General features: G+C 33.6%; 6 protein-coding genes and 2 long non-coding RNA genes across 9 annotated transcripts in view; 4 read left to right on the top strand and 4 right to left on the bottom strand.

The window, feature by feature from the left end:
- LOC128168310 (elongation of very long chain fatty acids protein 4-like) overlaps window positions 1–6,028 on the bottom strand; it is a 7,667-nt gene extending 1,639 nt beyond the window's left edge. The window contains exons 1-7 of the mRNA XM_052834528.1: window positions 5,953–6,028; window positions 4,859–4,918; window positions 4,483–4,670; window positions 4,128–4,208; window positions 3,796–3,852; window positions 1,998–2,112; window positions 1,660–1,787 (exon numbers count right to left, since the gene is read on the bottom strand). Of these exons, the coding sequence (XP_052690488.1) occupies window positions 1,660–1,787; window positions 1,998–2,112; window positions 3,796–3,852; window positions 4,128–4,208; window positions 4,483–4,670; window positions 4,859–4,913 (624 nt within the window). The 5' untranslated portion in view covers window positions 4,914–4,918; window positions 5,953–6,028. The remainder of the gene's footprint in view (window positions 1–1,659; window positions 1,788–1,997; window positions 2,113–3,795; window positions 3,853–4,127; window positions 4,209–4,482; window positions 4,671–4,858; window positions 4,919–5,952) is intronic.
- Window positions 6,029–7,037: 1,009 nt separating this feature from the next.
- On the top strand, window positions 7,038–12,689 carry LOC128168312 (uncharacterized). Its single transcript, XM_052834529.1, has 6 exons — window positions 7,038–7,101; window positions 7,741–7,854; window positions 8,065–8,259; window positions 10,552–10,764; window positions 11,325–11,780; window positions 11,874–12,689. The coding sequence occupies exons 1-6, from the start codon at window positions 7,038–7,040 to the stop codon at window positions 12,113–12,115; spliced, it is 1,284 nt and encodes a 427-aa protein (XP_052690489.1). The 3' UTR covers window positions 12,116–12,689.
- Window positions 12,690–17,183: 4,494 nt separating this feature from the next.
- Window positions 17,184–20,481, top strand: LOC128167613 (uncharacterized). Its single transcript, XR_008241249.1, has 4 exons — window positions 17,184–17,351; window positions 18,797–18,980; window positions 19,629–19,747; window positions 20,157–20,481. It is a non-coding gene; the product is annotated as an uncharacterized LOC128167613 (long non-coding RNA).
- A 5,227-nt stretch (window positions 20,482–25,708) lies between these two features.
- LOC128167797 (uncharacterized) lies at window positions 25,709–30,625 on the top strand. Its single transcript, XM_052833709.1, has 5 exons — window positions 25,709–26,026; window positions 28,020–28,238; window positions 28,537–28,696; window positions 28,799–28,914; window positions 29,242–30,625. Exons 1-5 carry the CDS (start codon window positions 25,990–25,992, stop codon window positions 29,463–29,465), a joined length of 756 nt encoding a protein of 251 aa, XP_052689669.1. The 5' UTR covers window positions 25,709–25,989; the 3' UTR covers window positions 29,466–30,625.
- A 1,485-nt stretch (window positions 30,626–32,110) lies between these two features.
- LOC128166142 (uncharacterized) lies at window positions 32,111–34,532 on the top strand. Its single transcript, XM_052831104.1, has 5 exons — window positions 32,111–32,437; window positions 32,859–33,149; window positions 33,417–33,576; window positions 33,710–33,819; window positions 34,156–34,532. The coding sequence occupies exons 1-5, from the start codon at window positions 32,401–32,403 to the stop codon at window positions 34,359–34,361; spliced, it is 804 nt and encodes a 267-aa protein (XP_052687064.1). The 5' UTR covers window positions 32,111–32,400; the 3' UTR covers window positions 34,362–34,532.
- A 48-nt stretch (window positions 34,533–34,580) lies between these two features.
- On the bottom strand, window positions 34,581–50,877 carry LOC128166143 (uncharacterized). Its single transcript, XM_052831105.1, has 14 exons — window positions 50,726–50,877; window positions 45,844–45,931; window positions 45,092–45,134; window positions 44,444–44,716; window positions 43,507–43,728; window positions 42,842–43,367; window positions 42,430–42,520; window positions 41,937–42,096; window positions 37,290–37,477; window positions 36,985–37,065; window positions 36,573–36,629; window positions 35,489–35,603; window positions 35,086–35,213; window positions 34,581–34,836 (listed from the first exon to the last, which is right to left on the bottom strand). The coding sequence occupies exons 2-14, from the start codon at window positions 45,907–45,909 to the stop codon at window positions 34,669–34,671; spliced, it is 2,118 nt and encodes a 705-aa protein (XP_052687065.1). The 5' UTR covers window positions 45,910–45,931; window positions 50,726–50,877; the 3' UTR covers window positions 34,581–34,668.
- Window positions 50,878–55,084: 4,207 nt separating this feature from the next.
- On the bottom strand, window positions 55,085–113,964 carry LOC128166136 (receptor-type tyrosine-protein phosphatase alpha-like). The gene is made up of 21 exons (XM_052831091.1): window positions 113,790–113,964; window positions 113,334–113,540; window positions 110,261–111,895; window positions 63,766–63,871; window positions 63,534–63,634; window positions 63,185–63,438; window positions 62,994–63,081; window positions 62,560–62,636; window positions 62,287–62,323; window positions 62,107–62,207; window positions 61,863–61,979; window positions 60,562–60,710; window positions 59,091–59,226; window positions 58,640–58,789; window positions 58,263–58,362; window positions 57,771–57,835; window positions 57,435–57,566; window positions 56,595–56,723; window positions 56,066–56,220; window positions 55,548–55,683; window positions 55,085–55,329 (listed from the first exon to the last, which is right to left on the bottom strand). Exons 3-21 carry the CDS (start codon window positions 111,729–111,731, stop codon window positions 55,255–55,257), a joined length of 3,579 nt encoding a protein of 1,192 aa, XP_052687051.1. The 5' UTR covers window positions 111,732–111,895; window positions 113,334–113,540; window positions 113,790–113,964; the 3' UTR covers window positions 55,085–55,254.
- On the bottom strand, window positions 106,927–110,099 carry LOC128166145 (uncharacterized). Of its 2 annotated transcripts, XR_008241132.1 has the most exons (5): window positions 108,495–110,099; window positions 107,986–108,138; window positions 107,761–107,827; window positions 107,288–107,448; window positions 106,927–107,113 (listed from the first exon to the last, which is right to left on the bottom strand). It is a non-coding gene; the product is annotated as an uncharacterized LOC128166145 (long non-coding RNA). The 2 variants fall into 2 exon arrangements; XR_008241131.1 differs by lacking the exon at window positions 108,495–110,099 and having other exon boundaries at window positions 107,986–108,465.
- Window positions 113,965–144,179: the final 30,215 nt, after the last annotated feature.

Here is a 144,179-nt window from a genome sequence, read left to right on the forward strand (position 1 = left end):
TAGATACCGTTAAAGCTGCTTGGTCCGATTTTTTTGTTTTTACAGTATCATTTTTTTCCCCATACAATCCATTTATCTTAGAAAGTTATGGACTTTCTCCTATTTACACCAGCAGAATCAATGTCCTTTCAAAGTTAGAAATATTCAAAGTAAATAAAAATAATTTCTTTTTGGGCAAACGAAAAAACAAACCAAAATGCATCACGGGAATGTTTAGAAAAGGAAACCGCTTGGTTTCGTCCCCCGAATGATTGGGGTTATTCAACCCGCATGCTATGCATCGATTGTAAAGAAAGCAAACTTCAGAAATATTAGCGAACAAAACGTACACATGTTTATTTGTAATTTGTCTGATCATTTCGACCTTTATCTAAAGCGCTGTCAAAGTCGTAATACAACCATATCCGTCTCGTCGTCAGGGGTGAAATTTAACATGAGGCGAAATAACGCGGTACCTTTTTATGTCGTTTGTTTTGTTAGCAAATTTTGTACGTATTTTTCTTCATTGAAATTTGGCATAATTGATTGGAAAAACTACTGCAATGTCTATTATTATACATATACTAAGCATAGCCATCGTTTAAAAGCGTGAATAAAATTTGATATAAAATCGGACCAAGCAGCTTTAAGTGCTGCAAATTTTCTTCTTAAAAGAGTATTCACAAGCACTAGTTTTACATTATATTGCATGAAAATTATCTTAAGTTACCAGTTAGATTTTATTTCAGTATTTTTAAAAAACGATAAGGTCTCCTGTCTAAATAGTAGCACAGATATGTGTAATATCTTGAAAAATAACTCAATGGCATAGAAAATTATAACAGTGACTATTTCATTTTACACTCCACTTACACTCCACTGAAAGGAGATCCCAATGGTAGGTTCGGGACGATGGGGGCAAAAATTGTGAGGTCGGATTTTTTTCAAATATTACATATTAAAAGATTTCATTCCAAAGAAAAAATATAAAAATTTCAAAAAAATTGAATAATAGGAAAAATTTAGCTTATCTGTTTTGTACTACCTTAGATAAACACGAGGCACGATTTTTACTGCGCATGCGAAACAGAAAGAGTCAAATAAAACCACGTGGTCTAAAATTTAAATGACAATAACATTCGTAGGGGTGTATGAGGTCGATAGCAAGTTTATTCCCCTCCTCCCCCCTCCCCCACCCCCCTCCGGAGACAACGGCAATATCACGCGGCGACGCCGAGTGAAATAATTGCTTTCGAGGGGTCAATAAACTAGCTATCGTACGAATAGTGAGTAAGATAGGTATTATAATATACCGAAGAAAACTTTGCATATCGGCGATGTATAGATACTCTTGATGGTAAACAAATATTAAGAGTTAACGGATTTTGAATTTAACATAGTGACTCGGATTACATGTAAACCCGAGATGTTCCGAGTTTACATGTGAGCCGAATCGCTATGTTAAATTCACAACGAGGGTAATCGAATGCCGCCAGTGAATAGTTTTGATTATCCACCTTGGTAGTATAGCACGATTATAATTTACTATTTCACGGTTGAATAGGATAGCATGTTTATTCGATGTAATTTTACATAGGAAATACTAGCATTAAAAAGATATAATATACTTATAATTAAATGTTTTACTTATTATTAAGATGCTGCTTGGTCTTTACTCACAAGTTGAAGCCTCGTTAGATATCTCTTCCACCAAAGATACTTCTGAACATTTGGTCCAAGAAGTGAGAGGGCGTAGTAAGAATACATAAAGATGTGGACAAACGAATTCAGCATACCAGTGAAAAACGCTAAAAAATCAAAATATACTTGTACTAATGCTATCTTAAATATACAGTCACGTGGAATAAATACTCAATATCAATGAAAGAATGAAAGTTATGAAAGTTGTCTTTTAATTTATAAAACAATCTTAAAAATTTAAACTTTTTATCAAATTCATTCACTTTTTATGCTTCATACTGACAGTTTATAATATTAATATTGTGAACAACACTTACATTGACCCCCTGCAACGTATTTGACCCCGAACCACCAATTATATATCATAGTACTGTGGTGATACACGTGTAAGAAGGTCACCTGATCAAACTTCTTGCGCATGATGAAGAACACCTGTTAAAAAAACAAAACTTCATGAATGATGTTTTTTATCAGGGAATATTTAGAATAATTTTTTTTTCAAAAAGATACTGTAAACAAATTTTTTTCGAGACGACTTAATTTTGAGATTTACTTGAGATAAACTGGTTCCTGACAACTAATTTTTGCGATCAAGACGCAGATTATCCAAAAAGTTTGCGGCGAAAAATTTATGTGACGACAAGGCTCTTGCGAATATCACGAATATTTGTCGCACGCGAGTAAAACTGGGTTTAATTTACAGTAACTTACTCTTTTGCAAGAAATTTTCAGGGATTATGTTAAATTCTTGTCCCTTGAAGCTTTAAAAGTTTCAGTCATTAAATCACTTCCGTTTTCTAGTTACGTCATTTCAAAAATTTTCAAAACGTGATTTTGTCCAGGACTTTTCTCGTAAACGGTTGTTTATAAAGACTTGAAGGTTTCTGTGATTGTAAATCTGCGGATTAACTTATGGCATTTTTACAAAAAAATGTATTTTGTCACTTCCAGTCGAAACCGGAAGTGATTCTAATTTTTCGAGAAATTAAATTTTTTGATCAAATAAAAAAAATATACGTATTTTGTAGAACTTAATTATCTGAACCTATCACTGAAATCTGTTTGAAAATCGGAGGATGCATTACAGAGCTATTGGGGTTTAAAAATTGATTTTTCCGGAAATTTTCATTCCGCGTCCTTGGTTTAAAAAATAGCGTAATGTTCAAAATAAAGTTGACTCGTACCAAAAATATTGCTAAGTCGTACTTGAACACATTCGGATATTTTTTGTAAAGTCGTTCTTGAAATCGGAAAGGTTTTTGATAAGTCGTACATAAAATCATTTGTATTTGGTTAAGTCGTACCAGGAATAATTCGATTTTTTTAATCTTTTTATTTTAGTTACTCTTGTTATTGGTTTAAGAGCTCTGCTTCTTACAGGAACGTCCAGCTTTTCTTCCGACATTAACGGAATACACACTCGTTGCTTTGCAACGAGCTTTGCTCTAGTTATTATACTTTTTCTTCTTTTTTTCTGACCCCCTTCTCGGCTTTATAACTCAAAAAGTTTCTAACCGATTTTAATGAAACTTTCAGAGATAATGTGAAACTATTATCCCTCAAAGATATTAAAGTTTTTTTGACAACGTCACTTCCGTTTTGACGTAACGTCATTTTTAAAATTTTCAAAAAGTCATTTCGTCCGCGGCGTTTCTCAAAAACGTTTTAAGATAGAGGCTTGAAATTTTCAATGGTTATGATTTGGTCGATTTACCTCTGTAATAAGGCTGGAAATGAAAATCTGTAACTTCCGTACAGAGATATCGGGGTTTAAAAATTTATTTTTCTGGAAATTTTGATTCCGCGTCCTTGGTTTAAAAAATAGCGTAATGTTCAGTGTAAAATTAACTCGTACCAAAAATAATTGTTAAGTCGTACTTGAACACATTCGGATTTTTTTTGTTAAGTCGTTCTTGAAATCGAAAATGTTTTTGTTAATTCGTACTCAGAATCATTCGGATTTTGTTAAGTCTTACCAAGAATTTTTTGATTTTTGTTCTTTTTGTTTTAGATGATCTTGTTATTGGTTTAAGAACTTTGCTTCTTACAGGAACATATTGCTTTACATACCATGGTACTGACAGCAGCATCGATGGTATTAATGAAAATATTTACCGTGTCGAGCAGCTCAATTATTTTCGAGAAGAAAAACCACCAGCAGACATTTGCCATCTATAACCAAAAAAAAACCAGGAGCGATAAGTGACAATATTTTGCGTAAGCGATCGAGTCAACAAAGAGATTTAAGATATCAATATACTAGAATTTTAAAAAGTGTTATCAATTAACATGTAGTAATTTGATTAATATCTTGATTATAAATATAATCCATGCATATTTAAAAAAAAATTAAGTTCCATGAAATTCTTACTATTATTATGATTTGTATCTGACAGTGTCGATAAACTTATTATTAAAAAAACCCGTTAGTCTGAACTCTGACATACCCTCATTGCTAACGGACTTTCTGAATAGTCGACAGGCTGACATAAATAGCTGTAGTTGGACTTGATCGAGGTTATCAAAAACTGAAAATTGATTTTCATAGTTATATCAAACAGGTTATGATTGTCAATTTTTAATACGAAAATTAAATGAACTACCATTATTTAAAAAAAAAAACACCCCAAAACCACGTGCATCTCCCCCCCCCCCAAAAAAAAAAAAGAAAGAATGAAAAAAGTAAATACCAAATGGCAAAAACTTTAAAATATTGTATTGGTATTTTGCAATATAAACGTGGTCATTTACATCGAATAGTTGTCCTATAGAACTTTTAAAATGATATATATATTTTCTTACCTCTGTGAACATATACACAGACAAAATCACAAGAGCGACATTATACGGAAACAACAAGGTCTTGATGTTAAAAGGTTTCCTATTTGCCATAAAACGAGGCCCAATCAAAACTATAGCGATATATGCCAAGAAAAACATAGTCACTGGGATTGGTGTTGCCATTAGTAACCAGTTTTCGACTCTCTTGTCTGAAAAAAAAATACGGATTTCACTGTACGGGTTTCTTTTTTTTGGAGGGGGGGGGGGTGGTGCATCAACAATTACGATTTTAATGATGGAGAAACTTTCATTATGTAACATATAAGAAAAGAGGGACGAAAAATAGAATATAATGTAAATGTAAATACATGTATCTGGTCAACAAATATATAAATACCTCCTCTGTCTAACGTTTCATAATAGTAGGCTTTAGCAGAATCAAAGAAATCCATCTTATCTGTAAAAGAGTAAATAATCATTGATTTTATCATTGAGTAATCATTGATTTAAAGCTGCTTGGTCCGATTTTCTGGTGATTACAATATCAAATATTTTTTCATACAAACCATTTATCTTAGAAAGTTATGGAATTTCTCCTATTTACACCAGCAGAATCATTCTCCTTTAAATTTAAGTTAGACATATTCAAAGTAAATAAAAATAATTTCTTTTTGGGCAAACGAAAAAAAACAAACCATAATGCATCACGGGAATGTTTAGAAAAGGAAACCGTTTGGTTTCGTCCCCCGAATGATTGGTGTAATTCAACCCGCATGCTATGCACCGATTGTAAAGAAAGCAAACTTCAGAAATATTAGCGAACAAAACGTACACATGTTTATTTGTAATTTGTCTGGTCATTTCCACCTTTATTCAAAGCGATGTCAAAGTCGTAATACAACCATACCCATCTCTTCGTCAGGAGTGAAATTTAACTTGAGGCGAAATAACGCGGTATGCTTTTATGTAGTTTATTTTGTAAGCAAATTTTGTACGTATTTTTCCTCATTGAAATTTGGCTTAACTGACTGATACATATACTTAGCATAACCATCGTTTAAAAGCATTCATAAAATTTGATATAAAATCGAACCAAGCAGCTTTAAATTCTAGCCAATCTCACGAGAGAGAGAGAGAGAGAGAGAGAGAGAGAGAGAGAGAGAGAGAGTTATATGCAAAAACGGATCTCCATACTTTCTTTACCGTCATTAATGTTTTTACATGTTTTTAAATGAATGAAACCACATAACAAATAATTTAATACCCATAATTTACGTTTAAAAGACTACATATGTTTTCAGGATGATTCGTTCACTTACAAAACAATATCTTGGAGAACTGCATGCAAACATAAAATAGCCTACGAGAACTCGCTAGTCAATTTAGCGAACAGGATCAAACCATTTTAAGTTATTATATAGATTTAAATTTGATATAAATGTCAATATTTCTATTTTTCTCCTTATCAAACAAAGCGTGTGTGTTGCTTACCTATAATTTGAAACTAGCTCCGCATACAGGTTAATAAAATGAAACTTAGTTGATCATTGACCTTTAAACCTTTTTTATCACCTACGGAAGACCGTTCGGACAAATGATAATAGTTTAGTTTATAACAGGTATACACATGTAAGCAGGTGGGAGCTATTTATTTTACCGGAATATAGTTTGACAGTGGAGGGCTTGTAAGGTAAAGGGGAAATAATATAATTAAGGGGGTTCGGTGGTCCGTAAAGATTCCCTTATGAATTATAATTCGAAATGCATCAACTTAAGATGAAAAATAGATAACTTGAACTGGCCATGTACTCATCACCTTGTTCAAAATCATCCCTTAATTATATGTTACTGTTAAATGAAATAAAAACAATGCACGTTGGCCGGGAAGAAATAAATGTAATCGTCAATTAATCTTTATAACTAGTATTTGTTCGCATGATCGATATACGTGTACGTATGCCGATTTACACTAATAATTCATACAACGAAAACACAAAATGGGGTATTGTAATCCAGGATAATTTAGGAAAGAAAACGATTTCTATATAAATCTCGGTGACAGTGTTAAATTCAATTTAATTTGATCCTCAATTGCGTTCAGTCAGGCAATAACAAACTAAATAATTTGATACATGTACTTATCAATCATATTAAACATATTATTTTTACATACTAGTAGCTATGTTGATTCAGAGTACATGTACATGTACTTGAGAATTCTTAATCAACTGAATGTATAATTACAAATGTATGGATAAAATGTGCTCATATAAAACTTTTTTTTTAATAAATGCTCAATAAATGATAATTATATCACAATGAAAATTTATTACCAAATGCAAGACTCAATTATGATTTTGTTATCATTTGGATTTTTTGGTTCAACAGTTTTTGTATCTCTCTAGTCTGTTCATAGTGTAGGTTTTTTCCTGGAGATAACGATTTCTGATGGGACCAGATAAACCACTTTAATTCATTTTAAGTGTTAATAATGGAACATAATCTTAATAATTTAAACACCCGGAAGTATTAAAAGTGAGATAAATAAAAAAACGGGAAATAAAATATCTATCGTAATGGAGTCCATGTTTCATTTGCTGCAACTTTTAGCGATATTTTCGTCTTTAAAGATCATTAAATGTAAGTAATTAAATTTAGATTAAAATTCATTTTGAATATATATTATTATTAAAATTCATAAGGTATTAATGCAAGGAAGTGTTCAATGTTATCAATGCTTATAAATGCGAAACACGAACAATTTAATCTTATAATTACAAAAATGTTATTAATAACAAGCACACAATCATACATGTATGCCATGTCCAATTTTGAGATGAAAAATCCAATGTAATAATTCTATTTTTTCACTCATAATTTTACACGTGACAGTAATTACTAATAAATTATGAATTTACATGTATGCATAATTTGTATTTCCTGCAGCATTCAGCAAACTTATATCAATAAATACATGATTGTAATTTCGAGGTAAAAGTTCACGAAATTTCAAAACTTGTTACACCAATAAAATTTGACTACATACTAGAATATTTACAGTAACATAAGAAGATGTCTTTAAGTGAATTATTTTTTTTTCGTACATATTTTTCAAAAAGTAATATTTATCTTTCAAAGATTAACAAGTAGAAAAAAATGACTGTGAAGATAATTATAACTTCTAAAAACCCATTAATTTCAACAACATTTTTCACCAGTGTTGTTGTACATGTATGTACTGTGTATTTGTGAAATGATACAGAATAACATTTCAAATAGCTCAATGCACTGACGAGGACAGTTGTAATTGCCATTGTCAATTTCCTTGTTCGCGCACTTGTTCGAGTTGTGCAATGGGGTGGAGCGGCACAACATCTAATTATTGTCAGAGAAGTAAGTACCTATACATTTGAATGCTTACATTTACATTACATATGGACATCAACTTGTAAATAACAATAAAAATATTGGTCCATGGGTTATGGCAACATTATGTTTCCTTCTTAAAAAAACTTGAATTTTGTTTTACAATTGTAACAGAAAATTTGGATAGATGTTCCTCGTTTGATTTATAGACAGAACGTTTAATAATGTAAATTCTAGAAAACATCGCCTATGGAATATCAGCAATTTCAACGTCGACCGAAACATACCAGGAAATAGAGAGGCCTGCAAATAACGCCGTGGACGAAGATTCTGATACATATGCTTTGACAAAATCCGAAACAAACCCTCAGCTGACGGTGACATTGGCCGATACATACAAAATAGGACACATTTACATCAGCTTAACAATAGGTATATCGCATAAAATTCTCACAACCCTTTAGTACTCCAACACTTTCGGGAAATCAAGTGCGATTTTTTTTTTATTTTTTGCGCATGTCACAAATCTGCAATCATTGGTCAGCAATTTACAACGATCAAATTCAACAAATGAATGTGTTAAAACGTCTTGAGTGTTTAACTATCTTGGGCGCACTAAAGTGTATCTTTAATCCTTGACACATCATAGATCCTGTGTTAGTGCCGGAGTTAGGCTCATTTTATATGTTGAGCAAGTGCGATAAACGTTGCTTTTAGTGTCGTTATTAGTTTAATAAAATATTTTTGCTATAATAATTTAATTATTGATATATAATCAAAGTACTGAAGTACTGACGGGAGTTGATTTTATCGATTATTATTAATTTTAAAATCAACGATATGTTATTTTGCATGGCAAGTAGTTTCTAATCTGTATTTCAATTACACACATTTTAATAAAATGAATTCTCGAACTTTTCCGACAAGAATTTCGAGAAAACCCCATTTGAATCATGTTGTGTAATATTTAAAGATAGAATTAATTCCATCAAACTATCAGTAATCGAAATATTTCTAACAAGTGAAAAGCTGTCAATGTGACAGCAAACCGGGTTTTCTTTTATTTGAACTGTATCAATATTCCATGTCAACCCTGAATTGAAAAACACTACCGACCGTATCCAGTGAAATGGAGTACACTATATGCAATATTATGCCAAAAAATGAGTTCATAAATTATCAGAATTCAAAATCCTAGAAATGTGCGTATGCACACCTCTAATATATGTACAATTGATCTGCAAATGAACAACTTCTTATCTTGAAAACTGTAGGAGGAGTTATCCGTACAATGCGGGTACCCTATATGCAATATTTTCAAAAGCTGGTATTTTTTTTCATAAATTATCAAAATTCTAAATCCTAGCAATATGCACACCTTTGATATATGTACAATTGATCTGCAAATGAACAATTTCCTATCTTGAAAACTGTTGGAGATGTTATCCGTACAATGAGGGTACCCTATATGCAATATTTTGTCAAAAAATGACCAAGTTCAAAAGCTGGTATTTTTTCATAAATCATCAGAAATCTAAATCCTAGCAATATGCACACCTGTGATATATGTACAATTGATCTGCAAAAGAACATCTTGCGTGCAAAGAACTATCTTGAAAACTGTAGGAGGAGTTATCCGTACAATGAGGGTACCCTTTTGGCAGCCGCCCGCCCGCCATTTTCATCATTTTAATAACCGGATTTTTCCGCTGGAAAACCCAGTTAAAAATTGTACACATGTCTGGATCCAAGAAATATTGAACTCTAGTCTCGTTCAACCAGATGCTCGACTGTCTCCGTTAATCTCCGACTACCAAGAGAGACTCTGTTTGTCTGAGATTTACGGATACAGCCGAGCGTCTGTTTGAACGAGACTAAATTGAACTCTGGCGTAGGAATACATACGACTACAAAAAATATCTAAATTATTCGTATTATTTAAAATCTGACTATTTTCAAGGTTACCTTGAAAATTAATGGTTCAGCATACAGTAAACCGAATTCACACAGGATGAATCGCTGCCAATCAGTCAATTGAAAGGTGACTGAAAGGTAACTGAAATGTGACTGAATGGCATATGTGTGCCATTCAGTCACCTTTCCAGACCATTCAGTTATCATTCAGTTGACTGAATGGCAGAAATTCATCCTGTGTCATCTGTTATTTTCAAGATCTAAGTCTTGTCAGCGGTGATGATTTGTGCTTAGGTCCAAACACTGTTTCACTTTCGGTTTGCCAGAGTAACTGCATAGGAGAGTTGATTAAAATCAACTCCCAATAATGTAAAATAGTTCTTTTTAATGATTGCAAATAACCCCCACCCCCCCCCCCCCCAAAAAAAAAAAAGATTAAAAAGATTAAAATTACAGAGCAACACGAGATGCTTTCTGCCTTTGATGCCGGAGTTTGGGTACTCGGAGTAAAGAGAAAGTAATTTCATTTTGTTTCCCCGGCTTCTTTAAAAGGTTAATTTAAAAGCAGTGAAAGATATTTTGAAGTATCGAAATAATCAACATACACGTTAATATAATACATTTAATAAATGGCTTTAAAATAACATTTGATGTGTGATACACGTGTAAGTTAAGGACGGTCAAACATTAATAACCCTCCATCCCCTGCAACTTACATTGTACAAAATAAATGTTTAAATGGAAGTGGATTGTATTATATAATAAGTGTATAAGTGTGTATATTATCTATGAAGAATCAATTTCTTGTAGAGGCTACTTCCCCTTACTACGTGTACGTCACAAATTCGACGTCACTATCCTTGTCTGACGACATGTTGTGTACGGTGTTCTACAGGACTACCAGGAATAGATACAACGTAAAATTGAAATGTAACAACAACGGGATTTTGACTGGGAACCAAGTTGTAATTATGAGAGATACCTACAATGGAAGGCTTCAAGTGTTTGAGATTAAAGTGTATCGTAAGTTTGTATAAAAATACTTACCCGTTATGTGAAATTAAATCTGAAAATATATAATTCATTCAACAAATTTGAATTGGTTAAGACAGAACTTCGCTCAATTAGTTAACCTATACTAAGTGTATTCTGTTACGGTTTATACATGGATGTAGCTCCGAAAAGCGATCTAAATTAGGAATTAAAAATTCAATAGAAAACAATATTCTAAAAATGAAAATTATGAATAAAAATTCAAAATTACGCATGTTAGACAAATTTGTTTATCATTACAATTTAATGTCAATTGTTTGCACAAGAGCTATATTATAAGCGAAATTTGATTATACCAAGTCCACTTTAGCTCTTTTTGCAAAATAATTCCGTGTAAACTAATTTGATTTATTTGCATTTTGATTTTCCAATTTTCATTGAGTAATGATTTACAAAAAAAATCGGATTATGTACGTAGTTGATGATGTTAATGATAAATACACTGGCATACATAATTATGTAAATCGAACCCAAAATAAAAGATGAATTTTCATCAGTTAATATATATATATATAAATTATTTTATATAGAATGCAGCTTAGGAACATATGGCTCCTTATGTGAGAATGAGTGCCGAAATTGTCAAGGCAACAGGTGTGATGGAAACACGGGTATCTGTCAATCAAGTTGTTCCCATGGGTGGTATGGAGAAAAATGTGATAGGAAATGTTCTTCTAATTGTGAAACCTCGTTTTGTGATTCAGTTCTAGGATGTACTTACTGCTTGTCTGGCCACCGTGGACCTGACTGCGAACTGTGTGAAAGAAATACTTTTGGCAAAAACTGTAGTTTGACTTGTAAAAATTGTCAAGACTGTGATCCTGTCCTGGGTTGCAAGGAATGCATTTCTGGTTTCCACGGACTTGATTGCAACCTTTCTTGTCCACAGGGTTGCAGAAATCAAAAATGTGATCGGATATCTGAACATTGCAGAAACGGGTGTAACGATGGATTTTGGGGAGAAACTTGTGAAACATCCTGCAAAGGTAACTGTGTAACGTCAACCTATGACGAACCGCCTTCAAAATTTCGGAAAATTTGTTTTTCATTGACATAAAAAACTTAACTCTTTTCTCCAGACACATGCGGTGGAAATAAAACATGCTATAGGGACAATGGCCACTGTTTTGAGTGCAGTCCTGGTAAACTTGGTCCGTACTGTTTAGAATCCTGCGATTTCCGTGCCGGGAGTTGTAACGGACAAATATTCGAAGCATTACTTAAACGTAAGTTAGAACACTTTCAAATGATTCGATATTATTTCATTTACAACAAGTCATTTAATTTGCAATTGATTGTTTTTGATGCCAGTGATTTCTAATTAGGAAAAAAGCATCACACACATATTAAGATATACGTGAACATCGTTCAAGAATCCACTTTTTCTATATATATCATCGCTCATGTACGGACTGAAGTATTCGACCATAGTCGAATTTTTCAATTAAAAAAACGCGTGGTATTTGATGTTTGAATAAAAGAGGCAAGAAGAGGCTAAAGAGAAAAAAAAAGATAAATAAGGTAAGTACATGTATTTATTTCAACAAAAAATGTTACAGGCATTTAAACATTAAAACTTACAAGTAAGAACGGGATAAACTTTTACGTAGAGGACCACAACTCAATGTTTTAACTAGAAATACTATATCAATAGTCCTGAAACCTCGGGTAGGCTTTAACCGGCGTTTGACTGGAAATATACCAAACTCTGAACTCAATAAAATCTGGTAATGGTATTCAATTCCTTGAAATTAAGTGAAAATGTCGTCATGGATGCCTCTAAGAAAGTGGAAAACCTTTTTCTAGAGTAAATACAGGGTGTCTCCTTGGTTACCTTATTTCACCAAAAATGTTTCTGAATGGTCTGAAGTTTCAGCCGTTTTAAAACAGACTAATTCGACTACATGTGACAGTGCTCGCCAAACAGCAGAATTTCAAACAGTTTTGGATTCTCGCGCGAGTTTAAGTCTCTAACAAATGTCGAATGCATGCACATGTTGAATTGATGTCGTACAATCGATCCCGTGTGCATGTCGGCGATAATTCGCATTTATATGTCGTATAGCCTAGTATATCGTATGGTTTCTTGCCGTGTGAGAAAGAAGTTCGACATGCAATGAGTTGCATTAATGCAAGTTCTGATAACATTTTACGATCTCTGCTTGACATGCGCCCGACTTGCAACGAGTATCAAAGATTTGTAACTAAAGAATTTGTATGTGTTCTGTTCTACATTTTTTCGACATTGTAATTATGATTGAGTTATTCTTTAGATCAAAATTAAAAAAATCTCTTCACTTTACTACGTGGATGATTATCGGATCATCGTTAGCAGCATCTACCTCCATTGCACAGGTTTCTGAGCCCTTGACGAGCCATTAAGATAAGTATCAAACAAACGAAAAGCCAAGTCGTAATTTACGTCGTCTACTATCGTACATTTCTCGTAGAACAATTGTCACAATCCGGCAGGGATTCGTGCAAGTGGCGACTACAGTCGCATGAGATCGTACATTCTCAAAAGAAAATTATCGATTCTGAAGAAAGTGTCGTACACACATCCTACAGACGTTGCCTAAACTCGTGTTTAAAAAACCCACTGTCGTTATGTTATATCTTGTGTCAGTTTGAAATGGAACTGGAACAGAAATCAAAATCCCTGTCGTCAAAACGTGGAGTTTTTGTCGTTTTTGATGGAGTTTCGTTTGCACGACTGATGACTACCCGTACTGCTGTGGAGAGGATGGTCAGCATTACTGTTGTACAGAAAGGTTATCATTGGTCTTAATTAAAATTATTATAGAGGAAATTGAGGAATAATTCATTATATTTCGAATATAATTCAAATTATAAGTCTTTGTATGACCGTAAAAATGTAATTTTGTCCATTGGAAAGTCAATCCCGTAATTATACTGCTCTAATTTCTTGGCATGAACTATTTCAGACCTAGCAGGATCATAATTTATTCCGTTTTTGGCGTCATATCAGGCTTGTCGACACTCATTATGATTGGTTGCGGTATTAGGTGGTACATGTGCAAAAGAAAGGGGGCTTGAATGGAACCAGTAACTACATGCATTTACAATCGTCCCTCATCGTGACGGCAGATTGGTTTGAAATGTATAAAACATGAATTTTTTTCATCGATTATGTATTACTCTATAAAAGTTACCTCATTGATCGATTTGTAAAGACAGTCATTTTGAATTTGATATCACTCAGGAGGATGGTTGGTCGCCAAATTACCCAACATATCTACCTTAAATTTTCAAGTAAATGTAATTTGTAAAGCTAAACAACTGTTTTATATTCATTTATATACACATGGTTGTACATGTGTTAAATTTCTTTTAAGCATTTTTAGTTTTTTAGTAAGGTATATTCTACTCAACAACATGTAAAATACAAACATAGATAATAAAATATATATTTATAACCATTTTTTTAAATGCACATTAAAATCCAAATTATTGCATATAAAATTAGGTTTATCTGTCGATTTTTGTTTTTATTATGATACATATTCTTCTTGATATGAAACAGTTTAACTATTCCTTTAGATGTGGGTATATATAAGCATCAATTTTTCATCTTATTGCTCCAGTTTGCAGTGTAAGCACACGAATCAAAAAATATGTCATAAGGAATCTGCATTAAATATATTAATCATCTTGGATACCCGCAACTTGCAACGTCTGTTTTCTTCAAAAACTGCATCATCTACTCCTGCTCCAGCAACGGACGACTCATTTGGTCAAAGTACTGATTAAGGAAAGAGTATCAGATATATGAATTACCTGTATACAATGAAAAAATGACAATAAAAACTGTCAACCATCTCAAAAATCCATAAAACGAAATACAAATTAAGAAAGCAGAGAAACAATGTAAAAGACATGGTACGTTTACTATAGTGATTTGATATAACCGTTGAATACTAAAAAAAATAGGTTTATACTAGGAGAAAATAAATAAATGAGACAGAGGCTATGAAAAAACAACTTGGGACACATAAAAAGTAAACGTGGTTGGGATGGGCGTATTACTTTACTCGGAGTCCGCTTATGTAATGCACACAAGGTTGAAAAGCGTTTGAGAGAGCTTTGCTTTGACCTAAACATTTGCAGTTGGCATTGATCCAGTTGGCAAACCCTCCATTGACTGATTAAACGAAGTAAAATGTAAAGTATTGTTTTTCCAAATGGCAGCATGTACGGGCTCACCATTTCTTGGGATTGGATCATAAAGAAGATGGGTGGATAATGCGTGTAAAATGCCCATACGCGGTCGGACAGGCTACTGAAAAATTAAAGTATTAATAAATCTGATGGGTTTTTTTAAAAATAATTGAAAACAATATATATTTAACGAATCACTGATTTTTAACCTATAGGTATGTTCAATACTTGGAATATGTTGACTCAAACAGGCGTGTACGTATCAAACCCTGCAAATACTGTCATTTTTTAGAACTTCAAGGCATTTTCTTTTATAGAGTGGGTCTGTGCTCCATATTTTTCTCATTGTTAAATTAAGGTCTATTTGAAAACAAACCAATTTCAATCAATGAAAACGTGGAGAGATGGCCCACTATACCTTAAAAATATCATTTTGTATCCCAACAATTGAACGTTTTGAAAAAATAATACAAGTCCGGTAGTTCGTGGCCTTAATCACACATAATATTTTAAAAGCCCACTTTGTTGTGTCTGAAATGGCTCAGTGGTTAGAGCACCTGGCATAAGCTAACCTTATATATCTAGGGTTTTTAAGTTACGGGTTCGATACTAAAATTTCCGACAATATTTTTTTTTCTCATTTTTTGTGAAATATATTAAAAACTGACTGTAGTTAGAAATTTTGCTTTTGCAAAGTTTTATTATAATATATTTGAATAGATTTAATTAGGGGAAAATAATTCAAAATTGTATTTCACTACTAAACCGAATGGGCATTTGCGCCATCTTATTCCCCCATCTTCTTTATGATTATTTGAATTTCATAAGTATTCTAATTAAGAAATGAATTCAATATTCATTTGTTAATACGATATTAAATGGTTTGGGGAATTTTACGCTTTATAAAAACGGTCATTAAACCTTTAAAATGACGTCAAATTGTACAAAATTCAAACGTATCGTCAGGCGTTTCTCTGCCGATTCTGCTATTTGTTAAACAAAAACTATGTACAAAAGTAATAAATATCAATGTTTTTGGTTGTTATTCAGTTGCAATACTGTCTGGACACCAACATGTGCAGTTCGATCAATTTTCACACTAGTGTTTTAGTGTAGCTTCATCCACAATTGAAAAAGATGAATTTCTGTTTCTATAACGTAAGAGTCGGCCCCTATGTCATCAAAAATTGTGCCCTACTCTGTGGTGTTCTAATTTAAAAGCAATATGGTTGCGTCTCCCTTGTATAGACGAAATTTTGGACTTCAGTTCTTTCAAAATCGGATTTTGTTTTCTACCAAAGCAGCGTCTACAGTCACCCGCCATTATGTAGGTTCCACTTGGAGTGGAAATAAAGCAGTTAAAAAATTAAAAAACTTATAATACGTTAGTACTTTGTTATGTTCTCTTTGTTTCTCACGCTCTCAAAATTCATGTAGAGATGGATTTAAACAAGTTCTAAATGTAACCATTCGATGTATTAATATTTGTCCAAATGCCCGGATTAGCGAGTTCCTGTGCATGAACATTCCTAATGTCTGCGGCTCGTGTTTAACGTTATTTTTATAATTACCACCACCAACTTATGAAGGCATGAGTGTTTCACAAATATCTCTTGTTTACGAATACTTTTTGCGGATGGTTTCGCCCCGTTTTAAATTCGTCCAAACTCGCATGTGTACTAAAGAAATAGCTTGGAACATTGGAATTCGCCCAGTCTTAAATTGAAAACGAGGACGAAAGGGGCGAAAATAAAATGGGGCGAATATTTACTTGTATACAGTAATTCTTGAAATTTTTGCTGTTGTCAGGGAGAGTATCAGACAAATGAGAGAGTTAAGAAGCGGAGGACCAAACGTTATCAGCTCTGTCTGTCTCTGTCTGTCTGTCTGTCTGTCTGTCTGTCTCTCTCTCTCATAAGTCTTTACCACCAGTACTTAATTATCATGTATAGTTTGAACTTACACATAGGCCTAATAAGGCCTAATTCTGGCAGATTATCTACCTAGAAGTTATGATGAATTGTTGACAATTTGCATTTCCTACTTACATGCATGATTAGTATTTAAAGAATATATTTAAACTACTAATAGTATTAATTTTACAATAGATAGCTAGATGTAAAAAATAACAGTCGATAGCTACCTGAAATTTTCCCAACCTGTATTTTAACCCCACTACATCTATATATATTCTACATGATTGTATACGTTTGCCAAGTTGGGGTATTCATCTAAGGCGTTTTCGCCCTATATAGGCAGACCAGCTTGTCAGTAGATTTAAACAACAATAACAGACTACATTTTCGGACATTAACAGCTATATTGGACACGTTACAGAATGAAATGGTGGATATTGATTGTAACTTTTGTGATCATAGGTAAGTAATGCTACCTATGTAATAAACATAGGTTACGTAAAAAGTTCACTCTTGTTTTCATTGTTTACTCGACATTTTTTTTCTCTTACGTTCGTTATATAGTGTCTTTCGTTCTCCTATCTCTTATCAACCCTCTCAATCTGTTTACCTTTACATACATTAACATGCTCTATTTAGGACATATGGCAGATAAAAAACAATTACCTAGTCATAATTTTTCGACGAGTTTATTAATGTTGGTTCGATTGTTTATCTGTATGACATGTATTATATAAAACGACGGGTATCGTATATGTATTACCTTTCCCGATTGTTGTTTGGAACGTTTGTTTACAAAACAAATTGTTACGCGTTGGTTCGCCCATGTAAGATTCGCCCCCGATATCGACGCTAGTATGATATTCCTACTTTGTCATTCGCATGTAAAACACGTATGCCTTCGAAAATGTTTGGCCAAATTTAAAGTTACCAGTGTGCATTTTCCGCATATTTCCTGAAGTTTACCTGTGCAATCGATGCTAAAATAATGATAATAATAAAATAAAAATAATAGATCTAGAAAATAAAAATCAGGCTGCATAAAACCATGCAAACTATTTGTTGACTTGCTAATGGCGCATTATTACTTAAAACGTACATGAATATATAAATTTTGACAACGATATTAGCAGATTTAATCTTGAAATCTTGCTCGTATATCAGATGACCAGAAATAGAAAAAGGCGTGAATCAAAATACATGTAAAGCGTAAATCATGCTCTTTCTACTCTACCAAATTTTCAATTTTAAAAACTTCGATTAGAATTTATATGCGGAGATAATGGGATAGGATCCTCCTTGGGCTGAATGGTGTTCAAATGGGTTATGTGCGTGTATCGATATTTTCTCCTTTCCTTAAACGTTTTTGGTCACAGCTAAAACCATAATTTTTCAAAGCTAAAATTTTTTGCCAAGCATCGTTTTATGCACACACTTGTAAACACACTACACAATATGAACCAAATACCTTTAGTTTAAAAAAAAAGAGAGAAGTGCACTGATAAACTGCTCATCACTATATATCCAAAATATAGTTAAAGTTCTAGATCTATGCTAAAAGGACTAATATTTTTAGAAAAACGATGGAATCGGTATTTCCAGGTAATGTGCAAAATTTCACATTATGTTCCAAAAATCTGTTTTTGAAATTGAGTGTTAGAGGAGTTGGGCTGATATATTGTTCATTACAATATTCAATATGCGGCCAAATGTTTTAGTTAAAAAATGCAGAAATTCCTAGCAATATAAGGAATCAGAATTTTCTGGCAGTGTGCACATTAATTCACGGGTCAAAAATATTACAATGTACACCCTCGGAAGTTCTTGCGTTTTATGTATATATGTGTCATGAATTTAAGTTTATGAGCTATTTGTTGTTGATGTTGCACTTTATATTTTCTTTTTAGCAGTTTCCATACACAATACTGATGGTCAAGATTTGGATCCTGCTGAGTCAGTGCCAGAAAAATGCACTAGCTACAATATAAGTGGGAATGACACTATACTGTATACAAAGAGTTTCTTGTGCACGTCTTCAGACAATCCGTACTGCTGTGGAGAGGAGGGTCATCAATACTGCTGTTCATCAAGGTTAACGTTCTTCTAGAAAATTTATAAACATGAATCGAACAGTGTAGATTCCTTATTCTCGACTCAGTCGTTTTGCATCAAAATCATGAGAACATAAAATTGCAAACATTAATATTAATTATAGTTTGAAGTTCATTTAGTTTATATCTGCCCGGAAAATAAACGACATTCTTTACAATCCGCGGTATGTGCTACTCGCGATTTTATGTCCATATTAATACATTGCATTTGATAAGGAATATAAGTATATAAATCGCAATAGAAGGGATCTGTCTGTCTATCAGTCTATCTGTCCGTCGGTATCTCTTTCTGCACCTGTACACTTACTACAACTTGTTAAGATTTTGGGTTTTATACTAGTTTGTGGGAACATTTCTCCGTCTTGCTAAACTGGGATCATATATTAGCCGAATGCTTTGACTAACAAGAAATCCATGTATATGAAATAATTGATTTGGCGCTGTCATTTCTTGACACAACTCACTATATATTTAGTCCAAACAAGCCATGAAACAATTTTTAATTTTTATTTGACATGAAGTTTTAAATAGTTTTACCATTAAGTTGATTCCACCCTGATTCTTTAATTTTCGAGTTTGCATTACTCGTAAAATTTTGAACTTCCTTGTATCATCTTGTCTATTTCAGATCTCATGACATCATATTTTTCGTCATTTTTGGCGTCATAGCAGGCCTGTCGGTATTGGCTTTTATTGGTTTCTGTGTTAGAAGGCACATGAGGTCGACATGATTGAGCAATGGAACCAGTAAGTAATCACAACTGCTCCTTATTGTCATCTTTAATATTTTTTCAACTGTTTAAACAAATCTTAATCGGTTTAATTTATTGTATACAACTTGATTTTTAACATCGATTACTCACTAAAAAACATATGCATTAATTATATAATATGTATATAATATGTCGTTAATATTCATTTTGATATCAAGAAAAATAATATAATTTATATAACATGCTTAGTTTTGCATTAATGTATAATTACAATACATGAAAATAGATAAATACATAAATAAATAATATGAAAGGAAAACCATGTACAATGTTAATTTTGTACAAAAATGAAATATATCAAATGTTACATGATTGTACGTAAAAACTTATCTCTTTATTTTTTTCTCAATATAAAACATTTCACAAATTATGCTCTCTCTTAGGCTTGAGAAGAAATCCGCCATATTCAACCAAGGATACAGTTATCCTCTGGGTGCGGAAAAAAGCGTCATTTTTTTCATTTTCAGTGAGCCACCATGCAATTTAAGCGCAGCACCACAAGCTATTAAAATAAACCAATGGGATTTAAGAGGGGATCTGCAGAAATCCGTTTTCCTTCAAAGACTACAGTATCTGCTCCTGTCAAGCAACGGACGACTCGTATGTCAAAGTACCGACTAAATAAAGGATAACAAATACCAGATACATGTTTAGCAGCTACATGTATTGATGTATATTGTACATGTAATAAATGCCTTTATAACTCGATTTTGTCTTATTTATTTGCAAAGTTCTCGAAGTCTGATTAAGTACAAAATCAACTTTAATCTAAGTGGGAGGACTAGAGTAATCCAAAAATTCAACCAAAAATGACAAGCAATTAAAAAATAAAGTCCGCAAATCATAAACAAAAATCCTCATCGCCGGAGCAGGGGGAAATGCAGTGCGCATACCTACTATTCTGTGGAGTCCGCATTTTAATTCGTGACGGCTCAGTTTTAATGGTATTTGTTAGTAGCCCACTCCCTCGAATTTACATTTTGAAAGAGTAATATTTTTTTTACTGAAACTGAAAAGACGAATCAACGTTGTACAAAATTACACCCCTACAAAGAAGCAAACATAAACCTATTGTAATATATGGGTCTAGAGTTATTGCTCTAACATGTATTTATCATTTCCCTTGTGTTTACCGAAATAGCACAATCTTGAATGTTGTGTAAAACTCTGCAGATGATTGGTGTTTAATATCTATTAAACATTTATTATAATATGACAATGTGAGGGGATTGTTGTTGATTTGTGTTGATATGATGTTGGTGCTCGTGTTGGTGATTCTATAGTTGAAGATTTGGTGATGAAGAAAACGTCAATAAAATGGCGCTTATTTCGGTTTGGTAAACAATTCATACCTGTTAACGATTAGTTATTTATATATCTAAGTTGAAAAAATCACTGGCATCCGGTATTTTCCAGTCGTTTTTACATTTTATCAGATTTCACGTTTCGTCCAAATTGGAGAAAACCATACTTCCGGTTACATCGATTTTGGTAAAGTCACCAAAAATGTGACGTTAGTAGAGTACTATGTAATTATTTACATTGGTGACACAAAAGACTATATAAAGCAGGGGGATCCAGAGATCGAGAGTCAGTCCGTAGGGGATAGAGATTGAGATTGAGAGAAGTTTGAGAGAAGCAGAGTACGAGAGCAGAATGTAAGTCAGGAAACAAACACTACATTGGAAACTATACCAGTCTATACAACATAATTGTTGGGTGCCAGGAGTCTTCATAATTTAAAAGTTATTTTAAAATTTAACATAATCACCAATGAATTCAATACAATTATTATTCTTTGTTTTATTGTAATACAAGGGCTCTAGGGCACGTTACACCACCATAATCGAAAGTTCGGCCCCACGATTTTTAAATTATTCCATATTCTTTATATTTATGTGAAAAATTTATATTTTCACATGCTAGAAAAAATTGAAGGGGGTGTCAATCCCCCCCCCCTCTTCAAACGCTGAAAGCCAGCACATGTATATAAACTTCACGAAGCGGTTAAAACACTTCAAACAGTGATTGAATATGGCCGCTTGCTTTGGACTTCAGCCACATCGACAAAAAAAAAGCGCTGCTCCCGAGCAGCTGCTGATCCCCTACAATGCTGATCAGATGTAGAATTCAGAAGGCAGTATAGATTTAGTAGAAATGGACTAGATTTTTAAACAGATTTGCTCGAAAATTAACCAACAAAGACAAGTCAAGTAAATATAAGACATCATATTTCTATTTCCTGTTGAAATGTGACATATACTCCACGAAAATGAAGACATTCACATATCATTACAATGAATTTGATATCTTCATCTCCATGACAAGCAACTGTGATGAAAAAGGTTTCCAATTTGAAAATTCCCCTGTGTCAGTGCCAAAAAAGTCTCGTTCTCTTCCTGGCCGCATCTCTAATTCTCTGGAATCATCATTTTTGTTCTATTCTCTTTTAATTCTGTTGGTGCACGAATGCCTGCCTTGGTTGTCGTGAAAGGAAAGACAAAAATGAGTAAGGAGTGATTTTAAACAGCTGATGCTCTTCTCCATACTGTCTGAACATTCCAGAAAAAAGGCCTTGATGACTAATGCTCTTGGAGAGCAGTGGTCTGAAGAGACTTTTCTCAAATATTGCGGGCCTTATCACCCTTAACTGCTGAAACTGGATTCCCGCCGAAGGTTCTGGGTCTACTGCAGATGTCCCAAACAAATGGAATCCACATTCTGGCACTTCCTCCTCACACACTTGATGAATCTGTCAATGATATGGTTTCCTATTTTGATCCTACAACAAAGTCTGCGCAGATTAAAGTATCTTTGCAAGAAGCCATCCAACGTGAAAAATAAGACAGACAAAATGGCCAGCTATACTTTTTGTTTCAGAATCTTCTGCAACTCCTAACAACATCATACCTGGATTCAAGGCATGATGGACATTTCATAGTAACGAAGGCAATTACAATTTTCCATACAAGCATTCCATTTGTCAATCCTATATCAATCAGAGTCGGACTGCTGTCGTATATGCCAGAGGCTCATCAACTGGTTTCAACAACTTCAAGTTCAGATGCACCAGCCATTTGTACGACATCCTCTACCTCGTTTGAAGAGTTTCCTCATTCTTCCTCCTTTGCCACATCATATTCTGAGATTCAATCTAATTCTGTTTACCCTCAGCATACAAGTGTCTCAACTGCTTCTAAATCTATCAGCCCTTTCCACATTCTGTACTTGTTTGTTCCACCATCTGATTTGACAACCTCCATAGACAGCCCTCCTGGAACACTGATGGCAGAAGTATCTTTGCAGTCTGCTGATCCGAATTCGAGAGATGGGGAGTTAAGCATTGCTACCACTGATGATCTTTTCATCTTGCGTGAGTGTTTAACTTTGATATGCCAATAAGCACAGACATCAAAGATACTTGGAGACAAGGAGACAACTTAACTTACATGTTTACAACATTCTCCCAGACCTCCATTACGCAAGGAAAACTACAGTCGACTGGAAAGAAGCAAATGTAATTCCAATCCTCAAAGAGGAGAAAAATGTAAGCTCAAATCACATGCCTGTTTCACTTACAGTAGTTACGTGCAAAATCCTAGAACATGTTATATGCAGTAGCATTCCAAAACATCTGGAAGAGCATGGGATTTCTCACTAATACTTAATTAACACGAATTCCGGAAGAATAGTTCATGCGAGTCCCAGGAGATTCTGACAGTCAAGGACCTAGCCAAGAGTATAAAAACAGATAGACTTTCTCCTTTTGGACCTCAAAACCTTCGATAAGGTCCCCAGCGAGAGATTACTTCATATGGCGCAGTACTATGGAATTAAAGGGTCCACGCTACAATGGATTATATATTTCCTCTGTGGAAGCAACCAACGGGTATTGGTGGATGAGAAGAGCTCAAACAATGCTATTGTCCAGTCAGAAGGGCCTCAAGGGGGCGTTCTTGGACCACTGATGTTCCTCCTCTTCATTAACAACCCCCCGGAAAGTCCACTACTCAAATGTGCGAATTTCGATGAAGACTGTGTACTTTCTGGTAACATCTGCACTGATATAGACACCGTTAAACTACAAGAAGACCTCAGTTGTTAATTACAGTGGGAAACAGGCTGGCAGATGGAGTTCCGCCCCAGCAAATGCCAACTGCAGAGAGTTACCAACAAACGTAATCTCTTACATTCTTAAACTCATCCATGGACACAAGGAAGATGTTGTGGAAGCTGCCAAATACCTTGCAGTTAGTACCATCAACAAGAATCTCAGATGATATATTGACAACATTACGAAGAAAGCAAATTCCATCAAAGCTTTTATGCAACGTAACTTGCAGCAGTACCCGTGTAATTCGCAGGTCTCACGCTATTCACCACTGGTACTGTGACCCTAAATGGCGTATGCATTTATTATGTGAGACCCCCATACAGCTCGTAATATCTAGAAATTGAAGGCAGTGCAACGTCTATCGGCTCGATTTGTTTTGAACAACTACTCACAAACTAGCTGTGTAACATCAATGCTTGAAACTCTCCAGTTGATATATATATAAAGGAAAGCCGAGTCAGGAACAAAGCTGTTATGACGTTCATGATAGTGCATGGACTGATAGCTATTCCAACAACCGGTTACATCCAAGAATGACCTCAGCCAGAGGCCACACCAACCTATGCTAGGACCTTATAATATACCGGTAGGCATTCCTTCTTCCCAGATGGTGCCAGGATCTAGAACAACTTGCCACATATAGAGCAATAAACAGTACCTCTCTGAATGGATTCAGACAGGAGGTCCTGGCATGCAGTCTTGGTTAGAGTACCATTATCTTTTATCCAGTTTTCAACCTCACCTGCGCTGTTGTCACACCAAGTATAAGCCGAAGTGTGACAATACTCTTCATCACTTCACCGAAAGAGTTTTCTCTACTTTTACAGTGTAGTACTTTCACAGTAGTGGAGCACAAAGTGAATGTATGATCATAATATTCATGAAGCCCATAAACTGTTAAGGTGCAGACTTTTGCTGAGGCTATTATGGGCTCATAGTAATTAAAATGTAAATTTTATAATAATTTCTTCTGTACTTTAACATTATTAACATTGGTTCAGCATAGGCGAAGTTGCAAAGTGAGACCAAACCATCAGGCACATAGCATCATAAAGGGTTCAGCCCCCCCCCCCCCCACTTTTACTCGCAGAAAACATAATTGTTCCCAAATTTACCCTGAAATGATTGAAATATTGAGAAGTTGGAGTCATAAGCATATTAGCCCCCCCCCCCCCCCCTTCACACGGATTAGGATTTTAATGATTTTAGGGGGGTTTTTTTTCTTGTCAATATTTCTGAGGATTAGTCTACCCCCCCCCCCATTTCAATTTGCTTCCGACGCCAGTGTTCAATATACCGGTAAACGTTCTTTTTCAAGCTGATTTCTCTCTGTTCTATTCGTTTAAAGCATAAATAACTAATTCTTAGCGTTTAACACATTCATTTTACGTCTTAAACTGGAATTTTCACCTCGACTAAAATCGCGCCCCTCTCCCACCTTTCACATACAATTATGATTGATTCTTGATGTTTAGGATTTGTTTTTAAAATAAACGGGTAACAAAACATTATACAGAACCCCATCCATGTGTTATGTGCTCTAAACAGCTACATGTACGCTACAGGCATTGCAAATAGCTCGTGTCCTAAAGACAGTGAATCAATAATCAATTTACCTGCAACGAAACTATGCGAATGGAATTTTTGAAAATTTTATATCGCTGGGTCTTTACACAGACAACCCCGGGCTATTGTATATACATGTAGAGTAGGTAGTGTATATATAGGTAAAGCTTTGCATAATATGATAAAGGGATCAAAATAGATCGCAGTCACACCTGGCTTGCCATATTCAGTGAAATTGACCAGGCGTCACAATATTTTCTTCCGGTCTGAGACAAGGTAAAATCAAAATAGTACGGAAACTCCCGAATTGTTACGACGAAACAAAAAAAAAATCTCGACTGCTCCGACAGCAAATAGGATATACCACTGTCTGTGATTTGCGCAGTTTTACAGGTATATTTCAACATACGTACCCGGGTTGACTGTGATAAAGCGCAGTGTGTCGTGACCAGCGATTTCGAAATTTTTATCTGTTTGTGTACATTCTCAAACTCGCTATATTGATCAGCTGTTGACCACATAACACACATTTCAGGATGAAATGGTGGACATTTATTGTGGTCCTTGCGATAGGTAAGTTATGTTTTGATTTTTGATTAAGCAAGATTTAATACACTGTCAGGTAGATGGAGACTAAGCGATATTGTTTATCTTCGAGTTCATTGATTTCTTCTTGTTGACAACATGTACATGTATAAGCCATACCTATACATGTATATATGTTAAGTTTTCTCTGTGACCACTGTTCATTTTTAAGTGCATTCAGCCGCCTGATAACAGTTAAATAAACATTACCCCAATACCCACATTCAAACCATATGATCGACCTCATATTTTATAAGATTTTTTTAAAATTAGAATTATGCAGTTATACATTATAATTTACTTACACTTGGATGACATGAATTTTCAAGTTTAAGCATTTTAAGACTGTAGTAAACTAAATGATATATTGAAATATTTTTTTTTCAAAGTTTAAAGTCAATTTTATCTATAACGTTCGTTACAATGTAATATATGATATATTAAAGGTTGGATAATGTTATGACATTGTGTAAAATCCCCAGGAATTTCAAAGTATAATATTTAAAGCTTTAATATATATAAATATGTGTGTGTAAAGGGTATTCTGTTTTGCTTATTTAAATAAATAGCTGCAGGGACAGTGTATTTTATATATCCGTAGTTTACAGGCATTTCGTGTGCAAGCTTTTAAGTTAATAAAAAAGGCTTAACTACCATGGAATTTCCAAACCACAAAAGGTTTACACAAGGAAGTTTAGTTCAACTAAAACATGGGAATGGTTTTTTTTATAGGATAGTACATTATAGTGCAGGAGCATCATGATTTTTTTTATAGTATTCTCAGTAGTACATTATAGTGCAGAAGCACCATGATTTTTTATAGTATTCTCAGTAGGACATTTAATATAGTGCAGAAGCACCTACTCGACGTCCTTATTATTGCTCTTTGCATGTTTAACCATGCATGAAGACACAATACACAAAATATTTTATGAATAAAGTCTTAAATTATATATTCCAAGCCAAATTGTTAAGATAGATAACAGTTGTAATTTTGTGGGGTTTTTATTTGGAACACTTACTAACTATACTTGCTAAGTATTCATCTCTTATAATATTGGGGCACCTCCATGTTCTGAAGAAAATTCAGTTTCATAATACACGCTTTCAAAAAAAAATTACCATCACCGCCCCCAACCCCCCCCCCTTCCAAAAAAATAAAAAGATAACGCACAAATAATATTTACACTAAATAAATATTAATTTGTTTACCTCTCATACCGCTCTTGTTTTTAAGGGAGTGGTGTCATTTATAATGCGTAAGCTAAATGTATTTTTTCGAGACTAGTGGGGATTTTCAATTTTTTTTCTCGGATATGAATTATTACAACCAATGCATTGCAAATTGATGTTAATTAGGAATATTTTAAATCGGTTTTATTGAATTATTGTTCGTTTTAGTAGGTCGAATGGTCAACAAATTAACCACCAGGTCTGCTTTAAATTTTTAAATATGATATTTTGGGCCATTGACTACTATTACATAAAACAAAATTAAAGTATTTGACCGTTAGAACATTCAAGGTTATCTTCAGACAGAGCTTTTCCCTTAAAGAAGATAAATATTCATTATAATAGCTTAAAATGGGCCATGACCATACCATCCTCTTAAGTCGTAATGATATTGATATTGCAAAGTGTCAAATACAAGCTTTTGAAACCCAGTTTAGCCAGTGAACTTTGAATAAAATGTCATCAAATCATAATTGTGCTGTAATAAAACGAAGGAAAACATGCTCAGTAACCCGCCATACAGTTATGATATTGTTAGGCTGTCTATAAGATTCAGCTCGTCGAAGACAGACTTAATGAAATGAATAGACATATAGCAAACGTACTAAATTAATTTAATTAATTAATTAATTAATTAAACCCAGTGTTGTGTTTTAAAGCCTGTTACCACCCATACAAAAAAAAATTATTCATGAAACTGCTATACTTTATAATATGGTAAATGTATTGATCTAATTTTCCTTTTAAGCAATTTCATTGGTCAGTGCTCGTGGGGGCCGAGGTGGTGGAGGTCGTTTTTCCGGCAGGGGTCGCTACAGTAGCTCAAGTAGATCGACGTCATACCGTTCCTCCTTCAGCGGTAACCGTCTCTCTAGTTCCAGCAGTATCCGCTCCGCCCTGCTGCTAGGGACAGTCTATGGAGCCTCGCGGTATCGATCCAGAGCCAGATACATCGCCGATGGCACACGTAAGTATATAGTAAAAAGTCTGATAATTTCCAGCGGAGAAAAAAATCTTGAAGAAAAAAAAAATAAAAGAATTGTTTGTAGTTTTATTTGACTGTCAGCTACACTTACATTCCCAGAATACTCCTTATCTATTGGCCAAAGAATTATTTAAAAATACCGTAAAATACAAGGAACAAAATCAGCATGACATTGTAGTCTAAGATTCCTTGCTGGGCCCTTTTAAAATGAAAACGAAACTTTTGTTTTTTAATTGAAATTTACGAATTTGTAAAAGTAACCTTTCCTGTTTTGTTGCAGTGCCAGAGGTATGCTACAACGACAGTTACAACAGGAGTGCTAATGGCACCGTATCGTACCAAGGCCGGTTCTTTTGTCCACTTGATGAGAACATGTCCGAGGACTATCGGTATTGTTGTGGAGAAGAGGGACAACAGTACTGTTGTACATTCTGGGACAAGTAAGTTTAAAACATAAAACGAATCCTTTTCTCTTCAATTCTTCTTTCTATCACTTATTATAACAATTTGTTAACACTTAATGGTTAAACTGTTTATTCCAGACCTGGTCATATTGTGGGTGTGGTATTTGGAATAATAGCCGGCGTTGTAGCATTGTTCGTCGTTGTTTTCTGCGTAATTAAATACATGAAGACGACAAAATCAAGAAATCACAACCGTAAGTTTCACTGATTATCACTTATAAGTTACTGTAACAGCATATCTTAGAAGATTGTCTTTCCCTATAATATTGTCGATCGAGAAAAGTTACTTTTTTGGACATTTGACAGTGATGTTTCTTCTACTTCATAGTTACATGTATATTATCTGGACAAATCCCTGTTTTAAAAAAAGTAGACCACGCGTGTGTTACTAATTATAGAGAACAAAGTTTTCTACCAAGTAAAATGCAAAAGTTGTCGGATAATTTGCATAATTTAAAAAAAAATTTGGGGTGTTATTTTTTAATGTGCCATTATCACACACGTCTGACTGTTTTAACTAGGTCCCTATACATCCAACATATCCAACACATCGAATGGGCATGCCAGTTATCCACCAGCCTACGCACCGCCTACCTATGAAATGTCTTGTGTGGATTCCAATGGGAAAACTCCATACCCAACCAGTGATATGATGGGGTACTCTAATCCTTCCTACCCACCCACAGCGAATGCACCCTACCCAACAAAGGACGACACAGGGGGTCAACATCCTTGGAAAATATAGTACTTACAGATATTGTTTTAAAAAAAAGTCTCAATGGCTTACTTTTTTGAGAGAGAGAGAGAGAGAGAGAGAGAGAGAGAGAGAGAGAGAGAGAGAGAGAGAGAGAAATGAACCAAAACACTGTACATTAGATTTTCTCAGTTTTTCAAATGATTTTTTAATTTCTGTATCATCAGTATTTTCGTCTATAATTATGCCAATGCGAAGGTGGCATTTTGCAAGAGTCTTTGCTGTACATAATGTTTGTATCGATATGATAGCTCATTGCTTAAAGAGTTTATAACAACCTTTGTTGTAAAGGTACATGTATCCCACATGTCAGGTGAGATTAACCTTTAAAAAATTCCAACAAGAAAATAATTTTTCCCACAGTAGAAGCAATTTTCCGATAGGATATTTAAAATTTCCTACCGGAATAAAAGAACCTCTTGTAGGACCTTTAGTATCAATAAGATTTGAACAAAATCCCCATAGGATTTTAAAATCCAATCGAAAATCTCAATTTCCTACAGGAAAACTACCTGTCTAATTTCAATTTCTGTGCATGGGAAATACATAGGATTTAAGAAATTCTTAGGATTTATCAATATTTCATGTAGGAAAATTATTTCTCCAATGGGAAATATTAATTTCCAATGGGATATTAGTTTTTAAAGGTAAATATCTTGCCTGTCAGGTGAGACACACTATAAAAACAAAAGTGGTTATTTACTCTCTAAGACAATAGTCTAGTATCATTTAGTTGATATCAATTTATACGAAACTGCATTTTGAGCGAGTGCAAAAATGCCACCTTGGCGCTGACATAATTATCGGGCACAGTGGTCTATGTTATACCAACAAATATCTCCTCATCACAATGATATTATATCTATTTTTAGACAAAAATCTTCCATTAATTATTATAATACATGTACATGTTTATGTCCATCACAACAATGGTGCCATATGTTTGTACAAAATGTTGTGCTTTTTCTATGTTTCATATTTATCTGGAAGGGTATTTTTTCTGTGAAAAAAACCCTCACCACCTTTGTGATAGTACAAACCTTTTTTTATACGTTCATCATGTTTAATGAGAATACAATTCACCTTTTTAATTCAAGTTTTCATATAGCTTATATACATGTATAGGAGTTTACAATAAATAATGAAATATTTATGATTAACAGCATAATTTATTCTGCGCTGGTCTATTCTCACATTTTACGTGGGAGGGCACTTTGAAAAATCTTTTCAATATAAATAATACACAGAACACAAAATGTTTCGTTACTTTTCTAAATATTGCATCAAAGTGCGTTAAATTTGGGACCAAGTTAACGCGCATTGAATACAAATTTTCAAAGCGCGTTATGAAGATACATCTACATTTTTCATTATCGAGACACTTAATATACTTTGAAAAAATATGTATAAATATCAAATTACGGGATTCTATACTGAGTAAGTTGATAGTATAGTGATTTGTAAACGTAATGATAATGATTTTCCGTCTTTGAGAGTGGGAAAGGGGCACCCAAAGATAAAGTTCAATTACCATTCATCATTCAAATTGATTAAATCAAGAAGGCTCCATGCCCCGCATCTTTTCTTCCTAAGTATATACTTAGCAAACTGTAATAAACTTGAATGGAAAAGAGGAATTATTCAGCTCTAAGTAAAGTACAGTGAGATTGAAATGACGAGCTGGCCACACAATAGTTTCCCCCGTGGTATGTTTAATTATATGTAGGTATCTAAACATAAACTCTCTTTTGAGATTTCAACTAGAATAATTATGATCAACTAAAAAATAAGCACTACTGTAGGGGATGGTTTTTTCTTGCACTGATATTCTGTACGATCATTTTAAGTTTAATAAACTTTATGACGTATATTTTTTCTCATCATGTTTGTTCAAAACAATTTTAAATTAAATCCATTTGAAATAGGTTAAAAATTTATTTTCATAACACAACCATTTATTTTCTTGCATAAGAGATCCTTTTTTAAATGAGTAAATATAATTGTCGCATAAAAATTAACAAGATAAAAATATGAAAGAAACAAGTTAGCTTATATTCCCCTAGGATCTCTTTTTGATATATCTTTTTGAGCTAAATAATGTGTAATTAATTATTAATTGTATTAGAAAGTATCAAGTATTTCGACCAATATTTTTTTAAATGCGTCGACCTCGTCCCAAAATTTACTCGCTGATATATATATATATATATATATATATATATATATATATATATATATATATATATATATATATATATATATATATATATATGTCGGTTTGTCTTGAGAAATCAATACTGTCAGACGTTTTTATTCATGTACATCCTACGTGGTTGTAAAAAATGTTACCCGAATTTTTGCAGTCAGTAGAAAATTTATTAAACTACAAGAGAGAATTTAGATAGAACAATTATGCATGAATATCCTATGTATACATGATCTTAAAACTATAAATGGAGAGTAATTCAAAATGCTATACAGAGCTGAAAAATTATCTAAACATTAAAACCATATCAAAATAAACCTGAAATAAAAAACTTATTTTCATCTGAGGATCCTCGGGGCCTACGCATTTGAAAAAAATTAAAAGTCACCAAACATTGTTATCATGGGCTTTAAAAGGGCTCCGTCACGCCTGGGTACTCTTGATAAATACTAGTACATGTACGAAGTCAAGCAATCATTAACAAGGAGTGTCAAGTTTAAAACACCACAAAAGCTGAATATAAGTATTCCCAAAGTGGAACTGTGTACGAAATAACTAGAATACCAACAGCAAAATAAACGGCACATGCACTCATGGACGCACATTTACGGCTGTTTGTGAACGTGGACGTTTGAAGATGCACCCGGGCTAAGTGAGAAAAAGTATTTGTGGTTGCTTGCATACATTTTCTGATGTTGATCACAAAACACGCTTAAGAAGATGAGGTGGTGGACATTAATTGTGTTACTGGTGATAGGTGAGTGATGTGGAATTAGATATGATGTATTATATGTATTCTGTGCGTTGATTCTGGGTACTTTTGGGTAGTTAGAGGGATCTGCCACCTACAGTGTATGTCAAAATTTGCAGACAATACAAGCATCCTAAATTGTGGAAGAGAACTTTTTATTTTCTTTAGAGTCATTGTCACGTATATCATTACGGCGAATTGTATGATATTGTTTTATTTGAAGCTATTATGCAAGTAAAAATGCTGTATCTTTTTTTTTTTTTTTTTTTATAAGTTTTCCTCCCTCATGGCAAATCAGCTGAGTCTGTTTCTTTGACATGAACACTGATTTATTGTTAAAGTATTTCGATTGTCCATATAAAAAATCAGAAGGCGAATATTGTACACATCATCATATACATGTAATTTCTCCATTCCATTTTTTCAGCAATTTCATTGGTCAGTGCTGGCCGTGCCCGCGGTGGCAGATCCCGTTCCTCCAGGAGGAGTCGCTACACAGGCACCAGAAGATCTTCGTCATTCCGATCTGTCTTCCGGAGTAGTCGAACACGCAGCAGGAGTCGCTTCAGGAGCTCAAGTAGATCGACGTCATACCGGTCTTCCTTCAGCGGTAACCGTCTTTCTAGTTCCAGCAGTATCCGCTCCGCCCTGTTGCTAGGGACAGTCTATGGAGCCTCGCGGTATCGCTCCAGAGCCAGATATATCGCCGATGGCACACGTAAGTAGATTATTTTTTTTAATTTGATGGTAGATGCAGAAAATAATAGGCTCATGGTGTTATAGCAGGCAAAGTGAATAGTCAATAGCCCCCCCCCCCCAAAAAAAAACAACCTTCCTTGAAAAATAAAAGTGTAAAGTGTATGGTACTCACTGACGAAAAAAAATCATGATTCTATACTGGAACACTTACAATTTTGAATACAAGTATCGTATGAAGTCAAATAAGCAATTTTCGTAGAGTTATTATAGGTCCATATTGTTTCAGTCCCTGAGGTATGCTACAACGACATCTACGACATGAGTGATAATGGTACTGTTTCGTACCAAGGCCGCTTCTTCTGTCCAATAGACGAAATAATGTCCGAGGACTATCGCTACTGCTGTGGAGAAGAGGGACAACAAAATTGTTGTACATTCTGGGACAAGTAGGTTAAAACACATATAAAGACACTTTTTTTTTCATCCAATTTTTTTTTCTTTCTTCTTCCTTTTATTTCCTCGTTTTGGATATTTCTGAATTATCAGGGGTTACCCTGATCTTTTTTTTTTATATTTCAGACCTGGACACATTGTGGGAGTGGTATTTGGGATCATAGCCGGAATGGTGGCATTGTTCATTGTTGTTTTCTGTGTTGTTAAATGCATAAGGACAAAAAAGTCAACAAACTGTAAGTTACTCATCTTTTCAACACGTTAAAAATACCCTCTTTTATCACAATACAACTGAGAGCTCGTATTAAATTCAAAATTGCAGTTACTTTTTCAAAATATTGGACAGCGACCGCTTAAAATTTTCTTCTTTTTTTTTTATTATGTACTGAATAACAAGAATATATAGTACTCATCGTGGCTAATATAATTTTTAATTAACTATTCGTGTTATGATTTACTGTAACAGTACTACCATCATTTTGTTTAGTAAAAACATTTACAAAACACGATATTTCATGTAGCTTTAGTGTTGAAGATGAACCATTATTGACAACATAATTTACTGTTTCTAGGTGAGTACGCATCGACAGTATCCAACGCCTCCAAAGAACAGGTGATCTACCCACCACTGTACGCACCGCCTACCTATGAAATCGCCTGTGGAATTCCCAATGAGAAAACTCCATTTGCAAACATGGATGCTGGGAACTGTAATCCGCCATATCCTCCATCGAACGTTCCATACCCAATGGACGACTCATTGTGTAAAAAAGACTAATAAACGGCGTGTGTGAAATAACTTGATACATCTCATAGATCAGTTGTAAGCCAAATAATATCTGAATACCGGTATCCTTGGAGATTGAAGCATTTCACAGTTACTGTTTGAGGAAATATTCAAATGGTTCACTTGGAGAGAGAGAAAGAGAGAGAGAGAGAGAGAGAGAGAGGAGAGAGAGAGAGAAGTACGATATGGATAATAAATGACAAAAACAAATTTTACATTTACATGTATTTCTTATTTTGTTCTTTTTCATAATAAATATAAAATACTGATACGAGAAAAACTCCTAAAATCTTTATCATTAACTGTTTTTGGTTGACTTTTTGGAATATGCTTTGATGTAAAAATTAGAAAACAAGGCAATCAACGTAAAAGCATATATAAAAACGGCATAGTTAAATCCCTGGGGAAATTCACAGTCGGTCATCATATTATATCCTGTGTGGATCACAACCAACCCGAACTGCGTCTGAAAATAAGATGATGTAATGTTATAATTATTAAAATATACATTTCGTAATCTTCATATAAAAAACCAACCAGTTGTCTTATCTGTCCATATTAATATTCGTTTTAGACCATTCTTTCGGAGAAAATACGCGATTTTGTAATAAAATTGATAATAATGTAAAAAATTAAATATTAAAATTAAAGTACAACGCTGCATGCAGTGACTTAGTCCAATGGTTGGTGCTTTTAGTATTGTATAAAATATTACCAATTGCATCTTCGTGATGTATTTTTTCCACCATAGATACCGCTGAACTTCAGGTCCAAGAGCAGCGAGGCCATAATACATATACATCCATATATGGACAAAACAGTTGATCATCGCTAAGAAGAAGGCTGCAAAGGAATGGCTACGGTGAAGGATAGAAAGAAATGATCGACGTATAAAAATGGATGAAATGGAAAAATAAAGTTAATATAATGACAATCGAAATAAAAATTCTCATCTCATCTCTTACATAATGCGACCTTGATCATTTTTAAAGAAATGTACATTACTGCTGATGATGAGCTGCAAAATTTACGGTAGAAATGTACATTGAACACGCCCTTTCCGGTCTTAAATAGGAAATTGACATTGCTTCAGAATTCTGATACAGTAAGAAACCTACACTGTCCTCCGGCGATGAACTTGACACCCAGCCACCAGTTGATGAGCATCGTACTGTGGTGGTACACGTGGAGAAACGTGATCTGGTTATTCTTCTTGCGCAATATAAAGAAAACCTGCAAGGTCACATTTAATGCATTCTATAGAAGATTTCTTGAGCTACATGTATCTTTTTTGTCCAAAATACATCCAAACTATGATGAATTTTTAAGAAATCAATATAAATATTAATATTATTATTCATTTGATTACTGCTGTTTGAGAAATAAAACTTACGTTGATAAAAGAAAAGGCATTATTTTTTTTTCAGTTGAAAAACAAAAGGCGATATGTTGGGTTTTTTTAAGGTTTTGTTTTTTCAAATTGACCATCAACTAAAGCAATCTCTACGGTAGAAAAAAAGAAAGCATCTCAAAATTTGGTAAATATTTTTTAAGGGGTGGGGGAGGGTTGGGTTATTACCGTAACGTTTCTTTAATTCTGAGTTTAATACCAAAGATATATGAAACACTCAAACATGAAATGTACTTTATCAATTGAATTTTCTATTACCAAAAATAGTTAATCTTTCTTATATTGTTTTACATTCAAATTGGACGTGTAAAATAATTGTGACACGTTCACAAGTACATGTAAAATCAACACCAAACGCAGAGTATCCGACACGTGTGTGACCTACATGGTAGAAAACGCATACCTAACACATTTTTGCAGTGAAGTCCTTAAGGAAAAAAATCGATACCCATGCATTTATACCTGGAGCTACCATTAACACTCTCCAGAAAAACAGATCAGTTACATATTCAATGTAATGTTTTAATAAACAGAAGGACTATAATTCCATATTAATCTATAAAATTATATTTCATACGTGTAAACCTGTCTTTCGTATGTAATTCTTAAGCTTATAGTCATATATATTTAATCATTCTTATAAAAGTTTGAACAACAGAGCTTTGAACAAGCATTCACCGAATACACAAACGTACTGAGTTGAACATCGAAGATGTGCATTTCCGTTTGCCAGAAAATTCCGAAAAGGGATGATTAAGGCAACTCAGCCACGCTCAAATTATGTTACGTACCGTGTCTAGTAGCTCTATGATTTTGGAGAAGAAATACCACCAACATACACTAGCCATCTGTGAATAAAAAAATGTAATAATTTGTCTGAGGACTTCATCCGTAATGAATGAATGTATCACTATGAATAAATGAAGAAATGAATGGATGAATGAAATAAATGAAGAAATGAATGGATGAATGAATGAAAGAACCAATCAATCAACAAATCAATCAACCGATCAATTAATCTATGAAGTAAGACAACAAATGGCTTTTTAGAATAGTTTGTTTCCTTTGTATGAAGTTTGTCACTTAAAATTCTTCAACAGATCTTCACTTTTATCAAATGTTCTTCGGTTACCCATGAAGCTTGGGTGTTTTTGCTACAACATGGCTTTTTTTACCTCAATTTCAAGGTATTCATTACCTTACCCTTATAGCTAAAGGGTCATCTGAGTAGTCGACAGGCTGACATCGCAAACTGTAGGAGGACTTTATGGCCGTCACTAGAAACTAAGAAAGGAATAATTTTTCAACTTGTCATAAACATCTTGTTATGAAACGTAATTATGGATATCATGCGCTAACAACTTGATTTCAAGCTGAAACACGTTTGTTAACCTCAAATTGAAGCGCCTTTTAACTTGTACATGTATGATAACATAATAATTCTTGTACATCCTATATCCCCATTCCTGCTTAATATATTCCCCCATAATCATCCATACGTAACCGACCTCTTCAAACATGTAAACTGAGAGGCCAACAAGAGCTAGATTGTAGATGACCAGCCATCCTTGTAATTGTAAGGGTTTGTATTGTTCCATCCAGCGCGGCCCTTGCTTGACCAACAGCAGGTATAGGACAAATATTGTCAGGATCGGTACAGGGGACTCCATTAGTAGCCATTTTTCTACCCTAGAATCTACAAATATAATAATTATATGCAGAATAAATATCCAATATCATATTTCACATGGAAATATCAATACGGTCGCTCTCCCCCTCCCTCTTTCACTCTCTCTCTCCCCCCCCCCCAACATTATACCCAGGAATGTCATTTAAATTATAAAATAAGGTTTTGTCAATGAAATGTGCCATTTTTTCACAGAAAGAAAAACACAATCTTGATGTGTCTCAAAGCCTTTCGTTGTCTGTTTCATGAAAGAAAATACATAATTATTGATCCGAAACTATTGAAATCATTCAGTAAGATTGAACTGGTATCTAGGACCGGTATTACATCTGGTAATACTTTTGTACACAAATTGAAAGAATTTAAACATTTGTATTGTCTGTCTGATAACGTCTTTGTTCTGACCATTGTTTACATATCATATTGACTTTCAGATTAGTCTAACCTTGCGATTAACTTGACCTACAGGGGTGGGGCTTTAAGTTTTATTTATTCTTGTAAGCAGCTATTATATGACTGTCGTTTCTCAAAGGCACTTGTTTCTGTGATAAAATTTAGCCCATAGTGTAGAGTCCCAATGAATTATATACCTTGTGTTAATATTCTTATATATAATGGCACTATGGGTAAACTTTGTCACAGAAACAGTTGTTTATAGAAAGAAACTCCATTCGTGTAAGTTCTTCTCTCGCTCAAGAACCCCCGCTCTTTAAAAATAAAGACAAGAACATATATATTCCTAACATAGCCTAATCAATGCAGAAATTGCAGCAACCTTGGGGTGATTTAATTTTTGTTAGATGTTAATTGTATATCTGTCGCAAACGTGTCGCTACATGCACAATTGAAACAATTTTTGTATTAACTATAAATTCTGTACTATATTACTGAACTATTCTGAACTATTATCTCTACAACAACTAGATTCAATTTTACAACTCAAACAGAAATAATACACAATAATATCTAAGGTATTCACAAATCATTGAAAAAGTTATTTTCAATTAATTAATTAAAAAAAACCAATAGAATTTCATAATTTCCTTACCTCCTTTAGAGAGGTAAACTTCGTACGATCTTTTCAACTCTGCGACCGTCAGCATGGCTAGCCTCTATATTTCCTTAAATGCAGTGAACCGTGACACGTTCACCCGAGTATATCCTGGTCAAATGTAAGTATGTCAAGCTATATAACAACATTCACCTTTGTAGATTCTTAACGAATGCCAAAAAAATAATATGCACCAGTTTGCGTAATATGGAAAACACGTGTCTTCAAATTGCACATCACGCGTGTTTAAAGTTCCACTCGTGACCCATTGCTAGCTACCTGCACATACGACTTCGTTATAAAACGGGTAACACCACAAGCTAAAGGTTTAAAGCGCCCCATGTCGTTTAAACCTTTCACATGGACCATTGAACCGCTCTGTTTACGTGTGTGGACTATTTAGCTAGTGGACAATACTTATTATCTATGGAAGAGCAGAACATGTACCTTTTTTTTTAAATAACTTATGATTATATTAGGCTGCATCATTTAATGGTGACACGTGTTAATCATTTGGTACGAACACAAAGACTGCAATAATCCTTATTAAAAATCAAAGAAATTTTCTTAATACATGTATATACAGTGTATCGTTACACGTATCATACTTAATTGTCTTCTTAATTATCTAATTAAAGAACCTCGATCTAGCCACCTTTTTTGGGGGGAGGGGGGTATGTATACCCGCATCCTTTTCAATGCATCGAAGTATTCCACAAATAATTTTGGCAATGCGGCATCATTTCATTTTACATTTTATTTGTTGTGAAAACGATATTAAAACTTACATTTTTTATCGCGTTTTTCCCCTCGTCTCCCAAGTGTTCTGGTCAATAATAAATCATTCGTGAGAGTTTTCATTTGCTTTTTGCTTTGCTTTTTTTCTCTTTTCCAAACAATATTATATAGCATGAGAAGAATTGCCAATGCATATGCGATAAAGAGCAAACCAATAAAAGCCCAAAACCGAGTACCTACAAGGTATACTTCTACTATTCCACCTACCTTGCCACACCCATGTATCGACCTTAACCTTTTATAACGCATATGGTGAAAACAAAGTCTTACCTGAAAATTAGTTACAGTACAGATTCCACTGTGCAACAGAATCACTGATCAAAAACGTTACTTTGAATTAAACTACATATAATTGAACTATGACCGATGTACATGTACATGTATATTATATTGACGAGCATACACATAAAAGTGTACAAGATCCAATACACATCTTCATGTATATGACTGAAAAATTCCAATTATCTCAGCTCTACGCACGTCACCTGTGGAAATTACTTGGACACACGTGCGAAGATGCTATAGAGCGGTACGTGGTTTTAGCTGATCAATCATTGCTAGAAGTTACCATAGATATCGATATCAGTTGTGGGTATAAATCTTTGAAGATTTGAATTCAAGGAATTAATTACTTGACATGTCCTAATTTTTAAAATTATCGTTTTTTAACGACTTATTATTCATTCGCAAATATTTCACAGATTTTTAAAAAGAAATTTAGATTTTGTTTCATACATGTTGTAAATTTTTTTATGTTGAAAGGGCTATATATGATATGGACCTAAAATGGCCCCCTTAAATGAACATCATCATTTTTCTGTAATTCTTTGTTTTCTTTGTACACATATACATGTTAAGTTATTTCACTATGCCCACAATTTAGAAATATGACATCACAAAGTTAACCTTTTCCTACAATTTTTAGCATAAAACGGATCGCTTTTAAATAGTCTTTCTTTCAGAAAACATTGAGCGCAAGCTTGAACAAACAAAATATTTCATCAGAATTGTATATATCCAATACTAATAAACAATATAGTTTCTTTGTTCAAAGTGTCGCTCTATATTTCCCATTCGAAAAGAGATAAGAAAACTGTCAATTTTTTAATGATTTTGATTATATTATAACAATTGCGCAACTTCTAAAGTCATAAACTGCCAGTGAGTGCAAACAATTCAAATAAATGGGTAAAAAAAATTATGTTATATCAACTTTTCTAAAATAAAACGTAACAATTTTGATTTACTTGAAACACTTTTAAAAATGGCGAATTATGGGGGCCAAATATGACCGATTATCATATATAGTTCATTGAATGACATGGCTAAAAACTTTATTCATTTTATTTTAAAGTACATGCATTCAAAGGTTCCATACTGACCTATAAATATGCTGAATATTTTTTCATTGCCGTAAAAAAATATTTAAAAATAATTAATAAAATTTGCGTGCATCAATTTCTTTATTTTCAAAAGAGCACCATTCAGAAGCAGTCATAAGCATCAACTCCAACATTTATTAATGAATTTGTTAGAAATAGCAAAGAACATTTACTCAATGGGCATACGAAGGCAAAAGTAATGTTAACAGTACTGCATGAGGTAAGAACTACTGGACCCTAGAGAGTCATGGTCATGGGAGGGAGCATTTAGCCAATGCGTGTAGACTAATACTGTATACAGAGAGGGAAATATTCGCCCCCGTTTTATTTTCGCCCCTTTCGCCCTCGTTGTCAGCGGGCTAGTTTTAGACTGGGCGAATTCAAAACAATTTTTTCAAATAACTGTATTAATTATTAAAGAGTATCTTTATTTTTGTTTGTGTCAGGGCGAACTTAAGACCGTGTGAAACAACTTGCAAGTGTAGAAAGGCAAATATAACACGGCAGGGCGAAAACAACCCTGTATACAGTATGCTAATGAAAATCACATCAAAGTAAAGATGATACAACGTTAACATAACAATGTAATCAATAAAATGAAATATGGTACATGTATATGAAAAACTGTGTAAATGAGCGAGGAATGAAATATCCATTTCAACTAATATTATTCCCGTGGAGGCGCCTCTCTAGAAATGAGTATTATCGTCATCCGATTCTACGTCACTGCCCTCCATAGGAATATTATAATTGCTTTGAATCACTCGGATTAAGTCATGTCTTTCCATGTTCAGAAGAATGATTTTTAACATGTCGTGGTTACATGCAGGCACGGACCTCCTGCGTTGATCCTGGAAATACCAATGGGAGAACACCACATCCATGATGACAATTTTCCTTGTGTAACAGAAATGCTGGATTAATTCTATTTCCAAGGTCTTTTTGACTCCTGTTAGATATTACCAAAAAAAAAAAGGAAATATAACTCCTAGGTTTCCTTTGAAACGTAACAAAACAAAGATCAAACTTTAAAAAAAATTCATTTCATTTTTTCAAGTGAAAATTGCATTGTAAAATGGGATTGTTCTTCTTGTTTATCAATTCCTGTATGTTTTTGCTGTAAAGTTGGATAGTAATGAAATAGTAACGGAATGGAATCCAATATACTTTTTGGAATGCATGTTAATTCAAACATGCACGCTAACATTATGATAAAACATAAAACAGAATTAGGTACCTGTCCATTCTGCAAATTCTGTCCAGTCTCTTGCTCTAGGTCCATTATTTCTCAAATCTAATTTCATGGACAGCTCGAGGTATTGATTATGAGTGATGTTCAGAATACCCCACATCTTTGGTACTCGGCCCTCCATTACTCTTTGTATACTCAAACACAGCTGAAAGGGATATCTTGATTATAGAAATAGTTGTTAACATCACGATACTGATTCACCCTTTTGAAAAAAGATATTCGGTTATTGATCCTCTGAATAATTTTCACGAAACGTGCATATAAGATATTCGGTTATTGATCGAAACGTGACGTGCATGCAACTCTCTCTCTCCCTCTCTCTCTCTCTCTCTCTTTGCGTTCATGCATATATTTTTTATATCAAAATTGATTTTTAAAAAATCTTGAGGAACTAAACCGATAGCCATAAGGAATACAATCGTACAATGATGCTGTTTAATTAACTGCAGTTACTGTAAAATGAATATTATTTACTCACATCTGATTCCCAGTATTCTTGAGCCTCATATACCTCACAGTCACTTCCTGTTGGTCTTGGGTCATCATACATTGGAACCGCGTTACATATCCTTAAAATATATAGAGGGTATTATTCTTTGTTATTTGTTGTTTCTTTTTCCCATCAAATTATTGTTCTTTTTCGGTAACGAATTATTTAGATCATTTAGAATTTTCAATAAAAATGCATCTGAGACTAAAGGGCATAACTTTTACATGTACATGTAAATGTATAATACATGTGTGTACTTTACCATGAACTACTAGTATTTTAAAAGATGAATCTACAAGAGATTAAAATGTCTGTATAACAGGGAACTTGTAAATTGTAAAACTGATATCTTATATATAGAGTTTATATAAATATGTTATTACATATGTATAATGCATACTTTCTATATGAATGATCAAATAATCGATGCTGGAACTGATTATCAAAATATAACCAATGCTTGGAAGCGGTTTCTTCATCAACTTGTTCTAGCTCGTCACTCAGACGGTTCCAACGGTCAATCTTATGCTCCATTTTTATACGGAGCGGATTTGGGAACCGTTCGTTAATGTACAATCTGTCATCAGATTGGAAAATGTTTTCGTAGAACACATAACTGTGGGACCGTTTGCTGTTGTCGTCACATAGCGCCATGCATGCTATGCTCTCCGATCGAATCAAGTAGGTTTTACGACAAAGTTTCGGTGGCCGTGGTAACGGAGGACTGGGAGGACATTCTGGACGACAGGGTGGAGGAGGGGACTCGTGCGATGATGACGTCATTCTTGCTGAAGGAGCATCCGGGTGGAAATCAAGCATATCAGCTACCGGATTTCTTACCAGACAGCATCGAACCATCAGTTTTCTTAGGTCATCAGCAAAGCTGCTATTTGCTTTGAGATGAATAGCACTTTCATATACAAAATCTGAAGAAAAAAAGAAAAAATATATAAGAAGGTGAACAAGAAATATAAAAGACTTGTGTAATATATATTTTCCTCAAAAATGTTTGTTTTTTGGCTACTGATTTTGAAAAAAATAATAAAAATAATTTGTATGCTTTACTTGTTTGGTAAACGCCATCATCAGTGTAAACTTTAAGTTCCACCATGTCTGTTTCTATATCAAATGATACTTCACACTTCACCATCCTAAACTTATAGTCGTGATAAATATTATACGATGAGTCCAGCACACAGAAGTTTGCCCTAGTCATGACGAACCGTAATCTCGAATTTTCAGATTGACTGATTTCTGGAATATTTACGAACCAACTTCTTATTTCGCCTGTAAAAATACAAATGTTAGGAATCATGACCATTACATTGTTCTGCAAAAAAAAAATTAAAATGAATTGTCACACTTTGTTCACGTTCGAATTGTGACGTCTGACAGAGTAAGCATTGAGTCAGTAAAGACACTTTAAATATACATGTATCTGATTGGTCAGTGTTTGAATGGACAACAAAGTGTTCCATATGAAATATATTGACATAGAAATTAACTTAACAGTTGTATGCATCAAACGTGAACATATCCATGTGATAAAACAAAGTTTTATATTCTAACTTTCAACAGGAAACACACTGAAATTCTCAATGGTTCTTCATAATAATATAAAAGATCAATATTTTAGTATGATGTGTAATACATGTACTTTGGTATTTTTTTTCTTGGATATTAGGTAGCGACAACCTTAAGTGCATCTACATGTAGTACTTAACTTGCACAGAAATACTGCAAAACAATTTTTACACAAATTCAAGCCATGTGAAAATTCGAATTCATAACTTGAATACTAGTATCTCTTTGTTTACAGTATTTTTATACGGAATTGGTTGAAAAGACACCTTAGCATTAGCAATGCAATGGGGGAATTCACGGACATTTTTTTTTACCCTAAATAAATACATGTAAATAAAATGTTTAAGAAAAAGCTGAAAAAGCGCTTGGCGTGTTAATTCATTATTGTGACTGTGAGCTGACTAACGCGCAATCTTACCAAATTCTCTGCGGAGAGCATTCCACAATGTTCCTATAGACCTTTCACGTAAGTGCATTTGAGTTGGACCACACAAATTGATACGATGGGTCAAATCATCAGTCTTTATAAGAAGCGTCACGCTTAGGCACTGTTTGTGTTTTGAACATGGTATCCTTGTTGATAAGCATGACAGAAAAGCATGGCCTGTCTTGAGTTCAATTTCATCTTTTTCAAAGAAATATAGATCCTCCGCGGAAAATATCACCACCTCTTTTCCAATTTTCAGCTTATCTGTTCAAATACATGAAAACATTTATCAAAACGCGCAAATTTGTGGGTTTTTTTTTAATCTTAAGAATTAAAGTGCATTTACACAGATACAAGATCTGATACGCTTTGTTACAACGCACTTTGAAAAATTACGCACTTTGAACAAAATTTCAAAGTGCGTTAACTTGGTTCCAAATTTAACGCACTTTGAATTTTTTTTTTTCAAAGTGCGTTCCTACAACGCTTTCAACAGCTATCCATTATTATTATTATTATTCTATTTAAATATGTGATGGTCACTCCCCGTCTCGAACTGGTCATTCAATGAAATGAAAAAAAAAATGTTATGAATTTTTGAAAAGTCAACCCTAAAATCTTAGATCTATTTTAACTTACACTTAACACAAGGAATAGTGGTCTTGGTGAGGGTAACTTTAACCTGTGGGGAATAGAAAAGAATCAAAAACATTAACATAAACGCAAAGTTAGGACCGTCCTGTTCTCGGTCTGACATCAAATTTCATTTTTTTAAAATACATGTATAAATCTTACTATTGTATTTTTTTCATAATTGACCAAAATTTTAATGTTAAAGGTCAAGTTACTAGATAAGATAAACTGACCTAGATTAAACGTGTTCATAAAATAATATTATCAAAAGAAAAAAGCAACATTTGTTTCAAACTTATACAAGACAATCACAAGACTCGAGCTTTGTTTACTTAACAAATCTCTGTATCTTCATTTCAAGTATATTTCAATCTCTGTATCTTGCATATACATGTACATGTAACTCAATGCTTGACTTTCAAATTTTAGTGAAGCATTAAGCATATGGTTTATTATTGGGAGTATATTACATTGATTTTGCATTATCGAATCCACTTGTTAAAAAAAACATTGATGTCTCCTGACAAAATTTTCACGACTGTAATAACACCCACCGCTTCGCAATTTTGTATGTTGCTGTGTTATATATCATCAACATAAAGGCGAATTTATTATCATTTATCAAATGAATCTCGACCGGGCATATATACAACTAAAGTATAATATTTGATACATAAAAAAATATGTTTTTGGGACACCTGAATTTGACAAAGAATGATTTTTTGCAAACATTAATTAACAAATTATCAATTGTTTACCCTTCTTCGCTGTCGTAAATATAAATATCCCTGGAACAGTGTGATTTCAGCTATAGTGGGTTCCATGGCTGCCCCGTTCTCTCTTTCTCTACATATCAAAAAAAAAAAATGAAAAGATTGAAACACATACAAAATAACGTTCGTTAAGTTGGATCGGTTTTCAAATTATTTTACAGTATCTTATTATTATTATACATTATTATATTATATATTATAAAATATTATTTTACATAGTTTATAATGAATTTCTATGTGCATTTTTAAAATTTATTTTGCGTGTCATTTTTAAACAAATAACATATCTATATATATATATACTCAAAAAAATATTTTTAAACGCTCGTTTCTTAACAATTCCTTTACATTTCGATTGTATCAAGATGTTTTCATATTAGAACTGATTTTATAGTTAATTTCATTGGTATTAATGGAAATATCATATATATCACACATGATATTCACATCATTCTTGAAACTGTCACAAGCTCATGTAATCATTCTGTATCCCTAACATAGAGATGTCTGTTTGATTTATAACTTTGTTTTCAGTAATAAAAATAAACATTTTGTTTTGTGGGCCATTGAATGATTTATTAAAGCAAATGTACACCCCTTTCTTCTTTTAGATATGCGCATAGCCAGTTTATATCACTTTGTTTCGCTTTATATTTTCATTAAATTGAAAAATGTGTGTAAAAAAAATGCGAGATACATTCAATTATATATTCCGGATTTTAAATTTCAAAATTGCGCAACAATAAAGCGGTGATGTAGCTCATGATTACTCTTCGATCAAACTTTCGAATTCAACAGGGAAGTTTAAAGGAGAGAAGTTTTCAACAACGTATTGCATAAACGTTTGGTAGTATGTTAACATATATGTGCAACCACTTTTATAAATTATTTTTATATTTTATTCATTCTAACAGGTTAATATGAATGTGTGACCGCGTAGATTTTACGGTGCTATGGTATTCTTCTGAATCTGCATCGGTCGTGTGCAGTACGAACCGGGTGAGGGAATGTTGGCGTTAAAGGAACAAATTATAAGGTTGAGGCGCGCTGTGGGCCGTAAGTTAAAAACAAAGGTTATGTATGCCGTATTCCCAAGGGTCCACCAATATGCAATTCCAGAGAAGTAAAACTAAGTGATGAAGGATTCCGTATTTATTATCAATCGAATTTAAAAGATGAACAATAACAAACAAATAAGCGACACAGACGGAAGTGGCCGGTAATGCGTCAGGCCTCCGAACTGAAGATTGACCAATACAATTCAGTATATATAAGAATCTAAACAATGAGTAAAAGTGACAATTTGATGGCATCAAATGAATTGAGTGAAAGATTCACAGGTATTAGGTAATTAGATTAACTCAATGAGTCTTTGATGGCCAAGACATGAAAGGCATATAATTACGCAATGTTGTTTCAAGAGATTAGCAGTTCTTGGGAGAAACATCTGTCTGATTTGTAATAACAATCAAATAAAGAGTCTGCCGAGTGTCAATGGCTAATTCACTTTGTAAACATTAAATTCTAAGAATATATGACAAAATAAATGTTGTATTTGAAAAGTAAAGTCCGAAATAAAGATAATTATAGAACAGTCAATTTTGCACTGTGATAATAATTATCATGGAGTGAAATTTCAATGAACTATAATTCAAGACATTTTGTATAAAACTTCAAATTCACATTGCTTTATTTGTTATCAATTTGCTATAATATTTTTATCGCATTTTGTCTTTCAAAACATTAATCCCAAAACATTTGTTTACGTAAGGCGTAATTGCTCAATCGTTTTAAATTAACTCTTAACTTTGTGGACTTGATATAATTGACTCACTCAATTTGAAGTTTTACTCCGTGTCATCTGTCACTCATGCTTATAGTGCTAATTACTATTGTTTACTGTTCTTATTTATATCATTTGTTCATTATTATCATCAGTCAAGAATTAGGCTTCGGATTGTTCGGGTATAGTTTTTGGATTTCCAGAATTCACCCTACCGACCTGAAAGTTCAAATAAAGCGCTTTTTACCATCTAGAGCATTTGAGTCTTTTTGTCGCCGGATATATAGAAACACCTTATTTTCCCCGGTGATAGTTTGGTGGAGAATCCGGGTAATTCACCCGGGGCTGCTGCATAAACGTTGTAGCAGTTAGATTCCGTGTACCAACAACAGCGAGTTTCCCCAAGATTTTTACATTCAACGTGTCAGAAATGCAACCCAAGAGCAGAGGATTTCCCCGCTCATTTCGACCATCAAACCAGCGTCGCTGCTTTTCGAGTTTCTGGACATCCCCAGGACTTGCACGACTACACTCCGGACCTGGATCCTGTCCAGCATGCTACAGGTGCGGAAATACGTTCACCCCCGGACACCTGTACTCATGTCCAGCGACACGTTCGGAGTGTTTCGTGTGTGGATTACTTGGCCATTTGGCTAAAATGTGCTTCTACGCAACCATTCCTTGCCATTCTCATCCGCGGAAAAACTTACCCGGTGGCGACCAACGACAAAGGTTCGTTCACAAATGGTTCGGCCAAGGATGGAAGGACCTGCAATCGGACAGTATCGTCTGTAGGGTCGACTGATGCCCAAACAGGATCAAAACTCGACCCTACTGTAGGAATTTCTGAGAATAAGCCTCAAGAAGTTTGTGTTGCAATTGCTGATATTTCGCAATGTAGAACGCACCTTGCACAAACCAAGACCTTAAGCAAACGACGCCGGGACGCGAAAAGAATTAAAGATTATTACAACCTACTGGAACTTGTGAAACAGCTGCCGTTCCAGCACTTGAGTCCAGAAGACATTCAAAAATTATTTAAGCCTGTTGTAATTCAAGACCACATGACAACGTTCAGAAATCAAAATAAAATGCTAAAGAATGTCGTTAGCAATCTAAGCACCGACTGCTAAGATTTAGAACAGTGTCCTAAAGACCTTAAGCAAAGACAGACCATCGCTAACCAGAAGATAGCAGTCTTAAACGACATCATCACCTCTCAAGAATACGACATTGCGGCCTTAAGGAAAAACTCAAGTTCAAGAAACCGAATTCACAACACTCCCGCGCCCAGACCAAGGTCACCGGAAAATAATCAACGACAATTTTACCAGTCCGTCTACTTCGGTCAAAGGCCGCGTGCACCCAGCAATCCTTATCGGTGAGCTTTGAGACGAGGACGTCTCATTTTCCGGAGCGAGAAGGAATTATCATGGAGTGAAATTTCAATGAACTATAATTCAAGACATTTTGTATAAAACTTCAAATTCACATTGCTTTATTTGTTATCAATTTGCGATAATATCTTTATCGCATTTTGTCTTTCAAAACATTAATCCCAAAACATTTGTTTACGTAAGGCGTAATTGCTCAATCGTTTTAAGTTAACTCTTAACTTTGCGGACTTGATATAATTGACTCACTCAATTTGAAGTTTTACTCCGTGTCATCTGTCACTCATGCTTATAGTATATAAATAGTGCCTGTTTGGGAGGGTAACAGTTGAAATTGACACCCCGAGAAAACCATTGTCAACCGACGCGAAGCGGAGGTTGACAATGGTTTTCGAGGGGTGTCAATTTCAACTGTTATCCTCCCAAACAGGCACTATTTATTTTGTTATACTGAATGTCTTTTTTTTAAAATTTTTAAGAAAATTTTACTGCTTTTATATAGGTATAACGTAAATTCTACAGCGAACCGTACGCGCATAATTTTCGCGCATGTAACATTTTTTAATGTTACCCGTTGCCAAGTGCGTTGCTAACGCTGAGGGTAATAGTAAATATTATTAACTGCGTCTTAACCAATCAGATTTCAGTATTTAACATGAAAGTATAACAATGCTTATTACTATTGTTTACTGTTCTTATTTATATCATTTGTTCATTATTATCATCAGTCAAGAATTAGGCTTCGGATTGTTCGGGTGTAGTTTTTGGATTTCCAGAATTCACCCTACCGACCTAAAAGTTCAAATAAAGCGCTTTTTACCATCTAGAGCATTTGAGTCTTATTGTCGCCGGATATATAGAAACACCTTATTTTCCCCGGTGATAAATGTAAGGAAATATCACTCCATTTGATATGCTCCACCAAAGTTACATTTCAGTCCAAAAATACATTATTTACAGAGTAAGTACCAAATTGATTTTGAATAGTATGTATGTTTAAGACTGTAAAAAATGTTGATTATGAATGAGAAGCTAAGGTTGCAATATTATTTTTAAAATACACTATTTCTGAATGAAATTTATAGACGTTTTTGTTAAAGATATGCAACTTGATTTAGAAATACACGCATTCCACATTATGACACACATATTTCGATGTAAATACATAGTCAACAGATTTATCAGCAGGTCATATATTCACGCTTGACTGCATTTAACCTTCTCAGGTAGAAATTTAGGGCTACAGAACAACTCTAAAGCTTATCGATCTTTGGGAATTTTTCACACAGGATTTTTTTTTTAAAAAGTCAGGAATTTGAAAAAATACATGCCAAATACGAGCACAAGGACTGTAAAACATAATGTACAAGGTCGCTGTACTTGCAGTTTTAATTTGAAAAACAAAGTAACGAGGATTTTATCATTAAAATTTCACGTTAATCAGAAACAAATTTTCTCTATAAGTAAAGATTAGATTTTATCTAGAATCTTTTCTAAATGATCTAATGCAGTAGAACATTAAGATTATCGAATCCAAACTTGATGTGTTTTTTTTCCAGATCTATTTTTATCGTTTGTAGATGATAACGTCAATTAACCCGGACCCGAGTCCATGTATTTACTTAGCATGGAATTTCCATGTCAGAATTAGTCATCATACAAATGAATAAGTCATTTTCGTCATACTTACTAACTTGTCATGTGGATTTTCAGAATCCTCTTTGGCACCACAGATGATAAAAGAGGTTTTCTACATTTCGCAAAGTTTCTCTTTAACTTCCGGAATCTATTCACTCAGGTGTAGATACCAATAACATTTTGTGGAATTTAATTTTGGCAATAACTAAAACACGGACTGGCTCCCTTTATATTTACCCGTATGTTGCGTATATCTTTAACAAATTTGCTATCGATATGCATATTTTGTCATGATGAACTATGGACGTAAAATTCACTCAACAATTACCAAAGTTAATGAATATCAATCGGACCAGGTATTTGTATTTTATTTTAATTTGCTTACGAATCAATCCAAAATTTACATCATAACATGTAAGTATCTACTTTTTTAATCTTGTTTTAGCCAATTGTCTCTATCGGCTGAAATTTCTGGAAAGATTTGAACTTCGATAAAAAAAAAATTAAATTGTACATTTTTTTGTTTATATTATCTATTGATCATAATATAAAAAAACTCCAATTTTTTCATTCTTAAAGATTACCGTAAATAAAGTTTTGTTTTTGTATTTTCAGATATTCAACTTATGAACGTCTTCTTTCAATTACATTAGACAAGGTAAAAATGAAGGTAAACCAAGAATTGTTGTTTTTCGGCCAAGAGTTTTATACATCTAAGAAAAGTCAAATCACATTATATCATAATTTAATAATAAATTGTATAACAATAATCGAAATTTGAAGATTGTCACCTATTTGTTGTTTCGTATTAGCATTATTGATTCAAATTCTAAATCAATTGCAACTTTTAAAATAAAAAAAAAATTGTCAGCATGCTGTGGTTCGTTCACACAAACATAAAACATTTACTATTTCATTGTTTTAATATGCTTAAATATACAATGTAAGAAACAGATTTACAATAACACATGTAAATGTATAACTATATTGAACAAAAAAGGATTTATAAAGAAATGATAAAAAATATATACACAAAACAAAAAAGACAAATGGGGGGGGGGGGGGAGAGAAAATTCCAGTTGCTTTGCTACAATGTAGCGAGAACTGTAAAAGATTCAATAAAACTTTTGATTTGGAATATCTATGTAAAAACCATTAGATTGAAACATCCTTTCAAAACACCTGGAGCAGGAACATTGCATAAATACAAGAGTTAATTCATTCACCGTGACCCATGTGACCCATAAAACACAGTAAAACAAGCAACATAACCTATGACGTAAATTATAGTAGAATTATTTATTTGTATTTATTTATTAACATTATGAGTAGTCTTATTTCTAAATATTATAAAGTTTATATATTTCATAAAAAATGTTTCTGAATGATTTTTTTCAGTTTAACCCATTAAATTTTCTGGAGAAGGTATGTATGTATTTTATTAGTAAATGAGATATAAAATTACGGTTTCGGGAAAATAGCGATAAAATTTGCCCCCCCCCCCCCAAAAAAAAAAAACCCCATAGAGATACAAAAAAGTATTATTCATCAGCTACCATTATACATTTGGGTATTAATAGCAAATTAAAATAAATCACAAAACAATGTGTTATGCCTGATTTTCTTGAAAATATGACGATACCATCTACCCTACCCGCACTGCACAGAAATGTACATGGGTATAGGAAAGAAAACAGAATCTTTTGGGCAAGCATATAATGTTATAATATAGTAATGGCAATTTCAAAATTGGATGCATATAATTTCACCTGACGATTAAAATGTGTCACGAATATAATGATATACAGTGAAAAACTGTAGCAAACCATTTTCCAAGCATTTCTTTATTTGCAATTGATAAATGCATCATTTTTAGCCGGGCTCTGTCCTGGCTGTAGACAGGCAAATCGTCAATGTTACTATAAATAGCACAACTTCAAAAGTAAACAAAAAAACCAAACAGCGACAAAGTAAAAGCTTCCGCTATACCAAATAGTTACACAAAGAGCCACGTTTTGTCAAAAGTGTTGGCATTTTGTTTCTTTTTTTTAATTTCGAGAAAATTGTCTATCTTTTTTAGTTTTCTTATTAATAACGTGTTTTAAAAAACAAGACTGTGCATATTGGACACATACAATGCGCATGGATTTCCATGAACTACTTTGCTGAAGGTTGAAGAAATGGGGATTGAATATAAAACGCTTGTTGCAAAATTCAAAACAGCAACTGTTGAACTTTTTTCTACTAGACAGACATATTTTTGTTTATAGCCGCTTACAAAATTTAGTCGCTCTCTGACGCTTTGCCGACATCTAAAGCATGAGAGAGAGAGAGAGAGAGAGAGAGAGAGAGAGAGAGAGAGAGAGAGAGAGATTTTCAGTCTTTACAACACAAAATGCACAGACACACCAAAAGAGCCCGGCTTTCAGTACTTCAGTACTTCAGTACTTTGATTTCTAATAGTGACCTTGAACATACCCAAATCGGGTCAAAATCATGACAAACCCTCAGGTCATAAACAATTTTTAAGTGAAGTACTTGTAGTATAATTTAATTTTAAATCATAAAGAAGATATAGATTAGACACGATTGCACAGACGAACAGCAGGTGGACATGAGGATTCGGATTCCTTAACCCCCAAACTTTGTTTGCGGAAGGGGAGGGGGGGGGAGTTAATGACAAAAAAGCACCCATTTTCTAAGTAGATTTTAAGCGACTCTCGTACGTAATTGAGATCGCGTTCTTATAGTGTAATTTAATTTGTGTGGTGTAGTACATTTAAAAAACCCCAGTAGCAAAATGGCAGGATTCATGCGATGGGCATGTGGTAAAGAAAATATACGTACAAATAATATCAATAGAGAGTCAACAAAATATAAATTTGAAATCAGCTGCACAAAAGATACGAAATACACCCAAGTATAGGAAATGTTCAAGAAACGTGTACATTACGTATAGTCAATACAGCAAGGCAATGTATTTATTAATAAGTGTTACTCCGAAATCTTGTAAGATTGAGTGACGAAGTCATTCAAAAAAGTAATACAAAGGTTAAAAGCCTCTCACAGTTTAAAGATGATGCACATTGAGTTGTACGTGTTCAAGCACTGTTATTTTGGACATCGATATACATGTATGTGATCATGAGTAGCACGTGAATATAATTGACCGTTGAGTTGACACATGTTAACACATGGTGATAACAGTTGAGTTAACAAGTGATATAATTGAATCTTAGGTTTGCAGACTGACGATTGTAGTGAGTCAAAAAAACCCTTGCATTTAAAGAAAGAGTATCCCCCAAAAGATACGAAAATTGAGGGGAAAACAGGGGATTTATAACAACATACGGTACTTCCTGGTTCTCTAAATTATGCTGGAGAATTTACCTCCGCTTTGCTTTGACTTTTCGTCATTGAAAAGCGGAAGGAAAAGAGAAACTTGGGTCCAACAATCAATCTTTTATCAAACTTATCTACTTATAAATCTATATAAGACGTGATAGACAACGTATATAAAGCACATCATATATGCATTTTAACAAATGCTTATTAAAAAAATCAATTTTCATATACAAAACTATTGAGTAAATAAAAGTAAAAACACACCATGCAGTTCATTTCTCAAAGCTGTGATATCTTTTGTCTGAACGTGTCATAGCGATTTGATAGTATTTGACAGCAAGTATTAGCTAGGTTCACCATGAAGAAACCACAATTAAACCTTTAGAAAATTCTTTTAAAAATGTTCAAAACGCGACTACAATGTTATTGCCACAAATGAATGATCAATGATAGTCATTGTTAATAGATCAAATTGACATACTAATATTATGTAGAAAATTAAGTACCATATAGGGATTTTTTGTTGCGAGTGTTGTAAGGACAATCTATGTACACTTGATTCTATTCGTCACCATTTACACACTTATGAATAATATAACCAGTTTCATAATGCATACGCAAATTAATAATCAAATAAAATCGGGTTCCATGTGCATTCAGAAAAAAAAGTCATATTGCACTATACATGTTACCGATAGACTCAAATGAGATATCCATAATTACATCACAATGATACTTTGGGACGACAAAAATGTAAAATGCTTATTAATTCAAGTTACAATTGAATATATTGTATGTTTCATGGACCGATCCATGCAGAAAGTTCCAATGTTTACACTTTAAATTTATATCATTTCTCAACTGTAATCACCGTTTTAAAAACATATATTGCGTCAAATCAAATCTGACATTGAAACTGTATATACATGTATGTACAGTAGTGACGAAGAGTTTTTGTTTACTTATGGTAGTGAGGTGGTGATAGGTACAATACTGGGGTGAACAACACGTAGTCTGAAGAGATAAACTAAGAATCATTTTCCGTTACTCTAAGTACTAACACAACTCAGCTAGTATACTTTATTTCCTTTTTTAAACAAGCCCGTTTCCTCCCACTTATAAACCTAAGGGGAGAAAAATAGGTCAAAATTATACGCTTTCGTTACTTATAATTTCTGAAAACAGTTTTTGTTATCTCCTCTGGTGATTTTTATATTGCGTTTTCTGTGGAAAATCTCAATTCACATTAGAATACGTATTGAACATATTCAAGTAGGCACAGACAGCATCATAACAGAACATCAGCTGCTCCTAAAAATGACAAACAAAAGATTTATGATTAATTTTCATTTTCAGCATTATCTTGTAAAACGGTGTACAATGTATCTATTTATTACTATGCAAGTTGAGTGGGTTTTTAAAAGATCATACCAATCATTTAAGTGCATTTTATTTCAAAATTTATAATTGTGAAACACCGGCTGTTAAATTTGTTAGTAACTCTGTATAGCAGCCAAATATATACTCACTTTACTGGCCACGAATTGGGGGCGCCGTGACCTCATCTGTACTACAGTTTGCAGGACACTTACTTCCTGTTCTGCGCGAAGTCTTTCAATTATGGTGGCGATTGTGCAATACAAACCACTTTTCTTTGCACCATTCCTGAATTGTTTAAAGCAAAATCAACATATAAGATAAACGATACAAGTTTAATTCTATAAATAAAATAATGACACTAGCATGAGACATTCTTTAAACTAAAATTTACGACATTCCCGTCAATCCTCTTGTCGCTAATTACTATCATATCAAACCAGTGTTTTTATCTTTGTCATACACATATATGCTTAAGAATTTATACAATCTTTTCCAATATTGATCACTTTCAAATAGTTCAACTCTGGGAAATCGCAAAAGTTGTCGCAAATAAAAAAAAAGAGCTATCCACATAATATAAGGATGAAGACTGAAATACGGAACACGTGTTTAATAACTGTTGACTAATTATTTATAACTGTTGTCATTTAAAACTAATTAATCATACATGCAATGTACAACGATGGTTGGATTTTGAACTTGACGTTGCCAGGCATTGACCTCCTCAATCATCTCCAGCATAGGATCTGGTGATTCTGGAACAACGGCATCCTCAGACCAGTACTTACATTGAAATTGTTTCACTATCCTTTCCTCTTTTGACTACAATTATCAAAGATATAATATTAACTTCCGTGTTTTGTTTGTTTCTTACAGATTCATAGTTTATTAAAAAAGAAATCACACTTAAAGTTTATTGCCAAAAAAGTCCATTTTACAATAAGAGCAAACCTTTATAAAAATGAAATCGATAACAGACAGAACTACAGTTATTTCCCTTTAACTGTATAGCTTAGTAATGTTTTCGTTTTAATTGAAAGTTTATGTACAGTAACGAAACGACGAAAAGAGGCAAATACAATTGAATGTGATTGGAAATTTTTAACATACTTAGTCTATATGATTAGTGAAAAATTCCAACTTTATTCACATGTGAACGGGCATATATAACGAGGAACAACGGAAACAAATTATACCTTATTATTTACCACCTTGAATTCTAAAACATCAAATGAGCTGTTTCTAGTTTCTGCTGCTAATAGGGTGATTGCAACTGCTCCAAAACTGGCCTCCTTTGTATTGACTGGCCAATAAATCCCGACAGTCTACAGAGTTTATAGTTATGTTATAATGTAATTATGAAAATAATGTAAGATGGTGTGAAGTATATTTATACAAAATGTTGTGTGTTTAATGCTACACAAATATTTATATTGATGATGACAATGATGATGATGATGATGACAACGATGATAATGATGATGTTAAACTGTTTTCGATGTGATTAAAGATTTGTTTGTCTCTTAACTTTACTTCTTCCTGTTTACGTACGTCAAATTAGTGCTGAAAAAAACCTTTAAAAAAACCACATAAATAAGAGAATGCTGTTCTCCAAGGTTTACGGAAGGACGTGGCTCGAATATCAAGATAAATTTTAAAATAAGCAAAGGGCCGGAAACAGAGCATTGAGGAAGTTAAAGCGTCTAACGATAAACATGTACATGTATTTATAAAAGCATTTCGTTGAACCTTTATAGTTTGACACAAAACGTAGTACATATCATCTTAGTAAAAAAAAAGATCGACTGATTTTATTCAAAATTCCTTTTTCTGATGAAATGAAATCTGTGCAAATAGGACATTACCAATTACTTTTTGAAAAAATGATTTCTTTGTCCAAAATCTATTATTAAAGGCCCCTTTCACGATTGGTGCACAAGCACTTAAAGGCCCCTTTACGATAAACTGTTTAGAAAAATCAGACTATCTTGTAAAAATCAGACTATCTTGTAAACAACTTTTGAGAGTACATGTACCTTGTCTTTCTTGAAAGAGTTCATCATAACAATGGTGGACACATCCTGCTCAAGAACAAGGCACCAAAAATCCTGGACGGTATTGGCCAATGGCATTTGGGTAATTGCATAAGCATTTCTGCTTTTGTATCCCTTGATTGATAAAACAATAATTATGATAATACGAGTAGCAGTCAAAAATATAAACTCTCTACATCGTTTCATGAATTATTGTTATTAGATACATAATTTTGAGAAAAAAAATTTACTGTATCAATGAGATTCGTGTGTATGAATATTGGTTACTTTAAAAAGAATATCACAGTTTTATAGTTTGTCAAATTTTCAAAAACTCACTGGCGCTTGTATGGCATTGATATAGTTGCTGTCACCGCTAGTGATGAAAATTCGGTGACTTTCAGCTATATTTTACCCAAAAAATATATTAAGTTGAATTTCAAGAATCTGAACAAGTGTGATATTTACATAGATGTAGTAAAATGTATTTAAAAATTATCCATCAATATATACTTATAATAATTTTCTTTTGAAATTAAAATTTCAAGAATACGTAGTTACAATTTCACATAAATGATCAATAAAGATATGCAAGTTCTTTAACTTGTATTGTTTATTATTCACGACCTAATGATGAAACCAGATTTCTCCATTTTCTGTAAATAACTGCTTCAGTGCTTAAAATTTCTGACTAAACAAAACACTAAGAACAACAGAGATCATTGTGGTTTTGTTTTCTCTCTGTAAAATGCACTTTAATTTTGTAAAACACAGTTTTAGGGGCATCCCGGACGGTAAAAAACTGGAAAGAAGAAGTAATTTAAAACTCACCAGGCAATATATTGCTGTATCGGTTTTTACTTCTGTTTTCCTTCAGTTTTGCTGTTTCAAACTGCTTGACATCAACAGTTGTCGATAACTTGTTGATAAGCTGGAAAACAAAGTTAACATTTCTATTGTTATAAAACCTATCAACAGTAAAAATTTTAACTATGAAAATTGAATTGGTCCTTTGTATAAAATGAAAATAATAAAAAAAAAAACTTTAACAATTATTCATTGGTAGGACTTTTGTGTTAAAAGAAATAATAATCTTCTATTATATTCACATAAGTTCTGAAATTTGCTGTTAACATAATACATGTTTTATAAAATCATAGATTTATTCCATTAATAGATAACAAATATTCACTATATTTTAATTCTACCTGAAATTGCTCCAATATTCCACTTTTTTGCGTAGCAGGGTTAAGATGGTTTAAACGTTTGTAATATTCCGGGAACTCTGCGGCTGTAACGTTACTGTTTCCCTCCGTCAAACCTTCCACCAAAGCATCATGGAGAAACACATACTGCTCCTGTATTTAAAAAAAGTGACCGTTATAAAGAGCTAGAGGTTTTTATTACTGCGTATATATTAAAGTTAAGGCCTTTCAAGATTCAATTTTATGGTTGTTTTTTCTTTAGCGAACAAAACAGACACAATATAATCTCTTCTGTTTAATTACTTAAAACATAATGGAAAATTTATGTATCAATAACATATCCTTTTCGATAAACGCATTTCTTTTAATTCAACATTTATTATATAACAATATGAAAAAGAGAGTAATAAATGCATGTATGCATGCATGTACTTTTAAAAAAACGGTTACATACCACTGTTTGCACTACGTGGACTCTTTGATGGCGCATTGAAGCTACGCAACTAATGACGTCAACAAATCCTTCTCGTTCACCTTGCTTAATGAGGAAATCTAGGGCCATAAAGGTCCCAGTTCGACCAACACCAGCACTGAAATATACAAAAAACAAAAAAATCAGATCTTCAGGTCTTCTAACCTTGTCTTTGCGATATTAAATCTATACAGTAAAAGCAATAAACAAATTTTACATTCCAAGAATTTAATTATGCAGTATTTGTTTTAATGATGATGATTTACTGTAAATAAGTAAAAATATCCTTATTTATTAGAGCCAAAAATACAATGGATGATTAATCAATTTCTTAATATATCCAAAATATTCATCACATATTTAAGTTCTGTTTAATTTATTTATTTCATTTCATTAATTTAAATAATAAAAAAAGTTCTTTTGATTATAATAAAGAGCTAACTCTGACTCTATTAATACTAAAGCCTTATCGATAGGTGATAATATCAGTATTTAATTTTGCAGATCAATATTGCACATCAATGTCACAGCAAACCGGTTTTTCTTCTGTATAAATGGTATCTATAATCCATTTCAGAAATTGGTTTGTGTTTAGACTGTTTTGCAAATTGAAAAACATAGGCCTTACGATTTTGAATTATATATATATATATATATATATATATATATATATATATATATATATATATATATATATATATATATATATATATATATATATATATATATATACTAGTATATCTATCTATCTATCTATCTATCTATCTATCTATCTATCTATCTATCTATCTATCTATTTATCTATCTATCTATACTCTTAGCCCAGTGTTTGCTACATGACAAATAAATAATGATGCAACTTCTTGAGATATGCTTTCTACTAAAGACAAACATGAAAAATTAACCAAGAAGTTGTTTACAAACTAGGCCAACGCAATATGATTCAGGAAGTGAAATGGGATTACCATATTAGACGCACACTTTACTTATCATCATTTTATTACTATGTAAATTGTATGACAAACCACTTCATCTATGTGTCATCATGTTATTCATCTATTATCACTACTCTGCTCTTATTCCTAAAATTACATTCGCTCGCCGTCTGTAAAAAATTTCCTACACATAAGAAAGTGTCTACTTCCGTTTAATAGCAACACACACGCTGGCATACAGAGTTTGTGTTATTGTTATGAGTACATAATATTATTCTCGAATACAGAAAGCTGTTTTTTTCTCTTTCAATCAAAAACAACAAGGGCTTGTGTAAATGACTAAACAAATTTCGCAGAGGAGTCAAGATTATAATAAACATGTCTTGATCATTAATATTTTAATACAAGTATGCATTTTGTTAATCATATAAGCTACAATCTGATTATTTTATAGGTGGCACAAGTATTGGTGTTAATTGCAAACAAATTTATTTTAATTTTTAAAAACAAAGATGTACCTGCAGTGAATAAGCAATGGACCTTTTAAATCATCCTCATAGTTGACAACTTTGTTTCTGAAATCTACAATTGACGTCACGTTTCTAGGGACACCTTTATCTGGCCATGCAGTAAAGTGGAAATGAGTGACTGTCTTCGCTTTCCCGCTCTGTGGTAATTAAAAGCACAATCTTTCATCAAGGTGCAAAAACTTAATCTGTTTCATCTCAGAATATTAAGTTAGATTTTTGTAATAATGTTGGTATCATTACAAAAAGCTAAAAGGACCTGAACAGTCATCTGAGTATCATACAATCATGCTAAAAAATCACACACTGGCATTTGATAATTATCTGATTAATTCACAGTAAAATAAATAAGGCTTATATATCATGTTGCCAAAAAATATTTAGAAGCGATGACAGATCAAGAAACTAATAGTATTTAATATTCAATGGGGTTTAAATTATTTGATTCCGTTTAATAACAAGTATTAATGGAGGATTAAGAATAAATCATGGATTTTACAAATTTAGGAGAGGCTTCCTTGCTCATCATAACGATGAACTGAGTTTGCCTCCTAAGCAGTAGACAGGCAAATTCTATTTTCTATATGTTCACAATATGACCAAGAATCCAACCATAACAACAGAACATTTGACCCTGGGGCCTGTGATTTCACAATTATAGCAGAGGTTTCCTTGCTCATCTTTACATTGCACTAATAAGTTTGCCTGCTAGATCTCATAAGTTAAATTTGTTTTAATAAGAAACATATAGTCACTACATTGCCACTAAGCCACAACCTTTGCTCAAAATCCGTTGGGCCATAAATTTTATAATTTTGGTAAAGGCTTCCTTGCTTATCAGATCCATGTGCATACAGTTTCTCTCTGCTTCACTGTTTTAATTATAAATCTGTTAAATGTTCACTGGTAAAAAAGAAGATGTCATAAAATTACCAGTGTTTAACCGAAACTCTATAGTCCCTGGGTGTTAGGGTAATCTTACTACTATGTTCTATGTATATTGAATCTATCTTTACCAAAAAGAATTATACAAAATCAATACAACTGAAATCTTCAAATATAGAAGAGTAATAGATGTATGTCCTTAACACATCAACGACATTTAAATGCATACTTTTGCAAATTAACTTACTAGTAGTTTATTCAATATAAGTTAACGTCAACTGTTAACGATAACTGTTGTTGAATCAAAACTGACGTTCAATTCTACAAAAACCCCGGGCTGCCAACATTTGAACCATATTGTCAGCTAAACAAATAATAATGTATGCAGCGAAAAGTTGGTGTCTTACCAAAGAAATGTGAAATGTTCGCACTGTGTAATTAGCAGAAGTTTCTTCCTTCTCCATTTTGACGTGATAAATACCATACATATCTTCGGTGTCTGGCCAATACTTATTACATTTCATCTACAGAGGAATAAGGCAATGTTACAAGTTTTAAAATACTACGAATTTTCTTCTAAATTAAACTTTTAGATTGCTAAATTGTATAGGACAAGATTTAAAATGTGTACATCTTGATACTTGTTCATACCACGCCATTTTCCTCAACGTTAGTCAACATTATGATCTTCGCACAGTTCTGTTGCCATATCATTCTCCAGAAATCATACACAGTCTCTTGGGTAAATGGACCTATCAAGGACAAATAAACTGAATGACATTTCTTACTGATACATTTATTAATTAATTCGTCTTTTGGTATGAATCATACCTTGAGCAGCAATGTATTCATTTTTCTTAGCGAACCCCTGATAAAAAAAAAAGACATTTTGAAATTGATGACAAAAAGTTTTGAATGTTGTTTTTATTTTGACATATAATTTGACACATTTTAAAAATAGCGATCATAAATGATTGGGGTATAGTATTACAAATCTTTTTTAAAATGGTTTGAAATGGATGAAATTTTAAAGCGGGTATGTTTTATGTTCACAAGAAAGCCATACTCTACTGTGGATGTATGTGAAACAATTGTAAAACCTACCTGAACATAAGATGCATTGATATATTCACTGTTATTAGTCCCTTCCTCCACTTTAAGTATAACTCTATTTGCATCATCTGGAAGAAAAAGTTGTTGACTCGTATATTCAATGGCATACGTTTTCATAGATAACTGAAATGCATTTTACTGTTGCTGTAGTGTCGTTGTATATAAAGTTTCAACATAAAATAAAATAAAGTTGGTTTCATTAATGTTTTTATGCACAAAACAATACCCAAAACCTATTTGTTTTTATACTCTGTCAGTAAAATTTTCAGTGCTGTGTCAGTGTTAATCCATTATTTCTTAATATAGAATAACTCCTTTAAAACGAATATACGCATATTTTAACTAAACCAAATGGACTTTTGTGCAAGTCATGTGCGCCCACTCCCTTATCACTAGAGAAATGCAAAAAACAAACTATAACTTACATGGATACATTTTCTTGTATCTATTTCTAGAGCGGTTTTGTTTTTTAATTGCCTCTTTACATGGTTCCAACAACCCATTTGGAATACTCTACAAAAGAGGAATAAAACTGCATGTAAACCCACTCTATATTAATGATATTTTTTGGCAACTGACTGAGAATTGATCAAATTAGATTATTAAGAACAAAAACCTCATATTCCATTTCGAGCTCTCCTTTTGATCGCTTATTCTGAATGGTCTCCCAAAGCTGATCTACTGGAATCCTGGTCACTTTAACGTTGTAATATTCTGATTCCTGCCTATTTGGTAACTCAACCTCATCTACCTCATTGGGATCAAGTTCGATAAGGTATGCTTGAGACCCCCGCAGGTTGTAAGGAGAGTCGTCTTTGTACAGAGACCTCTTTTGAATGCCTAAGTTGGAAGTAATGTCAGGTGCATTTTCTGTAAAAGTATATATTATTTTATTACCATAATTAATTAATCTTTGAAAGAAATAGATAGTTTAAGGATATTTTAAAACATCAAATATTAAATACCATTATTCGCGTAAACATGATTCTCGTCTTTCAACAATTCGGTCAATTTTAGATCTTTCTCTACATTTGTTGATAATTGTTTTTGTTTCTCTGCAAATTTTCTAAAAAAGAAAAGCAATATATGTAATTTATTTCAAAAATAGCATATAATATGTTTATATTTTGATACCTTGAGCATTGGTCAGGTCGTAAAGCAGACGAATAATTAAATATTAAAAAACACGAGACTTACCTTTTGAAACAGAATACAAAAATGACCAATATTATAATCAAAATGAACGTTCCAATTCCTATCAGGATAAAATATGTTTTCATAGAGTCTTCTCTGGTATTTGCACCTGAAAAAAAAAACCATATTTTGTCTGCAACTGTTAAAGAGGTAAAACAAATTGTTGAATATTCGTATACGTTCTTTTATTAAAAAATCTGCAATATATTTCCTTGCTGATAACTTACGGTTTATGGTTAAGGTTCGTTTTATATATCAATACTAAAGTTCATCTTCTGGTGTAAAATTTACGCCTTTTGGTACAGGTCTGCTTAAAGTTAAATAGTCCAACTATCGCACTACGTTACAATACGGATTTTACGTTATTGATTTGACTTTGCGTTTTAAATATTTAGTATTGATTCAATCGCAGCTTCTCGGGCCTTTCCGGCAGAGCTCGGTAGCTCTGCCTTCCGGAAAGGCCTAGGAAGCTGTGATTGGTGTTGGTTTTGCCCTATGTAGCTTCTGTGCGCAATGTCAAAAAATAAACAAATTAAACGGGCATTAATGTGTAAAAGAAGCGATAGAACAGATTGGTGTTAAAGTAACTCGATAATGTTTAAAGTTAAATGAAATTTTTAATAATAAAAATTTACCCTTTATCAGGTAAGCTTCCATTCAAATTTGAATTGGAGCAGCTGTGAGCAGGCAATTTGATAGCAGTAGGGGAAAAATCGTAACATAATGCTAGTCCTAAGCTTTTGTATTATTATTTATTACATACTTAGTAATAAATACATGTTTTTTGCATATGTGATACAGATGACATCATAAAACACATATCGGCCTCCGGGACTGATATAGGTTATCAGTTCTAGGGCTGATACGGATTCGAATCACATCCCGTGCAGAACTCATCTGCTTTTTTCCGTTTGTGCATGTTCACAGACGAAAAATAAAACATTTCTAACTGTCTTCATTTCTGAATGCAATTGAAAACTACAGTTTTAGATAACTTAAAATTAAAACACGAGGAAATTCCGGTTCTGTAGCTGCATGTAAGATCTCATATTTTTGTACAGACTACTTTCAAATAATATTTAAAATCGATTTGTTCAAATTGATGCTTTGCAAGAATTTCCTTACCAAGTAAATAAATGTAATAAATATAATTATACATACCCTTTTCCATATCACAGCCTGTATCAGCCCTCGACCAATATCATGCCTCGAGCCTTCGGCCCTCGGGCTGATATTGATGTCTCAGGCTGATACTTGCTGTGATATCGAAAAGGATATGTATTATTCTCTATTAATAACACTACAAAAATGCTTGCAATAAAGGATACTTTTTGTTATTACATGTACTATATACTATACCAAACACCAATACCTAGTTTACCCGAAGCTTAATCATAACCAGACATGATCTGTAACTGTCGTCTTTATATATATATATATATATATATATATATATATATATATATATATATATATATATATATATATATATATATATATATATATATATATATAATCAATAATCAATATACTCATCAATGATCCAGTGGATTATTGATGAGTATACGGGTTTAAGTGTACTTGCGCGGAACAGAAAGTTAATCTGTGTCCAGGTGTTAGAAAATTAAAATCATTCGGGGCTCATTGCTTGACGTGCAACAACACCCCCCCTTTCCTCTCTTTACGTTCACTGTATATCTAATTTAATTAAATCAAATTTATATTTTTTATCTTGTCGAATGTTGATAAGATAAAATTTGAATTACATGTAAATATGAGGTCTGTTGCACAACCGCAGGCGAACCAGTTCCGACATATGTTTTTAATTTATAAATGATTTTAATAATCATATTTGTTTGAAATGGTGAATAAGAACATAATGTTTGATTTATAATAAAACCAGTTAGATGTTTTAGTCAGAAGCTATTCATTATCTTTAAATTGTTTTTCATCAAAATAAATGTTTAAGGCATGTCTATAACCGTTTAAAGACTTGAGAAAAAAATGTTACAAACTGTAATTTTTTACGGAATTTTTATTAATGGTTAACTTGGCTAAAAGCTAAAAGCGTGAAAGGTATTTCATTCTCTGTTTTAATATATTCAATTTTAATTTCTCGAAAATTGATAATAATTAAAAATAAATAAACGGACGCCTTGCAATTCATTAATTTCAATGATTTGCACAATGGGTGTATATTGCTGAGAGATAATTACAAACAATTCTGCATGTAAATATATACTTTTCTTATGTCAATGCATTGTTAAAATGACATCTATCACTTAAAACCCAAAATTTCAGTGAGTCTAATTAGTGCCAAGTAAAGGAAAACTTTATTCTACATGTAGTATATTCGACAAATAGAAATATGTTACACCTTCTTGCGAATTACTTACATTGAGGTAATCAGTTCATTTTTGTTAAATATATTAATCATAGACAAATCGATAATAAAACATATCTTTGTATATATAACTTACTGATTTTAGTGCATTCGTTTCCATCGAAGCCATCCTCGCAGCCATGTAAACATGCGCCGGTCATATTACAGGTGGTTCCCAAACACGACTTTCTGCATTGCTTATTACAGTTTATCCCATACAGTCCATTAGAGCACTCTGTACAGATGCCAGACATTTGATCACATCTTTGACAATTCTTTAAAGGACAGGAAATATTACAACGTTCCCCATAATATGAACCGTTACATCCGCTTTGACAGATTCCATCGCCATCGCAATCTTCATTTTTGCAGTTTTTGCTACATTGACATAAACGTCCGGACCAGCCGTCCCTACAGGTAGTACAGGAATCTTCTGAGTCACAGGTCAGACATTGTGGATCACATTTATAATAACACCAGTCACCGTAAAAACCAGGTTTACAGATTTCACAATTGTAATTTGTACAATTGAAACATTCAACAGGACATTTTCCCCGGCAATATGTTCCCCAATATCCCGGTGCACATTTGGTACAATTATTGCCGGTGAAACAATGCACACAGTTCTCTCTACAGGCTTCCGTACATCCAACACCATGTTTTGAATTATTGCATCCATATATACAAGTTCCATCCAATTTACATAAACCATCGACACAATTTATGTTGCATTCATTTTCACACTGGTTTCCAGTAAAATTTGGAATGCACTGGGTGCATCTTATTTCGCTATCACATCTAACACATTTAGGAGGACACTTTGCACACTTTTGAATTCCCTGTACATTGTCTAAATAGTAACCAATATCACAAATTTCACAAGAAAAATCACCGGACGATAATAGGTTGCATTTTTCGCAGTTTTCAATTGAACATTGTTTATCGCATTGTGAACCAAACCATCCGTCAACGCATCCACTGATACAGGTTCCATTTCTGTAACAAGCACTTGATATACCAGTTAAACACTTATTACTGCATTGTTGTGTACAATTTGGACCAAACGTTCCAGGATTACACTCCGAACACACTCCACTGTTCTTGTCACATGTTTTACTTCCGCCGCATTTTTGTGGACAACGGTATTCGCAGTTTGTACCGAACCGTCCAGTTACACAAGAGATGCAAAGATTGTCAGTTTCGCAAGTTGCACAGTTTTCTTTGCAAGGGGTTTCACATTTAGTACCTACATGTCCGTCTTTACATCCGCCTAAACAAACTCCTGTTTGCCGATGGCAAATATCATTTCTACATTGCTTTGGACAGTTAAGATCGCAAAGTTCGCCGTAAAAGCCGTTCCAGCATTCTCCACATCCATAAACATTATTGCAGTCATCACAAGTTTGACAAGTCAAGCTACAGTTTTTGCCGTACGTATTCCTGTCACATGGATTACAGTTAGGTCCATTATAGCCTGTCTGGCAATTTGTACATCCTAAGGATCTATCACAAGACAATATACATTGCATAGGGCACTGTCTATTACAAGTGTTTCCAAACCAACCTGCGCTGCAGCCAACTGTGCAAAATCCCGTATTTTGGTCGCATTTATTTTGCAGACAATTTGTATTGCATTTTGTCTCACATGTCGCTCCTTGCCAGCCAATGATGCAGCCACTTTCACAGGCCCCTGTAAATCCATCACATCTACTGTCTACACAATTTCGGCATTCACGGTCACATTGATCACCGTAGGTACCTTGGCTACATTCTGAAATCATAATCAAACTCTCTTTATAAAACAAAATTAATACAATGTTGATTCCATAAGATATATCGAATTGTACTCGACTCGTGTATACTAGCATTCACATGTAAAACATTTGAGTAAAATCACTGAAGTTTCTTTCTGCGAAGCCCTAAAATTGTTTGGAATCTATATATCGGGCATTTCTCGTGAAAATCTATATAACTGACTTTTAATGTAAAAATGTAATATTTAATAGGTTTTTCCTCTAACGGTATGAACTCGTAAAGCAGCTTTGTGAGTCTCCATATTTTACAGATTTAAATTTGTTATTTGCTTCTATGCTCAAATAATGTAATTGATGGACAACAGACGTGCGCATTTTGAATGTTTTGTATTTTTTGCATGACTTTTGCCGTCAAGTATTATCAATATTTGAAGTCCTTTGGAAACACTATGGATGCATTGATGTTAGTTAAATATTCTCAAATAACATCTGATTCTGAAAAAAACATGTGTGATGCGTTTCAATAAATGAATGTAAAAAACCGTCATGAATTTAAAATCAGATAAATCCTTGGGTCTCGATGGAATATTAAATGAATTTAATAAATTTTTGTGGGATCAATAATCCTCCCATTTGTTTCATTGTACGATGAAAGAACATTTTTAGACAGAAAAATGACATTTTCTCAAAGATCTCCCTTATTCATAAAAAATAAAGAAATATATTGATTTGAAAAATTACCGACCAAATTCTCTTACTAATCAAACTAAATAATTATTGCATTTATTTTAGCACGTAGATCAAAACTTTTATTTAAAAAAGAATTAATGAGCAAACAGCGTAGATGAAAATCCGATAAATAAGTATCAATGGCCCTTTTATTTTTAGATATTTTTGAATGTATTCAGGCTTGTCGAGTGCAAAAGAATCATCAGATGCACCATCCATGCAGTTTTGATGAAAAAGGGTCAGTTATAACTTGAATATTGTCATCAAAGGGCACCTGCTCAAAAACATTTAACCAACTCTTAATATCTTAACCTCAACAAGCGTTAAAATTTATAGTTCTGATTAATTATTAATCTCGAGCTCTCTTTATGTCTCAAGTATGGCAAGATTCACCATCATTCTATAAAAGTTTTGTGAAATTAAAATGTTAAGTAGCATATTAACTTAGATATGGGGCCTGTTTCAATTACTTGATGGTATACAAAAGTATAAGCTCTCATGGTCCTCGTCTTTCTTTGCTGAATAGGGTGACTTTTTAAAAAAAAATTGAGATTGTTCCTACTTCTTTTTGGAATGATGTGTATACTGTAAAAGTTTATTGTTTATATTTCAGGGGCCCCGTTCAGTTTCACAAGTATTCAAACCAGTGAAAACAATTTAGATATCCCAGCCAAATATAAAATCAGATCTAGAGATAGGCCTTCAATCTACTTAACATTCCCTAAACAGCAATAACAATTCATTCTACCTGTACAGTTATCCCAAAAAACTTCATGGAACCAAATAATAATAACATATAATAAGATAGTAAACAAAGTGATAAAGCTCGACAATTTATTGTTGTCTTTTACTAATGATATATATTAATGAAGTAACATTGCTTATGTAAGTAACGTGTAGCAGACATGCTTATGTATTAAAGAACTTATAAAGAAAATATACTTACGGTATACTCGTACATCATACAACGTAATACGTTCCCAGTCCGTGATTCGCTCGATGACAATTTGATCACCAGTTAAAAGCTTTCCTGCCAGACAGCTAATATCAATGTCATAAAAATCACTCCTAGTCTTATAGATTCTACCACACAAATTGTCCATTGATAATTCCGTTGATGTTGTATTTGTGACGTAAATATTGTAACTTGCATATCCCACTGTAAGCAAATTTTCCATTATATACATAACTTAGCTGAAATCTCCCACCCCATAGAACGGGGGGGGGGGGGGTAAGCCGAGGCATAAATCCATATATGTTCATTAGAAAACACCACAATTATTTTCTTACAAATATTTTTTGGTCACATTTAATAAGCATATGTAATCATTTGCATTCAGTGTTGCCAAAACCTTCAAAAATTGCCTTCAAATTTAATTTATATTAAGACATCAAAATTGTATATGCTAATTCAGCAACAAAATGCTTATGAAATCGATGTTCAGACTATAGTTTTTTACAGAGTTCGTCATTGCACTATATTTAAAGAACGTATACTGATAAAACATGTAAATTTTTATCTTTTTCAATTATCAAAAAAAATGGTGCATGTACCAAGACCCACTCTAAGGTTTTCAAGATGATCATCAATTGGCAAAGACCGAATCATGCTTGCGCATTACTACATGTAAAACTAAATGGATTAAAACATGTGATTCCGTGGTGTAGCGGTTAGCGAGGAGTTTTTGGATCAGAAGTATAATAAGTATATTGAATTAGGTGTTCGATTCCAATGAACCGTGTTGTGTATATATTTTTTATGTCTTTGTTTACTTTGTTTAAATTCGAAAAACTCATTTGGTGTAAAAATTGTGTTATGAATAAAACAAATGCACTTAAGGACGGCAGACCCGATTCATTTCTACAATAGATTTTTTATCCAAAGTTTTATATATTATTAATCAGTTAATGATGAGTGAAAATCAATAAAAAAAAAATTAAATGATCATCGACTTCCTTATTTTAATGGGGACGTTTCAAAATTTGGGTACGAAAATCTTCAGATGTAATAGAAAGTAATGGAAATTTTCTGGGATGTGGTATAAATATAACACTCTGGTTATCACCGTTCTGATGTTTGGGGAAAAGCTCTGCTGAGTTGTGGCTATGTGAGATACTTACGTTCATAATATCTTAAGAATCAAAATCAAATCCGTTAAAGTTAATTAAATGACGATTATTTCTATAAGCCGCAAGTTGGAAAGTGATTTCGTAAAAATCACTTACCAACGCGGTCACTCTACGGATTTGAAATTGACCAGTCAGGTAACTCATTATAAAAAGGTTAACGCCCAATTTCGGCAAAATTTCTTTGATGCTTGACACTATTAGCTAAGCCAAAAAGGTAAGTCATCGACCTAAATTTTTATAGGGGTTTTGTCAAAGTTCACTGCATGGTTCATTTTTCTTCAGAAATATCATTGAAACAAGAGGCCCATGGGCCACATCGCTCACCTGAGGAACAATAGGTATGACAAAATCAGCTTAATGGAGTCATGATACAAACTATCTGGACAATGTACAAAAATACATGTAGATCCTGTATAAATGAAATCCATCCCCCCCTAGATATTCTGATGTTTATAATCATTCAGTCCCTTTTCTAATAGTGTAATTTTATAGTCATATCACATGTTGAGTATTGCAGTTCTCAAAAAGATCCTTAACGTTTGTTAATACATGCATATGGGATATAAAGCTACATCAAACTCTGAACCTTCTTGTGAGCTCGAAGAATTGTCCTTGGGCCAAAGTCTTAACAATTATATAGAATCATCTGGTTGATTAGTTTCTGAGAAGAAGATTTTTAAAAACTTACTCTATATATTCCTATGTAAAACTTTAACACCCCCCTCCCAATGTGGCCCCACCCTACCCCCAGGGATAATGATTTTCACAACTTTGAATCTACACTACGTAAGGATGTTTCCACACAAGTTTCAGCTTTCCTGGCTGATCAGTTTCAGAGATATATTTTTAAATATTTACTATATATATTCCTATGTTAAACTTTGACCCCCCCCCCATTGTGGCCCTACCCTACCCCCAGGGATTTTTACAACTTTGAATCTACATTACCCGAGGATACTACCAACAAGTTTCAGCTTTCCTGGCTGATTAGTTTTGAGAAGAAGATTTTTTTAAGATTTACTCAATATATTCCTATGTAAAACTTTGACCCCGTATTGTGGCCACACCCTACCCCCCGGGGGTCATGATTTTCACAACTTTGAATTTACACTAGCTCAGGATGCTTCCACACAAGCTTCAGCTTTCCTGGCTGATTAGTTTATGAGAAGAAGATTTTTAAATATTTACTCTACATATTCCTATGTAAATCTTCGACCCCTTATTGTGGCCCCACCCTACCCCCGGGGGTCATGATTTTCACAACTTTGAATTTACACAAGCTCAGGATGCTTCCACACAAGTTTCAGCCTTTCTGGCTGATTAGTTTATGAGAAGAAGATTTTTAAAGGTTTACTCTTTATATTCATATGTAAAACTTCGACCCCCCCCCCATTGTGGCCCCACCCTACCCCCGGAGATCATTGTTTTCACAACTTTGATTATACACTACCTGAGGATGCTACCACACAAGTTTCAGCTTTCCTGGCCGATTAGTTTTGAGAAGAAGATTTTAAAAGATTTACTCTATATATTCCTATGTAAAACTTTGACCCCGTATTGTGGCCCCACCCTACCCCCCGGGGGTCATGATTTTCACAACTTTGAATCTACACTACCTGAGGATGCTTCCACATAAGTTTCAGTTTTCCTGACAGATTAGTTTCTGAGAAGAAGATTTTTAAATATTTACTCTATATATTCCTATGTAAAACTTCGACCCCCATTGTGGCCCCACCCTACCCCCGGGGGGTCATGATTTTCACAACTTTGAATCTACACTACCTGAGGATGCTTCCACACAAGTTTCAGCTTTCCTGGCTGATTAGTGTTTGAGAAGAAGATTTTTAAAGATTTACTCTACATATTCCTATTTAAAACTTCAACCTTCCATTGTAGCCCCACCCTACCCCCGGGGATCATGATTGTCACAACTTTGAATCTACATAACCTGAGGATGCTTCCACACAAGTTTCAGTTTTCCTGGCCAAATGGTTCGTGAGAAGAAGTTTTTTTGAAAATTTCTCAATTTTTTTCATTAATTTCTAATTATCTTCCCTTGAAAAAAGGTGTGGCCCCTAATTTTCACAACTTTGAATCCCCTTTGCCTAAAGATGATTTGTGCCTAGTTTGGTTGAAATTGGCCTAGTAGTTATTGAGAAGATGTCGAAAAAAGTTTACGGACGGACAGACAGACGACAGACAAAATGTGATCAGGAATGCTCACTTGAGCTCAGGTGAGCTAAAAAGGACATAATGTATTATTGCCTGACGTGGTATTATCTGTCATGCATATAAATGTTGTTAGGTTAAGGTATAAATTCAATATCTTCCAGATTATAAGACTATAAAATTAGTTTGGGCTTTTTAAGATTTATAAACTGTGGAAATATAACGGACTCGTCGCAAACAGAGAAAATTCGAACTAATTTTTTTCCTAATTTTTCTCATCTAAAATTATTCCGGCATCACAAATTAAGTTTAGAAAAATAAAGAAAATATTATTTTCTCTTATTCTGCTGTACGTTATTACGACAGTCATATTCATAGCATATGCGCGGATTTCTGCGCAGAGGTGTGGAATCTTGAAGTGGGCCCGTCGTCCTTAATCAGTTTTTAGTTTTTATGTTAACTGCTAAATTAGTTATCTTTGGTATTATTATCTAAATAAACATGTTACTTTGTTGAGGGGTACACATTACAGACTTTAAGACAAAAGACTGGAATTCTTTATTCTATGTACACGCACATAATACCAAAACTTCTCTGGAGATATGGAAGAACAGAGGTAAAAATATTTAAAGTTAATACACATTTTATACTAAATGCGTTATTGTCATTTGAAACATACTAGTGATAGGGTTGTGGGCATATGCCTCGGCTTATTCCGCCAGGTTCTTAATAACTAACCATACAAACAAAAACCTATGTACAACAACAAAAACCAAAATAAATCAAACTAAACATTTAATTTGCATAAGTTGTGCAAAAAACAAATAAATTTGTGAATGAAAATTAGCGTTTCCACTAATCAATAGTATGGAGCCTTTCTATGAAAGCATTTCTATATGTGTAATATTGAAAAAAAAATCGGATCCATCAAATAAGGGTGTTTGAGATCTATTTAATATGTCTTACCTGCATAGATGGCAACATATATGATTTTAATGTTGAAGATTTTCGACAAGGTTATTTTTAGCTTTGGATTTTTTTCTGTCTTTGACAAGACGTAAGTTCTATTATTTTCATCTACTGCATTCTTTGGTGGAAAGCTACCATATCCAGTTGAAGAATTTTCCACTGACGTATTATATGCAACGTTTTCTATATAAAAAGTATATAATTTTTTGAGCAATGTTTGCTGGCGAAATGGAATTTTTCAATAACACGGTGACAAAGGGAAGAAGCTACCGATAAATTAGTTTAACGCCGAATATTTATGTCTTGGTAACATTGTCTTTTGTATGAATGAAACAGTATGCGTAAATATATTCCTCAATTTTGACTGGAAAGACAGAGATGTTATTACTGAAAACAGTGTGTGTCGTCATGTTTTCTACTGGAAACTAGAAAACTGACCAGTCAGGAAGGGCCCCGCTATGACAATTAATATAGAAAAGTGAAAACACTTTGAATTCCACCCTCTTTATATTAACAATGATGAAAAATAAATGCCCGGCATAAGATGTAAAGAACTGCAATATATATAAGGTGGTAAAAAAAATATGAAAATTATAAGTAACAACTGTATTTTTAAAATTTCAAGATAATTCCTAAATGTCCAAAAACTTTAAATAGTAACCTTGTATCTGCATAAAACAGGGATAACCTCATGTCTTATAAAAAAAAAAACTAAATAAATGTGTATTTAAAAAATATTTAAACAGGTGTTTTATAAAATGCAATCCTTCAGTGAATGCAAATACATTGTATTACCCAGGGTTGACCTCAACTTCAAAACAAACATCAGTTGCAGACAAAGGTGTTCATTAATCTTCATATGACAGATAGAGATAAGCCTCTAAATTTTCTGCAGCAGGCAAGATAATTAATCCCAGGGGATTAATTGTTCTGCTCTCTCATCCTTTTCTTCTAAATTTACGATAAGTTTTTTTTTTTTAGAAATGACAGAATGGATTATTATCTGATTACCTGTTAAAATTAACAGCATTAAGGCAGAAAAAAAATAAAATAAATAATTCAAAAATAAAATAGTGAAAAAGGATATCTTAATATATATCTTGATTTTAGAATTCGATAAAATTATTATAAATGATTGTGTACGGTATTTTAACCAAAATAAAGTATGAATATTATATTTTAAATCCATATTTCAAAGAATGCATGTACACAATACTACACATCATTCAAAATTGACCTTAACTTCAAAACAAAGTTCATTTGCAGACACAGGTAGTGCAGTAATTAATCTCAATGTGACAGATAAAGATAATTAAAGCTTAGGATATTCTTCCTGTGCAAGGTTAATTAATCCCAAAGGACAAATATTACACAGCCTTCCAAGTATACAATGGTAACATTCTCAGCAGTTATCTCTCTTTGCCCATTCATTCTTATGCATAGTTAAGGAATCTACCCCACCACCCAAGCTCCAAACCAGAAGACATAGAGAACCAAACTTAGCATCAAAATATGTATTTCTGCCTACTGAAATACCATACCAAATTTGAACTTGATTGGGCAACCGTAAAAAAGTTATTAGAAAAAAACCAGAAAATTTGTGGACGGAAGAGTGACAGACGGACAGACAGAAGGACGGACGGACAGAGTGATTACTATAGGGCACCCGCAAATCCTTACGGGGTCCTAATAATGCATAAATTTTAAATATACCTCATAATAGCAGTGTTGTCTATTTATCAACTTTCAACTACGAATTAAACATGAAATATAACGTACAAAAAATAATTGTGTGAATTGAGATATCATCTTTATATACAGAGAGAACCAAGAACTCTATAGATGTAAACATACGTCATTAAAAAGACTTCAAAGATTTTAATAATCCCTATAACGGCACCGGTATTTTTTTAAATTTAATGTTGCAGCATTAACAAATTTATCCAATTAAGAAAAACCTGAATAAATATTAAACGCCAAGAAAACTATTCGGTGTCTTTGAATAAGTGTGTCGTTTCGTCTGAGACTATTATAGAGAGACTTTATTTTTTATTTCTAAATCCGATATTCGATATACAAATATGCATTGCATATACAGTACCGATCAGACCCAACCTAACACCAGAGTAAACCCCAACTACATGTAACCCCGCGTTTACTTTCTGGGTTTACTTTGGGTTTACTCCGGGTTTACTTTTTGAAAATTTGGGTTTAAACCCGGGATTTAGTTGGGGTTTACTCTGGTGTTAGGTTGGGTCTGATCGGCACTGTACAACCCTCAAACTACATGTATTTCAACATGCATTAAAAAAATCTTTTTACGGTTGTAGTTTTTAAATTAAACATTATGGTGATTTTTTTAAAGTGTGCATTTCTACATTAAAGGTAATCTGCATAAATTCTTCACAATATTCCATATTCTAATTTTCTGTAAGTGTCAAGTGCTATATATCATTTTCAAATATATTGCTTTAGTGAACTAATTTTGTTCATGTTACCTAGGTGATCACTTTAAAATTACTAATATTGATATAATATGGTGTGAGGGCCAAATTGCTTTTACTGTGTGATTTCAGTGCTACTATCTGTTGTATCGACAATTTTTCCCAAAACATTTTATACAATTACCATTAATAAAACATTCTGCTTACATGAAGATTAGTAGGTGATTAATGCAAATATAAACTGTATTAATATCTACATTGTATCTATCTATCTGTCTATCTGTCTATCTATCTATCTATCTATCTATCTATCTGTCCGTCTGTCTGTCTGTCTGTCCGTCTGTCCATAAATCCTTATGTTATAAACATGTTATATAGCTAATTTTTAAGAACATGGAACATTCTACTTACGTCTTTGACAGCCATTGTTTGTTGTGCCGCTCCATCCTTTAGCGCAAGAAGTGCAGTAGCGAGCTGGAGGTCTAAGGCATACACCTATGACGGTGGAACAGCAAAGACAATGGCAATCACAGGTCGTATTGCCTATACACTGGCCTTCAATAATTAAAAATACACACTTATAGTACGTTCTACCGACAATAACATAATTTCTAACACTGAAGATAAAATGTTATTTTTATTAAACTATCAAGTAACAAAGAGATATGTATATTTCGATCGTATATTCTATACATTTGCTCTATAAACAAACATAAACTTCTAGAGCAACAAACTTATGAATCTTAAATAAGTTAACCCTCTTACTGAAAGCATGTATTTGTACCGAGGAGTATAGCAGTATTTATTCATAGTAAACGTACTTTGAAATTGCTTATGCATATATTTCATATATTTCGTTAGTTTTGTACAGGGACATTACTATAAAACAAAGAGCAGTAGCCTACATTAAAATACGTATGATATTATACACTTTCTCGACAGGAGACAATTATCATTTACAGATGCACACTTGAAGATCTATTTACTTTATTTCGCCAAATTTTCCGAATTTATAAGTTAGATCACAGATGCTATATTTGTTTCTATACTAATACATGATTACACCTTACAAACTTTATATATCATACTTTATATATTATACTTACTCGCAACACATTTGACAGATACAAGGATCACTAACATGTATATCCACAGGGACTTCATTTTGAAAGTTCCATTTGTAATATAAACACACTTAAAATGTCTTGTTTATATTACTTCCTGGATCCTTATATCCTGTGATGGATGATAATCACATGGTATGAGGCTAGAAAATGAAAAAAAATTAACATCCGTCAGAGGTACTAAACTAGCATTAAAACAGTCTAACAGTATGATGTATTACTAGTTAATTAACAATTCTTAAGAACCTGGAAAAGCTGGAACCTGGCATATATTTCATATATTTCGTTAGTTTTGTACAGGGACATTACTATAAAACAAAGAGCAGTAGCCTACATTAAAATACGTATGATATTATACACTTTCTCGACAGGAGACAATTATCATTTACAGATGCACACTTGAAGATCTATTTACTTTATTTCGCCAAATTTTCCGAATTTATAAGTTAGATCACAGATGCTATATTTGTTTCTATACTAATACATGATTACACCTTACAAACTTTATATATCATACTTTATATATTATACTTACTCGCAACACATTTGACAGATACAAGGATCACTAACATGTATATCCACAGGGACTTCATTTTGAAAGTTCCATTTGTAATATAAACACACTTAAAATGTCTTGTTTATATTACTTCCTGGATCCTTATATCCTGTGATGGATGATAATCACATGGTATGAGGCTAGAAAATGAAAAAAAATTAACATCCGTCAGAGGTACTAAACTAGCATTAAAACAGTCTAACAGTATGATGTATTACTAGTTAATTAACAATTCTTAAGAACCTGGAAAAGTTACATTTTGAAGAGAATTAATTTGTTTTGAAAAAAATGAATCTCTTGCAAAAAAAATTACAACAAATGATATATATACAATGTATATCATAGTAAAAATAAATAAAATAAAATGTATGTCATGAATGGTTTTTTTCTATCATTGTTGGTAAGGTGAAGATTTTTTTTAAATAATGTATCTTAGGATAAACAAAAAAAACAAAGTATTGATATCTTTGCAAGTTGTGTTGACGTATTGTCCTTAAATAAACCCTTTTCTTGACATTTGCTTGTTAAGATAAACTTATTTTGGCAATGTTCACGTTACATGAAGCTTAATTGATAGTAATAGTTTACTTCCTCTGCATTAATGCGACGAGACAAATGGCTTAATATGTAGAAGCTGGTGTGCATAACAATCAATTATTTGTAATTTCAATATAATTTGAACGAATCTCACGTTAAGATATATGATAAGAAATTGCATTTAACTTAGAAAACATAAAATATTTGAAATGTATGTGCCCGAATCTTATGCGCCTATTTCGTCCAAAGTAGGCGTTGCATCCTCTCCCCATTCCTCTCCCACATTCTAAGGCTACATATGTAAACACTTCGCCGATAACCACCCCCCCCACCCCCAATTTATTCGTGATTATGTAAAAATTTGCAAAAAGAAAAGAAATGAGAGAAAAATGAAATTTTATAAACATCGGTATTTTTACAACCAATTTGTTGTGTCACACTGTCAGTAAATCAATAAAATGTTGTAGACTAAAAAATGTGACTTTTAATCAGTCGACTTTAAATAAAACCCTACTATTTTGAACAGATTTTACAAGATGGAGGATAGGTTGATATCACGAATAAAACATGTTCTATAACACACGTTCTTTTTTCTGTATTGGCCAAGATTTTTATTAAAAAACAATTTAGGTCAGGTTATCCTAAATGTATAAGTATATAATTTTAATAACATTGAATATAGTTTTTGTAAGAGTCCTTTTTGGATTACAGTTCTTCAATAGCAAACCTGTGGGTATTATATCAGTAACACGTGTGGTGTTAGAAAAAATGTAAGTTCACGGGACTCATTGAAATGTCGTTTTTTCATGTTGATTTGTGGTTTTTCTTCCGTATTGTACATTTGCAACTTAAAGCTTCGAAATTCGTCTGTACATGAGTACATTATATACATGTATATACACTTTCTGGAAAATTAAAAAAAGTTGCTAATTAAATATTTCTGTCTCCGGAATCGTATTTTGTATCATAATAACCTTCAATAATTTTTTGTCAATTAATTCATTTTACGTGAATACTAATACTATAAATAACAATTTATGAGAAAAAATAATTATTACACGTAGTAAACAACTCATGATTCGAAGCAAACGAAAAAAAGGACAAAAAAAAATGTTATGTGCCAAAAGTTCTATAACTCGTGATCTGAGTTGGAAAGATATATACATGTAGATATCGGTATTGTATTATACACGATAGAGGTAACTGAATTGGTCGTTGATTACATTTCATATGTTTAGAATTCAACACTTTTACATGTATTAGCAAAACATTTGTAAATAGCGCACAATAGCTTGTCAAGATAGCTAAACGAGTAAAATCACATCACACACGCCAGTATATTTTAAGAAACAAAATCATAAAGTCTACATTTTGTATTATAATATATTTCTATTTAGAACAGCATGAATAAAACTAACACTTTCTTGTATAGGTGAATCGAACTTTCTGTTTGGATAAATCATTATTGATTAGTTTCCTCTCTGTTTTTAATTTCTCGTTTTGTCTAAAAAGAGATGAAAAGAATGGACGAGCCTTTGTACAATAAAACACATTTTATTCTGTGTATTATTGTCCTTTATATCATATATCAACTGGTATATGTAAGAGACAAACTATTACAATAATAGGTCATATTGTTAATTACGGAAGAGGACAGATACTGAATTTTGTTTCTAGATTTTAATTATACATCATTATTTTTTTATTATCATCGTTTTTAACGATAAATTACAATACAAATTATGATATAAATAGATGACTTCATACTATATTTGTTGATTCAAGTGCTTATCAAATTGCCAATTATACACGCAAATGTTAAAAACATTAAAACCTTTCCAGTAACGCGTTTGATAGTCATAATCTTTAGGAGAGTCCTATGTCATATCTGTGTGATTTTAAAAGCCTCCATTTATACAACCAATCTTTCAATCGTAATGTTAGATTAATTGTTATTATAGTCGTTTCTATTTTCCGTTTCTGTCACTTTTTGTTGATTTCCTGAACATACATACCTATTTTAGGGAATCCAGGATTTCCTCTTTCATATTTCTCGTTTTTTATCTCGAAGAAATTGATAGTGAGAAGGAAAACAATGCTATAGCCTGGAATTAGACTCTAATGTTATTGTACAGTTGTTATGCACTATGTCAGCTCAAAAATTACATTGAATAGTAATTTTATTAAATTTAAAAGTAAAATGGCTGGATATTTTGTCGTAACAGTCCAATGTTCAATTTACAAGAAGGAAATTTAATATGCTGCTAAACATTGGGGATTCTTTTGATGTAATCTAATTTATTTTAATTTTTTTTTTTACAAACTAAGATAAAGTCATCCTTGGGCAAAAGATATAACCTAAAACGGATTTTGATTTTTAAGTTAATGAATCTTACAAGCCCTTGAACTACAAAGACTACTTAATCATAAATCATAGTAACCCGCCCCCCCCCCCCCCCCCCCCCCGCCCTCAACCTAGTTACGTTCCGGCAACATAATTTGTGAAAGAAAATAATTAACAATGCTCATAAAATTGCATCTTATAAAGACCGATCGAGATGTGAACAGCAAATCGTGGAAATACTGGTTATTAATGATGTATGGAAATTCAAACATTAAATAATTTTTGGCCTCTTGGTTTACATAATATTATGTTGTAAATCAAATGTGGTTACTTTTTCGAAAGAATTCTTTAAAAATGTTGAAAAAATACAGAACCTTAGAAATGTTAGAACATTAATACAAAATAAAACATATCTAAGTTTGAATATTTAACTGTTATTTCAACAAACCATAAGCATACCGTTTTTCAACTCTACTTACTCGTCCAATTGGCTTTAGTCGAGCTACCTGCCAATAAGCTACCTGCAAATAACAAATCTTAGCGTATTTTTATCGACTATTTTTAGAGACGTCCGATCCCGATTGCATTGTATAATAAGATTAAAGGGCGCCAAGCGCCCAAACTAGGGTCAACTCAGCACCCTGGCGCCGGAAATCGGTGTCAATATGGCCCCTTTTGAGACCGGATTCCGTCAGGGGACACCCGTACCCCCGAGGATCCGGTCTCGGCTAGATGGCACCTCCTAGTTTGGGCACTATGCGCCCTGTATAGAGACCCTACAATAATGTATGGAAGGGTCAACTCAGCGCCCTGGCGCCGGAAATTGGTGCTTATATCGCCTCTTTTGAGACCGGATTCCGTCAGGGGACACCCGTACCCCCAAAGAACCGGTCTCAGCTAGATGGCACACCTCCTAGTTTGGGCGCTAGGCGCCCTGTATAGAGACCCTACAATAATGTATGGAACCTGTATGATAGGGTCAACTCAGCACCCTGGCGCCGGAAATTGGTGTCAATATGGCCCCTTTTGAGACCGGATTCCGTCAGGGGACACCCGTACCCCCGAGGATCCGGTCTCGGCTAGATGGCACACCTCCTAGTTTTGGCACTATGCGCCCTGTATAGAGACCCTACAATAATGTATGGAAGGGTCAACTCAGCGCCCTGGCGCCGGAAATCGGTGCTTATATCGCCTCTTTTGAGACCGGATTCCGTCAGGGGACACCCGTACCCCCAAAGAACCGGTCTCAGCTAGATGGCACACCTCCTAGTTTGGGCGCTAGGCGCCCTGTATAGAGACCCTACAATAATGTATGGAACCTGTATGATAGGGTCAACTCAGCACCCTGGCGCCGGAAATTGGTGTCAATATGGCCCCTTTTGAGACCGGATTCCGTCAGGGGACACCCGTACCCCCAAAGAACCGGTCTCGGCTAGATGGCACACCTCCTAGTTTGGGCGCTAGGCGCCCTGTATAGAGACCCTACAATAATGTATGGAACATGTATGATAGGGTCAACTCAGCACCCTGGCGCCGGAAATCGGTGCTTATATCGCCTCTTTTGAGACCGGATTCCGTCAGGGGACACCCGTACGCCCAAAGAACCGGTCTCAGCTAGATGGCACACCTCCTAGTTTGGGCGCTAGGCGCCCTGTATAGAGACCCTACAATAATGTATGGAAGGGTGAACTCAGCGCCCTTGCGCCGGAAATCGGTGCTTATATCGCCTCTTTTGAGACCGGATTCCGGCAGGGGACACCCGTACCCCCAAAGAACCGGTCTCAGCTAGATGGCACACCTCCTAGTTTGGGCGCTAGGCGCCCTGTATAGAGACCCTACAATAATGTATGGAACCTGTATGATAGGGTCAACTCAGCACCCTGGCGCCGGAAATCGGTGTCAATATGGCCCCTTTTGAGACCGGATTCCGTCAGGGGACACCCGTACCCCCGAGGATCCGGTCTCGGCTAGATGGCACACCTCCTAGTTTGGGCACTATGCGCCCTGTATAGAGACCCTACAATAATGTATGGAAGGGTCAACTCAGCGCAAATCGGTGCTTATAACGCCTCTTTTGAGACCGGATTCCGTCAGGGGACACCCGTACCCCCAAAGAACCGGTCTCAGCTAGATGACACACCTCCTAGTTTGGGCGCTAGGCGCCCTGTATAGAGACCCTACAATAATGTATGGAACCTGTATGATAGGGTCAACTCAGCACCCTGGCGCCGGATATTGGTGTCAATATGGCCCCTTTTGAGACCGGATTCCGTCAAGGGACACCCGTACCCCAAATGAACCGGTCTCAGCTAGATGGCACACTTCCTAGTTTGGGCGCTAGGCGCCCTGTATAGAGACCCTACAATAATGTATGGAACCTGTATGATAGGGTCAACTCAGCACCCTGGCGCCGGAAATCGGTGTCAATATGGCCCCTTTTGAGACCGGATTCCGTCAGGGGACACACGTACCCCCGAGGATCCGGTCTCGGCTACATGGCACACCTCCTAGTTTGGGCCCTATGCGCCCTGTATAGAGACCCTACAATAATGTATGGAAGGGTCAACTCAGCGCAAATCGGTGCTTATAACGCCTCTTTTGAGACCGGATTCCGTCAGGGGACACCCGTACCCCCAAAGAACCGGTCTCAGCTAGATGACACACCTCCTAGTTTGGGCGCTAGGCGCCCTGTATAGAGACCCTACAATAATGTATGGAACCTGTATGATAGGGTCAACTCAGCACCCTGGCGCCGGATATTGGTGTCAATATGGCCCCTTTTGAGACCGGATTCCGTCAGGGGACACCCGTACCCCCAATGAACCGGTCTCAGCTAGATGGCACACTTCCTAGTTTGGGCGCTAGGCGCCCTGTATAGAGACCCTACAATAATGTATGGAACATGTATGATAGGGTCAACTCAGCACCCTGGCGCCGGAAATCGGTGTCAATATGGCCCCTTTTGAGACCGGATTCCGTCAGGGGACACACGTACCCCCGAGGATCCGGTCTCGGCTAGATGGCACACCTCCTAGTTTGGGCACTATGCGCCCTGTATAGAGACCCTACAATAATGTATGGAAGGGTCAACTCAGCGCCCTGGCGCCGGAAATCGGTGCTTATATCGCCTCTGTTGAGACCGGATTCCGTCAGGGGACACCCGTGCCCCCAAAGAACCGGTCTCAGCTAGATGGCACACCTCCTAGTTTGGGCGCTAGGCGCCCTGTATAGAGACCCTACAATAATGTATGGAACCTGTATGATAGGGTCAACTCAGCACCCTGGCGCCGGAAATCGGTGTCAATATGGCCCCTTTTGAGACCGGATTCCGTCAGGGGACACCCGTACCCCCGAGGATCCGGTCTCGGCTAGATGGCACACCTCCTAGTTTGGGCGCTATGCGCCCTGTATAGAGACCCTACAATAATGTATGGAAGGGTCAACTCAGCGCCCTGGCGCCGGAAATCGGTGCTTATATCGCCTCTGTTGAGAAGGATTCCGTAAGGGGACACCCGTACCCCCGAGGATCCGGTCTCGGCTAGATGGCACACCTCCTAGTTTGGGCGCTATGCGCCCTGTATAGAGACCCTACAATAATGTATGGAAGGGTCAACTCAGCGCCCTGGCGCCGGAAATTGGTGCTTATATCGCCTCTTTTGAGACCGGATTCCGTAAGGGGACACCCGTACCCCCAAAGAACCGGTCTCAGCTAGATGGCACACCTCCTAGTTTGGGCGCTAGGCGCCCTTTTATGTTATTATACAATGCAATCGGGATCGGACGTCTCTTAAAATAGTCGATAAAAATACGCTAAGAATTGTTATTGGCAGGTAGCTTATTGGCAGGTAGCTTGACTAAAGCTTGCATCCTCTGTTCGGTGATTCGGGTGAATGTTTTGACCAGCTGGACGATGTGAACGCAAGGTATTGGTTTGAAATTGATTATTTTCACCATTAACTTATACATGTGTTGGATGTTTATAATTTACTGTAGTAATTTTTGGGAAATCCAGGTCTAAGTTCTTGAAAAGGAGGTTGATGGGGGGGGGGGGTGTGAAACACACTTATTGTTGATAAGTTTTTCCATTGTTCAACAAACAATAATTGAATGAAAATAACATAGCTTCAAACATAAAATGAAACATTTTAGACCAGATACTACTGTAGTCATTACATGACATAGTTTAAACAGCAACTGGCAACTGCATATAGTAGCTTCTGTATTCAGAATTTTATTCAGAATGCTTTTATTACATGTTAGGCTGAATGACTTATGTTTATTGTTTAAAAATCTAAATGAAACTTTATTATTCATGTTTAAGATAATTAGAACAGACATAAAGTACAGCCCAGTGAAAGGAACAAGTTCATCGCAAGAAGAACCCTTACCAAAATATTGACCTTCTGGCAACACATTCTGGCATTATTGCAGCAATACTGCAGCAACATTCTGGCAACACATTGCGGCAATGTTGCTGCAGTAGCGTTTTTCGTATGCAAATGAGATTGCGGCAATATTGCCAGAAAGATGTTGCCGCAAAAGTTTTGCCGCAACATATTGTTGCGACAACACCTTTCTGGCAATACATTGCGGCAATGTTGCTGCAGTAGCGTTTTTCGTATGCAAATGAGATTGCGGCAATATTGCCAGAAAGATGTTGCCGCAACAACACCTTTCTGGCAATACATTGCGGCAATGTTGCTGCAGTAGCGTTTTTCGTATGCAAATGAGATTGCGGCAATATTGCCAGAAAGATGTTGCCGCAAAAGTTTTGCTGCAACACATTGTTGCGACAACACCTGTCTGGCAATACATTTGCATAAGAAAAATGACATTGCAGAAATATTGGTTCAATGCATTTTCTGTGCTCTGGCATCAATGGTACAATATATGCAATATTTATAAATAATAAATGTATACAGTAAATCAGTCATGTATATTATATTAATCTACAACCAAAATGAAAAAAAAAATCTTTCATTGCCACTACAGTTTTATTTTTTTAAAGATGCAGAAAGGTTACAACAAGACTAACATTTTGCATTACATTAAATTTGGACTTTTCAAAAATAAAAAATAAAAAAAAGTTTGTGATTACACAATATTAAAGAAGTAAAAAAATTATTTTATTCAATGTAACATGCACAAAATAAGTATTGAATTAAAAATATAATGTATAATATTAGAAACCTGAAACTGGAATTTCAACATGCTTATAAAGGACACCAGTTAAAATTAATAATCTTTAAATTTAACACATTTTATAAATACAATAAACACAAATAAGTTGAACAAATCATGATGAAACTTGACTAAACGTACTCAGCCAATCAGTGACAATTTGGTGCTGCAGAATAACATGTATTGCAGTTTGATTGACACAACGCGCACAGACAGATTGACACAACGCGCACAGACGGATTAGATATGGACAAAAGTTCACTGTTTACCGTAAGCAAAGCTCAAACCATATTGTTTACAAGTCCTGCACAACCACTTGTTGTATTACGATTGATCAAGGCATTCGTCCTAGGCATTCCAAATGTCCTTTTTTTGACAGTCTCGTGGGCATTCTGATTTCACACATAAACAATCACAAAAACAGCTATCAGAATATCACAACAATATCCACATTGGAATTCAGCACTGTTGTGTATATGTTCCTCTCCATAATCTTAAACAAATTATGCCATCATTCTTTTTTGGTTGCCAGTTGCACCATTCATTTAATCAGTAAGGTGACAGCTTTCTTCATGGTTTTCTTCAGGTCTGTGTAACACAGGTCAGACCTACTGGGAAGATAAATGGATTTCATTTAAGCACATTGGCAATTGTTTTCATATTTTAAGCAGTTCCCCTTCAAATTTTTTAAAATTACATTATAAAATTACCAAAAATATGCCTCGCACCCCTTCCCCTGGCAAACTCAAATAACCGTCGGACCCCCCCCCCCCCCCCGAATAAAATTCTAGATCCGCGCATGGTTCTTAAACAGTGTTGAACCCATTGATATAATGGTAGATCGCAGTATTTCGGTTTATTTTCTTATAACAAACATGTTTAAACTGCTATTCAATGAATATATTTTTATTGCTAAACTTACTTTTTCAAAGATGGTGCAGGGGATGTCAACACTCGATTCGTTCACTCAGATTCGTCCTCAGTTCAGCCGTTGATATTTTTTTCACAGATAAACACTCCGTTGACAGTGGGTTTTTTTTAACCTTGTTTACAGATAATTCCCGTATTTCATTCATTTCACCATCTCCAGTGATGGCAGGAGGCTCGATGGCAGACAACATGGCAGCTTCGAATGTGAAAATTGGCGGCTAGCGATTTGATCGACCAATCAGCGCGCGCGTAACTTAACATTGAAACGAAAGTAAAAGTGGAAACAAACAGCATACGAAAATTCTTCATTCAACATGCATCGAGCAGTTTAGATACTCAAATCTAAGTAGACTGATATTTTAACTTAATAAAAAAAGAACATACCGTTACAAAAGAACAGACAGGTGGGTATTCACGTAAAACATGAGTTGGGGGGGGGGGGGTTGTGTGATTCAAACTGTCTTTAAAATAGTGAAACATCGTAATTAACCATGCATAACAGTTATATGCCATTGAAGAGAATATCACTGGATTTTTTTAATTGAGACTTTCTTAGAATAAGACTTTAATCATAAAATATTTATTAGATTTAATTTTTTCGACTTATTAATTTTTTTTTGGGGGGGGGGCATGAACATACAAAAGCAATTCATGCAATTATTTACCAGTTTTAGACTTGTGCTGAATGTGTAAAATTTTATAAGTCTAAATTCTGCTAAAGCTTTTGCAAGCTCGGTAAGCATAATAAATCAGAGGAAAAAGACAAGTTTGTGGTAAACTTCTGGCAAATTTTGAGGTGTTATAACTGAAATTATATCTAAATAATTGACAATTTTTAACCCCCCTCCACTACTTGGCTTCTCCTTAAATTTTAATTAAAGCAGAAATCAAATATGATGCAGTATTGCCAGATCGAATAATATATATTGTGTATAAATTAGTTCATGATTAAAATTATCAAATACATGTAGATGTTACCAGAAAATTATTTCTGGCAGTATGATACTGAGTGTAGCCAGAATATTACCAGAAGTCGTTGCAGCTAGTGGCAATATTCTAGGTGCATGTTAATATAATTTTTTACAGAAATAACTCTAATAGTATTGCCAGAATGTTGCCAGAAGTTATTGCCGCTAGCGGCAACACTCCAGCAGTATTGCCAAAATGTTACCAGAAGTTGTTGCAGCTAGCGGCAACATTTCACTAGTCTTAAAATCTGGTTTCTGGTAAAAAAATGTGTTGCTGCAATATTGCCGCAATATTGCGGCATTGTTGCAGCAATAATTTTACTTTGGTAAGGGAAGAATTTTAATGCTACCACTGTCCAGAACTACTAAGTCTGCTGTAGCTATGATGTGATCATATGAGTGCTTCATCGGTCTGGACAATGCTCGAAAGTCCCAAAAAAGGCCTATTTCCATCAACTACGACTCGGGTTACATCAACAACAGCCAAGGACACTCCTTATTGATTCGAATGGACACATCTCTACGACCCGACTAAACCTCTGCAGAACAAGACTTTTTAACTGTAAAGTATTCTCATTTCAAAAACCTATAAACTATAAAAGTATTTTTTTTTATATGATCAAATACCAGTATATTACAATGTCTGTCTGTAAGCTAGAATCTTAGAAAATCACATGGTTTTGACTTATTAAATGATTGATTAGACCTTGCAGATATTAACTTTCATTTTCTTAAATAATTTGTTATATTTGCAAATATTGCATAAAATATTAGACTCCATGTAACATATATTCTCACACCTCCAAGTTAATAAGTGTTAACTACTTTTTTTTCCATTTTCTTTGTTTAAACATTTATTGATAACTTAGTTTTTATTTGCAGCAATATATGAAAAATTAAGAAACCAATCTTAAATGTAAAAACACTGCATTAGGAGATGAATGCATGGGTCATAGAAATGATAAAATACACCAAACAATATTCAATTATGTCGTATATGAAAATATATAAAGACAACATATACCCCATGTATTACAATTTTTATATAACAAAATTACATGGATGGAAAGTTGTTTCCATGTGGGTTTTATTTTAATCTGTGTTATGTAACTTATATATAATTGGAATTAGCTTTTATATCATATTAAGTAAAATGCTGGTATTGATGAGAATTGTAAGGTGAATGATCTGTGTGATACTTTGTATTTTATACATTCATGCTACAAAAAGCAAGTACATGTACATGTAGTAATACTTGTCATATATAAACAATGTATATTTTACTTCATGTCTTGGATTTAAAAATATTAATGTAGGTAAAGTAGTGAAATGTAGGAAGGTAAACCATGTGTAAAGAAGAATATTCATCAGGAATGAAGTGTGTTGCAATCAGCATAATTAATTAAATGTGTACATCATATTTTTGCACATGATTTGACAGACTGCACCATTGTTAGCTTTTTATTGGCTAACAAGCTTTTCATATCCCCCTCTGGGTCATCTATTAAATACTGACAGGCTTATGATATTAAAATCTGATCAGTTGGTACATCATGGGTGGAAATGAAAATTTCACTTTGGACTTAATGGATTATCAAAAAAATGATATCAAATCCTGTTCTATTGTAAAACATTAGATTATATTACTAACAAAGAAAAGGTTTATTCCAACTTGTAAGTGGGTCACTTTGACCTCATTTTGGAATTTATTGACATATTCAAATCAAATCTGGGTCATACCTCTATAGTCAACTACTATCTTGTAGTGTATTTTTTTTTTTTAAAGATGGATACTTTAGACTTTTGAGAAATATTTTATGGTGTACATATTCATTGTAGTTCAAAACAAATTGAGACAAGTGTATCATGTTCATGTAACAGTGAAGTTTTCTTTGTTTATTCATGTACGTGCAGTTATTTTGTAAATTGCATTCATATTTTTTAAAAAGTAAGATCTTTGTTGCATTTTTAAAGGGAGATTTGATAGGCATTTAATCGAGATGAAAAAAAATACAAATGTAAAGATTTCTATGGGAGTTTTTTTTCTTGTGCAATTTTATCATTTTTAGCTCACCTGAGCCAAAGGCTCAAGTGAGCTTTTCTGATCACAATTTGTCCGTTGTCTGTCGTTGTCGTCGTTGTCGTTGTTAACTTTTCACATTTTCATCTTCTTCTCAAGAACCACTGGGCAGATTTCAACCAAATTTGGCACAAAGCACCACTAGGTAAAGGGGATTCAAGTTTGTTCAAATGAAGGGCCACGCCCTCTTTAAAGGGGAGATAATTGAGAATTATTGAAAATTTGTTGGTATTTTTCAAAAATCTTCTTCTCAAAAACTATTTGGCCTGAAAAGCTAAAACTTGTGTGGAGGCATCCTCAGGTAGCGTAGATTCAAGTTTGTTCAAATCATGGTCCCCGAGGGTAGGGAGGGGCCACAATTGGGGGATCAAGTTTTACATAGGAATATATAGAGAAAATATTTAAAAATCTTTTTCTCAAAAACTATTGGGCCAGAAAAGCTCAAATTAAAATGGGAGCATCCACAGGTAGTGTAGATTCAAATTTGTTCAAATCATGGTCCCCGGGGGTAGGGTGGGGCCACAATTGGGGAATCAAGTTTTACATAGGAATATATAGAGAAAATCTTTAAAAATCTTCTTCTCAAAAAGTATTGGACCAAAAAAGCTCAAATTAAAATGGGAGCATCTACAGGTAGTGTAGATTCAAATTTGTTCAAATCATGGTCCCCGGGGGTAGGGTGGGGCCACAATTGGGGGATCAAGTTTTACATAGGAATATATAGAGAAAATTTTTAAAAATCTTCTCCTCAAAAACCATTAGGCCAGGAAAGCTCAAATTTGAGTGGAAGCATCCTCAGATAGTGTTAATTCAAGTTCGTGCAAATCATGGTGCCCGGGGGTAGGGTGGGGCCACAATAGGGGGATGAATTTTTACATAGGAATATATAGAGAAAATCTTAAAAAATCTTCTTCTCAAAAACTATTAAACCAGAAAAAGCTCAAATTATAATGGAATCATCTTCAGGTAGTGTAGATTCAAGCTCGTTCAAATCATGGTCCCCGGGGGTAGGGTGGGGCCAAAATTGGGGGGATCAAGTTTTACATAGGAATATATAGAGAAAATCTATAAAAATCTTCTTCTCAAAAACAATTTGGCCAGAAAAGATCAAATTAAAATGGAAGCATCCTCAGGTAGTGTTGATTCAAGTTTGTTCAAATCATGGTCCCTGGGGGTAGGGCGGGGCCACAATGGGGGATACATTTTTATACATAGAGAAAATCTCTAAAAAATCTTCTTCTCAAAACTATTAGGCCAGGAAAGCCCAAATCTGAGTTTGATGTAACCATGATACCATAGAGAAAAGTGGGGCCACAAAATGGGGGGGGGGGGGGTATATAGGAATAGAGAAAAATCTTCTTACAGGTACAGCAACAAGAGGGGCTTGGTATTTACCAAAAGAAAGAGGTGGATAAAAATTGGCAGATTTTCAATTTTTTTTAGCAAGATCTACTGTACTTAGTTGTCAAGATATTTTGATACTGTAATGCTAATTTGATCAGAATTAAGGCAATTGTTGCTCAGGTGAGCGATGTGGCCCCTGGGCCTCTTGTTTAAATAAAAGTCCCTAATAAGGGAATTGCCATATGGATGTTTCTCCATTATTGTATCTTGGCTGTATTTTATTTATTATTGGAAACAATTTCAGATTTTTGAACAAAATAAATTTGGAACTGTTTGAAATTGTTTTGTTTTTACATAAAGTAGAAACCTTGCTCAGCTTTTGTGAAAGCAAAAATATAAAAAGTTTCAGTAAGTTTCAGTTGCGGAAACCCTTTGTAAACAATATGTTTCCCAATTGTATATGGAGGTTGAAACTATGCAGAAACTTCAAGTTTCAGTAAGTTTCCGTCACGGAAACCATTTGTAAACAATATGTATCCCAAACGTATATGGAGATTGAAACTATGCAGAAACTTCAAGTTTCAGTAAGTTTCCGTTGCGGAAACCATTTGGATTCATGGACAGCCTAAGTTTCAGCACTGCGGAAACTTAATGAAACTTGAAGTTTCCGTGCTGAAACCTGTCGGAAACTTAAAGTAACCTTAAGTTTCCGCAGAGTTTCCAAAGGGTTTCCGCAGCGCTGAAACCAGATATTTCATCCAGTGTTGGGGGACATGCTTTGGCGGATCCAAGTCAGTGGAAGTAAGCTTTAAAATATATCCTTGCAATGAAATAATTATTGACATAAAATGCAATGTTTTTACTATATTATGGAATAAGGCTTAAACAAAGTTGGACTTTTAGCAAAACAGAGGAAATTCGGACTAAATTTTTCATATTTTGTTTTCCATTGAAATATTTATGGTACTACTCTAATATTCAAAGTTAAGATTTTATTTTTTAGGCAACATGATTTTGAATATTTTTCTTTGGTTTAGTCTCACTTTTTCTTTAAAATAATCGTACTATACATACTACAGAAATATTGAAAAATGCTTAAAAACGATAAAAGACACCATATCTCAAAATTGTGATCATTCACCTCATATAAATTTTATGCCAGCAGAGTTTGGTCAATATACTAAGTTTAAAACTATAAATGTTTTAGTATTATCATCATTCGGATTTTTGTTAAATTGATTCAAATATAAGTAGGAATTTGAAAACTGACAGAGGAAATTCGGACTGAAATATATATAAAACCTGTGAATGAAAACTTGGTGTTTTCTATTTATTTAGTGCCACTGCTACTTATAAACTGTATTTTATTTTTAAAAGAGTTTAGAAACTCGTATTATCTTTACAATTAAGAAAATCTCAATCATAGTGTAAAATTTTTTATTTTTCATTATCATCAGTGGATTTTTTTTCATTGTGAGTATAAACGTATACTATACCTTAACCTGCCAGATTGCCTTAATTTCATTTTTCTCCATTGAAGCCTCCGTGGAATCTCTTTTCTTAGCGTGTAGTGAGTTTCATTATTGTAGTATGAACATTTCATAGGCGCTCCATTTTCTCTGCCCAAATGATGATAATGATTTAAAATATTGAAGTACAATAAGTGTTACGAATTAGTTATTTTTTGTGGTCTGAAGATTACGCGTACCAAATTTAAAAGGAAGCGCATTAGAAAATTGCTCCATTGATTTTAATAACATACTGCAATATAATATTTTTTATAAGAACTAGACCAAAGCTATCTACAACTCTCTTATTCATGTATTTGAAATGCTACGAATATCCAAAACTTAAACTGACTATTTTTTTAACTAAACAAAATCACTATCATACCTTACTAAGCAATTGGATGGACTTCTTCTCTGGATCTTTTTGGTTAAAGTAATTTCTTTTTATTTGATAAAACAATACCTTATAAAAAAGCTATAAAAATGTTAAGAAAGTCATAACCTCTATCACTTTTATTCATTGATTGATTAAAATGAAAATTGGTGTGAATATGTTACAAAACTGATATTTCAAAACTTTATATTTTCAAACTTATCTTCAAAACAATTTCTTTACTTTAGAATATCAAATCAAATGTATCCCTGTTGCAACTGAAGTGCAAAAAAAAGCACTTAACAAGCTTTCTTCCACGCCCAATAGAACATGTATATGTATATCACTCTATAAATTACATCTCGAAAAAAATCACTTAAACATTTGAATTAATGTGAAACTAGCACACATACTTCATTTGCTCTCTTTAAAGACATTGGAAGTCTTTTTAGTAGATACTTCAAAATTACAAAACGGGAAATTCTGAGATCCACTGTAGATATAGAGTGCATTTATAAATCTTGTGTCTAAGTGTGAACATTTAACAGGAATTCAAAAATTCTAAAAACTTTGTTAATCACTTTTGCTGATATATAAGTACGTATCCTGGCTCTAAGGACCTGATGCTGACTCACTTAAAACATTGCAAATGTCTTCAAGTTGGTCTCTTTTCTGAATAAGTTTCAATTTACTCATACACGTTTACTGGGTAAACATGAAACAAGTCTCTGCATAAAAGAGATGAAATAACTTCCTTGCAAACAAAAGGTTCAGTAGATGAAATTAATGACTTATTACTGTAACATGCTAGGATAAACACATCAGTATCTTCGCAATGAATTGTTTCATGTAACTTTTCCTTATGAAGCAGCTTAAAACTGATACCAACATTACAAATCATATTTGCATAGTAATCTACTACTTAACATCAATGTTTCTCTTTACAATATGATACAGTTGATTTTTAAAATCTTCTTTGAAAGTGGCATTCAGAAGTTGAAGTTCTATTTGCATTTTGCTATTCACTATTCGAAAAGCGAATAGAATTCTGTTGTCGGTTCGCTATTCAAATTACCGTAAATATGCTAATAAACGTAAATTTCATATAAACTTCCCTTTTCAATTAAAAAAAAAACAGTTTTATAGTAAAAATTATTACTTGATGACCTAACCTGAACATTGACATAATAAACACGACCAGTAACAGGCTTAGCTAGCCTGGCGAAAATGCGACATTTCGTATAATACAGTTATAGTGGGATTTCTTTCAAGGGGCTGGCTCACACCCTGTTTCCCATATTTGGGCCTTTGTATACGGTGAGGATGGGGCCCCGGGACAGCCCAGTTGACCCTCAAAAAGAATTGGGTTTACACGACTAGTAACAGGCTTATATTAACTAGCCTGGCGAAAATGCGATATTTCGTATATTACAGTTATAATGGGATTTCTTTCAAGGGGCTTGCTCACACCCTGTTTCCAATATTTGGGCCTTCATATTTTATGGGGCCCCGGGAAATCTCAGTCGACCCTCATAAGGATTGGGTTTACACGATCAGTAAGAAGATAAGCTAGCCTGACGAAAATACGACATTTCGTTAAATACAGTTATAATATGATTTCTTTCAAGTGGCTGGCTCACATCCTGTATCCCATATTTGGGCCTTCATTTTTGGTGAGGATGGGGCCTTGGGACAGCCCATTCGACCTTCAAAAGGAATTGGGTTTACACGACCAGTAACAGGCTTAGCTAGCCTGGCGAAAATGTGACATTTCGTATAATACAGGTATCATGGGATTTCTTTCAAGAGGCTTGTTCACACCCTGTATCCCATATTTGGGCCTTCATATTTGGTGAAGATGGGGCCCCGGGACATTCCTTTTTTGTTGTTGTAGCAATTAAAAATAAATCGAAAATTAGTAATTTACATCTTATATTACACGTTGCTTTGTTATTTGAAATTTGTGTATTACATAGTTATGTCTAATTATTTCTTCACTCTTTGCTGAAATGCGAGATATTAATTCATATTAATTTTAAAGATGAAGATGAAAATGTTTCTATATGTGGAGGAAAGGTAAAGCTGATTCTTGTTGTATTTCCGGTTTTCTGTTCCGTTGATTTTTAGAATATGTTTCAACTCGTTTATATATATGGGAGACATGATCAGGGCTCATTTCAGACATTGCGGAATAAAAAATGTACAACTTACATAAAACATTTTTTTAGATTAGCCTGGGTCCATTTCAAAATATGTTGAAGAATTGTCCCTTATTCGCTTTTTTCATATACGTAGGTCCAATTATACTCTCTTGTCCCTGGCGACTCCCATACACTACGATAGGATTTGCAGCCTAATGTTTATTAATTCAAATATTCAAGAATTGTTTTGAAATTATTCACGTTCCATTCGAGTGAGAGAGAGGCACCCCCTTTTTTCCACTGTAAAATCGAAAGTGAAAACTGAGGGCACAGTTTCGCATCTAAAGTGTCATTTGTCAATGATAAAGACATAAGCCCTTGATCCACAAAATATAAGAAATAAATATTTTAGAACATTTTTTACCCCTAAAATAACCCAAACCTCATGTTTACATTTTTTGGGTAAAATTTGACGGGATCTTTCCTGCGAAACCAACCCATGCCACCATCCAAGTAAACAAAACGAGAAAGCGTATCAGTTTGTTAACCTGAAAGTCAAGGTTGCCCTCCCTCTATATTTAGAAAAAACGTGCAAGACACAAAAATGCCTAATCGTGTTTATTTTATAATCAACACTATGCATCGGATCCAAATTGGTTTTTATGGAGCAATGACCCCCCACCCTCCCAAAAAAAACCCCACCCCACCCAAACACCTGGAATATGCCTCTGCTTCGCCTAATAACTCAATGGGTTACAACATTTAATGTAAAGGAGGCGGTGTGTATATGACATTCAACAGTCAACTGGCATTATATATATTTTTATAGGTACCAAAGAAAACCCCATTTTACAAAGAGTTGGGAATTATATGTGTAGATCTAGAGGGAGGAAGTCAGACACCCCCCCCCCCTCCCAACAACATTATATTTCAGCCCCCTCCTTTTGGGTGAATTTTTCTAGATCTTGAAGACATCTTCTCTATAAATATTATACAAACACATTCATCATGGATAAACATGTGTGAAATGCTTAGTGTACGGGACGATGCCCGGATTCAGAAAAGGACTATGTGCGGTTTTATGCAATTTTTGCCCCCCAAAATCATAGTTTCAGAAAGAGCTTTAAAATAAGGTGAAAGATAGTTAAAATCATATTGGAAATAAAGGTGTAAAAGGTTATCACCACAGTGACCTCATAATGTAGAAATGACGTCATGAATATTGCATTATTTTGATAAATTGATGTTTTGCAGCAAAATATGGGTGTTTTCCGATGGTTTTTCGACTGGGAAACATTGAGCGCAGGCTTGCTCAAGTACCATTTTATAGTATAATATGTATAACTATCTGAAGAAAAACATATGTTAAAATCGCACTTGAGCAGACCTGCGCTCTATACTTCCGAATGCAAAATATAGAGCAAAAATGAGAATATCTTCATTTGTTTGCAAATTTGCGGGAATTAGGTCATTTAAGTGACGTCATAGATAAATAGCGAGTGAGCAATGATGACTAAAATCAAGATTACAGTTATAGGCATCTTCTTTACAATGATTTGTGAAGATTTCATTTTTATACGATACTATTTAAAAATTGGTTGAAATCGGGGGCAGATATTTGACCATACCGCACATAGTCCTTTCCCGTGAGGAAGGAGGCTCTGAGAGATAATTTTGTTTGACATGAGGTGGGCGACTCTCTCCTCTATATCCATGCACGGACATGCTAATAGGTTCTTCTAAGGTAACTATATGCTAAGCCGGAACTAAGGTTACCACTTTTATCGACTTGCAAAATTGTGATAGATTTAAGAGAACTGAACCTAAATTCCGGCAGCAAAATGTCAGATATTCTATAACTATAAATGACCATATAGTACATGTATGCAGATATGTGTACATAACAATTTATTGTTTGAAGAAAAAAACAATCCAGGAAAGGTGTGGCTTGACTACAGCCCCCCTCCCCCGCTGTACATACCAAAACATATTTTAAAGAAAAAAATTGGTGTGTAAATATTTATTCCTTGATCTTAATCAATGTTGCACTATTTATTTAAATCAATATCGATGTTATGAATCTATGTTTCTTTTACAACCACCACCACCTCGCTTGGGAATCCAAAGTTTTTGCGTACATTTCAGTCAACACTGATGCGCTGTCCTGTGCTATACTGTAAACGAACTACCTTTGGCTGTGTTTTTTTTGCATTTTTTGGCGGAATGCAGCAACCGCTAAATCAAGTACATTGCCAAATTCACTGTTTCACTTTCCGTTTGTCAGAGTGACTGCATAGGAGAGTTGATTAAAATCAACTCCCAAAATTGAATAAAATTTAGATATAACCAAAACAATATTATACACTCTATAAAACTTTTAAGTGTCCATCCAGTATGATGTATAATATTTAATTTAACTTAATTTTCAAATAGTTAAAAACTATGCTTTGAACTTGACACTGGTTGCGACCCGAAACCTTGACCTTTGCTTTATTTCACAAACACTTCCGGTTTTGTTGATTTTTGCTCAGTGCTTTTGGATTGGTTTAATTTGCCGATTGAAATGACGTCACACTTAAACAGGAGAAAAATTATTACAAAATAACGTTTCCTTCAGATTGCTTGATATTCAAAAAAAATGCCGAGGACAAAATAAACATCAATTTAAGTTGGTACAATCTGTCATAGAAACAATGCAGACACCAATATTCCAACAGGTCTGGCTGTTTTCTTTTTGGTCATTTTGGTCATGTTAAATGTTTTTTTTTATACTATTGCAAAAGACTAATATCAGTCACAAAAAATTAAACGCGCAGAAAAATACCAATTTAATGTTTTGACGTTTCGTCACGGGTAATTGATTTCAGTCGGTGTTGTCTTTAGTTATTATATCAGTGCTAGCTATTGATGAAAAGACATATATCAATTATGAAATGTTGAAAATTTCACATTCTTTTATTTCGTAATTTTTCAAATTAAACTATTTATCAGGGTGAACACTGAGTAATTTTGTTAAGTGTATATTTATAAAAATTGAAATGAAATTAAAATGTGTGTAGATGAAAAATAAGATTAAAGTAACACTTCACTTCATGTATTTTGGATTCAGCAACAGTTACAAATCGTGTTGTTTCATGCCATGGAAATTGATTATTTGAAGAAGTCAAACAAATATTTATTGTTAGAACTATTATTTAGTTATGATTTCAATACAGTATGAAGTTGAACAAATGTAGTGACTATAAAAGTAATGCCTATGTCAAAGTTTCAAAAACCTTGCTTTACTGGTGGTTTCAAATGCCAGTACATAATGAATACAACAGGAAATGTAAAGATTGTTGCAAAATTTTGAAGTAATTAAATTGTAACGCAAATAAAAAATATAATCGTAATGCCAACTTTCCTAATCTAGGCATACAAATAGACACACATTTAATGTCTCATAAAAAAGTTTTAAAAAAAAAGGTAGGGGTCACATTTCCAATAATTGATATATGACATAAAATAAGCCAATTTTGGGCAAAAATTGGAGTTAATATTTTCTTGACTTCTACGAATAATAAGCTAGATATGCACGAATAATAAGATAAATATGCCAAAATATATCGATAGAAATATCAAAATATTGTTCAAAAATGTTTTTCAGAACAAAATGAATTTATCGTAATACACAAACTATCTGGAATTTTAGTTTGCGTTAAAATTTTGGAAACTAAATAACAGTACTATAAAGATATTGAGTTATAACAATTCTTCATTTTCTTTCTGAAAACTTTCCGCCACAAAATATAGTCCCTTACTAAACTCTGAAAATATATAATTTTCTTGTGACACTTTAATTCAATGTGGTTAATTTGGCATTGTGTTCGAGGAGGTCTAATATATTTCAGAAGAATTAAAAATGTTGCAAGAATAGAGGATCAAAACCTACTGCATTAAATACTACAATTTATTTGCAACAATGTCCTCCAAATCGGCGAATTTAACAAGTTTCAACCTACAGGGATTCGTTAGATTTATTGTTTAACGTTATAACTTCCTTCAGATTCTGTTTCCAGCTCTTTGGTTTTTTTCCCTTCCTTTTGGTGGTATGAAACACTTCCATGTTGTGACGTTTTATTTGTCGAAGTAAACAATAAAATGAGATGTAATTAAAGAAACGGGTTCTTTCCCAATTTTGTCATCTAACAGCGTAGCGCAGTGGGTTAGAGGGTTTACTGCGAATATGTAAGTCATGAGTTCGAATCTTGATCGGGGTTATACAACTTTTACCTCTCCAGATATTTTTAAAAACTATTTTTTGTTAAATATTTTAAAATCTGAAAATTCTAAACCGATTAAAGTATTTCAATTATAATATATTTAATTAAGAAATAAAGTGAAGTTTTCGTGAATGTTGCAATATAACCTTCGAGGTCGAGAAATGCTGTTTTGAAATATAAAAGCCGAGGCGTTAGCCGAGGCCTTTATATTTCAAACAACATTTCGAGACCGAGGAGGTTTTCCTGCAACATTCATGATAACAAGAACTTTATTTATATTCTTCTAACAGCCCAGTATTTCTACAGATCGTTTCTCCTATAGAGAAACGATTTAGGTCATTTTGACGGCAGTTCCGTGTAACACCAATGGTTTTGTTAGTAATGTTAACGTGTGTATCGATCAAATGAATCACATGCAGACGTAAGGAATTTTTATTTGGATTTTTAATACTCTTTACTTATTTATAAAATATCTTTGAACCATGTTCCTAATATTTTAAGGGCAATTTAATACGATTATTACTACTACACGTTATATATTTTATGTAAAAACACGCAGTGAAAATGTGCAAGGGAGGTCACAGAAACAGCCGCATTGATCTCTTAAAAATAAACATTTGAGGCAATACACATCGTTTTGACTGGAACTAACACGTGAAATTGACATAGTTTTAAAACTTTTTACGGTTTGAAGTTGTACTTTCATGGTCAGTGCGAGACAAATAGGTATTTCTGATCTAATAATTTACTGATGACGTTTATGGTATATTGGAGAATAATGTCCGCGGCATCTCTTTGATCTCGGCAATAAATGTTGTAGAATCTACATTTATATCGACAAATGTCCTATACCACCTTAAACCTTAATTGGGCGAACAGATTTCTCTTTAATTTGTGGTGTTTTAAATGGTTCAGTAATTAAGTTGTAAACTATTCATCTGTTTATATAATACATCGTGAACTCTATGGCATTACCTTTTCTGATGCAACTGTCAGCTATAATATTTCTTTTTTTTAAAACCAGCAGCTGACTTTTAAAAGATAATACATATTAAAGTAAGGAAAAACCTATCATCACACTAAAAACAGTAAACAGTATTATCATCATCATGATAAATCTTTGTGTAGTGCTAAACACAAATTGCCTTTTGCATGAAAATACTTTACAGCATCTTACATTTCTTTCATTGTAATACTATACTTATAAATTAAGACATTTCGCCAATTAAACTACAAAACGCCTACACCAGAGTAACTGCTTAGACCTTTAGTATTTCATAACGTAGAATATGATGTCGGTAAGCTGTAACTGATTTTTACCTGTTACTTAATTATTGAAAAATATTTACATTCAGTGAAAATTTCCCCTTATGTTTGCATTTGAAATCTGCGACGTTCAATTTTTTACGAATACACTTTGGTAATTCATGCGCCATGAGCACAAATATAAACGTCATCACGTGTTTTGAGTATACATATTTTTGTAAGATAAAATGAAGCGTTCTACCTTACTTAACCAATCTGATATATACTTTTGAAATTAATCATTAAATTATGTCTACTTCTTGATAAAAAAGATTTTTCTGTACAAAGTTTCTGGCACTGTAATTTTAGTCGCGGAAGCGAACTAAAAAAAATGTTAATATGGCTGTTCCATGCATCTTTCATATCCCTGACTGAGAGCGTATATAATGGGTCTGAAGCAACGCGTCATCGAAAATTTGTGGACACAGTATTTCCAAAAATGAAAAAAATTGGTTCTACATATTTAGCATCGTATCATTTTAAAGAGTAATTTGTTAATTCCCGCGCTTGTGCGGGATATCATCTAGTATCTTTATTTCTAAAGACGGCCAGGGATTATTGGTCAGTAATTGTAGTTTTGGTGTAGTTGTCTTTAACCTTTTACCAGCAGAAACTAAAACACCTAAGTAATAATAAACAAACGTTTTTCTCATAATATCTGCTATGTTCACATTCTACTTTCTTGTTGTGGAATGTAATTTTTAAGCAATTTATTTCTGGAGTGTTTCCGTTTTTAATCAACTGTGCAAGTACAGCTGTACAAAACAATACTTTGCAAATTAAAATTATTTGGATTTAACTCATCGAAGTTAAATCGGTTTATCAAAGCTAAATATCTTCACCATAATGATAACCCTCCAACCCTTGGGGACTTTACGCATATTAGCTGGTCATCGCGTGCACTTTGGGATATTAGCTTGAACTTGTGACGTCACAGACTCCCTGCAGAACATCCCATCAGTCGCTGCTTTGAATTTGACCAACCCATCTCTCCCCTTCATATATCCGGTGGCCCTATAGGATTTTATGTTATTTAAATTGAATACAATTTCATAGTTCGATGTTTTCTGGCTCTGCAGATTAAATTTTTCAAGATGAAGCTGCCACCATAAGAGTCGACCCCATTCGTCACGGCTGCCTAATCTGTGGGGACAACTGCTGAGCTTGCCAGCGAATATTTCAGCTTACCAGTAGTGCTCAAATGGACTTTTAATGGTTTATATAATATGTTTAAGTATTAATGAATAAGGTATAATTTTTTACGGGTGAACAGCTGATCCCAGGTTTCACCTTGTATTCTGTATTCATTTTAATATCAAGCAGCCGTGGCCATTATCGCCAATAAATCTATAAAACGCATGTATAGTATTTTGTTGTTTATTTGTTTGATCATTTGACATCTACTTAAGCAATGTTTTGTCTTTGATAAAACTTTTTGGTAACTCTAGTCATTAACTAAGGCCTGCGAAACAATTTCAGTGTAAGTTCTGGTCCGAGGATGCCGTTGTTCCAGAATCACCAGATCCTATGCTTGAGATAATTCAGGAGGTTAATGCCTGGCAACGTCAAGTTCACGACCCAACCATCGTTGTACAGAGCATGTATGACTGATTAACTTAAACTGACATCAGTTAAAATACTTAGTCAACAACTACGTGCTTCGTATTTTAGTCTACATCTTCATATTACATGAATCGTTAAAGTAAGAAGTTTTTTTGCGACATTTTTCTGCAATTTCCCAGTGTTACATGTAATCTAGTTCATAGTGACCAAATTTTAACCAAAAACTGTATATACTCTAAGGCATACATGTTTATTAAAGAGATAAAAACACTGGTTTAAAAAGGATAGACTCAAACTTCGCAAATTTTCAACCAACGCAAATGAAAAGAATGCCTTATACTTGTGCACATATTTAACTATATTAAGCTTCAAAAGTGTATATATAGTATCGAGTAATGATTTTTGTAATAAACATTTTAGGAATCGTACAGAGAAAATGGTCTTCACTGGGCATTTGCCACCATAATTTAAAGAATTTGCGGAACAAGAATTAATTTTCCTGCAAACTATTGTTTAGATGCGGCCACGGCGCCTTTAAATAAGTGAGTAATCGGCTTGGTATATAAACTTACTAACAAATTTACCAAGCGGTGATTTACAATTATTAATTTTGAAATAAAATTGTTCTTTAATGATTGAAATATTCTTCAATAAAACAATTAACTTACACGATCATAACTATGATACATAAGGAAGGTTAAAACAATCATATATACTCTTTCATTTATTTGAACAATTGTTTTATGCTACTTTTTTGAAGCTTCATGAGCCTATTAAAATTTATTTTATACCTATTCCAATGAGAATTGAGATTATTCACAGAAGATGTGAGCAAAATCGCTAGAGGAGATAACATAATCTGTTTTTGGAAATTGACGGATTTCCCAACTTTCGTTTCAAAGTAAAACGCCGGGTTTGTTAAGAAAAACCTGTTTTCCTCCACTTAAGTTTATCCGTGAAAGGCAACGGGCTAGTTTGGAAAAGAAGAAGTATACTAGCTGAATTGTGTTAGTACTTAAAGAAACGGAAAATGAGCCTTAGTTTATCTCATCAGACCACGTCCTGTTTATCCCAATAATAGTCTTGTTATCATCTCACCATCTTCGGTAAAAACAGAAAGCTTGATCATTGTCTTTTATGTATACAATTCCAAAGTCAGTTTCGATTTGACGCAATATACATGCAGAATTTCAAACGGTGTTAACAGTTGACAGATGACATACATAAATTGTATAGAATATCCATTTTGACATGAAGTGGTCCATGAAACATGAATGATGCCTTTATATAAAATCCTCTTAATGGTAAAGAAGCTAGCATTATTCTTTTTTCGTCCCAGATTATCAGAGTGATATAATGGAGATTGCATTTGAGTTATTTGGTAACATTTGTACACTGCAATATGACTTGCTAAATCCCATTTTTTTTGGTTGATAACTGCGCATGCACTATAACACTCATTATTTTATGGAGTGTGTAAACGGTGTTTAAGGGTACATAGAGTGTCTTTAACAAAGTTTAACATACCCATGTAAAGTAGATGAATAGCAACGTTTATTGTTTTGAACATATTTTATTGATTAAAAAAAGAATTAGAAACAGGTTCTAATACTAGTAGGTTCTAACAACTTACAAGTTCCTCTCCTTTTAACGTTTATACATGTAAATTAGTCAAACCACATTCCTGAGCAACCCATTCTAGAAAATAAATTCCATTAAAATTAAAATCGCATCAAATTCTTCCGGGGTTTTTTTCTGGGTTTTTTTCATTAACCAAAGAGTCCCATCTAAGGTATGACTATCTGCCCGCAATGCATGATGAACCCGTCCTACATTTTTCGCCATGACGTTTATTAGTTAAACCGTGTTTTTGGTAACCCCCTTCTGGAAATTTCTATTTTTTTCGCTCGTGAGAGGTCGCGCTTTGCTAGTTTCAATCTAATATGACTAAAATTGCACAATTAAGAAACGAATTACCTTATTTCATTTATTCAACATTTGTAAAATCTTATTTTCTATGTATAATCTAATTAAGTTCCATATTAATTTATTCATTGTTCATTTAATATTTCATTGCAAGCATATATTTTGATGATAACTCCCACTGACTTGGATCCGCCAATGCGTGTCCACTACCTTACTCTCATACTAGTGTATCGAAAATGAAAGTAGGTTTTTTAAAATATTAATTTAACAAAAATTACTAATCAGGTACAATTAATTCAATAATAGCTTACGGATCTCATCTCACATGTGTCGAAATACCATATGTAAAAGTACTAACACTGGTGCAGGCATTTCGTAGTTTATTTACAAAAAGCCTTAATTTATAAGTATAGATGCTAATTGGATCTGACCAGCTCGCAGTCATGGGTCAACTTCGTTTGTGTGAAAGCGATTTTAAAAGCAATCATGTTCGAAAATTACTCCATTATTTGTAACAAGGTATAATACTGCAAATAGCATTTTCATTGAATGTATAAGGGGAATACCATTGTCTTATACATATCCAAAACTTAAACAAGGTTAATTTTATCTTCAATGGAAAAAAAATCACAACATTACGTGATTAAGCAATAAGGAGGGTTCCCACTCGATATCATTTAGTAAAATTACGTTTTTACCTGAATAAAAAACATCTTTTTTAATATAAAAAAAACTACAAAAATGCATGTCTTAATTAGCAACTTTTTTATCGGTCTCTAGATAATGTATGTATAATCCCTTCTTTACATAATTTTAACAAAGTCATTGTTTGGCTCTCATACAAATTTATTGAAGTAGAACAAGTTTCAAATCTATTTGTTCATCACCACATTTCAGAAAATATTAAAAAATGTCATATTTATTATTTAATTGGTTTAATAAAAGGAAGATATATGAGAATATGTTATAAAACTGATATTTTAAAATTGTACATATCGAAGTTATAATGATCTTCCTTAACTTAATATCAACTTTATTCCTGTTGCAACTTATACATAAAATGACACTTTAAATAAGCTTTGTTTTTACGCTCTATAGAACATACTTAGATCATTACCACTCAATGAATAAGTGCTCGAAAAAAACCCACAGAATAATTTTTACAAAAAATAACACATACACCTTATTAGTTTGCATTTTGAACACCTTACAATGCAAGTCTCTTTGTAGAAGATGCACATGTATTAAGTACGAATTGATTTTTCAAAACTTTGGCAATTAGCAGAACACATAATTATATACATATATTACAAAAAACGTCTAAAGTATCATTGGAGATCTAAACGTAATACCGACATTATTCGCACTAAACTGATTCTATTCAATTCAGTATCATGAATTCACAAACGACATTCACAAAATTTAAACTACATCTACGTACATAATAATGATAAATGTACATGTATAACTCAGATCTATGTCCTGTTAAAATTACAAAACGGGACGTACTGTAGATACTCTTTCTATATATAGAGTCCATTCATAAACCATGTGTTCATTTGAAAACATTTAATATGAATTCTCGATCAAACATTCTAAATTTTTTTTTATCACATTTGTTAATCAAGAAATACGTACCCTTTAGGGCATGATAGTGACTCACTCAAAACAGTGCAACATGCCAATAATGGTGTCTCGTTCGTAAATAAGTTTCAATTTATTTATTTATATATACATCTTTACTGGGTGAAAATGAAACAAGTCTCTGCACAAAAGAGATGAAATTACTTTCTTGCAACAAAAGGTTCAATTGATGACTGATGACTGCAACAAGTTAAGCTAAATAAATCAGTATCTTTATACTGGATTGCTAATTCTTCCCTATATAGCAGCTTTAAACTGATAACAAAAAACATATCATTTTTTGCATCGTAATCTATTCGTAAACAGAAAACAATAACATTTCTCGCTTATAATTTGATACACTTGACTTTTTAAACATTTTTAATAGTCTATATATGTCATTAAATCTTGCACTTTTATCCTTGAAACTTTCAATAAGATTAGATCTTAGATTTGTGTATTGTGTATAGGATGATACAATAAAAATTGACAATCTGATTTAGTCTCTCATCAATACTGGCTGCCCACGCCGCCTCAGAATGCTACCTTTAAATGTGAATCCTGTTTGATTGTTTCCACCTTCACTTATTTCACTGATTATGCTCATATGAAAAAAAGGGACTTGTCCAAAAATTACAGGTAACTGCATGCAAAGTATCTGAAGTTCGTTCTATTATAAAAAAGAAAAGAATGAACACATATTTTATTATATAAAAATGTGTATGAAATTAGAAAGTATGTTAATGAAAACCAAGATTAAAGTTATCCTTTACTTTATGTTTACTGGTTTCAGCAACACTTACAAAATCCGTGGGTTTTTTTGTCAATTAACCTTTCTGGTGATGTCTTTAAATGTTATAATATGATGTCTTTCATATCAGCAGCATCATTGAGAGGGTTTATATAGGCTTTGCCTGTTGCCCAATCCATTTGATTACTCAATAAAATATGTTTAAATTAAAATATCAGCAGCATCATTTATGCCTTTTTTGCATCTATATATTTTACCTATAAAAGAAAACAGAAGATAAACATTTAGGAATGACAACGTGAAGACTTTCATGTACATGAATTCACTGCTTAAAGCTGACATGAATTCATGAAATATGCATTACTTTCCTATTATCGTTTGACAAGCGGCTAATTAGTTTTACATGTATAGGCTGATAAATTAAAATTTACCTTTTTAAAACTAAGTGTAAAGCATCTTTGGAAAGGATCTCTGTCATAGCTCCAAACGTCTTTTTTCATTGATTGCTTGTTTTGTTGTAAGCTTTATCTTTTCAGTGTGATGCCTATCTGTCTGTGTGCTTTGTTGTGAAGTATCCTGGCGAGACAGCCAGCTTTTTTTAAAGATGTTTGAAGAAATTATTCATTTTTACACATCACCATATTTACATTATTCAGATAGGTGTAGAAAAGCATAAAATACTTGCATCATTAAAATCCAAATTATCAATTTTAGTAAGACTAGTACTGAAAAAAATAAAAATCAACATCAATATAAAGAAATTAGAAGAGAAAAAAATCATGTTAACATAAATGTGCAATAAAAAGTGTACTATTACAAATCCAGCATGCTTCAATTAAGGAAAGTGGCAATAATGAATGATCCATCTTCAACTACAAACCTGTTTTCTACCTTTGTTTCATACCTGTAATAATAACCATCGTTCTTTTGCCACATAGTTGCAAAAACACGTTGATGTAAATTCTTTAAGGCTAAAACAGACCCCCACATTATGAATAATACACTGCATGGAAATTGTACAAAAGCGACTTTTCAAGTCGACCTTTAAAAATTGACTGTTCAGAAGACTCAAGAATATTTCGTGTTCGCTTAGGGAACAAAACTGACGAAGTGTATATGGTGTGCCTACCTTTGCTTTTGGTGCTTTCATTGAATACTTCTCGTACATATTCTCTACCGTTATATGAAGTAGACTGCACGACAGTGGTTTACTATATTTTATGTTTCAGGGTTTATAATCTGTTTTGACTCTTGTATCAGGTACCACAAAAATGATTTTCTCCTGAAATTTAAATATCTTTTTCTTTGCATAATGTAAGGACGATCCTATAAATTTAAAGAAATTCATTGATATATAAATGTTTCTTTTTCAGTAAAAGTGTCTAATCATATAATGGCGTAACAATATTTTTAAGATCTGTTTCAAGCTAAGAAGGATTGCAGTAATGTCTAAACTCCATTATTTACAATGATGGAACATGCAAAATTAGATAAATAATTTGAATAATTCATTGACACAGTTTAAATTTGAACTTTTTTTGATCATTTTCATATTTGATATATAGAAATGAGTTGCCATAACCCTAATATTCTTAGGATTGTTTAATTCCATATTACATGTCAGCTGGTTCAACTTACTTGTGATCCATTGGGGCGAAAACGGCCATATACCGGTATCAATCCTGCAACTTACAAAAACTTACAAGGAAAATATCATTAAAATTAAAGGATATTTAACGTAAGTATAATTTACTCGAGAACAGTTCTTAATTCAATCAATTTTAATTGAACGTCATGAATTCATTTTACATTTCACATATGACCAAAATATGATTTCATATCAAACCAACCGGGTACTTAAGTCGTACAACAATACTCACATCTGACGCTCAGTTAGTGATTGTCTTAAACTGGTTATGTCACCGTCAAATAAATTTCGGTACGTACAAAAAACAAAGACGGAATCCGATTCAGTTAATTCTCGCGACATATCAGGATGATAATTTATACAAAGAGCTAGCATAATGAATTTATTGAAAATGTTTTTGTTTTATTTGTTTACAGTGTATCGATCGATCGATCGAGAGAGAGAGAGAGAGTGAGTTACTAACTTAATCATTTATTTCAAAGCTAATATTTAACAACTGTATGTGTATGTTAAGAACTGTTCATTCCACTTTTTATTTATAGGTTAACAATGTGCAACCCATTAAATAGTGCTAAGTATGAGTTTGATGACTCTAAAATCTAATTAATTAAAATTAAAAAAAACTAAAGAATATCATAAATGGTTTGATCTACCTAATACTTACATTCGGTACAAAATTGTCCAGCAAATCCATCCTCGCAGCCTTGCAAAGATGCGCCATGATAATGATAATGTGTGAATGAGGTTATCTTGGGGGTTTTCCCTTTCATCGATTTCAATTGCATTTCTTTCACAGATATGGGTATTTTTATTAAGAATCGTTCATATGTGCAGCAAAAATATCTTGGGACAGACTATAGTTAACCTGTGTCTAGGTGTTAGGAAATTAAAACCATTAAGGGTTCGCTGCTTTACGTGCAACAGCCCCCTCTCCCCTCCCTTTACATTCACTGTATATCTAATTTAATCAAATTTTTATTTTTTATCATGTAGAATTTCAATAATGCAACCAGAAGATAATAAATGTACTTGTTGTCCAATTTGAATTACATGTAAATATGAGGTTTGTCGCACAGCCGCTGGCGAAACAGTTCCGACATACTAGTATGTGTTTTTACAGTGTAGTTTAAGAATAATTTATATTTGTTTGATCTGGTGAATAAGAACATAATGTTTGCTTTCATTATAAAAACAGTAAGATTTTTGTAAATTGTTATTCATCAAAATAACTGTTTAAAACATGTCCAACATCGTTTATAGACATAAGAAAAGGTGTTACAAACTGTGATTTTTTACGAAAATTTTTTTTTATGGTTTACTGGGCTAAAAACTAATTGCGTGAAAAGTATTTTGTCAACATTATTATTTAATTAATCAAATCTTTCTTCTAAGATGATTCATGTAGTTTGTGGAATAAATATCAAAGTATTTGCACAGCTTTGACTCAAAACAAGTTGTTAAAAATGATCTAAACTCACATATGCAGCACATTTACATGTAAATATATACTTTTCTAATATCAATGCATTGTTAGAATGTACATTTATCACTTAAAACCAAACTTTCATTGAGAGAGTCTAAATAGCACCAAGCATAGGAAACCTTATTTATCCGAAAACCTTATTTATCCGAAAAAAATCGAAATATGATACATATTTTTGCAAATGACTTACGTGTACGGCATTCAGTTCAGTTTTGTTAAATATTTTAATCATAGACAAATCAATAATAAAACATATTTTTGTTTATAACTTACTGATTTTAGTGCATTCTTTTCCATCTAAGCCATCCTGGCAGCCACGTAAACATGCGCCGGTCATATCACAAGCACTCCCCAAACACGACCCACTGCATTTCTCAGTACAGTTCATCCCATACAGTCCTTTAGAGCACTCTGTACAGTTGCCAGACATTCGATCACAACTTTGACAATTCTTCGAAGGACAGGAAACATCACAACGTTCCCCATAATATGAACCGTTACACCCGCTTTGGCAGATTCCATCGCTATTGCAATCTTCATTTTTGCAGTTTTTGCTACATTTGCATAAACGTCCGGACCAGCCGTCCTTACAGGAAGTACAGGAATCTCCTGAGTTACAGGTCAGACATTCTGGACGACAATCATAACCACACCGGGGTCCAAAGAATCCGGGATTACAGACTTCACAATTGGAATTTGAAGTACAATTAAAACATTGACCAGGGCATGTTCCTCTACAAGTTAAACCGTAGAATCCAGGTAAACATTTTTCACAACTATATTTGCTGTGACAGTGCATACAGTTAAGACTACAATTCTCGGAACATCCAGCACCATACTTGGAATTATCGCAACCATTAGTACAAGTTCCATTAATTTCGCATAAACCATCGACACAGTTTTTGTTGCATTCATCATTGCACCTTTCCCCATAAAAATTTGTTTTGCACCGAGTGCATTTGGATTTGTTTTCACAAGTTATACAGTTAGAAGGACATTTCAGACAATTCCCATACGTGTAATCAACATAGTAACCCATATTGCATGATACACAGGAAACATCAGACGATTTTAAAATACATTTTGCACAGTTTTCAACTGAACAATTCCTATTACACAGTGGACCATACCATCCATCAACGCATCCAGTGTAACATTCACCATTTCTTTGACACACAGTAGGAGTTTTACAATTTTGACTGCAGTGTTCGGTGCAATTTGGACCGAACATTCCAGAGGCGCACTCAATACACTGACCATTTATCTTAGAACACGATTTATTACCACCGCAGGTGTTTGGGCATGCGTATTTGCAATATGTACCGAAGGTTCCAACTAGGCACAAAGTGCAAAGACCATCAGCAATACAAGTTGTACAGTTGGCTCTACAACGCGTTTTACAATTATCGCCTATATACCCGTCTATACATCCATTTAAACAGGTTCCAAACTTGTTATCACAATTACGATCTCTGCAACCTTCTGAGCATGTTTCCTTGCAATCGTCACCATAAAAACCAGTTGAACATTCTATACATCCATTTACAGGATCACAGTCAATACAATGTTCACATGTCAAACTACAGTTTTTTCCGTATGTGTTCTCGGGACATTGAGAACAATTTGATCCGAAATAACCCGCTGCGCAATCTGTACATCCCCGATATCTATCACAAGATGATTCGCATTGTTTGGGACACTTCCTATCACACATGGTTCCATACCAACTAGAGCTGCATACCATGGAGCATGATTCCGAAATAAACTGACATTTGTTGTCAAGACACGTTTCGTGCCAGCCAATGTTGCATCCATTTTTACAGAACCCCGTGTACTGATCACACCTATTGTCTAAACAGTTCTTGCACTCAAATTCACATTGATCTCCATAGGTACCTTGGCTACATTCTGTAATTATACAACAATTCTGAAAACATTCAATTAAACTTATTTTTCGTAGCTCCTTTTCAAAAATTCAGCCAGCCCACATGATGCATTTAAACGGCAGAAGCATTGTTGTACAAAATCATTATTACTGAAACAGAAACGCATTGTTCGAAAATCTGCTAAAAGATTAAGTATATTTGTTTAAATCTTGAAAAGTATTTATACACATAAATTATCTTGATTCTATGCATATGTTAATGCTAAAAATGATAGCCTTCTCATCCTGATCAGAAATTTATTATGTAAATTACAACCCAACCCCAACCTAAAGTCGTGATTCAAACAATCTTACAAATGTAAAACCTCTGGTACTTCTGATTTCAACCATTGTGAAACTGTTAATGTGAAAAAGATTGGGTGTCTATCTCTGTAGCGTACTGGGTATAACTTCAGTCTACTACCCCGCAGGTCCCGAGTTCGAATATAGCAGTTACGTTTGTTTTTATGAAAAGTAATAAATTTTTAAAAGTTGATTTTTCACTCGAAACTGAATATTTCTCCGTCATTTTCAAGTCTAATGTATGCTTGAATTTCATATCTTTAAGGAATATAGAAAATCAGACTTGTATTACAAACCTTTCTAGAGGGTGTGGAGGACCCTTACAGGGGTGTGATCACGATTCTGGTCAAAATTAAATTTTTCCGCCGTTTTTGATGTTTACATTGCTTTATTAAGGTATTTCTGAGTTTTAGTCTTCGAGTTATAAGATACAGAGCTCTTTATTCTTTACAATACAAACAAAACAGGTCTTTTTTGTTTACATTTTGAATGTTGACAAGAAAATTCTAGGATTAGACCTCCAATGAATGTGGGGAACGTTAAGAATTGTTTATTCAAAACGAATTAGCATATAGAAAAATAAGCTTAAAAGGAACTTTTACCGGTATATTGAACCAATGTAAACAAAGACATGACACGAACCTTGTTTACATAATACAGAATTGTAACCTCTGTTTCTTGCGTATAGCTCTACAACCAGACACTCAAATTCTGGTTGATATTAGAAATTGATTACTAAAGCATTGTAAACAATAAAATAAAATATAAACTGACCAAAACCGTGACCCTTTAGTAAAAGTTTTTACCTCTTATAACATTTCACGAAATTGAGTTATCAGTAATGTAAAACTATTATCATTGGCATTGATTTATTTTTTTTACTGTTTTTCAATTTGATATTATAAATAACTCGCACTTAATTTAGATTGATTTTGCTACTTTGAATGCTCTCTCTCTCTCTCTCTCTCTCTCTCTCTCTCTCTCTCTCTCTCTCTCTCTCTCTCTCACATGTGAAATTTTTTACGATAAGACTTATAGATCAGTATAGGCGTGGTACTGAATTAGTTTACAATGCAATGTTTAGAGTGAATGTTAGAAGAAAATGAGAAAATGACTTACGATAAACTTTTACTTCGTATACCACTAAGGTAGCTAAGGTTGAGACTTTTTGAACGACAATCGTATCACCAGTTATAGTTCTGTTGCATATAACACTATCGGCATAATAGTCCCGTTCATCCACACGGATCTCGGTGCACTTGTCGTTACTAGCTGGTACATTTGACGTAGAGTTTGTGACGAAAACATGGAAAGAGGACGTTTGGTCTGCAAGTGCATATAATGAAATTTTTAGACTATTTTATTTTTAATAACTTGATAAGACCGCGGGAGATTCATTGAGGTCTAGCAAGATTCAAAACGGAACTTTAGATCTATCTATTAGATATATCTAGATATACAGATAGATAGATAGATAGATAGATAGATAGATAGATAGATAGATAGATAGATAGATAGATAGATAGATAGATAGATAGATAGATAGATAGATGTCGTTAGTGATTCATATCTTACATGCATACACTTTTAAAAAAATATGTTTGATGTTATAGATATTGGACAAGAGTATTGTCAACTGAGGATTTGCTTCATTGTTTGTTCTAGCATACGTCCCAGATTCCTCATCTATAGCCTTCCACGCATAGTTGCTGCCAAAAGTTGAGGAAGAAGTCGCTGTCCGATAGTATGCGACATTTCCTGTATAATATAATAAAACAAATCTGTCGTGAGTATTTGTTAACTGTCGTATGATATAACCTGTAAATGCATTTCGATTGAATGGCACAAATAGCTTAAAAAAGCTTCATAAAGTTGTTTTTCTCTGAAAGTTAGGTTAAAATCCTGAAAATAAAAATTTATTCACCCGCAATAGACCGTATGTCTTGTCTATCACCCTTGACCCGAATGATTTTAAATTGTGGAAACGCTTTATAATGTATACATGTACCCATATACAGTCATATCAATGAAGCAACATACACTTCAATGCATCATCACCTATGGTTTAGAAAGGGTCCAAATTATAGTGGATGGGTGTGACGCCAAGGGAAAAACAAAACAAGAGGCCCCTGAGCCACATCGACCATTAAAGCAACAATAGGTATCATGATAAAATTAGCTTGATTAACATAATCTTAATTCAAACTATCTTGGCAATGTAGTATAATATATGTAGATCCTGTAGAAGTAAGAGTTCATTTTTTTACCCTGGATATTCTTATGTTTATAATCAAGTCCCTTTTCTAAAAGGATGATTTTAGAGTCATATCACCTTTTGAACATTGCAGTTCCCAAATAATCCTAAACAATTGTTTAAATAAAGGATATAAACCTACACCAAACTCTGAACCCCTTGTGAGGCCCAAGAACCGTCCAGGGGCCAAAGTCTTAACAAATTAAAAGAAACAGCAATGTGTCAAAATGCTTGCATATAAGTAAGGCCATATATCATAACAATTTTATTTTTTGTGAATAATCAAAATATTTTCCTTTGTAAAATTGGAATCCCAATGTGGCCCCACATTGAAAGAATTTAAATCTACATTATCTGAGGTTGCTTTCGGTAAATTAACAGCTTCTCTGGGCAAATGGTTTCTAGAAAAATATATTTTAACACCCAACACCCCCCCCCCCCTTCGTGACCTTGATATGAACAAACTTGAATCTACTCAAACTGAGAATGCTTCCACACAAGTTTCAGCTTTCCTGGCTGATAAGTTTCTGAGGAAGAGATTTTTAAAGATTTACACTTTATATTCCAATGTAAAAATTCAACCCCCCCCCCCCATTGTGGGTTCAGCTCATGCTAAAAACTATATAGCTTAAAGCAACATAAACGTGCTTTAAGGGTTAAGGACATGAAACGGACGTCTTCAAGATATTTAATATTTATTATCGTCTTCCTTGAAATAATTTACAGTCTCCGGGCTGTGCGCTGCCTCTCCTTTCTGATTGGTTGAAAATACATGATGTGAAATTCAAATTTATTTCATTGGTTGAAATACAGTTCTGTGCGAGATGATGAAGAGATTTTCTGATGATCATTTTTACGTACGACTTAACAATGCTCGCAGATTTCGAATCTTAAAAAGTGAAAAAAGGAGAAAAAAAAACAATAAAAATTGCTATGAATGAAATTCAGACTTTATTTTTTCACTGCAACTTGTTGAAAGCAATATTCTATAATATCTTTTGAAATTTTTTGTTCTTCTCTTTTTGTATTGTTAATGCAAATTTAAAACAATGTGAACTTTTGATACAGTATGGCTAATATCAGTAAACAAGTTTGCACTTTATATACGGTAAAACTAATATCAGTAAAACAAGATACTGTGGTATTAACTTTGATTTTTTTAAAATAATACGACCTTTTCTAAGGTCTCTTATATCTACTATAGTCGATGTCAATCAAAAAACACGTGGCACGCATTTCTCCATTTCAGGCCTCCAGAAAAGAAGAAAGTCAGCATTTTAAATGGTTTATAAAATTGGAAGTGATTTTCAAGCCTCCAGAGATCATAGATCGAAAGTAACTGTATTTTGCTTTAAAATTTGCATATTTGTCCTTTCTTTAGGAAGAATGAAATGGTGTAATGGATTAGAAACTGTCTTATGGATTGGACATTGTCCTGCATATCCATGCAAACTATAGTTCATTGAATGGTTCAAGAACACAGCCAAGAGGAGGGGATATGGATGTTGAGCACTTCTCAAAACTTTAAGTTCTTTTGATACTTAGATTATCCTAATCACCACTTGAAGTAAAATTTCAAATGATTTCTCTTCATATCAACACTCTTAAAACGATATTCAATTGTGTTGTTATGGCTAGTAATACTGACAATTTAAAAAATGTTTTTTTTTAATAATAAGACTTAACATTTCTATTTCAAGAATTTATTCTTTCTTTTTTTAATCAAGTACACCCCTAATTGACACTCAGATTATCTTAGTAATCCGTTAATTGAAGTAACTCTTTATATTTACTTTTCTATTATTCTCTATTGTTAAGAATGTTTTGTTATCTAAATGTAATTGTTGGCCATGTTTAATTATTCGGCAGTTTGGAGAGCGACGGTCAAGGCGCTCGTACCAACGACTCCCGACCTCGCAGAATATTGTAATAAGTTGCGGAGTTTAAATAAATCTTGTAAAACGAATACCGATCAACTTATACATTTACCGTGGGTCACAATACAAACATTTATATCATCAAGGTTTGAATTTGCACTTTTAATGATATAATACTATACCTTAATATATCTAAATGAAGAACACTGGTCTACAATGAACGTACGACTTGTTGTGAATGTGGTTATTGAATCAATAAAATGCATTCTTTAGGGATTCATTCGGGATGAATACATAATGTAATTTTTTCCTGCAATGATCGCTACCTTCATAACCTGCATGAATCATCAAAGAAAGCATTTTATTGTTTATATTAACATCTCTCTTTCAACTAATTAATAAATTGATTACGAAAAATAAGTACAAATCAATAAATTATTGTTAATGTACATAAGTACGTTAACTTAGCTAGAAGAAACAGCCAAATCGTCTCCTGTGAGACTTTGAGTCTGACATCATCATGATTACTTAGAGCAGTCCGTGATATTTTGTAGGTCGCTGAAGGTTTAGACTTTTCGATAAACAGGGCGTGTCAATTTCAGACCTGTCAATATCTTCTCAGTTTCAGTCGCTGTAGATTTCGACCAATCGATAAACAGGCATGTATATTTCAGTCTGGCTGCATCTATAGAGCTATGATTTAACTATATGTTTTCGTAAGAAATAGAGGGAATAATACTTGGTAGATGTAAATATAATACAATATAAGTAAACGTTATATAAATTTTTAAAACTCAATCAAAATCGCATTTTATATCAAAGAACGTATCCCCCACTTAATAATAATGCAATATTAAATGGTACTGTACATGAATACATGCACGTGTGTATGTGTCTTTGGGCTGTTACTAAAATCTTTAGTAAAGAGAACATCAAACATTAAATTCATTTAAAAACAATTACAATGGTACATGTATGAAATTGAAATGCGTATGCCTATAAGTCTAAATAAAATACTAATTCCTTTAAACAATACTTTAAATGGTAGAATGTATTTAAGTAGAGATAAGTTAAAGCAGGTGTTTTTTTTTTAATTTAATGCACATTTAATGCACATAGATTTTAAAATAGCATTTTTATGTTTCTAAGAAAATAAACAGAGATGTAATCATTTTATACCCGTTAAGTGGTAGCACCAATGATCAATTTAAACCCAATCTTAATCTAAAAATACTGGAACAAGTTGCCAAATAGCAATCGATGTTGCAGAATAACAAATTTGTTTTGATTTCAAAAATTACATAAGAAATGAGTGTCCTATCCAGAAGAAAAATATTGTCCCCAAGCCCTTTGATATAAATTAAATATATCATTAGAGGTATGATACAATGCAAAGCTCGCAGAGTTAGAGCCACGTAAAGTAATATCATGCGCATACTTGATTGACGACTAGTAGTTTCATCAACAAGGAAACAGTGGCGGATCCGGGGGGGGGGGGAGGGGGGGGGAGGTTTGATCCTTCCCTGTCTCTGGGACAAATGAGGGTTTTTTTTACAATTTGAAATGCTGATTTAAAGGCAATTTTTTCCATCTGAAATCTAAATACTATAATTATCTAACTTAAAAGCTTTAGAAATCACTTAATATCTTAAAAATGTTTGTACAACCGACCGTAATTTTTTTTCTTATAAACAACACCCTTTCGATATTTTATTGATGTAAAATAATCTTTCGCAGCATCCGGTGTTTATTTCTTTGATTAAGCATGTTGAAATTTTTTTTAAAAAACAAGATATCTGTGAGCCAATGCTCACTAGTTATACCCCCGCTCTGATGTGAATATGCAAAATAAGCAATGGCGACATTTAACAGAAAGCTGGCATCCGATTGGTACAGAAATATATCCCACAATATGGCATGCCTAAACAAATATTAGTGTGTTAAAATTTCAAGCATCTGCGATAAATAGCTGCTGAGAAATTTTTGAGGAAAATTTGTTTGAAAATTTTGGCTAAAATAAACAAAGTACTCATTTAACAGGAAGTTAACGTCCGATTGGTACAAAAATATATCCCACGATAAAACATGCCTTAACAAATACTGTGTAAAAATTTCAAGCATCTGCAATATATAGTTGCTAAGAAATCTTTGACGAAAATTTGATTGAAAATTTTGGCTAAAAATAAAAAAAGTCATTATTTAACAGGAAGTTAACGTCCGATTGCTTTAGAAATATATCCCACAATATGGCATGTCAAAATAAATAGTGTGTTAAAATTTCAAGCATCTGCGATAAATAGTTGCTGAGAAATCTTTGACGGAAATTTGTTTGAAAATTTTGGGTAAAAATAAACAAAGTACTCATTACACAGGAAGTTGACGTCCGATTGGTACATAAATATATCCCACGATATGGCATGCCTATACAAATACTGGGTAAAAATTTCAAGCATCTGCGATAAATAGTTGCTGAGATAAATGCGACAGAAATTTTTGTTACGGACGAAAGACAGACGAAAGACAGAGCGGGGGTATAAAAAAAACTACATGAAACATCATTGCTAAATACACACATTTTAAAATATTCACCAGATATTTTCTTCTTTATTTCCTAAGAAAATCGATTGGACACACCAGAAATCTGCGCGATCAAGTAGAACGACGTTTGCATATGAGCACGAACTTCACGGACTTAAACGGACTGATCCCACGGTGAGACCTCCAAGTAATTTCTGATACATGTCCTATAATAGTAACCACATATATGCAGGAACTAGCTGTTCCATCTGTGTAACGTTCTGTCGACTATATTGATAATTTACGTATTTTTGATAACTCTTTATTGGTGATTTATTAATGATACAGAGGGAGATGTAAAAAAAAAAACAATAAAATGATTTGTTGGCTTTTCATACGGGCTATAAAGATGCATATCAAGATTTTTAAAAATCGGCAATGCTAGTTATTTTCATACCCGCATGAGATACGAAAAACAGAGCATTTTAATGTTTAATTGTTTACAAGAATCGAAAATCTATTGCGGGAATACTGTGATAAAGGTTTACATGTTACATGTAACCATGATAAAAAAGTACATTTTTTAAAGAAGTTTTCCAAGTATGATCTTGCATTGCATCTGCATCTGCATCAGCTGGATGATGTTGGGCACCCATTTCAGAGACCACATCTAGTTCCTGTGGACGGCAATTGTATTACATAATTATGTACCCTCTATCTAACAGTTAAATTATCCCCAAGTTTGGATATACATCGGATCATAAATAGACCTTTATTTAAATGGTTAATAGACAGACTATCAAAACTTAAACAAATTTTAGAATAATTGAAACTTTAAAGAAAAAAAAATGCAAAAATGATCCATTACTATAACAGCTTTAAGGAGTTTATCGGGGGGGGGGGGGGGGTTATCATGTGACCTTTTCTATTAAGCACAGACGCGCGTTCCCATGGTTGAAGACATAATTAAGACTAGAAATTGTTCAAATCATCCTTTACAAAACCAAAACACTCAACAATGGGTAAATTAATATCGACTTGATATATACATGTATGCACTCTGATGTTGAAAAAGATATTGCTGAGGTAAATATTTGTTGATTTGTTTAGGAATAAAATGTAACGTTTGTATTGGACATCTCCATATTATGAGGTACTTCCTATCGAAATAAACACTGAAATCAAGAATTATTTTTTTTTTTTAAATTCTTTTCGAAAAGTGTTACCTAAAAGTGTAGTGCAATGGGTTAGAAAGTTAAGTTCTACGAATGTAAGTTAGGAGTTCGAATCCTATTGGGGATTTTACAATTTTTACCTTTTGAAAAAAAATGAAGATATATTTTTGTTGGTCAAGTATTTTAAATATTTGAAAATTCTTAAAAGGTGAAAGTATTTTGTTTAGGATTTACTTTTATCTACATAAATATCGACAGGTATCCCTCACTACTTTTACTATCACTGGATTTTAAACTTTTTTACTGTAACATTAATTTTATCGATTGGAACCCCGTGAATTTAAAAAATGTAAATTTTTGGGGGAGGAGGTCAGATCCCTAGACCCCACCCTTCCTCTAGATGTGCGCATGGAATTGCCCATCCGCTTTTATTTACACCTTTTAAACACTTCGTTTTAGCTCACCTGAGCTGAAAGCTTAAGTGAGCTATTCTGATCACATTTTGTCCGTCGTCCGTCCGTCCTGTCCGTCTGTAAACTTTTTACATTTTGATCTTCGTCTCTAAAACCGCCTGGCCAATTTCAACTTAATTTGGCACCAAGCATCCTTATTGGATGGCATATATAATTGCAGAAATAAAAGGCAGTTTTACATTTAAAGCGGAGAAAATCTCGAAACTGTAAAAAAAAAAAAAAAAAGGAAGTGGGTGCATTTTGAAAATCTTTCTTTCAAGAACTATTGAGTCAAATGAAATTCAAAATCATTTAAAATAAATTATCCTTATGGAAAGGAAAATTTAAATTGTCAAAATTAAGGGCTAATTTTGTTTCAAATTTGATTATAACGAAAATAATAATAAAGGAATGTGATGGTTCAATCAGTTTATAACTTTGGGTTCCATATTCCGTATTTTGAAAACAAAGTTCTTTTTTAAAGCAGCCATGTTGAACGTAACTATGATAAACGGGTCGGTCCCACAAAGTGGAATTTGTTGTGCAACAGTTCGCGTGCAAATGGAATCTTTGAAACATGCAAGATACATTGGTGCCGATTTGGTGAAGTAAATTGAGTAAAAACATTTCAATGCGTTGACAGCTTTCACTTTTGACGGTGGTGTTAGCTTGTTTTGAATTTTGTTTAATTTTCATTTGTTATGCTTTGTAACCTGCGGAACTATCGCCTGTATTTTGTGATTTTTAAGTAACAAATCAAACACAGACATCGGTAAAATCAGACAGTTGACTGTTTACCTGCGCACAATAAGCAACAATTCATTCTATTGGTAAATCGGTATGATCTTTTGTGTTATGGTTGATTATTGCAACGTGCTTTGTTGAGACGCTCAGCATTTTCCCGAGTTCATTCAGTTTAATAAGAGTTTAATATTGCTGACGGAAATATGTAGGTATATATATGATTCATTATAATTTCTTTTAAGGATATGTTTCTTCATTTTTTAATTTTAAAACAATTTTCTATTTATTTACCATATTTGTGTGTCAAGCTTCGAATTATGAGCAAGATACAAAGCTTTGCTCACAATTCTATGTTCGTACATACCATGTATGTATTGTTATCCGGATTTATATGTGTTTATCATGTTGGGTTCTAAACTTAATAAAGTAGTTGTACTTCCGGTATATAAATGGCTGCTTCCATGAGACACAGCATGGTGTCAGAAGTTGAACGAAATCGCACTTAACACTAGCAATCGATTCTTATAAACTCGATAATCTTTGACCCAAACATTCAAAGAAGAAGATATGGAATCTTTTATTGGTGCTACGCCGAAAAGCGGTGCTCATCCTTGGGTATGGAAGAAATTCAAAGCATACGCAGAGTTTCTGTTCAATGGACCGTTAAAGGAGAAATCAGAGAAGGAGAAGTGTAATTATCTCATGATTTGGGTTAAAAAAAGGCAGGGATGTCTATAATCCCTGGCACATAACAAATGAAGGGAAAAGGAAACACTTGAGACATATTACACGTAATTTCAAGCATATTTTGAACCCAAAAGCAACAAAGTATTCACGAGATACAAATTTCAGTGTATGACTCAAAATGAAAATGAAACTTGTGAGGAATTTGTCACAGCATTGAACGTGTTAGTGGAAGACTGTGCTTATACAAATCCTGATGAGATGATAAGAGACAGGGTAGTGTTCGGGATACGCTCAGCGAAAATCAGATAGAAGTTAATTACGACAGGAAGTGACTTAACCTTGACTAAAGCAATAGACATTGCAAATCTATATGAACTTTCTAGAATTCAACTGAAAACTACGAATGAAGAGTCTAAAGGAAACTCAGCCGAAAATAAAAGCGAAGTGAATCACATCGAAGCAAAACACCCTCACAGAGGACGACAGCCTGAATTTGAAACCTGTAGAAATTGTTGTCGTAGAAAACATGAACGCAGTGGAAAGTGTCCAGCAATTGGTGAAAACTGTTAAGGATGTGGAGAGAAGAATCATTTTGAACGTGTGTGTGAATTTATGCAAGCAATTACGGTGCAAACAATTACAAACCGAAGCGAGGTGAACCGAGCAGATTCAGAGGGAAATTAGCTCAGCGAGGGAGATTTCAAAAGAAACATCCAGGAAAACCAAAAAGGCAATCTGTGAATATGTTAACTGAATCTAGTGAAGATGACTTGGAGTGTGAAAAGTCTTTATTCCTGGGAATGATTAACCTAGATGTGAACACCATAGAAAACTGGACCACGAATTTACATGTAGGAGACACTGAAGTACAGTTTCTTATGGATACAGGTGCAAAATTTAATGTACTCACTAGAGACACTTATCACAAACTGAACATTACTGCGCCACTCGAAAAACCTGAAGCATCACTTACCTCATATTCAGGACACAGCAATGCAACCGATGGCATGGTAACAATACCATTACAAAACAATGGCCAAGTTTACCCTGTGAAATTTTATGTTATTCACAGAAAAACACCAAATATTTTGGGAGCCGATACATGTCGTAAACTTGACTTGGTGAGATGTATGAACACTATTAACAAAGCTGAACAAGTTAAGGATCACAGTAATTCACCTGCAAATGACATTCTTAAGAACTACAATATGCAGAATTGTTCGAAGGCTTGGGATATCTACCTGGAAAGTATTCTATTCGCTGAAAGGTAAAGTTCATCAATAACTCCGAAGAATGGAACAACTGGGAGTCATTGAACATCAGACGTAACCAACAGAATGAGTGAAAAACATGACAATAGTGAATAAGGGATCCAAGATTCAAATTTGCATTGATCCCATGGATCTGAATAATGCCATACAACGTGAACACTTCCCACTGAAAATTGTTGATGTCATAGAAAACATGTCTCAGGCAAAGTTCTTCATGAAACTTGGTGCAGTGGGTGGTTAATGGCAGATTCAGCTAGACGAGTTAAGCTCAAAACTTTGCACGTTCAATACACCATTTGGGCGATATAGATTCAATCGGATGCCATTTGGTATAAGGTCGGCGTCTGAAGTTTTTTTGGAAGAGCATGTCGCAGATGTTAAAAGATATAATTGGTGCGGAGGTTATCATAGATGATGTCCTTAAAATGGGGTTCAACTATTGAAGAACATGACCAGAGACCTCGCTGTTTTGTAACGCGCGGAAGAGTTTATCTGAAACTCAGCCAAGAAATATTTGAAGAGAGGAAGATCGAAGTTAACTATGTAGGACAAGTATTCACCAGGAATGGAGTGAAGCCAGATCCAGAAAAGGTTAGAGCTATTCTAGATGCAGAAACCTGAAAACCGACAAGAATTACTTCCCTCACTAGGACTAGTGAAATATTTCGGAAAGTTTCTCCCGAGATTATCTGATGTAAGTGCATTACTACGCAAGTTGACAGAAACATCGCCAGGCTCTAAGTGGAAGTGGACTAAGGAACAAGATGTTAGTTTCAAACTTTTCAAGACCATGATCATAGAAGCTCCAGTCTTAGCTTTATACAATCCAAAACTACCATAGACACTTTCTGTGGATTCAAGTTCAAAAGAACTGTGTGCCACCATTCTTCAACAAGGTAGAACAATCGCATATGCTTCATGAGCACTGACATCATCACAAGAAACAACGCACATATAGAAAAAGAGGCCTTAGCCGTTCTCTTTGGATGTCAAAAGTTCCATTAGTACATTTTTGGTAGAACAGTTACTGTAGAGTCTGACCACAAACCCCTAGAATCAATCACTCGTAAACCACTACTTTCAGCTCCTCTGTGCTTACAGAGACTACTACTTGCCGTCCATAAATACGTCTTAAAGATTGAATAAAAACCTGGAAAAATTATGTTTGTCGCGGATGTCGACAATATCTCAATTACACCAAGCAAACACTGGTACCGGAAGCAGAGGTTAACAGCTTTACACTCAACCAACACTTTCCTATAACATCGGACCGCTACAAAGAAATTTAGCGTAAAACTTTATGTGACTCGACCTTACAGCATCTTCTTAATACCATTACCATTAATATCGTTAGGCTTGCCTGAAAACAAACTAAGGTTACCTTCGTGTTTACTTCCTTATTTGACATTTTGTGATGAGATATCTCACGTAGATGGACTATCATTCAAAGGCAGCAAACTCATCATTCCAAAATCAATGCAACAGAAAATGGTAGACATAGTTCATGAATCACATCTCGGAATCGTAAAGTGCAAGAGCAGAGCACGTGAATGTATGTACTGGCCCGGCATGGCAGTGCAAATTGAAGACAAAGTATCCAAGTGTCATATTTGTGCAGAAGTTCAAACTCACTACGCTTAAGAACCTTTGATATGTGTGGAGTTACCAGACCGTCCATGGTCGAAGATTGCATCTGATAAATTTGTGTATCAGCAAAATCATTATCTACTTATAGCCGATCACTACTCAAAATGATTTAAGATCATGATCCTAAAGGACCTGTCATCGCTTCAAAGTTATTAACTCACTGAAGAGCATTTTCTCCAAATATGGAATTCCTAATTAATCAATATCTGACAATGGTCCTCAATATGCAAGCAAAGAGTTTAGAGACTTTGCCAAGGAATGTGCATTTGTACACAGTACGTCAAGTCCTTTATATCCTAGATTAAATGGACAGGCAGAGAGAATGTTACAAACTGCCAAGCGGATCCTCAAAAAAACAAAGACCCTTACAAAGCATTAATGAACTATCGCAACACTAAAAATCAAGGGCTTGGAAAATCACCAGCGCAGATGTTTATAGGACGTCGTCTGAAAACAAACGTTCATGTAACCGCATATCTTCTTCATCTGGTGGGGAACAACCAGCATGCCAAACTACAAACCCGACAGATGCAGTACAAAAAATTCCATGACCGCAGAGGAACAAAGAATCTTCCAGAGCTGCACCCAGAAGACAATGTTATGTTACAAGATTGCAACACATGGAGACACGCTACCGTGGAGTCCAAACTTCCGCTTCCAAAACCTTCGTGTGATTGGAAACGGTGTAGGCGGAATCAAAGTATGCTGAAACCGATTAAATCAGAGAAACCTAAACGGTAGTCAGTAAGGATTTTGATCTCTGGATTCCAGACAGTGATGGCCCCACAGACATTCGTTCGAAACCTGTACAAGAGTCCACAAGTACAAGCGCTAAAAAATCTGAGGAATCGAGACAAACTCGTTCTGGACGTACCTTTAAAATTCCTGGCAAATTTGCAGACTTTGTTACTTAAACAATTAGCCATTGCGTCGTTTTAAAGTGTTTACAGCAACATTTTCAAAGATATTGGAAATGTTTATATTGTCAATTTTGTTCTATTACAAATGCTTCTTAACATACCCCAATTCATTATCATGCTCATAATTGAAGTTTAGGATTGACATGATTGGCAGTAACGCTATCTTTTTAAAGAAGGAGGGTGTCATGTATGTATTGTTATACGGATTTATATGTGTTTATCGTGCTGGGTTCTAAATTAAACTTAATAAAGTAATTGTACTTCCGGTTTATAAATTCCTGATTTCATGAGACACAACAGTACACAGAGCTGGTGCCATTTTTGTTTACATTTTAGGTGCTGAATAGGAAATACCAAGTTAAAAAATCTTAATTTGAATGTAATAAACTCATGTGAACAAAAATGATTTAAACCTAGCAGAATTGTGAGCTATGTATTTTGCTTATAATTCTACAATTGACACTGAAATTTTGATTGATCATTAGAAATGTCTCGCTAAACTTTAAATACTTGTACAAAAAAATTACAAGGATGATATGTTGTAACTACGTTCTGTGGCCCCCTCCTTTTACGATGATTTATATAAAATCTACATCAATTTAGATAGTTTTTCAGACACGAGTAAATAAAAAAGACTCTATTAAAAGAGTTTCCATGTAAACCCCGGGTTAACTTTCTGGGTTTACTTTGGGTTTACTCCGGCTTTACTTTTTGAAAATTTGGGTCCACTTTGGGTTAACTTTGGGTTTACTCGGGATTTACTTTGGGTTTACTCGAGAACTGATTTTTGGGTCAACTATACGCACTTAAATGTTAAGCAGACCTGTATTTTATCTTACCATCTTACTGTCTGTAATTCCTGCCCCTTGTATATTCCGAATACACATGTAGTGTCTGCTTTCAGGGATATACTTCTGATCGGTTTACTCTCTGTGTCCACTCTGGATTTACTTTGGGTTTACTCTGGGTCCACTCTAATAAACATGGAGTAAACCCAGAAAGTAAACCCAGGGTTTAGTTGAGGTTTACTTTCTATTCAGTTGGGTCTGATCGGTACTGTATATATCCTACTTATACATACGAACTTAACCCAGATAAACCTTTTTAGATAGCTAATGAAATCGCCGCTTAAAGAGTTTGGTTGATATTTAGGAAATTAGTTCCCTATTTTAGACGATCTAAATGCCATAAAAGTCTATCGATCGATCGATCGATCTATCTATCTATCTATCTATCTAAATATATCGGAATGGATGAGTTAAAACCCATTTTAGCTATGTAAACCTAAACAGACTACTAGTGCATTTTTTTTTTACAATATCGAGCCTAGCTTTTTAAGATAGCTTTACATTTTTATACAGTCGTTTTGTTTTTAAAGAGCTTTTAAAAGTAGCATAAAAAATTTCTGTAAGTGTCAAGTGCTATATATCATTTTCAAAAATATTGCTTAAGGGAACTAATTTTGTTCATGTTAACGTTACTTAGGTGATCACTTAAAAATTACTTATATTGATATAATATGGTGCGAGGGCCAAATTGCTTTTACTGTGTGATTTCAGTGCTACTATCTATTGTATCGACAGTTTTTCCCAAAACATTTTATGCAATTACCATTCATAAAAACTTTTGTTTAAATAAAGATAATTTGGTGATTAATGCAAATATAAACTGTATTATCTATCTATCTATCTATCTATCTATCTATCTATCTATCTATCTATCTATCTATCCGTCCGTCCGTCCGTCCGTCCATCCGTCTGTTCGTTCATCCTTCTGTCATAAACATGTTACATAGCTAATTTTTAAGAACATGACACATTCTACTCACGTCTTTGACAGCCATTGCTTGTTGTGCCGCTCCATCCTTTAGCGCAAGAAGTGCAGTTGAAAGATGTAAGGCATACGGCGGAACAGCAAAAACAATGGCAATCACAGGGCTCACTGCATATACACTGGCCTTCAATATTTAAAAATACACACTTATAGTACGTTCTACCGACAATAACATTATTTCTAACACTGAAGATAAAATGTTATTTTTATTAAACTATCAAGTAACAAAGAGATATGTATATTTCGTTCGTATATTCTATACATTTGCTCTACAAACAAACAAAATTCAAGAGCAATAAACTTAAATAAGTTAAACCTTCTTTCTGAATCAAAGCATGTATATGTGCTGAGGAGTTTGATAGCAGTATTTATTCGTACTTTGAAATTGTTTATTCATATATTTCGTTAGTTTTGCACATTGACATTACTATAAAACAAAGAGCAGTACATTGAAATACGTATAATATTATAAAATTTCTCGACAGGAGACAATTATCATTTACAGATGCACACTTATAGATCTAATTGCTGTATTTCGCTTTTCTGAATTTATAAGATAGATCACAAATGCTATATTGTTTATATTGTTGTTTTACTACTACATGTTTCGACTTAACAATCTTCATATATTATACTTACTTGCAACATATTTGACAGATACAAGGATCACTAACATGTATATCCACAGAGACTTCATTTTGAATGTTCCATTTGTAATATAAACACACTTAAAATGTCTTGTTTATATTATTTCCTGGATCTTTATATCCTGTGATGATTAATAATCACATGGTATGAGGCCAGAAAATGAAAAAAAATTAACATCCGTCAGAGGTATTAAACTGTTTTCTGTTTCCCTTATTATTATTCTTTTTTTTTCTTACGCATTTTTGTGCACGCGAGTTCTCGGGGACGGCTTGGCTGATTTTAATGAAACTTTCAGAACAAACAGATGTTGATCTGAACCTTATTGGAAATTTTTTACATTGATGACGTCATTTCCGTTTTAGAGATATCGACTTTTGTGCGATTTTTAGAGGGTCGGCTTGTCCGGTGTTTTTCTCCTAAACGAAAACAGATATTTGATTCAAATTTTCAGGGTTTGTAGACCTATGTTTGTGGATATGACAGAAGCATTTTCATTGTTCTGTGTCGAAAAACACCGAAGCTCGTCTGCGCTTAAAAATTGAGATAAAAAGCGTCATGATTCTTTTGTGGTTTTCTTTGAATATTTTTTTTCTCAAAAGTATTTTGTTAAGACTTATAGAACAAAAAAACTTTAAAAAGTCAAGAACTTTCATTTGACATTAGGGAAAAGGGGCTAGCCCTTTAAATTAAGGGCTGAAAGGGCTCTAAAGTATTCTAATTATATCTTTTTAATGTTAAATATTTTGTTATACTTTATAGAAGCAATAATGTTCATCGTAACGTTATGTACCTATACATGACAGTTGTTTACTCCTTTGTAACGTATTTAGAGATTTTAAGGGGCCAGCAGACCGAAATTTTGATCTTATATATCTGAAAATGGAGAGAAATTTTGAAAAGCAATGTTGAACAAAAGATGCTCCAAATAATGTCGTTAACAATTTGCAACCATTCTTTTTTTGTTATCCGGTCCCTAAAAGGAGTTATAGGGTCGGCCCTTAAAACGATCTCTTCCAGACATCTCGAGAACGGTACATAATTTCTGCATACTTGTTGAACAAAATGTGTTTAAAATGACAAGAGCTTTCTTTTTATATCACGAAAAAGGGGCTGGCTATTCAAATTAGGAGCCGATAGAGTTCTAAAGTCTTTTAATCATAACCTTTAATTGTGAAATATTTTGTAATACATTACGGAAGCAATTATGTTAATCGAAATGTTATGTACCTATACATGAAAATTGTTTACTCCTATGTTATGTAATAAGGGATTTTAAGGGGTCAAAAGTCCGAACTTATCATCAACGTCCCAAAATTAAAAAAAAGCAATTTTAAGGAGCAATATTGAACAAAATACGCTAAAAAATGTAATTAACAATCTGCAACCAAAACTTGTTTGTTATCAGTTCCCACGATCTCTTCCAGATAAATCAAGAACGGTTACAAAGAATTTTTTACACAAAATGTATCGAAATCAAGAGACCTCTTATTTGATATGAAATAAAATGTGGCTGGTCCCTAAATTGGGGATCCAACGGGGTGTATAATCCTTCATCCATCGCTCTTTTAGATCACATCTGCATTTCCTGATATGTTTCGTTGATGAAGATAAAAGGCAAAGTCATTTCCTCTTCTAAAAATCGGACGGAAGACCTCCTCGTTGCTCGCAACGAGATCGTGTCTAGTTCTGTTTATTATTGTCATTTATATCATATCAACTGGTATATGTGAGATACAAACTATTACAATAATAGGTCAAATTGTTAATTACGGAAGAGGGCAGATATTGAATAGTGTTTCTAGATTCTAATTATACATCATTAATTTTTTATTATCATCGTTTTAAACGATAAATTACGATACAAATTGTCATATAAATATTTGACTTCTTGCTATATTTGTGGATTCAAGTGATTATCAAATTGCCAATTATACACGCAAATGTTAAAAACATTAAAACCTTTCCAGTAACGCGTTTGATAGTTATAATCTTTGGTCATATCTGTGTGATTTTAAAAGCCTCCATTTATACAACAATTTTTCAATCATAATATTAGATTAATTGTTACTATAGTCGTTTCTATTTTCCATGTCTGTCACTTTTTGTCAATTTCCTGAACATACATACCCATTTTAGGGAATCTAGGATTTCCTCTTTCACATTTCTCGTTTTTTTAACTCGAAGAAATTGACAGTGTGAATGAAAACAATGCTTTAGCCGGGAATTAGACTCTAATGTTATTGTACAGTTGTTCTGCACTATGTCAGCTCAAAAATTACATTGAATAGTAATTTTATTAAATTTCAAAATAAAATGGTTGGATATTTTGTTGTAACAGTCCAATGTTCAATTTACAAGAAGGAAATTTAATATGCTGCTAAACATTGGGGATTCTTTTGATGGGATCTAATTTGTTTTAATTTTTTTTACAAACTAAGATAAAGTCATCCTTGGGTAAAAGATATAAACTAAAACGGATTTTGATTTTTAAGTTAATGAATGTTACAAGCCCTTGAACTACAAAGAAAATAATTAACAATGCTCATAAAGTTGCATCTTATAAAGACCGATCGAGATGTGAACAGCAAATCGTGGAAATACTGGTTTTCAATGATGTATGGAAAATCAAACATTGAATAATTTTTGGCCTCTTGGTGTACATAAGATTATGTTGTAAATCAAATGTGGTTACTTTTTCGAAAGAATTCTTTAAAAATTTTGAAAAAGTACAGAACCTTAGAAATGTTAAAACATTAATACAAAATAAAACATATTTAAGTTTAAATATTTAACTGTTATTTCAACAAACCATAAGCATACTGTTTTCAACTACTTACTCGTCCAATTGTCAAAACCGGAAACAATGCTGCTGGAGAAATTTCAAAAACAAAACGAAATGTCTGAGAATTCCGATCCAACATTCTCTGCTACATGTCTTCAACATACTGTACAGCATGACTGTTTTGTTCTCGTTGGAAAATTTAGGTCTTTATACTGCAATGCGCATAGCACATTTCTTTCCATAACATGAATTTATGGGTATGAAAAAAAAAACCCTTCTCTATACTCCGGCATCAAAATATGAGTTATCTTTCTTGGGATGCTGTTTTGAGGTATAGAAATAGCAAATGGGTTTTTGAGATAGGATGTGTCACAGTCGTAATATAGTAAATGTGTGTTTTTTCTTTAAAAAAAACCCTCTACCTATGGGAATCTAGCAGGCAAACTAAGTGTAATGTAAAGATGGGAAATGAAAACTTCTACCATAGGCACGTAGCATCGTTTTTGAAAGTAGGAGGGGGATGCAGACTCGTCCAAAAAAAAACTTGACAAGCAAAAAAAAAAAACGAACAAAAAAAGGAAAAAGGTGACTTTTCAAAATCCTGAAAATCCTAATCCCGGGGGGTGGGGTATACTTTTCACTTCAATTCACTGCTTATTTCCTTCTTTTCAAATCAATTTATACATGGTCACAGAAAAGTGGGGGGGGACTCCATGTTAATTCAATTTTTTGTATGTAAATTTAAGAAAACATTTTGGTGCGCAAAAGAAGGGGGGGCAGTCCCCCTGGCCCCCCTGATACTACGTGCCTGTACCATGATTGTGAACTCGAAATTCTATTTTCCAGGGTCAAAGGTTCCCCGAGTGTTGAAGTGAAGTGATTGTTGGTCTTATGATGAACATATAGCAGTCACTTTTAGCAGTCAAGCTCGGTACATGGTTATATGTGAAATTGAAGATTGGTAACATAGTGACAACAGCTGCTCTTTGTGCCGAGTAACGACATTTTATTTAGCCTTTTGAACACACATAAGCTACATTATAAAAAGAAATATGAGCTGTGATTCTAGTATATGAGAACACTATTCAAAATATTGATTTAAATTTCAATGTAACATGAAAGAGCATTGGAATTGCTTTAATTGGAAGTAAAAATTTATTTTTGAAAATCAATAATACTATTTTTTTTTATATGGTAATTAAGCCTTAATATATCGAGATAGTGATAGATAAATGCTCTTCAACGAGTTACTCTAACCATTGATAACTAATTAATGTTGTTTTGATCCAAATTCTTTATCAATCCTTTTTATTGGAATTAGAGCTTCTGAAAAATACAGCATCATTCATAATTGTAATAAATAATGTAATAATGCTGACAAAGCAGAAAACAACATTGTTTTTGTAAGGCTCAATATATAAACTGTATTTTAGAAGAACTTAGATTTAATTCGACAAGTGGCAATCCTACTTTTACTCATAGCTCATTTTTATGGAGGAAATGTTTCAAACTCATATCATGTCAGTTTTAAATATTTTCAATATTCCTGACAATAAAAGTGAATTTGAATTACCTTACTTCTATTGGATACCTAAACTTCATAAAAATCTTAACATACAAAGATACATAGTAGGTTCCAGTAAATGTTTCTTCACTCCTTACTAGAATATTAACAACAGTAAAGAAGAGACTTTATGAGTATTGTACAACATAATATTCAAGAAGCGGTGCAAATCAGATGTGGGTACTTAAAAATTGTAAGGAACTTTTAGAAAATTTGATTTTTTTTTACTAAAATCAATAGCATCAAAAGTTACGACTTTTTTTTTTTTACACTTTATACAACCATTCCCCACGATAAATTAAAGTTCATGCTTTTTGACATCATAAATAGTTGCTTTTTCAATGGAAATGGATCTCGTAATTTTATTTACCTTGTCATCGGTTATTTACAAAATAATTTTGGTTAATAACCATTCGGATTGCGTACACAAATACTCTAAAGATGATATAAAAAGATGCTTGCTTTTCTAATAGACAACATCTATGTAGTTTTTTGGAAATCAGGTCTTCCAACAATCCTGAGGTTACGGATTGCGCATCATCGTTAGCAGACCTATTTCTATATTCACATAAAGCAGAATTTATTCAAAGATTTAACCCATGAAAAGAAAAAAGAAATTACTCGCTGTGGACTCCAACTCGATATGTAGGTATATTTAAGGTGACCTTCCGTACTGTGTGCATGTTGCACTATCACATGTCAGAAACTTACCGGTGTATAGTTTACTATGTCCCATTCGTTTCCTTTTCGTGTTATTCTACCTCCCGTCTGTAACTTGCAATATCACTTAGTAAAGTCAACACAACAGTCATAACCGCAAGTTTTGCATTTTCCCTAAGATTTTTCAGTATTTAACACTAGGGGCCTACATATTGCAAATAAATTTCAACAAGAGACGTTCTAACTAATGATAATCATATAAAATCATTTCATGAGTTTTAGCAACTTTCATGAGCCTCCAATAACTGCAAGTCTCAATTTTACCATTCGACCTTCAGGGTGAACCAACGAGATTTGTTTGTCCTTAACAATTTTGTAGCGTCAATGCGTCATCAGAGAGTTCACATGCACATAGTGCTGGCAATCGTATGTATCTGATCTGACAGTTGAAAACTTTTACATGTAAGCTTACATGCATATGTACATATATCAGCTTTAAAAAATTATGAATGTTGAGTTAAAAGACGTACATTTAACGGAAAAATGTGTTAAAGATGAATATTTCTCACTTTGATTTAAATATTTACTGTACAAAATATATAATTTCTGTTTTGTCAATCAAAAAGACCTTTATGGTATCTCACTACACCGATACTTATATGTTTTAAGTCACTACGTCACAAGATGGTGATGTAAATGTTTTGTTAGATTGTTTTACTAATCGATTGTGTCGACAACGCCATAGCTTAGTGATTAAAGTAGCAGGCTTGTGAACTGCAGATCATGAGAATTTCGAATCCACCTGGATTTTTTGTTCACATCTACTATATTAGAATTTTGAAAATGTAATTTTTTATCCAATTTGTTTTTTTTGCATTTTTCGCATATATGACATTAACTTCTTATCTTACATGATATCTATCCTAATCAAGTAATTTTCTACTGATTTGAGAAACTATTTCCAGGTGTAGTGAGCCATCTTAATAGAATCTAATGTAAGACATTAACTGTATATTAAGTACCGAAGTAATCTAAACATGGCTTTCATATTTGAAATCTCTTTAATCATGTGTCATGTACTTGTTCATTGATAATGACATGTAGTAGTTCATTTATAAGGAGAAGTCTGTGTAAAAATTCCTTTAAGCTTTGGTAGAATGTTTGACGGAGGTAAACAGTATAGTTACAGCAGCATAATTCCCTGAAACATCATCTACACAAAAAAGTTGAATAAGGGAGCAATTTTAGGTATAATTTAAATTTATATAATAAATAGGTTTTATATTGTAATGAAAGAAATCCATAACATATTGAAGGCAATTTTTAGAAATTATGTTAAAATACTAAAACATGTACATACATGTATAAACTATGTTCAGAAGTTAAAATGATCCTGAACCAAAGTTCTAAACAGAATTATCTATGTTTTGCCCATATCAACATTCTCTCTCTTTGGTCCAATCTGGCATATACTTTACCCACAGAGTTCAATTGGGCAAATGGTGTTTAGTGATCTTGAATGACTTTTTTGTGGTCAAACGTCAATGTTATATCCGACCACGCAAATTTGTTTTTTGCAAATGTAGACCTAACCATTAGGCACATAGCATCATAGAGTTTTACCCCCCCCCTTTCCACTTTTTATCGCCGGAAATATAGTTGTTCCTAAATTAACCTTGAAAGATTGAGAAAGTTGGAGTAATAGGCGAAATCCCCCCCCCCCCCCCACGGAATAGGATTTTCATGATTTTGGGAAATAGGTTTTTTTCGCAATATTTTTGAGGATTAGTCTAGCCCCCCCACATTCAATTTACTTCCGACGCCAGTGTACTTTCCCCTAGCCCTATTATATGGGTTAAAAGTTAGATTTTTTATATGTCTTTTTTCTAGAGATTTTTTCAATGAGTTCAATATAGTCTAAAAATGGCCACAACAATGGAGCCCTCTTAATCAAAGTTTTCTAGGTCTTAAGTTAAAGTCATAACGAAATTATCTAACAATCTTTGTCTTTGTCATTCATGTCCTCTCCTTTGTTCAGTCACACTTCACCTACAGAGCCTCTTTTGTCAAATGATCTGCAATACTATCTAATAACGTTCTTTATAAAAGACCAAGGTCATATCATATGCCTGTTGGTAAGAGGTAATAACCTGGAATTGATATCCTATGGCAATCTTAAAGTTTCTAAGTAATAAACCAAGATCAAAGCAAAATCCTTTAAAATGCGTTTCATCCAATTTAATAAACAGAAAAGCGAGACTCGATCTTTGAGAGTGTATTCATCTTCATGATGTCTAGTTAAGATTGAATCGTGTCTTGTTAAGACTGAGGTAAACAAGTCTACCATACCGTGAAAATAGTTCTAACAGAGTAGACATTCGTATTATAAACTGTTTAAAGCGAGACCATTTCTTCAACGGCAATGAGTAGTGCCCTACTGGTACATATTTAATTTAATCTTAATCTGAGTAAAGAATTTCGAATTAAATCAGTAGATATTTATTTCATTTCATTTCATCATGTTATTTCTTAAGATAACATGTACAGTAAAACTTGTTTGATCCAGATGTTGTGCATTCCGGCATGTCCCTTGACATTGTCTTATTTTTTTTAGGCTTTGAGATTTGTTTGCAATCCGAATATTGTCTATTATGTTAACTGGCGTCGATGAAAAAACTGCTTATAATTAGTAAGAGTTATCTCCCATAACCCTAGCTGCAGATCTCTAGCTCCCGGTCCATCCCAATTTTATCAGTCTGGGGGCTACAGACCTCCAGCTACCGTCATCCGGCCACTTATCGATCGGCCTTATGCGGGTAATTACTGCTCAATTATCGATCAATTTCAAATATTATGCAATCATGTTATGTTTAAAAAATGTTGTGCAATCCGGATCTTGTCTATTCTGTAAACTGACCGCTATTAAAGCTGCTTGGTCCGATTTTATAACAAATTTTTTGCACGCTTTTAAACGATGGCTATGCTTAGTATATGTATAATAATAGAAATTGCAGTAGTTTTACCCGTCAATTATGCCACATTTCAATGAAGAAAAATACGTAAAAAATTTGCTAACAAAACAAACGACATTAAAAGGTACAGCGTTATTTCGCCTCATGCTGAATTTCACTCCTGACGATGAGACAGGTATGGTTGTATTACAAATTTGACATCGCTTTAAATAAAGGTCGAAATGATCAGACAAATTACAAATAAATATGTGTACGTTTTGTTCTCTAATATTTCCAAAGTCTGCTTTCTTTACAATCGATGCATAGCATGCGATTTGAATAACCCCAACCATTCGGGGTACGAAACCAAGCGGTTTCCTTTTCTAAACATTCCCGTGATGCATTTTGGCTTGTTTTTTCGTTTGCCCAAAGAGAAATTATTTTTATTTACTTTGAATATTTCTAACTTTAAAAGGAGACTGATTCTGCTGGTGTAAATAGGAGAAAGTCCATAACTTTGTAAGATAAATGATTTGTATGGAAAAAATTTTGATACTGTAATTACAAAAAAATTGGACCAAGCAGCTTTAAAAGAACCGACTGCTGTTATCTTCCGTAATCCGGCCACTTATCGATCGGCCTTACTGCTTAATTATCGATCCATTTTACCAACCTTACTATTGATTTAAACAAATGTAAATATAAATCCAAAATAGCAACTCATTTCATTTATACCGTTAAGCCTTGTCATGGATAAATTCGCATTTTTTTTTGCCAAAGTTATATCAAAAGTGGGGGTTGTGTATCATACTTCACCCCAATTTTTCAGGCACTTGTCTCGTGTCTGATTTCACAAGTTAATCGGGTATTTGAAAATTTATCAATAATGACGATAATTTTCTTGAAAAAGTACTTTAATTGTAGGTTTTCCGTTAGCAATAATTGTTTTCCAAATCAAAAATGAACATGAAAATCGCCACCGTAATCACGATCGAAGAGGTCTAATATATTTCAGAAGAATAATTGCAAGAATAGAGGATCAAAACCTACTGCATTAAATACTACAATTAATTTGCTACAATGTCATCCAAATCGGCAGATTAGACAAGTTTCAACCTATTGTGGTTCGTTAGATTTATTGTTTAACGTTTTAACTTCATTACAACTTCCTTCAGATTCTGTTTCCAGCTTTTTGCTTTTTTTTCCTTTTGGTAGTATGGGACACTTCCATGTTGTGACGTTTTGTTTATCGAAATAAACAATAAAATGAGATGCAATTAAAGAAGTGTGTTCCTTTCCCAATATTGTCACCTAACAGCGTAGCGCATTGGGTTAGAGGGTTTACTACGAATCTGTAAGTCATGAGTTAGAATCCTGATCGGGGTTATACAATTTGTACCTCTCCAAATATTTTCAAAAGCTATTTTTTGTTAGATATTGTAAAATCTGAAAATTCTAAGCCGATGAAAGTATTTCAATTATAATGTACTTTAATCTACATTAATGTCGACAAATGTCCCATACCACCATAAACCTTAATTGAGCAAACATATTTCTCGTTATTGTATGGTGTTTTAAATGGTACAGTAATTAAGTTGGAAACTATTCATCTGTTTATATAATACACCGTGAACTCTATTACATTACCTTTTCTGATACAACTGTCAGCTCTTATATTTCTTTTCTTTTAAACCAGCAGCTGACTTAAGAAAGATAATACATATTAAAGTATGAACAAACCTATCATTTCACTAAAACAGTAAACAGTATTATCATCATCTTGATAAATCTTTGTGTAGTGCTAAACACAAAACGCCTTTTGTATGAAAATACTTTATAGCATCTTACATTTCTTTCATTGTAACATCTATACTTATAAATTAAGACATTTCGCCAATTAAACTACGAAACGCCTACACCAGAGTAACTGCTTAGACCTTTAGTATTTTAACACGTAGGATATGATGTCGGTAAGCTATAACTGACTTTTACCTGTTACATACGAAAGCCGAGAAGGATCATTCGAGATTCGAGATTCAAAATACGAGATTCGAAATACGAGATTCGAGATTCGAAATTCGAGATTCAATATCTAAATTAACCAATCAAATCATGGATCTGAAACCTGTATCCTAGCAACATCAAACTGTTCTAAATAAAGACCATTCGTACATGCTCTTTCCTACAAATAAATGTCTTAATAGCTCTTATATAGTGGTTATAAAATGGTTAAATTAACATTGATGAATTAACCCCACACAGTATAAACAATTAAATTAGAAATAACACTGTTGGCTTTGCGAATCTAAGTGGTTTTGTTTGCCCTGTATGTATCCCCCCCCCCCGAACAATTTTAACCCGAAGTGTATTCGCCCCAACTGTGTAAAAATCGGCTCGCGAAGAAAGATCTGTTTAATCTAAATGTTTAAGCTATGAAACGAAACTCAATGAAATAATCGACATGTCAAAATATAGGTTATGATAAAGTTTTATAGAAGATATAATGATTTACAACCTCAAAGACAAAAATCCAGATAAGAATAGTGTATTGTAGGGTATGGCAATGCCATTGTCGATATGAGAGAGAGAGAGAGAGAGACAGACAGACACAGAGAGAGTTTTGTAGTGTCAAATTCAGTTTTGATTTAGAATTTGAAATTGATTTGATTTGTTACAAGCATATATAGACAATAATTAAGCCTCTAAAAGGATAAAAGAGAGGAGGTAGCTAGGGTAGGGCAGACCAACTAGCAAGCTTTAATTTTAACGGTGTTAGCGCACCTGTGATTTACATCGACTCTCTCTCTCTCTCTCTCTCTCTCTCTCTCTCTCTCTCGCTCTCTCTCTCATCACCTAGCATTTCCTTTTCCGTGAGGGGGTTTGGGGTATTTGTGATGTCTTACATTTGCTAGCGAAAATGATAAAAAAAAACATGAAATTTTCTTTAAATTGTGTGCGGATGTTGTACTCCAATAATCTGTTTTCAGTATATACATTTCAAGAGGGGGGGGGGGGGGGGGGGGCTATATAGTCCTAATTAGTTTGCCAGTTATTCTGTCCCCACTTTGTTTTCTCTTCGTTTTCCAGGTATTTTTTATTTGGCTCGGCAAATTAATATAACACTTTCTGTGTAGCTCCATAACGATGCACTGTAGATAAATTATGAGTAGTTTTACTTTTGATAAACATGTAAATATCCGTACTTGATTTTTAATTTGACTCTTATAATCGGATTTAATATTCCAATAAATATAGGGTAGGAAAGAGTAGACGGGACTTTTTTGCGCATATCCTACTGTGCCATTAATTCAACACAGGTATTAGTACTCATCGAGTTCGACTTGTTTTCCTTTTTTTCATCCACTGGATTTAAAGCTATTAATTTTTGAAAATATTTTGAATTTATGGCCTGATTATATATAAATAAGAGCTGCACTGGTGCATCTATTTACCCAAATGCACCAAAATATAACCAAATGAATCTAAAAAATTTGACAAAATTAGTTTTAAACGTTCGACTCTTTTTCAATTCTAATCGGGTATGTCCTTTAGAAAAATCTTGAACCAAACACATTTTAGCAAATAAAACGACAATTGTTTCATTTTTTTATGGGGAGGGAGGTGGTGCCGGTAAAGGACATGTATTGCTTGTGGCAGTTGTGCTATACTCTCATTTGTTATAATAGGTAATACTACATATTGATATAAAATGAAAGTTTCCAATTCCACTGTACATAGCTTCTATCATGCATTTTGATCCCTGCGATAGTTTAAAACAATTTTCAAAGCATTTAATGTAATTCAACCGATCATTTTTGAAATTTAATTTTCTGGATCCCCGCCTGATACGTCCGCCTTCTTGTACTGTAGATTCCTTATTTTACGCGAGTACTTATTTCCGCGATTCAACGATTTTCCATCAGATCACGAGAACATAAAATCGCGAATGCCGAAATTTCATCTTACTTTCATGTTGTTTACATGTGTCCCAAAATTAAAAGCGAGATTTAAAAATTCGCGAGACGGGCTTCTCGCGATTTTACGCGGATATTAATTCCTCGCGTGTAATTAGGAATTTACAGTATATTGGAATTACATGTACGTTGACCATATGTACACATTTACATCATCGGCTATGTTATGGGACGATACAATTTTTTATCAATGTTTTTGCAGGATATGTAACAAATAACAGTCTATTTGTTGGTTTTTGCACTGATTATTTGAGATAATTTGCCGCCATCTTTTATGCATTCCACACACCACTCACAGTTTCTTTATTTGGTGTTCTGTGTGTATGGCGACAAATTGGTAAATTTGCACCACTCACCCCTTGTAGCTTCATCCTGATTACATTTTATCTGGCTAAGTGTAATGTAGTAGTATATTAAATACACACATCTTTGTTTGCAGTGCTTATTTACATCTTTAGAGATTTACTTACAAAAAAAGTAAACATTTCTATGACTTATATGTAATTATTGTCAATTTTGGTGCAGGGGGGGGGGGGGTTAGGAAACTACAGAGAAACTTAACTTGGCTGTAAAACATATGCTTTTATTCTTTCTTGTTGATATATCAATGAATGAATTATGACAAAATACATGTACAACAATTAATTTTGAAATATTCATGCACAATCAAATTTTTAAAATGTTTTACTGTTCTCTGCACAAGAAATCGGCAATGTGAACAAACTGGCACCATATCATCCCTACCTTTAATTGTAGAGAGTAGGTATCCTTCTATATTGAAAACAATTCCAAAAGTAAGACTCATAATAAGTTGTTTATTGAGAAAAAGGAAAAAAAATTGTATTTATTAATAATTCCGTATGCTGTGATAATATCTCAATGATTTGTTTATAATCATAGAACTAGTGTATCACTGTTTGCATACATAAAAACGATAAGTAATGCTTATATTTATTAGTGAAACAGGACAGATTATTTATATTTAGATTATTTAGATACATGTACTAATCTTCATGCGGGGATCTAGAAAGGAGGGGGTCAGGGGATCTGGACCCCCTCCTCGGGAAAATTGGAGCTTATTAAATTTACATAGTAAAATATTTTAAAATTGGTCTAGGACCCCCTACAGAAAAAATTAGCTACGCTTATGAAGTTCTCTACCATAACCGCATTTTTAAACAAAAGGGGTGAATAAACCCGGGTTTTAAACTATTACTGGTGGTGAAATACCCCAGGGTTCAAACGCATCAGGTGGAAATGCACCAGGGCAAACAAAATCACTTAGATCCGCGAAGCACACTGCATTATTACTAGTCTACTTAGATATTCTGTGTAAAAGTAAATACACATAATTATTTAGTTAGGTAGGGAGAAGTGAACATAGCATTTATTAAGAGCTATTAAGACATTTATTTGTAGGAAAGAGCATGTACGAATGATATTTATTTAGAACAGTATGATGTTGCTAGGATACAGGTTTCAGATCCATGATTTGATTGGTTAATTTAGATATTGAATCTCGAATTTCGAATTTCGAATCTCGTATTTTGAATCTCGAATCTCGAATGATCCTTCTCGGCTTTCGTAGTTACATGTACATACTTATTAAAAAATATTTACATTCAGTGAAAATTTCCCCTTATTTATGTTTGCATTTGAAATCTGCGACGTTCAATTTTTTATGAATACACTTTGCTGATTCATGCGCCATGAGCACAAATATAAACGTAATCACGTGTTTTGAGTATACATTGTTTTGTAAGATTAAATGAAACGTTCTACCTTACTTAACCAATCTGATATATACTTTTGAAATTAATCATTAAATTATATCTATTTCTTGATAAAAAAAAAAATTCTATATAAAACTTCTGGCACTATATTTTTTGTTGCGGAAGCAAAGTAAATAAAATGTTAGTATGGCTGTTCCATGTATGTTTCATATCCCTGACTGAGAGCGTATATAATGGCTCTGAAGCAACGATACTAGCTGATATATTTCATACAAACAGACATCAGTGTGAATATAGATATAAGCATTGAATGCTTATTTTTGGATATCGTCGGTCCTATGAAACACCAAGCGGCGGAAAGTGAAGGGCGAGTTTACAGGTTAACCATTGGGCAGATACTTCATAGGTTTTAAATGTGCAAATAAATATGCATACACTAGAATACACATAAAATAAGAAAAGTTTGCGTTGTTCCTGTCAGCGGCAACAGAGGAATAGGACATGTATTTATAATCATCCATTTTAGTTTAGATTTTTCATCCTTGCTCGCTTATCTAAATATCCAGCCATGCAGTTTTTTTTATTTCGATCTCATAGAATATGTCAAGAAAGCAATTAAGAAAAAAAAAAGAACAAGGGACGTTATTGGCCGAGATTTGCCGTGTTTCAAATATGCACAGCATCAAACATTTTAAAAAGCCTTGAATTTATCAAAGCCAATGGTATATATCTTATATATCATGAAATGTACATGTATGCTGAAAACTGTTCCATTTTATATGACTTATATGTATATACTTCTGGTATATTATGCCACATTGCATCTTTTCTAATCAAGAAAATTTCTGTTGATTTTGACACTATTCCAAGGTGTAGTTAGTCAGTCACATGTAAATACAAGTACCTTACGGCTTCCATTGGTTATTCACTAAAGTACAGGAAGCAAAAGCTTTAATAATCTTTCTTATAACAAGTCTTAATTTTAAATGCATAAACAATGAACTTGAAGAAGGTAGGGGGAAAGGGGGAGGGGGGTCTGCGGCTCTCTAAAGGTTTGATAAGCAATCTCAGTTAAAAAATATCATTGGATGAAAAAGAAATGGAAATGGGAATGATTGGACTGGACTTGAAAGATGTTAAAAACAAATTGGATCTGTTCATGTTTCACAATATTGTTCGCACCAAAATCTACACTCAGAGAGAGAGAGAGAGAGAGAGAGAGAGAGAGAGAGAGAGAGAGAGAGAGAGAGAGAGAGAGAGAGACGGGTTTTACACGTGTAGTTAAAGTGTAGATAAAGTGTCAAAATTTTAAGACACGATCACGGAAGAAACTTTTTTTAAATGTTTAAATTGTCTGATAAAGATGAAGTCGAAAATTTTAAAACAAGATCATGGAAGAAACTCTCTATCTAAGTGTTTAAAATGTTTGATAAAGATGGTGTCAAAAACTTTAAGACAAGATAATGAAAGGAACTTTATTTAAACGTTTAAAGTGTCTTATAAAAATTAAGTCAAAAACTTTAAGACAAAATCACGGAAGGAACTTTATATACCGATCCACTGATTCTACGATTGCTTCTATAAAAACGAATATACCACATGCACAGTGTAGGAACGGAAGTGTACAGTTATGATCAGTGCTGTTTGTCGAAGCAAATAATCAAATAGAAGAGGTAGCTCTGCGAACAGTCGAAGATTTTAATCAAACGAATTGATAAATGGATGTAAAAAAAACAAAAAAAAACTTCCTTAACAATTCAATACGTTATGGTAATAAACTGACACAAGTATAAACAGTTGTATTCATTGTGCAACATGATTTTCAATGAACATTTTGACAATCAATATCCAAGGTCACATTCCAAAATTGAAATGATTATTTTGTACGAAATACAATCATTAATATATTACGACCTTTGCAGCTCAAGATTTCCCCATTAAGCAAGGTGAACGGACGAGATTTGTTGACCTTAACAATTGTGTAGCGTCATTGCGTCATCAGAGAGTTAATGTATATATATCAGCTTTGATAAATTATGAAAGTTGAGATAAAAGACGTACATTTAACGGAAAAATGTGTTAAAGATAAATATTTCTCACTTTGATCTAAATATTTACTGTACAAAATACATAGTTTGTGTTTTGTCAATCAAAAGGACCTTTATGGTATCTCACTACACCGATACGTTATTTTTATTTAAGTCACTACCTCACAAGATGGCAATGTAAATGTTTTGTTAGATTGTTTTACTAATCGATTGTGTCGACAACGCCAT

This window comes from Crassostrea angulata, chromosome 10, assembly GCF_025612915.1.
Source record: "Crassostrea angulata isolate pt1a10 chromosome 10, ASM2561291v2, whole genome shotgun sequence".
NCBI classification, from domain to species: Eukaryota; Metazoa; Mollusca; class Bivalvia; order Ostreida; family Ostreidae; genus Magallana; species Magallana angulata.

What these genes read in the sequence shown, in the direction of transcription:
- LOC128166136 (XM_052831091.1), bottom strand. Translation starts at nt 111,731, where the DNA reads ATGGTATGCAGCTCTAGTTGGTATGGAACCATGTGTGATAGGAAGTGT. An exon ending in TCAATGCCATACAAGCGCCA is followed by an intron (nt 57,567 to 57,770) that starts GTGAGTTTTTGA and finishes TTATCAATCAAG; the next exon opens with GGATACAAAAGCAGAAATGC. An exon ending in ACTCTTTCAAGAAAGACAAG is followed by an intron (nt 56,724 to 57,434) that starts GTACATGTACTC and finishes TAAACTCTGTAG; the next exon opens with ACTGTCGGGATTTATTGGCC.
- LOC128168312 (XM_052834529.1), top strand. Translation starts at nt 7,038, where the DNA reads ATGGAGTCCATGTTTCATTTGCTGCAACTTTTAGCGATATTTTCGTCT. An exon ending in ATCTAATTATTGTCAGAGAA is followed by an intron (nt 7,855 to 8,064) that starts GTAAGTACCTAT and finishes TGTAAATTCTAG; the next exon opens with AAAACATCGCCTATGGAATA. An exon ending in TTGTGAAACATCCTGCAAAG is followed by an intron (nt 11,781 to 11,873) that starts GTAACTGTGTAA and finishes TCTTTTCTCCAG; the next exon opens with ACACATGCGGTGGAAATAAA.
- LOC128166143 (XM_052831105.1), bottom strand. Translation starts at nt 45,909, where the DNA reads ATGGAACCCACTATAGCTGAAATCACACTGTTCCAGGGATATTTATAT. An exon ending in TGATGGCGTTTACCAAACAA is followed by an intron (nt 43,368 to 43,506) that starts GTAAAGCATACA and finishes TTTTTTCTTCAG; the next exon opens with ATTTTGTATATGAAAGTGCT. An exon ending in GTTCATCGCCGGAGGACAGT is followed by an intron (nt 35,214 to 35,488) that starts GTAGGTTTCTTA and finishes ATTCCTTTGCAG; the next exon opens with CCTTCTTCTTAGCGATGATC.
- LOC128166142 (XM_052831104.1), top strand. Translation starts at nt 32,401, where the DNA reads ATGAGGTGGTGGACATTAATTGTGTTACTGGTGATAG. An exon ending in AATTGTGTTACTGGTGATAG is followed by an intron (nt 32,438 to 32,858) that starts GTGAGTGATGTG and finishes CCATTTTTTCAG; the next exon opens with CAATTTCATTGGTCAGTGCT. An exon ending in TGTTGTACATTCTGGGACAA is followed by an intron (nt 33,577 to 33,709) that starts GTAGGTTAAAAC and finishes TTTATATTTCAG; the next exon opens with ACCTGGACACATTGTGGGAG.
- LOC128167797 (XM_052833709.1), top strand. Translation starts at nt 25,990, where the DNA reads ATGAAATGGTGGACATTTATTGTGGTCCTTGCGATAG. An exon ending in ATACATCGCCGATGGCACAC is followed by an intron (nt 28,239 to 28,536) that starts GTAAGTATATAG and finishes GTTTTGTTGCAG; the next exon opens with TGCCAGAGGTATGCTACAAC. An exon ending in AAAATCAAGAAATCACAACC is followed by an intron (nt 28,915 to 29,241) that starts GTAAGTTTCACT and finishes TGTTTTAACTAG; the next exon opens with GTCCCTATACATCCAACATA.